General features: G+C 34.2%; 10 protein-coding genes across 21 annotated transcripts; 8 read left to right on the top strand and 2 right to left on the bottom strand.

Annotated features, from left to right (window-relative positions):
• The first annotated feature begins 2,022 nt into the window (after positions 1–2,022).
• On the top strand, positions 2,023–12,407 carry LOC100254067 (AP-4 complex subunit mu). 2 transcript variants are annotated; one of them, XM_002281271.4, is made up of 13 exons: positions 2,023–2,395; positions 2,979–3,073; positions 3,502–3,705; positions 4,385–4,501; positions 4,602–4,730; positions 5,620–5,746; positions 6,314–6,417; positions 6,527–6,631; positions 6,718–6,812; positions 11,081–11,168; positions 11,360–11,420; positions 11,515–11,588; positions 12,040–12,407. In XM_002281271.4, the coding sequence occupies exons 1-13, from the start codon at positions 2,338–2,340 to the stop codon at positions 12,136–12,138; spliced, it is 1,356 nt and encodes a 451-aa protein (XP_002281307.1). In that variant the 5' UTR covers positions 2,023–2,337; the 3' UTR covers positions 12,139–12,407. The 2 variants fall into 2 exon arrangements, with proteins under 2 accessions (XP_002281307.1, XP_059590267.1); XM_059734284.1 differs by lacking the exon at positions 12,040–12,407 and adding an exon at positions 11,762–12,008.
• A 4,342-nt stretch (positions 12,408–16,749) lies between these two features.
• On the top strand, positions 16,750–19,604 carry LOC100243831 (omega-hydroxypalmitate O-feruloyl transferase-like). Its single transcript, XM_002281062.4, has 2 exons — positions 16,750–17,611; positions 18,499–19,604. The coding sequence occupies exons 1-2, from the start codon at positions 17,183–17,185 to the stop codon at positions 19,420–19,422; spliced, it is 1,353 nt and encodes a 450-aa protein (XP_002281098.1). The 5' UTR covers positions 16,750–17,182; the 3' UTR covers positions 19,423–19,604.
• An 8,905-nt stretch (positions 19,605–28,509) lies between these two features.
• Positions 28,510–48,610, top strand: LOC100266147 (cyclin-T1-3). Of its 2 annotated transcripts, XM_002281072.5 has the most exons (7): positions 28,510–28,662; positions 31,513–31,855; positions 32,663–32,744; positions 46,029–46,163; positions 46,253–46,428; positions 46,532–46,683; positions 47,791–48,610. In XM_002281072.5, exons 2-7 carry the CDS (start codon positions 31,626–31,628, stop codon positions 48,342–48,344), a joined length of 1,329 nt encoding a protein of 442 aa, XP_002281108.1. In that variant the 5' UTR covers positions 28,510–28,662; positions 31,513–31,625; the 3' UTR covers positions 48,345–48,610. The 2 variants fall into 2 exon arrangements, with proteins under 2 accessions (XP_002281108.1, XP_019072364.1); XM_019216819.2 differs by lacking the exon at positions 31,513–31,855 and having other exon boundaries at positions 28,511–28,662.
• A 9,059-nt stretch (positions 48,611–57,669) lies between these two features.
• LOC100260944 (transcription factor bHLH110) lies at positions 57,670–62,479 on the top strand. Of its 2 annotated transcripts, none has more exons than XM_010666420.3 (7): positions 57,670–58,438; positions 58,965–59,643; positions 60,262–60,387; positions 60,502–60,567; positions 60,909–60,974; positions 61,877–61,945; positions 62,053–62,479. In XM_010666420.3, the coding sequence occupies exons 1-7, from the start codon at positions 58,305–58,307 to the stop codon at positions 62,203–62,205; spliced, it is 1,293 nt and encodes a 430-aa protein (XP_010664722.1). In that variant the 5' UTR covers positions 57,670–58,304; the 3' UTR covers positions 62,206–62,479. The 2 variants fall into 2 exon arrangements, with proteins under 2 accessions (XP_010664722.1, XP_002281118.2); XM_002281082.5 differs by having other exon boundaries at positions 57,673–58,438; positions 61,877–61,936.
• A 6,764-nt stretch (positions 62,480–69,243) lies between these two features.
• On the top strand, positions 69,244–75,600 carry LOC100855103 (bifunctional nuclease 2). Its single transcript, XM_003634323.4, has 11 exons — positions 69,244–69,577; positions 70,133–70,438; positions 70,922–71,092; positions 71,209–71,258; positions 71,421–71,477; positions 71,570–71,635; positions 71,734–71,808; positions 73,386–73,504; positions 73,872–73,963; positions 75,195–75,250; positions 75,377–75,600. Exons 2-10 carry the CDS (start codon positions 70,138–70,140, stop codon positions 75,245–75,247), a joined length of 984 nt encoding a protein of 327 aa, XP_003634371.1. The 5' UTR covers positions 69,244–69,577; positions 70,133–70,137; the 3' UTR covers positions 75,248–75,250; positions 75,377–75,600.
• A 1,576-nt stretch (positions 75,601–77,176) lies between these two features.
• Positions 77,177–83,324, top strand: LOC100248963 (phosphatidylinositol/phosphatidylcholine transfer protein SFH8). Of its 2 annotated transcripts, XM_002281393.4 has the most exons (14): positions 77,177–77,388; positions 77,471–77,768; positions 77,849–77,948; positions 78,069–78,335; positions 78,438–78,515; positions 78,668–78,769; positions 78,901–78,950; positions 79,043–79,142; positions 79,284–79,382; positions 79,501–79,614; positions 80,451–80,580; positions 81,504–81,907; positions 82,875–82,949; positions 83,061–83,324. In XM_002281393.4, the coding sequence occupies exons 1-14, from the start codon at positions 77,355–77,357 to the stop codon at positions 83,079–83,081; spliced, it is 1,872 nt and encodes a 623-aa protein (XP_002281429.1). In that variant the 5' UTR covers positions 77,177–77,354; the 3' UTR covers positions 83,082–83,324. The 2 variants fall into 2 exon arrangements, with proteins under 2 accessions (XP_002281429.1, XP_059591032.1); XM_059735049.1 differs by having other exon boundaries at positions 82,875–83,324.
• Positions 83,325–86,640: 3,316 nt separating this feature from the next.
• On the top strand, positions 86,641–95,403 carry LOC100255872 (putative bifunctional dihydrofolate reductase-thymidylate synthase). 8 transcript variants are annotated; one of them, XM_059734350.1, is made up of 14 exons: positions 86,641–87,347; positions 87,821–87,905; positions 89,719–90,231; positions 90,309–90,708; positions 90,837–90,881; positions 91,109–91,174; positions 91,877–91,938; positions 92,020–92,094; positions 92,168–92,333; positions 92,426–92,549; positions 92,713–92,819; positions 93,481–93,670; positions 93,841–93,993; positions 95,188–95,403. In XM_059734350.1, the coding sequence occupies exons 2-12, from the start codon at positions 87,862–87,864 to the stop codon at positions 93,589–93,591; spliced, it is 1,713 nt and encodes a 570-aa protein (XP_059590333.1). In that variant the 5' UTR covers positions 86,641–87,347; positions 87,821–87,861; the 3' UTR covers positions 93,592–93,670; positions 93,841–93,993; positions 95,188–95,403. The 8 variants fall into 8 exon arrangements, with proteins under 8 accessions (XP_059590333.1, XP_059590337.1, XP_059590334.1 ...); XM_059734354.1 differs by having other exon boundaries at positions 86,652–86,939; positions 89,782–90,231; XM_059734351.1 differs by having other exon boundaries at positions 86,652–86,939; positions 91,886–91,938.
• A 3,551-nt stretch (positions 95,404–98,954) lies between these two features.
• On the bottom strand, positions 98,955–100,071 carry LOC132253082 (heavy metal-associated isoprenylated plant protein 2-like). Its single transcript, XM_059734355.1, has 2 exons — positions 99,618–100,071; positions 98,955–99,391 (listed from the first exon to the last, which is right to left on the bottom strand). Exons 1-2 carry the CDS (start codon positions 99,624–99,626, stop codon positions 99,056–99,058), a joined length of 345 nt encoding a protein of 114 aa, XP_059590338.1. The 5' UTR covers positions 99,627–100,071; the 3' UTR covers positions 98,955–99,055.
• Positions 100,072–102,527: 2,456 nt separating this feature from the next.
• LOC100243814 (inositol-pentakisphosphate 2-kinase) lies at positions 102,528–107,540 on the bottom strand. Its single transcript, XM_010666413.3, has 7 exons — positions 107,035–107,540; positions 106,757–106,954; positions 106,145–106,292; positions 104,540–104,580; positions 104,297–104,407; positions 103,431–104,030; positions 102,528–102,941 (listed from the first exon to the last, which is right to left on the bottom strand). Exons 1-7 carry the CDS (start codon positions 107,140–107,142, stop codon positions 102,786–102,788), a joined length of 1,362 nt encoding a protein of 453 aa, XP_010664715.1. The 5' UTR covers positions 107,143–107,540; the 3' UTR covers positions 102,528–102,785.
• An 8,445-nt stretch (positions 107,541–115,985) lies between these two features.
• Positions 115,986–120,121, top strand: LOC100266134 (probable jasmonic acid carboxyl methyltransferase 2). The gene is made up of 4 exons (XM_002281543.4): positions 115,986–116,291; positions 116,546–116,953; positions 118,058–118,333; positions 119,679–120,121. The coding sequence occupies exons 1-4, from the start codon at positions 116,217–116,219 to the stop codon at positions 120,045–120,047; spliced, it is 1,128 nt and encodes a 375-aa protein (XP_002281579.1). The 5' UTR covers positions 115,986–116,216; the 3' UTR covers positions 120,048–120,121.
• Positions 120,122–120,715: the final 594 nt, after the last annotated feature.

Here is a 120,715-nt window from a genome sequence, read left to right as displayed (position 1 = left end):
AGATGGAATTCAATATAAGTATTGTTATAAAAACATAATTTAGTTACAATGATTAATTGTTTTGAAATTTCAAAACATGTTTGAGCTTCAAAAATTTAGAATGTGTAGGAATTGAGATATTATCAATATGAGAAATGCTAATGGTCTTACCATTGTCTACCACAACGTTCACATTCCTTTATAAAGGTATTGGAGAGGTCAGAGAGCTCAAATCAAGAGTCAAGTGGTGTGTCACTCCAGAATCCATGTACTAGGTACTATTAGTCACAAAGATTGGAGAAGTAATAGAGGAACTTACTATCATAGTGGCCATGAAGCTTGAGTTTTGAGCTTGAGAAGTAGGACTATACTAACTAAAATCAGCATAGTGGTAGCAATAGAGAGCTTCATGGCCAATTTTTTTTACAAATTTGGTATTTAGGTTTTTCTTTTGCAGCTTGAATATTTTGACGTTGTTGTCATTTTCCCTGAACTTGTGGTCCTTAAGGTTTTCCAAGAATTTCAGATTGAGATTAGGTACTAAACTGGTTGTTTTGTGGAGTGAAGAAATTTTTGTCATTGTATGGGAAGGAATTCTAGTTCTATGGACTATAGTAAGACTAAGGTTGAGGTTTTGAAGTGAAGTTTTGAGGGTTTTGTTGGTTTGGTTTGAAAGGTTTCTTTTTAGCAAACATAACAAGATTAGCCTGAGCTACCATATTCACATTCAATTGTTCAACAAACATTTTGCCTTTGTAATATAAAATCAAAGCTTAAAAGAAGACTATGAACCTTCTTTATAGTTGGTTAATTAGATCTAGCATTGAAAGATATTGCAAAAGAATTGTACTCAGTCTCTCAACCTTGAAATAAATAGATCAATTGGTCTCTATCTGAGATAAGTTTACAAATAGAAGCAAACTTATCTACAATATTCTTAAGCTTAAAAACATACTCATTAGTAGGGAGACCATATTTTCTTGATGAATTGAATTTTAGTATGAAGCTCTAAGACACAAGAATGAGATGTTGTAGTATAGGTTCTTTCGAGAGTGTTCTAGATCTTTAAGGTTGTAGTGAGTTCGACGATTTTGCTTAACATTCCTTCTATGACTAATGAATAAAACCAACTCATCAAAAGTCAGTTAAGATGGTGCCACATTCAAAATTGGGAATTAACAATTTGCTATTGTGGGTCGGTGAATCGAGGAAGAGGAATATTGGTTCCATCAATGAAGTCTTTAAGTACATTTGCGATTATAATATTGAAAAACTGATTCTTCCAAAGCAAGTAGTTGTCTTTGTCTAACTTAATACTATGAGGTTGATTGAGATTTGAAAGGGGTTGTTGGAGATATGAAAGAGAAAATTGGTTTCGAATATGGAGATTGACCTAATGAAGAAACGGTGAAGGAGGATAAACATGAATTGGGTTTTCTAGTTGCTAGGTAAGATTTTAAGAGTTTTGTTAGGTTGAAGAAGAATCTATTTGGATTGAAGGTGCTATGATACCAAATCAGAATTAGTGAGGTCATAAAGAATTTAGAAAAGAAAAAGAATGAGCAGAGGAAATGTTGGATGCAATTTTGAGCAAAGTTGATATACAATGGTGAGATTAACTATACAAGTGTACTCTTCTAATAAATGGATGTAGTTGAATAAACAAATCTTTAATAAAAATTATTCTAACAAATTAACCAAAAGAGAAAATTATAGAGAAAAAAATAAATTTATTATGTTGGCTTAGCACAATACATATCAAGATATCCTTCAAAATAACTTTTTGTTTTATATGTTGTAAACTTAAGTTGAAGTTGAACTATAAAATTTAAAAGACAATATTAATATTATAAATATTGAATATTAAATAACTTGTAGTATAAACCAAAAATAGATTTCTATAAGAAGTTTTTTTCTTGCTTTTAAATTAAGTTATTTTTTGAAGTTAAAAAAGCTCTTAGGTCCCATTTGGTAATATTTCATTTAAAAAAATATCAACTTTTGACGTGATATTTGAAAGCAAGAGGATGGCTCCAGCCAGATACGGTCCAACTGAGGACTCAGCCCCGAGAGGAGAGGCTAGGCATGACTCGAGCCAACCAAGCCAGCGGTCATCAGGACGCTCGGAAGAACCAATAGTAAACCGCCACGTCATCAAAACAAATTTCCCTCGCGCGTCGACACCTGTTCTTCTCAACGTGGCGCTCAGCGACAGGCTGGACATCCGTGTGAGATACGATAGCTTCACACAGAATCCGAACCCTCTTGATTCCGGTTCATCAAAGTAGAAAACCGAAAACCTCAAAACCACAGAACATCAGAGCGAACACAAGATCGGATCGAGAAACTTTAGCAACCATGATCTCCCAGTTCTTCGTGCTCTCGCAGAGAGGCGATAACATCGTCTTCCGTGACTGTGAGTCTCTTTTTCTCAAAGTTTGATTTTGGATCTGGTTGGAGTATTTTTTTTCTTAATCTTTTTCATAATTTAGGGCGAACGCTTAAATGTTTGCACTTGGCCGAGACTGGTAACACTGCATCAAAATTTTTTTTTTTTTTCCGTTTATTTTCCTTTGTTTTATCAGAAACCAAACGGAAAGAAATAGAATTCCTGTTGTGTGAACATTTATTACAGTTCCCACCTCGATGATCTGAGTAATCAATTCCAGAATCGAATTAAGATCTAGCACAATTGAACAACAATACAATTAGGGCTCAATACTTTTTCGTCTGCATGATAAATGCAATTGCTTCTCGGAAGATCTTAATACAGTATGAAGCTTCATTCTTCTTTGCCCATATTTCTGTAGATCATCCTAATTTCTGTATCAGATGCTTTCCTTGGTTGTATATCTGATACCTTCCTTTTGTTGTATACGCTTAGATTAGTTTTGTAGTGTTGATCTTATGAATGCCAAATTCTCCAGAATTTCATATAGATGAAGTTTCACCTATCAGTTTATTGTATTCATTACATTTATATTTATATTCTAATGTAGATCGTGGGGAAGTACCTAAAGGAAGTGCAGAGATATTTTTCCGGAAGGTTAAGTTTTGGAAGGAGGATGGAGAAGGGGATGCACCACCTGTCTTTGTAGGTATTCTCTTTCCGGAACTGACAGGCAGTATGCTTGTACTTTTGTTGATGCATATGGATTGAAGAGTCTTTGCATTTTCTTTGAAGAGTTCCCTTCAATTTGAATCTGTAATTTGGTTTTTTGATAGCAAGACTATGACATTACTATCAGGCTATAAACTTATGCTTAACCAATCCTTGATGCTGCAATAAAAAGTGCTGTTGCCTGGAAATCTCTGATTCCTTCCAGGTACTGCATTCTGTGGAAAGCAGAGTTTTCGTGGATGTGCTTTCCCATAAAGCCCCATACTGCTTTCTCTTGCTGGTGATGTTCTCATGGATCAATCAAGGCAATTTTTGGTGCAGCATCAGTAACTTATAAGAATTCTGATACTTCCTGTTCGTCTTATGTATTCTAATGTTCATTTTATGTTTCTTGTTAATAGAATGTGGATGGTGTGAACTACTTTCACGTGAAGGTTGCTGGATTGTTATTTGTTGCAACCACAAGAGTTAATGTGTCACCTTCTCTTGTTCTGGAACTTCTACAAAGGATTGCACGTGTCATCAAAGATTACCTTGGCATTCTAAATGAAGATTCATTGCGGAAAAATTTTGTTCTTGTGTATGAGTTGCTGGATGAAGTTATTGTAAGTAGGCTATCACATCTTCTTCTGCCTTTCATTGTTGGAAATGCTTTTAAGAGGTTTGCAGCTGTTTTGCCTTTGCCAAAGCACCAAACTATTTTTGTATTGAATTAATTAAGCATATTAAACAAATGCAAACCAATTATTTCGAGCATTAAACTTATGTCTCATTAATTATTGGTATTGGATATTTTTTCCTATTTAATTACAAGGAATTATTTTCGATTATGGCATTGTTTTCTACAAGAATTACTCAGATAGGCTTTAGCTTTTATCATTTTTTAGTTTGAGATTTCGTTTGTTGTAGGGTTTTTCCCTCTGTAGTTTCCTTTTCTTATTTGCCCTATCAAAATTTACCACCCTACCAAACAACCCCCAACCGTCTAAAAATAGGAAACAAATGTGTAGGATTCCACTCCCTTTGTGTAAACTTTGTTTCTCTTTCTTATTTGCCTATCAAAAATTAGAAATGCATTTGCAGGACAGCATCATCTGTTATATACAAACAAAAGTATCATCAGTACTGAATCTTGTAGTGGTACCCAAAATCTTAGATTTGTGCCCAAGTATTACAAGTATCTCAAAGCACAAGCTTGATTATCTTTGCTAGAAAATAAAAGTTATCTGGATTTCATTACTTGCATGTATGTGGTCTGACCACCTCCCTCCTTTGTTGTTCCAGGATTTTGGTTATGTGCAAACAACATCTACTGAGGTGTTGAAATCATATGTATTTAATGAGCCCATAGTTGTTGATGCTGCACGATTACCAACCCTTGGTCCTGCTTCCATTTTTATGGTATAAATTTATTTGGTCTATAACATAGTTGTCGCATCTTATTTTTTGTTGCCAACCTGAATATATGTGTGGTTGACTGCTCAAACTTGCATTTCTGCAGCAAGGAACCAAAAGAATGCCAGGGACAGCTGTTACAAAATCTGTTGTAGCAAATGAGCCTGGTGGTAGAAAGAGGGAAGAAATTTTTGTGGACATAATTGAGAAAATAAGTGTCACATTTAGTTCTAGTGTGAGTATTTCATGTCTTCATTTGGTTCAACTTTATGATTTTTTTTTTTCCTCGTCTTCTTTTCCCTGTTTTTCTATACATCTGGTGCTACTCAGTTATAGAAATTTACCAAAGCCCAAACAGATGCAATTAAGAGTGAATCCAATCAGTGTCACAATAATGTAGGAGCAGTTGACTGATTAGCCAGATGGGTATTCTTGGACCACAGTTGTTTCATTTTTTTGCTATCTTTTTTCCTATAGTATCTCATGTATTCCAATATATAGTATTGTAAGTTTCCATCTTGGCTTCCTTGTTTTAGACATGGCAGTAGAAAAATCCCTAGTTAAGGGAGGGGTGCCTGTCCATTAGAAAAGCATGGAGTATGTGGCCTGTCCTACCCCATGTGCACTGGTAGTACACAGTCTGCACTTCTACAAGAAAAAGGATTTGCATCTTGATCCCGTGGATGAATATGGCATCAAAAACAGACAAAGTTTGTGTTACTTTGTTTCTTCAGAATTTATTGATTGAATGGAATCCTTCTCTGTAATGGGAGTTGTTGGCTTACAGGTCACACCCTTCTTTTAGACTGGTATCCGCCCACCTGAACTAATGCATATAGAGAAAAGAGTGATCTTCTACTAGTTCCTGTGGTTTGAGACTGATAATTTGCTTCTTCAATCCAGAGATGGATACTTTCTGACTGTCTCTCATTGATGGATATCCGTAAGATTCCAGAATAGCTTTCCATCATGGATCGTTTGAATGCAGACTGTGGATATAATACTTTTAATACAATTTATACATTCTTCTTATATCAATGTCTCCTTTTTAGGTCATCATCTTGCCTTAGTTTCTCTTTTCCTGAGTTAAACTATTTTTCCTTAATTTAATCTTGTTTATACAGGGATATATACTTACTTCTGAGATTGATGGCACCATTCAAATGAAGAGTTACCTTACAGGCAATCCAGAAATTCGGCTTGCTCTCAATGAAGAGCTGAGCATAGGGAGGGGTGGAAGGTCAATTTATGGTATTTCTCAGGGCTTAGCAAAAATGACATTTTCTACTTTTGGTGCTTTCAAGTTATTTGTCTCACATATGTGGAACCAAAAACATGGTAGATTTGTAGGAGTATTTTAAGTTGCAAATGGTGCATCCCTGTGAAATTTAAGAATATCTTGACTGATAGAATAATGTAATGAAGATCCAATGTTGATTATGTTAAGAGGTAAAATGGTCGGCCAGAATGGCCTATGTTCCTTGTTGAGGAACAACATCAGTTTTCTCCTGTGTTTTTGTATTTTTCTCCTTTCCCCAAAATTTATTTACCTGAGAAAGAGTAAAAAAGGGAAACCTTGAATGATTCCTAGTTACAAAACCTTTTAACTCGACTATGAAGATAGTGTTGGATGATCCATCACTGTTCAAAACGCATATGGCCCTTTTTTTCTTACATGCTCATTTGCTCTGCAATGTTTTTTAGAGTGTTAACTTCTATTTCCTGATTCAACTGCTTTCTTTGATGAAAAATGTTCTGTTATATTTGCTAATATTTTGTCTCACTTGCCTGATCTCATTATGCTGCTGTTTGCAACAGACTATAATAGTTCAACTGGATCCGGGACAGTTATACTAGATGACTGTAATTTCCATGAATCTGTGCATCTTGATAGTTTTGACATTGACAGAACGCTTACCCTGGTGAGTGCAACTAGGATAATGTAAACTTGAATGTTTTGTCATATGTTTAGAACCCTTTCATTATTTTGCCATTAGTAATATGGAAGTTTCGTTCATCATTGTTTGACAGGTCCCACCAGATGGTGAATTTCCAGTAATGAACTACCGTATGACTCAGGAATTCAAGCCTCCCTTTCGTATTAATGCTTTGATTGAAGAAGCAGGAGCTCTCCGGGTGAGTGCCTGTCTTCCATGATTTCAAAATTCTCAATTAAAATTCTGGTTCTGGTTCGTATGGAAATTTTGCTTGTTCTGTCCTAGGCTGAAGTAATTCTTAAGGTGCGTGCTGAATTCCCCTCAAGCATTACTGCAAACACAATTCAAGTACAAATGCCACTGCCCCCATATACAACTAGGTATGTTCTGTTAATACTTTTTCTATTTTGTAAGGTTGAATGGACAAGATACATTCCATAGCTTTGAATCTGGACCTCTATTAAATTTCAGCGAGAAAGCATTTTATTGTACTCTTGTGTTTCATATGCTCAATGGGCAAGATGCATTGCATTCATTGGAACACAAACTTCATATTTCATTTCAGCAAAACAGTATTTTATTGAACTCTTGTTTTTTTATTTACTTTTCAACTTTTGATCAATAGATGATAGTCCATCAGAGAATTTTGACATGAATTCCTTGTATTGTTGTGAGCCATATCAGAATGAGACTTCTGGTGTATTGACTGATACAGTGTGTTTTTTGGTACACTATATTGAATGTGTCTATTGCAATTCGAGCTGATATGTATCACACTTCTATTGAACTCTTGTTTTTTATTTACTTTTCAACTTTTGATCAATAGATGATAGTCCATCAGAGAATTTTGACATGAATTCCTTGTATTGTTGTGAGCCATATCAGAACGACACTTCTGGTGTATTAACTGATAGTGTGTTTTCTGATACACTATATTGAATGTGTCTATTGCAATTCGAGCTGATATGTATCACACAATACGTATCAAGTATTGTACAATTTTAGTAACCTATGTTACATGGGGTTGGGTATGAGTGTTGGATGCCTGTATGTGTCTAGGTGTTTGATATTTTACAACTCAAATTTTAGTATATAGGAACTCGGCTAAAAAATATCCAAAAAAGGGGCATGGATACTAGGATACGACATAATAAAAGAAAAAGCAATTAGGAGTTTTGGGACTCTACAAGTGAGGAGGGGGAATCCTCAATTCTCTAGGTCTTTCAATGATTGGGAGGTGGAGGAGGTGGAGGTGGTGGAGAGGTTCCTTTTGACAATACAAGGAAAGAGGCTAGTTATCGATATGGAGGATAGGGTGATAAGAAAAGAAACTAAGGACGGGAAATTTTTTGTTAAGTCCCTTTATAGTGCTCTTGAACTTAGAAGTGCAATACTGTTTCCGATGAGCGTCATTTGGAGCCCTTGTGTTCCTACTAAGGTGGGTTTTTTTTGCTTGGGAAGCTTTGTGGGGTAAGGTTTTAATCTTGGATCAACTAAAAAAGGAGGGGGTGGCCCATGGCTAATAGATATTTCCTTTGTTGTGTTGAAGAGGAGTCTATTAATCATATTCTAATCCATTGTACCAAGGTTAGGGTTTTGTGGGAGTTATTATTTGCGTTATTTGGTGTGATGAGGGTCCTTCTGTTTTCAGTTAGAGATACTGTCCTTGGTTGGCATGGTTCATTTGTGGACAAGAAGAGTAGAAAGGTTTGGATGATAGCTCCATTATGCCTCTTTTGGTTGGTTTGGAAGGAAAGAAACAAGATTGCTTTTGAAAACGAGGAGCTTTCTAGTCAAAGAATGAAAAATTATTTTGTATGTAATTTTTGGTCTTGGACTAAGTTGTTTATAGATGAGGGACCTTTACCTTTGATCAACCTTTTTGATTGGTTGAGTTCTAGATGAGGGCTGGTGAGATTTTTTGTATCTCCTTTTTGTTTTTGCCTTTAGGCGCTTATTGTATACTTCTTGTATGCTTTAGATTGGTCTTTGGGCATCCTTTATATATATATATATATAAAGTTTAGTTTTCTGTGTGTTTACCTATATATAGATAAAAAGATATCCTTTATAAAAGCTCCCATATTTTTCCTTTAATTTCTTTTTTTCCTTTTATACCTAAATATTCTTATTAAAAATCACTTTTCAGCTAATTCTTCTTTTTTTCTAATCTAATTGTTACTAAGAAAGTTGAACAAACAAAAGGATTTTATTGAAAACAATAAAAAAAATTGCACCTAGACTGAGATAGGAGTGTTTGACAATGATCTCATAGCCACGCCTTTATCATGTTGTGTCAACATTGGTACACTGAGCCAAATTGAAGGATCTAGATATCATGGTTAATTAATAACCATGCTACTTACCTTTTTATATTAGCAATTGAGGCTCTCAGTAGGATTCTGAGGAAGACGAGAGGAGGGGATAGATGTGTCTCATTTGTTGTTTGCTAACAATACCTAGAGTTTTCTACAACGCTAATCAAGACCATCTGGAGCATTTAAGTTGGGCCCTTATTTGGTTTGAAACAATATCTCACTTAAATGTGAAGGGTCTAGCTTTGGTGTTGGGCCGCATGGAAGGGAATCTACTCACCAATATTTGGTATTTTTCTCAGGGAGCTCCCCACAAATTTGTGAGGGCGTGGGAATTGGTGGAGGAGAAATTTAAGAGATAGCTTGCCTTATGAAAGATGCAATACATTTCAAAATGAGGGAGACTTACCTTGATCAAGAGCATGCTGTCAAACTTGCTTATTTATTTTATGTCTCTTTTTTCCATTTCTAGAAGGGTGAGCTTGAGATTAGAGCAAATCCAGTGAGATTTCCTTTGGGGTGGAGTAGCCCTTGAGAAAAAAGCTTCATCTGGTTAATTGGTATACTATTTGTTTGGACAAGAAGAATGGAGGTCTTGGCATAAAAAATGTTCATACACTTAACAAGGCTCTACTTGGAAAATGAAGTTAGAGATTCGCTATTAAAAGGGAGACCCTTTAGAAACTGATCATAATCAGAAAGTTTGGAGTTGTTAAGGGAGGTTGGTGTTCAAGGGCAGTGAGGATGCCTATGGGGTGGGTTTGTGGCAGGTTATCAAATTCAGGTGGGAGTCCTTTAGAAGCAAAACTTGTTTCTATGTGGGTAATAATAAAAGGTAAAATTCTAGAATGATAGGTGGTGGTGGTGAAAGTTCCTTGGAAGAGTTCTTACCGATGTTATTTTCTATAGCTGTTGCGAAAGACTCGTAGTAAAGATGTGGGAGCAGCTTAGAGAGAAAGGCCATAGGAGTCCTCACTTTTGAGTAGTTCTATGATTAGGAATTGGAAGGAGTGGAAGCCTTTGTTCGGAGATTGTAATCAAGCTTAATTAGAAGGGATGATGAGGACAGCTTGGGATGGAAGAAATCCAAGAGTGGCAAGTTTATTGCTAAATCCTACCATGCTTCCTTAGCCCAGGGAAGTAGTGAGTCTTTCCCTGCAAGTATAGTTTGGAATCCATGAGTGCCAACAAAGGTGTGTTGCTTTATTTGAGAAGCTGTTTGTAGAGGGATCTTAACACTTGATCAACTTAAAAAGAAGGGTTGGAATATTCCGAATAAATATTACAATGTGTAAAAGGGTAGAAGAGTCAGACTTAATCATATGCTGTCCATCATCATTCCAAAGTGAGAATCCTGTGTCTGTTTGGAGTGGTCTGGGTGTTGCACTCCTTTGTAAGAGGAGCTCTCCTGAGTTGGCCTGACTCTTATGTGGGGAAGAAGTGGAACAGCTTGGAGAGCTGTTCTTCTATGCTTGTTTTGGATCTTATGGAAAGAAAGAAACAAGAGGGTTTTCAAAGATGCAGAACAGTAGGAACAAGCAATCAAATCTTCATTTATGTGTTTTTTTTTTTTGGATTGGGCTAGAGTTTACATAGACGTTTTTTCTATTCTATGTTCGTGATTGGCTTTGCAGATTAGTTGAGTTCCAACTAAGGAGAGGGCAGTTGGTTTTATTTGCACTCTTCCTTTTTGGTTGTCGGAGCATTTTTCATGCATCTTGTGTACTTTGTTGTGCTCCTTTTCGGGCGCTTTTAATATATCTCTTTGTTTTGCCTCTCAAAAAGAAAAAAAGAAAAAAAGAAAAAAAGAAAAAGTTGGGTCTTGGGTGTTGGGTGCTGTGGGTACTAGAGGCTTGTTCTCTTTTTCTTTGTTGAACATGGCTGTTGGCACATGTTCAACGTGGCACTTCACATAGTTTGTGGGGTCTCTATGTAGCATAGATCTTAATAGAGAAAATTCCAGGTGGAAATTTTATTTGTATTATACAGTTTCTTGTATCATGATTTCATGAAAGACTTTAAAGGTTGGCTTAAACTTAAGAGTAGCTTCAGAAGTGGTAGGCTATTTGAACTTGATGAAGATACAGGGAAGTTTGCCTGTGAGAGAAGTTGCTAACCCAGCACAGTGTGTTTTAGCAGAGTCCTAAATTTTGGCAAGATCTTGTGAAATATTGCATGACCTTGCATATATCAGTTTGGATTGTCTGAATGAAAACATGGAGCGATGACTGAAAAAAAGGAGATTAAGAATCTCATTTTAGGGGAATTACAATTCAATATTATGCTATGTTATCATTGTTACTGATTATCATGTCTGCATTTAAAATTTTCAGAGTTAGTTTTGAGTTGGAGCCTGGGGCTGTTGGAAACACAACCGATTTTAAGGAAGCAAATAAGAGACTAGAATGGGGTCTAAAGAAGGCAAGAATTAATGCTCATTTCCTCCACCTTTTTTCTGATTCTATTCTATATTTTTTTTCACTCTTCATCCTGATAATTTACACTAGTGTTCAGTTTGATTTCTGGCAAGCTTTCTCTTTTCAGCTGAGCAATTACGTGTAGGTATTAGTTCACCCCACAAACAGTAATTAATAGCTGCGATACTTCTATAGATTGTAGGTGGATCTGAGCATACTCTACGTGCAAAGCTGACATTTTCACAGGAATTGCATGGTATGGGATTTCCTTCTTATTTCCTTAGTTTTTACATGATTAATTTAGTTTTAATATTGTGATTAATGTTATTGGCATCCACTTCTCAACACAGGAAATATCACAAGGGAAGCTGGACCTGTTAGCATGACCTTCACAATACCAATGTACAATGCTTCAAGACTTCAGGTAAGATGTTACCTTGAGTGTACTAAGGCCCCCACAGACATCTTCCTACCGTTATTGTAATAAACTCAAAGATGACTGATAAAAAATAACTGTCTGCATTGTTGAAGTTAAGAATTAAAGATTAAAAAAATCCTGGATAAAGAATAGAATCATTCTTTTTGATGGATGTACAGGAATTCCAATGGAATCCAGGTGCCACTGCCCATAGGAATGTTACAGGTTTCATTGCTTTGAACCTCTTTCACTAGTTTGATGGTGATGCTTTGTTATGACCACAAGCCGGTTGGTACACTTGGGTGCACTTGTATCTCATGAGATAGAAAATAAAAATTAGCAAGAATTTAAGCTGAGCAACTTTTAGCCAAAAAAAAATCCCTGCCATTTGTTCTTGTGCCTTTTTAGATCTCCTTTACAAACACCCAATTTTTTTTTTTAATGTTTCGTGTTGCAGGTAAAGTATTTGCAGATATCGAAGAAGTCCAAGGCCTACAATCCATATCGATGGGTGAGATACGTCACACAATCAAATTCCTATGTTGCCCGGTTATGATAAGAAGCTTTTTGCCCCATTTTTCTTGCTCCTTTTCCTGTCCTACTGTTGTGTTTAAGATCAAATGAATCCAAAAATTACTGCTAAAAGTAAGGCATGACTGTGTATCATTTGCTATTTAATCTTCATTCGCCTGGTTACCCGAGTTTTGCACCTTTCTTTTTCTTAGTGCAGTTCTACAGTAAGTGAACCTTCCCCAAGATTTCTTGTATTTCAGATAAATGAAATGGGATGAACCTCACATGTGGATCATTACTTTTAAGTTTTAACTGACTTGTGGTTGGAACTTGTAAACAAGCTAATTTGTTCCTTTTTTTTAGTCATTGCTAGGAAAATTGGGCCATTTTTTTGGCTTGGTTGATTGATATGCAGCCATCTTGCAGATCAGGTATATGTAATAGTCTTGGTCTCTAAAAGTTTGATATGCTATGCTGAATGTAAAAAATGGTTGTCAATTGGAGACTTGGAGTTATGTAGGCCGAAATATCAGCAACTGTATGTGCTTCTAAGCTAAACTGGCTTCCCTCTCTCAAGCAAACAAAAGAACCTAGAAGCTTATCCATGCAGCAAGGCTTAATGCTATATCGCTTTCGACTCTATTTCATTAGTTTAAATTTATTAAACAACAATTCAGTGGGTGTCTCAGCAGATGGAATGGTGGCATATGGAGAGCCTGGGGGTCTAGGTCTCCAAAAGCAGTATGTGATTCATTTACAAATTCCTTGTATCAAAAGCAATTTGCTTATCTTTACATCCGTCCTAAGATATCATTTCTAATACATTTGTGGAGCAGGCATGGACACATTGAGTATACCCTATACATGTATTATAAATCTTTACTGAATGTGACATTGGATCTATAAATTTTTAAACATAAAATTTTTTTGATGTAAATATGTAAATGAATCATATATCTTAAACACTAGATGAATCAATGATTTATCAGAATTTTTCTAGGTACTGAGAGAACCGGACGAGGAAGAAGGTTTGGGGTTGGTGAGGGCCTGAGGGACGAATCCCCTGCACGCATCTGGCATAAGGAGTTGTGAACATGCACGAAGATAAGACGGGCTCAAAATTGGAGATCCCTTATTTCTTTCCTTTTGTCTAGGGGTGGGTGTCTACCTATTTTTCAGAATTGTCCATTACTGAGCAATGAGTCTGTCTTCTGGGACACCATTGAGTTCAAATTTCACCACATGAGGCCAATTTTAAGGAGGCGGTCTCTCTCCTTTTTCCTTTCTCCAACCCAGCCTAATTCTTCTTTCTTCATACCACGGATGGGCTTCAACAGGCTTCAAAAATGAAAATGGATAATTCCTCCTGAGACCTTAATTGGGGGCTTTGGGCCATTTACTTTGAAAGTGTGGTTAATCAGCCTTAGACAATCAGCCGAGAATTTGTGCGTCACTGACCTTCCAGAAATGACATTATGTTCACTATTCATAAATCTGACATGTGAAAAGACACAGACTCAAATGGGAACAAGAGATGATTACAATGTGAACAGTTAGGGTAGGCTAGGGTAGGCTGGTGATGATAATGACCTGGAAGTTCCAGGTCACTTATCCCCTGAATTCCTATAAAGGACTAAAATTATTGTTAGTCCCATCACTCAAAGCATGCCACAGTCGGCAAAACCTAAAATGGAGGATCAAACTCCAATAGTGCAGTAGTTTATATTTTATATGTACATCCCTGGACAGCAGCTGAAGGCAATTCTAAAAGAATATTAGTTTGAGAGTCAACCCAAACCTCTCCCCTAACCCACAATTCTGCACTGGGAATTATAGCATATATGCCTGTAATTTGAAATAGGCTTCACGGGAACTTGATTCCATTTTTATCTATACTTCAAAATTGTGAAAGAAACAAGAGATGGCCCGATCCTCCAGTTGGTACCCTTGGTAAAGGCAAAGCAAGATTCCAACAGTCTTGCCTTGATAGAAAATCAAGGAGGTACCATTAAGATATTCTACTATTCTTAACCGAAAGTCGACACCAATTGTTTTTTATTTCTAAGTTTTTATCTTCTTTTTTTAAACAAAATTCTTTGTTCTTCAAACCCTACGCTTTCTTTTCCTTTCTCTCACATCATAAATCTAGGAATTTGATTCTAGTATCAAATATTTTTTTATTTACTGCAGTGGTAGCTTTATGTTGACCATTTGGTGTCGACAATGAGAATCGTGTTTAGTCATTTCAATCAACTAACATTTGAATTTGAATCCATCGGTTTAAGTAGCATAAAGCCTGTTTTACTTTGATTTGTCTAAGCAAACCATAAAGACAAGGAATAGATAGAAGAACTTTATTGCAAAGTTTGGAGAAGCCATTGACGATACTGCACTTAACTATGCTTAACGCCTTAAAAGGTGGTGGAGTCGTTCTAAAGCAAACCTCAATAAAAGATTGGACTCCTCCCGCATTATCTCTTTGCTTTTTCCTTAAATGTCTAAAGCTCGACGCTTTCATTTACCTTTCCTTTCTTACCATTGGGTCTTCTTCTTCAATGGGATTCCAATTCCTCATCAAGGGTGCTCTTTCTAACTCTAAAAGGACTTCTCTACGTATCTAATTAATATATACTTGTTCTTCGCTCCCTTTCTTTCGAAGGATTCTTCTTCTACACATCTCATAAAAGTTAGAAAAATATTAGTGTGGATTTTAGTATTGGCTACCTATTAGGGGTTTTGGTTGCCAATTTTGGGTCCAATTCTAAATGGGGTATTTGTTCCATGGATGGATGCTCAAGACTTGTAGGGGAAAATAAAGAAAATGAAAGGTCCACCTCCTCAGACACAACATGTGGTGAACATCATAGTGCCACATTGTCACCTTATAATGCAGTCTCCCAACCCCCAAACAGGAGCCACTTCTCATCTTCAACTCTGCATGCCTTGTGCCTTTCATGGATCATGGTTGCTACCACTGGTCTCTTTCCGCTCCTCTTACTCTTATTACCACCTCTCCTTTGAATTATTATTCATTTCTATGATATCCCATTTATTTTTGTAATATCTTGTGTTGGACAAAAGAAAGATTTTTTTAACCTTATGTATATAGATTCCTCTTAATCCTCCTGTAGCCATATTTTAGAGTCATAAGAAGCTCTTAGTTTTAGAATGGATCGGAAACCGATGGATACAATTTCAAAAGGGAGCAGGACAAAAGATGGGGTGCTGTGGGGGGATGCCACAAAGATATCATTATCAAATTATTACAGGTTAGCCCCAGAGAGAAGCTGATGAGCAGCACATGCATCTGGTCAAACTTTCCACTCAAAAAATATCTTCATATTCTTACTAGAAAGGTCACCTACGAAAAGAACCTTTGACTATGGCGGTTTGGAGCAACCCTAGCCCACATGGGCTTCATCCCCAGATTCAACAGCATATTGGTCCTTTTCTTTTGAGGCAATTCATTGAATTCGGAACTATATTTGTATATATATATATTTTCTGTTCATGGATTATGTTCATGACATTGCAACAAAATTTGTAACATGTTCCGTTCCCCCACTGCACAAAAGAAAACGACCATGTGATAACTGGGAAAAAGGTTGCTTGCAAGTGTCCCGTATCTTATACCCCTACCTTACCCTACTCCAAAGTCTTATATATGGTAGATTTCATAGTAGTGGAAGATGGGATGATGATAAAACAAAATTTTGCACCAAAAACTTCCTACTTCCATAGGGGCACATAAATAAGTAATTGGCTTGACAGACCTCTGGATAACCCCAAAAAATATTTTCCCACCTTTATAATAATGGGACAGTCTTGCAACAACAGGAGACATACGGGGAGCATAATTCGAATATACAGGAAACTTGGTTTTGTGTTGATTTGAGGTTAAAAGGTGGGGTGATTGAGTGATCATTTAGAGGGTGGGAAATGGGTTACGTGCACAAACAGCCTGCCGAGAGCAAAACACTAGAGGTCCATTACATCATCTGATGATACGAAAAAAGAGACCAAAACAATGAATTGTTTTATTTGAATTGTCATAGAGAGAATGTGCTAGCTTGAGAAAATCAAAGCACCCTTTTGGAATGTTGTCTGGCCTGCTTGTACGTACGTCCAACACAACCACAATCATGTGAAGTTCACTCATCCTCCGAACTTCGGGCCCTGCCATGCCTGCTGGTTCACCCCCACACTTCATTATTGAATTCCCAATTGGTTCTTTCTCTATATACTTGAAACCTAACTCCCATACAGTCCCTTCTGATAGGCCATATGGTCTAATTCCTCAAATTTGATTTGAAATCGGTATCAATCGGATGAGGGGGTTCGGTGACAGCAGGTAGGGGCGTAGGGCTTGAGTGGGCGTCGGCCACCACCACCAATATGCAACGCTGGCGTGCAGTCTTTTCACTAAAGATTCATGCCTCTCACTTGGTTTTCTTCTTTTGTGATGTGGCCTATGATGTCCATCTGTTTCCTTTATGCAATTGGACGCGTGGTGGCTTCCTCATCCAACTTCCACTCCCTTCATATATGGGGGCCGCCCATGCTTTCCGCTCAAAAATTATCCTCAACTCTGTAAATAGAATAGATTAATACATTGAGAAGAATAGAACTAGGGGTGTGGAAGGAATGGGGGGGTGGGGGCTGCTTACTGCTGAGCTTCCTATGTCGAAAGCTTCTGTAATGGGTATAGATTCTAAAATGTCTTTGTAATTTAATTGGGGGACTGAGCGAATTGAGATACACGTGGGTGGGAAGAAATGGAACTGACACATATATATAGAAATGGTGAATAATATATGTGTGTATATATATTAATCACACAAGTAGGACGCACCATGAGGACGCCCTCTTCCTAGCCTTAACTATCGATAGGAATCTGATCGTACATCATCATATCCACCCCATAGATCTTCAACTGACCCTCTTGTTTCTCTGTCTACAAAGCTCTTCTCTCCTCTCGTCTTCTCTTTCAATCAGCTCCCTTCTCTCTCTTTCTCTTCTTCTTCTTTGTTTGTTTTTTCTTCTCATCATCGTCCTCATCTTCTTCTTCTTCCTAGCCAGCTCCAAATATGCCCAGATCTTCAGACCTTCCTGACTGTTTCTATCAAAACCAGCCTATCTTAATCTCTCCAAGCCGCCCAACTCCCAAGCATTCTCTTTATCTCTCCAACCTCGATGATCAGAAGTTCCTCAGATTCTCCATTAAATATCTCTACCTTTTCAGAAAATCCACCAGCTTAGATGTGTTGAAGTATTCTCTTTCCAGGGTTCTAGTGGATTACTATCCATTGGCTGGGAGGTTGAGGACAAGCTCAGAAGACGAGCAGAAGCTTGAGATTGATTGCAATGGAGAAGGTGCTGTGTTTGCTGAAGCTTTCATGGATTGCAGTGCCGATGACTTCCTTGAAGTTTCCAGCAGGCCAAACAGGTCTTGGAGAAAGCTCTTGTATAGGATAGAAACTCACAGCTTCTTGGATATTCCTCCTCTCATAGTTCAGGTCTGATTTCAGACTTTTTTCCTTCCTCTCTTTTCTCTTCTTCCATGGCCTTTCTTTTGTCATAATTAATTCCTCTTTCTTTTGTTTAATATTTCTTGTTCTTTCATTTTCTTTCCCTCCCTCCATGAAACCCGGATATCACTATATATGTTTTTCAAACTTGGACATGGCTTTCTTTCTTGACGAATAAAACAAAATCAATATGAGACTCTTGATTGCCACTGTTATAGAGTTTTTGTTTTTAGCATGAGTTTATTACTAAAAATATATGAACTCTTAAAAAATGAATCATATTGGCATGCGGGCTCAGTGACATTTCCAATCATGGACTCAAATTTCTTCCCTTTTTCCCTTTCCCTTCATTTTCTTTTTCAATTCCACCACCCAACCATTCTTCTCCGTTTCAAATTTTCAATCATAAAACGACGTCGTCTTCAACTACCCTTTATTTTTGTTTGGTTTTTTTTTTTTTTCCTTTTTCTTTTTCTTGATTACATGATACCAACATGGCGCCAATTTTTTTTAATTATTATTATTGTTTTTCACATATAGGCTAATATGCTTTGATTTTTTTTTTTCCCTTTTTGTTGACTCCGAAAGCCCAAAAAAAATGAAAAAAGTAAAGATAAATAGTGGAGGAGATGAAGCCACAAAAGGTTGTGGTGTGAGTGAGATATACCAAATGTATGCCCTCCACCTAGTCCCATCTCTCTAATGAGAAAATGAGGCAGAAGTGGGTGACCCTACAATTTCTCTGCTGATACTGCCCTCCCCCGTTTCGTTCCTTTCACTGTGCTCGGTTGGTGAGCTTTGCCTCTAATGACCTAAATGCCCTCCTTCGCCTGACTCCATTTACCTTCTTTGCCCTTCCGTTTTGGGGCTTGCAGGTGACCAGTCTCCGCTGCGGAGGGATGATCCTCTGCACCGCCATCAATCACTGCCTCTGCGACGGCATCGGCACCTCCCAGTTTCTTCACGCGTGGGCCCACATCACCGCCAAGCCCAACGGGGACCTACCAATCGCGCCGTTCCACAGCCGCCACGTGTTGAAACCGAGAAATCCGCCCCAGATACCCTTTGATCATCCAGGATTTACGAGGATTGCCCCCAGCAAGGACCTGAACCTGAATCAGTGCCTGCAGTCACAGCCGCTCGTCCCCACCTCCTTAACCTTCACCCCGTCTCATATCCTGGAGCTGAAGAGGCATTGCACCCCATCGCTAAAATGCACCACCTTTGAAGCCCTGGCATCTCACACGTGGCGGTCGTGGGTTAAAGCTCTGGACCTGTCCCCTTCACTCCATGTCAAGCTCCTTTTCTCTGTGAACGTCAGAAAAAGATTAAAGCCAGAAATTCCACAGGGGTATTACGGAAATGGGTTCGTGCTAGGATGTGCGGAGTCGACGGTGAAGGAGGTGGTGAGTGGTAACTTGCACAGTGGGGTGAAGCTGGTGCAGCAGGCTAAATCAGCTCTAACCGATGATAACGTGAAGTCCATGATCGATTTGCTGGAGGACAAAACGGTGAAAACAGACCTATCGGCGACTTTGGTGATATCGCAATGGTCGAAGCTAGGGCTAGAGGATTTGGACTTTGGAGAAGGAAAGCCACTGCAAATGGGTCCTCTTCTCAGTGATATTTACTGCTTATTTTTGCCCGTCATTGGTGATTTTGATGCCACCAGAGTGCTGCTCTCGGTGCCTGAATGCGCGGTCGACAAATTCGAGTATTACATGAAGGATTTGTCGGATAGAGATGATTATGACGTTGGAAATGGTTATGAAGGGGAAGATAATGGGTTGATGATTTGAAGTTTGAAGGAGGATCGACTAAGTTTTTCCTTTTTCATTTTCTTGTTAAATTTGATCTCTCCCACCTAATAAACATTAATGGAAGTTGGTAATGGGGAGCCGTTAACTCACTGTAATTCTAGTGTTGAGGAGCAATATAAGAGACTAATCATATCTGAATGCCAACTTCTTTCCTGTTCAAAGGCTGTATTTTCCATTTTGTTCTGAAGCTTGTCCGGCAGGAGCTAGCTGAGCGGCAGCATTGGGATATTATTACAATTTTCATCAGAAATATTCAGAATTACGTACATCCTTGCTTTGTAACACTCGCTTTTGCAGGCTTTGCTTGGTTGGCATCCCATTAAAGAATGTCACATACCAATATCAAGGATCATGTTCCCTACAAAATCTTTCTGCTTCACCTCATTTCACCATCCTCCCCCCCACTCCCCTCTTCTGTTTTATCAACCAAAGCCCCACCATACCAGTGAAAACTGAAAAGCAGCTCATTTTCATTCCCTCAGAAGTGTATGGCATGATCATCAATGAAGTAAATATAATCACACTTAGAAGCCATGGCATGCCACCACATTCATTAGTTTATTACCCATCGAAATTCAAATTGCATCTCTTGATGCGACCCATCTTCTTTTCATGGCATGGTGAGACATTAATAATCAGAAATTAGGCCTTATTGGAGGAGGGTATATACTATATACCCCAAAAAACAATCCAAACTCAATCCTATAAGGAGTATGAAATGGTCTACACTTTAAAACACATATACGTATATAAGCTAGCACTGGCCATTAAGTGTTGAAAACTATAATAATAATAGTAAGTATCATTATTGTTTATTTAACCAAGTGCTTCTTATCTTCTCTGCTGATAATCTTTTTATTTTGGTCCCTAAAGAAGTGCCTCTTATCTATTGCGTTTGGAGTACTATTGAATGAAGCCAGTGGCTTTAAACAATTGAGAAGCATGGCACAAGTAGTGGAAGTGGCTGTGATATTTCTCTCCTCATTTTCCTTTTCTATGCTCTTTTTAAGTTGTTAACTGGTGGGCAAGAAAGCAGAGTGGCGATCAAGTTTGAAATCAAAGTGGTGTATACCTTAATATTAATTCACCAGATAAATGATTGTGATGTGATCGTGATCTGTCACTTTGCGGATTTGTGAAGTGCCAACGCCGCCCATTGTGTTGTGTCCTAGCCCAATTCCTTTCACACACATCCCCTAGTGAGGAGCATATTCATAACCTCACCCCGACATCTTTCCACTGCGCTTCACTCTTTGTGGGTGGCTTTGCTCACCCAATCCTTTGTGTTCCTTGATTAGGCTTCCATCCATTCTTTTATCCAATAATTTTTGCCTTTTTTCCTCGCTAAATCTTCCCTTCATACCCACCATTTTTTTCTCTTGTCTTCTAACTTTATAAAGCATTTAGTTTGATTTAATTTAAGGAAATGGATATCAATCACACTAATGTCTATCAAACAAAAGATTTGGAGCATTAAATATATATAATGAAATCTAGATCATTGAAAAAGAATTTCATTTGCTTCTTTTAACGCATGCATGTTCTACATAAAGTCAAATCTAGTTTGTAATAATTACTTTTTTTAGGTTCGAACCAAAAGTGGTAGTTGGTGTAATACACCACCCACAACCTAAGAATTAGAATATAAAACACTCACGCTTTCAATCAATAAATGATTGATGAATTGTCTCATTTTTTTACAATAAATAAAAAAATATGATTAAGATATAAAGATATAAATAAATAAAATAAGAGTAAAAATTCTAGTGATGATGGTACCTTTTAACATGATTAGTGAAACAATACATTTTCTTATGAAGTTAGTGTAAATACACAAGACAATTTTATGAATTTGAAGGGTATAAAGAGAAGGGAAAGTGTGGGAATGGAGAGGAAAAGGAGAAAATAATTGAAGGCATTGGTTCACATGGGGCACAAAGTTAAGATCCGGGGGACAGGGCAGGTATGGAGGAGAATTGTCGATATTCGGAAATAGAGGAAATAATAATTGTATATGATATAAAAATAGAAATAGAGTGAATATAGTCATTATGTCATGATATACTAATGATCCACTAGGCCACTACTAGACTACTTTATAGACCCACATGAAATATAGTGTCATATCTCATCTCAGAATCTAGGATTCCAAACGTGACACTTTGTCGCTGCACACTTTCACACTCTTCCTTCTTTTATTTATTTATATTTATTTCTTGCTTTTAAATTTAGGTCGTATGATCTGCTTTGTTTTTTTAAATACCATTCTTCATCACGATTGAATAAACTAATTTTTGACTTGATTCGGAGGGGGTGAGATGAGATTTTGTTATTGAATCTTGTGTTAAAAACGGTGAAGCCAAGTCCATCAAGAAGATCTGAAAGTGTCTTTCTTCTTTGCTCGTTATTTATCGAAATTTTGTCTCACTAAAATTTGTTATGTAACACATCAATCTAATCTAATTTTTAAAAATAAAATATTAGATTATTTGAATATAAGAGGGCTTTAATTTTAGTTTGGACTTTAGTTATCGAGATATTTATTAGATCAATTAAATTAGATATTAACCTTTGAATTTCACCATTGGGCTAATAAGTTAAAGATTTCACTGAATTAGGAAATAAGCAAATAAATAATAATGGAGGATAGAATGACATTTTTCTTCCAATTAGAAATCCAAATTACGTGTGGGTAAAAATTGTTAATTGAAATTTCCTTTTTTTTTTAGAGAGGAGGCTTGAAAGGACTCATTCTTGGATCCTGGTATGAGACTTAACTTGTTTGGTCTTATAAGAAATATTTATTTATCTTAGTGATCCTACAATTTTATGATATATAATATTGATATCTCATATTTGCATAATAAATAATTATGATATCTCATATTGATTAGAGAAAGAAGGTTTTAAACACTAATATATAGTTGACTCTTTCAAACCAAGTAAATACATTTTAAACTGGTGATAATTTAAAAATAAATTTGTGATATCTCACAAATAAAAAAAAATGTTTATATATATATATATAAATAAAGAGACAAAAGGGTTGTACATGTATAAACACTTATTAACCATGTAAAAGCATTAAACCCAAGGCAAACACTACCTATGCAAGAGGTTGACTTGGGTTCGACTTCCTCATTGGGAGGTTATATTAAAATTAGATTTTGGATTGGATTTATTTTATTCTTTGGATGGTTTTAGACTTTTTCTATTTAATTTTACGATATTGATAATAATGCTTCTTAATTTGATAGATATGTTTTAAATATAAAAGAATTTATTAAGTTTAGAATACACAAAATTTACCTAGAAAAAAAGAGTTAATACAAATTTTCAAAAATTTATTTTTATTTTTATTTATTTAAATCTCCTTAAAACCTTTGCACCTCTAACTGTAATAAAAATATATTATGACTCCATTTGGGTACCATTTTAAGCTACTTTAAATTATTAAAATAATTCACAAAATGTATCTTTATATAGTAAAACACTTTGAACAGAAGGTTTTTGAAATTTAAAATGTACTTTCCTAATATTCTAGGTTGTTGCAACTGTTAGATTGTTAGTTGTTAGAATATAGAACAACTTATAGTGATAATATAAATAAATAAATTAACTATTATGTAATTCAACAAGAATGGAAAAGGAGATAGACTTCACAGATGATTGTTGTTTTCTGTTATGGTAGAAATCTCTTCCATGAATACTATCACTTCATCTGAAGTAACAAAGCTACCTCCAATTGCTTTTCAAATGGCCACTCCTTTCTTGGAAACATTAGGTTCTTGATGCAATCAAGGGTCATGGACTAGTAAATTTTATTAATCAGGTCATTTTTCAGAACTTCTTGAGAAAAGTGAAACCAAAGTGATCAATTCGGTATATATTATTTTTGAAAGACAAGATAATCTTCTTGTTTCTTGGCCATTAGTCTCAATGAGCCTAGAAATACTACCTCAACTCATTAGATGTGATACTACTAAAGAAGTTTGGAAAACAATAGAACAAATTTTTGCTTCTCAATCACAAACAAAGGTAATGCAATACAAATTTAAGTTGTAAAGTCAAAAGAAAGGTAGTTTATCAATAAGAGATTACCTTATTAAAATGAAAACCTATTCAAACATACTAGCATCATCTTGACATAATATTTTTGAAGAGAATAAGATTTTGGCAATTTTAGCTAGCCTTCGTCCGAAATATGATTATGTTGTTGTTGTGACTATTTCATGGGAAGATTCATATTCCTTAAAAACTATATCATCTTTACTACTTGCTCAAGGACATAGGATTGAACAAAATTAAACCTTCTTCACAGATACTCGACCATTTGTAAATCTATTTACACATGGTGGTCAAGGAAACAATCAATGCTTCCAAAGAGGTTGAGGAGGAAACCAATATTTTCAATGCAATCATGACGCTACAGGTCGTGGTAGTATTTGTGGTAAATGATGCACCTAGGGGAATTCAAAACCACAATGCCAACTATATGGACATATAGTACACAAATGCTACTATCATTTCAATATCTTGTTTACTGGATTGAACAATAATCAAGCTTCTAAATCATCCTCAATGACATCAGTGGTTGTTACTCCTAATACTGTAAATGATAACAATTGATATCCTGATTCAAGTACAACAGATCACATTACAAGTGACCTAAATAATCTAAACTTTGGTTGTGAGTGTCATGGTAAGAATAAGTTACATGTAGGGAATGGAGCAAGTTTGCAAATTAAACATACAGGTCATTCTATAGTTTCTCCTTCAACATCTTTTCTTAGTCGCTTTCATCTTAAAAACCTTTTACATGTTCTTTCAATCATCAAAAACCTCCTTAGTGTCTTACAATTTGCTAAAGATAATCATGTTTTCCTCTAATTTCACTTTTTGTTTTGTGTTGTGAAGGATCAAGTGATTAGAACAACAATTCTCAAAGGAAATTTGCATAAAAGATTGTATAGATTTAGTCTCACAACTCATCACATTGGTGTTAGAGTTTCTCCTTCCTTTTCAAGTCAACTTGATGACATTCGTCTTCAACCTTCTGCAAATGATTGTTCAATAAAGTTTGGGAGCTCAAGCCTACATCAAAATTTCGTTTCCCCTTAATGTAATAACTATGTGATTGATTTGTGGCACAAAGGGCTTAGACACCCTACTAAAAAAAGTAGTACAATAAGTGCTAACTTTTTACAATATATCACATTATTTTAATAAAATTCCTTTAACTTGTTCAACTTGCCAAATGGGAAAAAGTCATAAACTTTATTTTCTTAAATCTTACACCAAATGTATTGTACCTCTTCAACTAGTTGTTGTTGATGTGTGCAACCCCTGTTCTTTCTTTGAATGATTTTTAATATCATGTGTCATTTGTTGATGCTTACTCTTGATACATATGGATATATTTTCTTACATGTAAATCTGATGTATACTAATCTTTCTTTTATTTTAAGACTCAAGTTGAACTATAACTAAATCAAAAAAATCAAAGTCTTACAAATCGACATAGAAGGTGAGTTGAGAGCTCTTACCATTTTTCTTAACTTTTAAGGTATCATTCGTAGATGTTCCTGTCCTCATACCTCAGAGAAAAATGGTCTAATTGAACATAAACATCATCATATAGTTGAATTAAACTTATACTTCTTGCTCAAGTCTTCTTGCCTTTAAATTTTGGGTTTGAATCTTTTGTCACTACTATATTCCTTATTAGTAGGTTGTTTAACGCAATTTTGCTGTAGAAATCACCACTGGAAATATTGTTTCATGCTCAACCTGACTATATCTTCTTAAAGGTATTCAAATGTACTTGTTATCCTCACTTAAGACTTTACATTAATAATAAATTACAATATCATTTTTTCCCTTGCACATTTCTTGGCTATAGTAATATCCACAAAGGTTACTAATGCTTAAGACCTTATGACATAATCTACATATCATGACATGTTGTATTTGATGAATTTACATTTTCTTTTGTCTAAAAAACAACAAGCTGTATTTGATAAATTTACATTTTAGATACAAATCTTGTTTAGTGGATAAGGGTTTTCATCAATAAGCTAACTTTGATTTCATCAAAACCTTTAACCCATTGGTCAAACAAGTTACAATTAGAGAGGTTCTTACACTTGCTTTGACTAGAGGATGGGATATTAGACAACTTGATGTTAATAATACATTTTGTCAACAGGGTTTTGCAAGAAAACGTGTTTATGCAACAACCACTTGATTTTGAACAAAACAAACAACAAGTGTGCAAGCTACATAAAACATTATATAACTTAAAACAAGTCCATCGAGCTTGGTTTGAAAAGTTAAAGTCTTCTTTGCTTCAATTTGGTTTTACATCCTCTAAAGCAAATCACTCATTGTTTATCCAATTTACCACAAATCTTGTGTCATTGCTCTAGTCTATGTGAATGATATTATTATCACAAAAAGTGATAATTCAAAATTTACCCAATTGATTTTTATCTCAATGTTATTTTCTCTCTTAAAGATCTTAGCAAAATCAACTATTTCTTGGGATAAAAGTCAAACACATTGATTATGGACTACATTTGTGCCAAAAGAAGCATATCACTAACCTCTTAGCAAAAGTCCACATGCTAAATGTCAAACCTCTACCCACACCTATGATATCTAATCTACAACTCTCTTCTCAAGTGGGTGATCTTATTTTGAATACTCATGAGTATAGAATTGTGGTAGGAGCATTCCAATATATCACTATAACACGACCTAAGTTATTCTATAGTGTTAATAAAGTCTACCAATTCATGCAACAACCATTAAACACTTATTGAAAATTGATTAAAAGGATCTTAAGATACCTAAAAGGTACTATTGATTTTGGTTTCTTATTTACAAGATCTGGTAGCTTGGAATTAACTGGATATTCAAATGCAGATTAGGAAACTAACCGAGATAATAAGAGGTAAACAACTAGATTTTGTGTATACCTTGGTAACAACATTGTTTCATGGTCTTCGAAGAAATAATATAACATTTTCAAATCTAGCACCGAATTTGAGTGTAGAAGTCTTGTTGCTACAACCTCTAAAATCTTATGGTTACAATCATTGTTTTCAGAACTTCAAGTTCCTCAACAAAAGAGTCTAGTAGTCTAGTGTGGCAATTTAAGCACGATAACAATGTCTGCGAATCCTATATTGCATTCCAAAGCAAAACCTATAGAGTTAGATTTCTATTTTGCGTGTGAAAAAGTCTTAACAAAGAAATTGACAATCCAACATGTTCCTATTATAGATCAAATTGTTGATATGTTGACCAAACCAATCACTACAACTCCTTTTATAGGATTACGATACAAGCTCAGTGTGAAGAAACCTACCATGAGCTTGAAAAGGGAATATTGGAGATAACCATTCAACTGATAGTTGTTAAAACTACCTATAATTTCCTAATATTTAGGGTTATTGTTACACTTAGATTGTTAGTTGTTAGAATATAGAACAACCTCATTGTTATTTAATTCAATAAGAATGGAAAATGAGATAAACTTCACATATCATCTCCGTTTTCAAAATTTGTTTTAGTATTTTAACCTTTGTTTTACTTTGTTTCAATTAAATATAGGATAAGATAAATGATAAGATGTATTATCCATTTTATTTATTTATTTTTTGTATATTATTTATACATGCCATATATTGATCCTAAAGTAACATATACAATATACCTATTCCATATATCATTAATTTATTTCTTTTATCAAATTTTTATATTAATTATTTTGTAGAATAAAAATTTTAATTAAAAAAATTAAAATTTTGTTATATATATATACATATTTCATTTTTTTTAATAACAAATATTGAAATGCAATATAATTTTTATTTTAAATAAATATTGAACATTGAATAATAATGTATACTCCATTTCATTTTTTAATTTATTTTATAAACTAAATATAAGTATAATATATTTCATTATATATACTACCTTAAAAAATTATATGGATATAATATTCAAGACATTAATTATATGTCATTGAAGATATACATATCACAAAATTACCTTTTCTAATTGCTAAAAAAAAGGAAAAAAATTTGAGTTCATAATTAATAATTTACATAACCCATTCCAATTAAAAGAAATAATGACTCTTTAATGCCATTCTAGTAAAACTTGAACGAATTATAACTATTCTTTAACTTAATTACAAAAATACTTTTCAACAGTAAAACAAAAAAGTTAAAGTAAATTATTCATAATATCTAAAAAAAAATAACCTAACTTTCAAATAATGCATCAATTTTCAATTTAATATCATCCTCCATATAATTTTGTTTCGATTTGCCTAAATGTAATTCAGGTTGCAATTTTTTTTAAAGTTTAGCTTAGTGGATGTTTGGTAAACTAATTTAATAATTTAAAGTGATTTAATAATTTAATTTAAATCATTAAATAAATTATGTTTAATAAAATAACTTAATAGTATTATTTAAAATTAAAAACAACTTTAAATAATAAGTAAAAATAATTAAATTATTTTTAAGTTTACATCTTCATTTCTTTTGCTACTTTATGATCTTCATTGTTACTCAACATTCTTTACCCTAATTATAATTTATAAGGATAAATATATTAATTTGATGATTTAAAATAAATTTTAAGTTAATTTTATTAAATAATTTTAATATTTAAAATAATAATTAAATAATAAATTTTAAGTCAACAACTTAAGTATAATTTATAACAACTTAAGTATAATTTATCTTAAAGTTATTAAATAATAAGTATTAAGATTTACCGAGAACCTATATTGCAAATTAAATTATTGAAGCCAGTAAAAAATATGATTGGATCAAGTTGCAGGCTTGCAGCCTTACCATTTGTTTGTCGCTTGGCTTACACCGTTGTTTGTGATTATAATAATTCCAAATTGGACCGGCCCAAACTCAGCTGAATCCATATGATACTGTTGGGGCCGGTAGGGCTGATCCCGGCCCAGACCGTTAGACGTGGACTTTGTACGCGGTATGTTTGCGCGTAGAAACATGCAGAGTTGTAGAAGCACTATTATGCAAGAGGGAGTCAACTTCAAGTCGTCAACTGAATTATAAGTTGTTAACGGTAGCTTCAGCTTAGGGTTTTCTCTTAAGGTTTAACCCCACGTGTCTGAGTGTTCGTCTTCTTCTATTACGCTGCGCCTGGTTTAGGAGAAATTTACTTCAAGTAAGTGAATTTTGGGTTGATGTTCTTTTTGCTTTCTTCCGATGCATATTTTTGGAAAATAAAGGGAGTATTGATTTGGTTTTCTTCCGGAATTTTGATACGTTCGAGCAAATTGATGGAATTTTACTTTAAAATGATTAATTTCGTTTATTTTGTGTGAATCGTCGATCTCTGTGTTGATTTCATGCTTGATTTGTGGGGGCTCGTTGTTTTAGCTCCGATTCTATGTTTGGAAAACCTTAAAATACTTACCATGTTTGGCTAAGGATATGGAAAAGAGAGACTTCCTTGCCCTTATAGGCATATGTAATTTTATTTTCTCTGTTTTTTAGAAATTTTTGTCAGATAATGTGAAAATTTTGAATTCTTGGTACATTTATCACAAACAGGGGAAATCAACCTGGCTGCTTTTAGTAACTGCAGAAAATTTCTGGGAATCTTTATAAATCTTGATAAGGATAATATTATTGTAATGCAGAAAAGCATACAAACCCTAGTACATCCCAAGTAAATGAATCCCCCAAAGAAAACAAAAAAACGGGAAACATCATATCCAGCCTGAAGCTGAAGAAAATAGAAGAAAAATAGCTTTGCACAGGGAACTACAACTCAAACTCCTTTTATATTTTTTATGAAATCCAACAAGAGCCTTGTGATCTGAAGTTGATATAATGACCATAGAAAAAAAGGAGTGCAAAGACATTTGTTTAAGCTTTCATATGATATTTTCTAGGCTCTCAACATTCTTCTATTGTGCTCTTTCCACTGCTCCCTCCCAAAATGCTTATCATGACTACAGGCCACATCTTTTTCTTCACTCTCCCCATGAACCTGCCTTTTCAATCTGCCAACATTTGTTTCGAGTTTTCGAAGATAACCTAGAGAGCTGTTGATCTCCGATTTCATATGCTCCACATGGACCTATCATCCTGTGCCATGTGTTGCAATGCAACACATTGAACTTCTTGTTGAATTGCCCAGAATACATTGCTACATGGCCAATGGTCCAGTGCCATGTGTACTGAATAGTTATCCATTTACATGATTTTGTGCACATTGCAATGTTTCATACTTGCTTTGCATCATTATCTCCAATACACCATGTTAAGCTGAAAGTTGAACTTGGCATAGCTACCTACCCATTTGGATAGTTGCCCATGCAACATGGAAACTTGCCTATGACAGATCCTGAAGTAATTTTCCCTATTATCTACGGATAGGAGATAACTTGTCCATGAGATGTTACTCATTTTTTTCCATAAATGACAAAAGGAAGGATGCCATTCCCCCTTGATTTCTAGAAGTGATCTCTTAAGGGAGGTATGGACTCAACCCTTCAGTGGTAGCGTGAATCTGATCCTTCAGAGGTAGCATGGACCTTACTTCTTAGTGAATAATGTGGGTGTGATGATGTAAACCACAACATACATTCCCCTGCACCCAATGTGCTTTGAAAATACTGTGAATGTACTGCTTTTTCAATGCAAAGATGGTCTGTCATTGTTCATTCTACTCCATGGCCACTCCAGTTGTGTCCACATTGAGGACATCTTTTGGGACAGGACACCTTGATGTTATTATGTCCATTCAAATCAAGAGCCAAGTTTGAGAGATCCTACGTGTACTCGGTGCATATCAATGGTGGACTTAGCGATCTTACTATTGGATACTTGAGACTAGGCAAGGGTCTTGATTTGGTAGATGGAACTAGACTCACATCAAGGTGAGATAGAATGTACATGTATTGGGCTTGTATCAACCGAATTAAGAGGAGGCAAGACCCATCACAATGAAAAGGTGCGTTACCTCCTCATGCATAATGTTGGGTCAAGTGTTGATCTATGGCAAGTTTAGGCCTCCTAAGCTTGTAGGCCTAACAGGATTCTCATTAATTGGAACAGCTTTCACAGGCCTGACCTTTTTGGCCTGACAATCAACAAAGGCAATGCACTTGATTATGCATTTCCAACAAATGGGTGTAATCTTGAGCATCTACATTTAGAGCCCTTGGTGTGTTTAGAAATTCAACCATCTGTAGGAGCTCCTAAGCCCATCACTGAGGGTTTTTTTCTAAGTGCTTTGTCCCACTTGGGACCACCGCCAACTCACACACCTTTCCCTCTCTGTCTGCTTTACTCTTCCCTTAATTGGTTGATATTTTACCGTTCCTGTGGCTTACCTTCCATTTCCATCAAGAACTCCAAAAATAGAAAGAACAAGGGTTGACAAGAGATAAGCTTCCAAGCAATGATTCAGTGAATGACCTCCAGTTTCAATGTCCAATTTCAGATGCAATACCAATTTCGGATGGTTCACCATCTTTTGACTAATTTGTTGATAGTTAATAGTCTAGTCCTAGCTGCAGCATGAACAAAGAATACCACATTTGTAGGAATCACATGGCCCCAGATCTCTATTTGCAAAATCATCCGCTCTCCTTTTCAAACTTTCTTATAGAAAGATTTAACTAAGGGATTCTTATCCGAGAAATCTTGCAGGTTATTTGTTCTGGGAGAACCTGTTTGGTGGTTTAACTGCTTGGGAAGTACATGAATTGTTCTTGTCATCTAAACCAACAAATTTCCCTGGGAAGGATCAGTGATAAGAAATTTTGGTCTGCTTTAAGTTGTTATTTACATATATGTGGTCTTTGTTTGGTCCATTCTATTACTGTTTTTTAGCATACAATAATCAATATAGCCAGTAAAGGTGCTGTCCCTTTTTTTTTTTGGTTTTTTTCTTTTTGTTTTTTGCCTGTTTTGTCTCTGAAAACAATCTTGTTCCTAGCTTTTTATGTGCATGATCAATATATCAATGATATCTTATTAGCTTTTTTTTTTCTCCCTGCAGGAAATTAGTCTGCCCTAGAGAGAGAGAGAGAGAGCTGCTAAATAAACAGGGCTTCAACAGTTGTATTTTAGGTTCACAATTCCCTTTTGTTTCCTTGGGAATAGAAGGTGACCATGTCTGAACAGTTACGAAGAAATCCTTCTCAGCATGGAATTGCAAGAGATGCAATTAGCTTGTACATGCCAGAAGAGCCTCAGTGCTCTGCACGTAAGTGGTACTTCAGTATACAAGAAATAGAAAATCATTCTCCATCTCGGAAGGATGGCATTGACCCTAAGAAGGAAGCACAGTCACGGAAGTTGTATTGTTCATTTCTTTGGGAACTTGGCATGAAGCTTAAAGTGTAAGCTGCAGTTATGATTTGACCATTCATGCCAGTATGTGAGATCTTGTAGTGCTAGAAATCTGAGGTTTTTTTGTGATTGTAAGGTTGACAAGGTTGACTCTCTTCATCTTGTGTTCACATTGTATTAGTTTGTGAAAGATGCCTACTAGCTTTGATGTTAAAACTCGAGTTTGGAGATTGTTTTGTGAATCTGGGTTCAAGTCCCCACCTAAGATTGAAAACATGTCTCGCAGTACCTGTTTACCACTTCAAAAAAGCGTGTGCAGTTGTAGTTTTGTCTAAAGTGTTTCCTTTGCCATCTGTTTCTTGATTTCTATTAACTTTTTTACTCCTTGGTAGTGTGTAGTGGTTGTTTTGATTAGACACCTTAGAGCTATTCAGTAGTTCATGTATGATTAAATGATTCAGGCCTTTGTTTACCTTCAACTTGTTTGGCATCTCCAACTGTTCCATCAATTATCATCTAAGATCCAGCCTAGCTATATGCAATTGGATGCACAAGTCTCCTTTTGACCCACTAATTTTAAGAGTCATCATTTTAAAAATGTCAATCTAACTTCTTTAAAACCCCTTTAATTATCTCAGATGATGTACCTTTCAGAATGTCTCTGTGAGTATTCTTTCAAAGCTGAGTGCTATTGAGTGTGATCTTTCTGTCTTGATCATGTTTTATTTGCTCTTGGGAGCGTACTCCTTTCTGCCATGTTTTATTTTTTTTCACATCCCACCTTAATTCTATATCAAGAAGTTCTTAAGATACTGTTGTGTAACAGAGGTGGTGATTATTGATGTTCAATATTTCAGGCCCCAGGTGGCAATAGCAACTGCACTGATGTTGTGCCATCGCTTTTATCTGCGTCAGTCTCTTGCAAAAAATGATTGGCAGGTACACTTCATAATTCATCTTCTTATGCTTTCTTCCCTATTCCCCGTTGTCTAAAGGACCACTAATTTGAAAGATTCTTGGTGGAATTAACATTCATGAACTATGCTTCTTAGTCTATGCGTCATAGTCTTACATTTATAATTGGGACACAATCTGTGGAACATGATTATGTTTGATTCTAAAAATATTGGTCACTGACTCATTGCAAATTTGACATTTTCATGGTGAGATTGCTTTTCTATTAAATATTAGGGCCCATATTTTAAGAAATATTACCTTGATATTGGGAGATGAATGGTAGCTTCTAATGCATTTATGTTGCCATGTTGGTTTTTTTAATGATATTAGGCATTAGGAAGCTTTGTTAAGAGAGCATCATATTCAACTTTTGCCTGTTAAAATAATGTTGTAGAAATGGTAAGTCAGGAGTTCATATTTACTTCAATGTAAAATTGTGGACATTTTTGTTGGAGTTTGGTTACCATGTTTTTCTCGTAATATTCAGTTGGTAGCTAGTGTAGTTATGTTTCTATTGGAGAATCCGTGCAGTAATTGTTGGATTATACAACCTGTATAGATTGAAATTTAATTTGGGATTAAATTAGTTGACTTGGTATTTGTTTCCTATAATTAGTGGCTAACTGATTTAGTGGAGTAATTTTAGGCCTAGAATAGAATAATTTCTTTTTCTTTTTCTCATTATAGACATTATAAGTAGGTTGTAAATATATTCAGTGAATACACGAGTATTATTTAGAAATCTTTCTCTGTTTTCATGGTATCAAGTCTTATGCTTAGTAGCCTTTTTTCCTTCCATCGACTGGCCCAATTGCTGGCATTAGTCGTAATTTTTTCCAGCATTAATTGTTGGAATTGTTAGGTCCTTCCAGCCTTCATTGTCGGCATTGGTTCGAAACCTATTTTTCAGTGGCTCCTTTTTTCTAGTGTGTGTTTCCTTCCTTGGTGTGGATTTGGTTGTACAACTAAGTCCCAGCCCCCCACCCCTATAAAGGGGAAAAAAACACCCAAATTTTGCCCTCCTCATTACAGTAATCCCATCCTATTTCCGGTTTTCTCAATATGACAGAACAATCTCCTATCTCTTCCACCACTTCCCAAACAAATATAAACACTCAAAACCAGAAGAATTCCGGAGTATTTCAACCACATTTAAACTAAATGGAGGCAATTACCTAGAGTGGTCACAATTGGAAAAAACTTACCTGAAAGGAAAAGGAAAATTGAGTCATTTACTTGGGCCAAAGATAAGAAAGAATGACCCAAAATTCAATGCTTTGGATGACTAGGATTTTCTAATAATATTCTGATTATAGAACTCAATGCAACTAGGGATCAACATAGCTTGTATGTTCCTCTCTACAAGGTAGATTTGAGAAGTCGTCAAAATTATTCAAAGGTTAGAGATGCTGGTCAAATTCATGAAGTACAGATTAGAATTCATGATACCAAACAAGATAATTTTCAGTGCTTGAATATTACAATGTTATATGATATTTATGGCTTGGATCAAATGCATATCAGAATTTAAAAATGGAGTGCAGTAAAAAACCAGAAGAATTCCGGAGTATTTCAACCACATTTAAACTAAATGGAGGCAATTACCTAGAGTGGTCACAATTGGAAAAAACTTACCTGAAAGGAAACGGAAAATTGAGTCATTTACTTGGGCCAAAGATAAGAAAGAATGACCCAAAATTCAATGCTTTGGATGACTAGGATTTTCTAATCATATTCTGATTATAGAACTCAATGCAACTAGGGATCAACATAGCTTGTATGTTCCTCTCTACAAGGTAGATTTGAGAAGTCGTCAAAATTATTCAAAGGTTAGAGATGCTGGTCAAATTCATGAAGTACAGATTAGAATTCATGATACCAAACAAGATAATTTTCAGTGCTTGAATATTACAATGTTATATGATATTTATGGCTTGGATCAAATGCATATCAGAATTTAAAAATGGAGTGCAGTAAAAAACCAGAAGAATTCCGGAGTATTTCAACCACATTTAAACTAAATGGAGGCAATTACCTAGAGTGGTCACAATTGGAAAAAACTTACCTGAAAGGAAAAGGAAAATTGAGTCATTTACTTGGGCCAAAGATAAGAAAGAATGACCCAAAATTCAATGCTTTGGATGACTAGGATTTTCTAATAATATTCTGATTATAGAACTCAATGCAACTAGGGATCAACATAGCTTGTATGTTCCTCTCTACAAGGTAGATTTGAGAAGTCGTCAAAATTATTCAAAGGTTAGAGATGCTGGTCAAATTCATGAAGTACAGATTAGAATTCATGATACCAAACAAGATAATTTTCAGTGCTTGAATATTACAATGTTATATGATATTTATGGCTTGGATCAAATGCATATCAGAATTTAAAAATGGAGTGCAGTAAAGATACGATAATGTATTAAGAGTTCATTGAAAGGGAGAGAGTTTTTATTTCTTGGTTAGTTTATATGATGATTTTGATTAAATTATAATCCAAATTCTTAGTAAAGAAACTCTTCATCCCTTAAGGGAAACTTTTGCAATTGTTAGAAGGGAAAAAGAGATAAAAAGGCATTGTGTTAGATCAAAACCTTACAGATGGATCAACATTAGTCACTGCCTAATTGAAATCGTTGTCGTTGCTACTGGCCAGACCACTAGTATTGCTACTGCTGCCTAGGCCACAGACATTAGAAGGAATAAGGGCAGAAGGTCTAGTGACAAGGACTCTCACTGGTGTATTTACTACCGGAAGCTGAAACATACAAGAGTCATATTACTAACTCCATAGAAAGCCTCCAAATGTTTTTGGAAGAGAAAATGGAGGCTGAGAAGGAAACCACAGGTACAAATGTCAAGTTAATCTTGCTAACATTGATGAAAAACTCTCATACAATAATGTCAGCTTAGTGGGAGAATTGAATGAAGATGTCAAAAATTAAAGCAATTCATATCATAACTTGAGAAGCCAAGGGGGACAACATGTTATGCTCAAATAGGTAAGCATTTTCTCACCCTAAATGTCTTAAAAGAACGGTTTTCAAGCCCTTAGATTATGACTTAGGACCTTTGGCCCATATGACTAATTCTTTGAGTTGCTTCCTAACCTACAACTCATGCTTGAGAAGTCAAAAAATCAAAAATGCAAATGAAAACTGTCACCATAGCTGGTTGAGGAAATATTTCTGTCTAAAAATGTTTTGCATTGTTCTAAGCTCTCTATTAACTTTTTCATTTCTAGAATCGCCACAAATCTGAATTGCCATGTGCATTTCACACCTTTTGAGTGTACTTTACAGGAATTTTGTATTTGGAAGATGATTGAGTGTGCTAAAGAGAAAGATGGACAGTATTTTGCTTGAAGCTAAAAGTGGTGCAATAGGCTCATGCCTCTCTCCTAGTCCAAAAAAACTAAAGTTTGGTTATTCCATCTTCGCCTTTGTCATCCACCATTTACCTTATTAAACAAGATGTTTCCTAGTGTGTTTAAAAAATTAGACATTCAAAATTTTTATTGTGATGTCTGTGAACTTGATTAGCACCTTCGACTATCTTTTCCTTAGTTCTATTTGTTTCAATTTAATTCACAAAGATGTTTGATGGCATACAAAGGTCCAAAGCATTTCCAAGGTAAGGTGGTTAATACCTTTTATTGATAATTGTATGAGAGTTAATTAGGTTTACCTTATGAAACAAAATTTGAATGTTAGTACTATGTTTCATGTTTATCATAAAATGATGAGTACCCAATTTAATTAAGAAAATCTAAACCTCGAGACCTAATAGTGGGAGGGAATGCTTTAACCAACATCTATCACCATACTTACAACAAGAAAGCATTTTTCACCAATCTTCTTGTAGTGATACCCCACAACATAATGATATAGCAAAGAGAAAAAACAAACATCTGCTTGAAATCACTAGAGCCTTGATTTTCCAAATGAATGTTCCCAAAACCTATTGCGGGTAAGTTATCCTTACTATTACTTATCTTATAAACAAATTACCCTTTCAAGTTTTTGACTTCCAATCACCTGTTAGGGGCTATCTTATTAACAAATTACCCTCTCAAGTTCTTGACTTCCAATCACCCATGAGTTAACTTTGTAAGTTCTATCCCTAATTTGATGGTTATAGTTGTATACCTCCTAGAATTTTTGGTTGTGTAGCCTTCATTCATATTCATGCTCACTAAAGAACAAAACTTGATCCTAGAGCCCCAAAGTGTGTATTAAAAAAGGATATAAATGCTATCATCCGACTTTCAAGAAAATTTTCATGTCTATAGATGTTACCTTTATGAAAATTAGTCATTTTTTTTTCAACCTTATCTTTAGCAGGAGCCATTTGTAGAAGGTAAGAAGTTTTTTTCTAAGTTTGTTTGTCTACTATATTAAAATTGCCCATGGGTCTGACTTCAAACCAGTGTTTGTTTTTATCCTAAGCTCTTAGAGTCATTCCTTAATTCATTTGTAAGACTCACCTAAACTCACTAATTTTGAACTTGCGGTTCCTAAATCTATTATTCTTGATTATGTCGTCTAAAGGAGAGAACAAGAGAGATATGCTACACACAGTTCAAGGTTTACTCTAGGAGAATGCAATATTCTCTTGAATCTTGAAGTGTTGCTCCAATTGTCATCTCAGAAGAAGGAACTGAAACTCAACTTGAGTCAAGTTCTAATGTGTTTGATGATCTTCATTTACCTATTTGTTACCGATTTTAACACCACCAACATGCCCAAAATTGTTCAAGTGGCATTAGGGATTGGAGGAAGGTAATGCAAGAGGAAATGAGTGCATTGATACTTGAGAGACTATGATCATCCTTCTTGGAATAAACAGGCTGGGTATAAATTAGTGTTTATGGTAAAGTACAAGGCAAATAAGACACTTGAAAGGCATAATAAGATTAGTAGCTAAGGGATATACTCAGACTTTTAGTATAGATTACCAAGAAACCTTTGCTCCTATGGCAAAGATGAATACTATTCATACATTGCTATCCTTTGTTACTAACTTTGATTGGTTCTTGCAACAGTTTGATGTAAAGAATGCATTCCTCTATGGGAATTTAGAGGATGGGGTTTATATGGAGATACCAGCTGGTCTAGAATAAAATTTCAAGTGGAACAAGGTCTGTTGGGTTGAAGAAGGTTTTGTATGGGCTTAAACAGTTCCTTAGAACTTGGTTTGGAAGGTTTACTAAAGCAAATGAAGAACATGAATTATATCTAAAGCCACGAGGACCATACACTATTTGTTAAACATTCGAAGAATGGAAAAATAACCGTTCTTGTTGAGCTGTAAATAGAATAGGAAAATTATTTTCCTATTATGTTAGTTTCCTATTTCTATAAATAAATAGTTTTATGATTTAGGAATAAGTTAGTTTAGGAACAAGTGAGTTTCCTATTATGTCTCTTGTTTCCTATTTCTTCTCTTATAATCTCCTATATAAACTGTGTATAATCAATCCAATAGATAGAACTTATTATTATTCATCCCATATTTCGTGTTAGTTCTCATTATTTGTGTTGATGATATCATTGTGATAGGAAATAATTTAGAAGAAATGTGGAGATTAAAAGAGATGTTGGAAAAAAAGTTTGAAATTAAAACCTAGGAAGACTTAAATACTTTCTAGGGATTGAAGTTACTCGGTCAAATGAGGGAATTGTGATTTCACAACACATGTATATTTTAAATCTCCTTAGAGAAACCAAATTGTTGGGGTGTAAGTTGGTAAATACACCCATATGGTTAGTTAATTTACCTATCACATAGTAGACCTGATATAGCACATGCTATGAGTACGGTGGGCTAATTTATGCACAATCCCAATGATGTACGCATGGAGGTAAGTTGCTCAGATACATACTTCAAGTTAACTCCTAACAATGGTATTTTGTTTCAGAAAACTAGGAGGATGACACTTTTGGTTTATAGAGATGCTAATTCTGCATGATCAGTCATCATTAAGTTGTTAACATCTAGCTAATGTACATTCTTAGGAGGGAATTTGGTAACTTGGAGAAGTAAGAAATACTTTGTGGTTGCCAGGTCGAGTGTTGAAGCAAAATTTCAAGCCATGGCACATAGACTCTGGATAAAAATTATTTTTAGTAATCTTAGAATAAGTTGGGAAGGTTTTACGAAACTTTATAGAGATAACAAGTTGGGTTTTGGTATAGCCTATAATCCAGTTCAATGTAACTGAATTAAGCACGTTAAAGTCAATCTTCATTTTACCAAAGAGAAACCGGATGGTGGGTTGATATACACCCCCTATATATTCTCAAAAAGACAGTTAACCAACATACTGCCTAAGGGACCTGCAGCTCAACCATTCCAATCTATCACAAACAAGTTGAGAGTGAAGACCTTTTACTCGCCAACTTGAGGGGAGTGTTGGAGAATGCATGCAGTTGCTTGATTGTACAGTTTGTATACGTTGGGATTTAATTTGGGATTGTTTCTTTTTCTGTATGGTTGGCTTGGTATTTATTTCCTATAATTAGTAGCTGATTTAGTGGAGTAATTGTAGGTCTGAAGTGGAATAATTTCCTTTTCTTTTTTCCTTGTAAACATTATAAATAGGCTGTAAATATATTTAATACATAGACAAGTATTATTCAAAAACCATTCTCTATTTTCATTCTCTTTGGAACTTACTTAAGAGAGTCCAAGGAAAGTTTCCATGTTTTATAGTTGAGGTACATGCAACTTTGTTTTCTATATTGAAAGAAAGGGGTGGCTAATACACATATGGAATAAGAAGCCACTGCAATCTATAGGTGGTGTAAATTTAATTTTAACTGGCTTGATATATGTTTTTTCATATTAATAACTCAAGGTAGCATAAGTGTTCAATAAATAAATAAACATGTATGTATATATATACACATATAAATAAACAAAAACAGGTACCCTTAGAATGTGGTTCTCTTGTATTATTTTATCTTCCTTCATTGAAATTGCTGAGATTGATTTGATTACATGATTCAAAGGATTAATTGGCAAGTCACAACTTGCTTATGCAATAGTTGTACGAAGAGGTTGGAGCTTGATGAAATACTAGTATTTTCAAGTTGACTTGAGTATTAAATTTTGATTCTATTTAGATGGATATGCTTTTGTGGAAATTCGGTATGATTTGAATGGTGATTTGTAGGATATTGTGGGAAAGATTAAGGCTCCAATTGTGGCAGATATTGTGGTGATTTGTGTGATTTTATTTTTTCCATATTTGTATTTTTTCCATATTTTGCTCCATGTGTATATGTTAAATAGGGACCCGATTATGTAAACATATACAATAGAATGAATTTTTGAGTGATTCTCAGTTTCTTCATGGTATCAAAGCATGGTTTGCTCTAAAACCCTAATCAATCGATGGCTGCCCAAAAAGGAGACGTCATGAGTCCAGTCAATCGGCAACCCATGAAAAAAAGTCGGAGATAAACTCCACAATGGGTTCGGTCGGTGCATTCGACAACTCTCCACTCCATCTTACCGTTGAAAAATTGAACGATAAGAATTACAAAAAGTGGACGCAGACAATCAAACTTGTTATTAACGGAAAGGGAAAGTAAGGGTTTCTTATCGGCGAGACTCGGCGACCACCTCCAACCGATGTAGCAGCATCCCAGAAATGGCAGTCCGAAAATTCCTTCATCACCTCATGCTTGATTAACTCCATGAAGCCAGTCATTGGCAAAACTTATATGTTCCTCCCGACGGCAAAGGATGTGTGGGATGCGATATGGGAAACATATTCCGATGCCGAGAATGCTTCCCAAATCTTTAAACTCAAGACACAGCTCTGGCAGATGAAGCAAGGAGATCGGGAAGTCACAGAATACTACACCGAGATGTTGGGTTTGTGGCAAGATCTCGATCTCAACTGCGAAGAGGAATGGGAGTGCATGGGTGATAGTATGCGGTTCAAGAAGAAGATGGAGAACGAGAGGGTCTTCGAGTTTCTAGCGGGGCTGAACCGCGAGCTTAACGGCGTCAGGAGCAAAGTACTTAGTCGTCGGCCGTTGCCCTCCATCCGAGAGGTCTTCTCTAAGGTGCGATGAGAGGAAAGCAGAAGGAGAGTGATGTTGAGGGAACATCTCTTGTCTGGGCCCGAGGCTTCAGCCCTTGTAACCCGTGGGCCTCATGCTGGATTTGGTGGGCCTCACTTTGGATCAGGCCCAAGACAATCCAAGAGGACTTATTGTGAGCATTGTAAGAAATTGGGCCACACTAAAGACACTTGCTGGACTTTACACAGCAAGCCCCCGGATTGAAAGCCCATAGTCATCAGATCTCCACCGAAACCCAGGCAGACAAAACACCCATAGAAATTCATCAATCAACTTCTAGTGTGGGTTTAAATTTCGACCAACTTGCGAAATTATATGAATTTTTTTCTAATTTCCAAGCCTCTGGTCAGTCTTCTACTACTCTATCCTCTGGTTCTTTGGCCCACAAAGGTACCTTTCTGACAACACTTAGCACCATGTTTCATATTACTCCCTGGATTATTGACTCTGGTGCATCTGATCATATGACTGATGCTCATCATTTATTTTCTACATACTCTCCCCGTGCCGGTAATTTAAAAGTAAAAATTATAGATGGTACTTTATCCCTAGTTGCTGGCAAAGGGAGTATTCGTATTTCTAAGTCTATTACTCTCAACCATGTCCTACATGTACATATTTATCTTGCAATTTGCTGTTTATTAGCCAGTTTACCAAACAGTCTAATTGCTCAGCTAAATTCCTACCCTTTCATTGTGTTTTTCAAGACCTATCATCGGGGAAGATGATTGGTAGTGCTAAGGAACGTGAGGGTCTATATTACTTCGATGAAACTGATGTGCGTGGATAGTGTTCTCTTACTGTTTGTAATTATGCATCTCGTCCTAGGGACAGTGAACTTTTGTTATGGGACAAAAGGATGGGTCATCCTAGTTTTCAGTACTTAAAACATTTATTTCTTTCACTATGTTCAAATAAAGCTTCATTGGATTTTCAGTGTGGAGTGTGTGAACTTGCCAAACATCATCGGGCGTCTTTTCTTAAATCTAAGTATAGACTTTCCATACCATTTACTCTAATTCATAATGATTTATGGGGACCCTTACCTACCCCTAATAGGACCCATAAAAAATGGTTTATTACTTTTATTGATGATCACACTCGCCTGTGTTAGGTATATTTGTTGACTGATAAAATTGAGGTTCGATCAGTCTTCATGAACTTTCACTCTATGATACAAACTCAATTTCACACCAAAATTCAAATTCTTCGTACTGATAATGGTACTGAGTATTTCAATCACTTCTTAAGCATTTATCTACAAGAAAATAGTATTATCCATCAAAGTTCTTCCGTTGACACCCCTCAGCAAAATGGGATTGTAGAACTGAAAAATTGACATATTCTTGAAGTTGTTCGTGCCTTGTTGTTTACCTCTCACATGCCCTTATAATTTTGGGGTGACTCCATTTTGACAGCCACATACCTTATTAACCGAATGCCTAGTCAGGTCCTATCTTTTGTCACACCCCTCTAGAAATTCCAAGAGTTTTTTCCTCATTCTAGACTCGGTGCACATCTTCCACTTCGTGTCTTTGGGTCCACTGTGTTTGTCCACACTCACGGACCTAAGTGGAACAAATTGGATCCTAGAGCACTTAAATGTGTCTTTCTTGGCTACTCTTCCACACAAAAGGACTACAAATGCTATGACCCAATTTCATAGAAGCTATATGTTAGCCTAGATGTCATTCTTTTAGCATACTCCCTACTACTTGCTTCAGGGGGAGTCCGTGAGTGAAGTTCGACCACCCTTGACCTTAGAGTACCTCGATGTTACTATGTTTGAATCCACTCCGTGCCTTATATTTACCCTTTCGCCTAATACAAAAAAACATTTGAACTTAGGAGGAGATACAGAATTACAGACAAATAAGGAAACACTCGTCTACTTAAGGAGGCCAAAATCGAAGTCCAATGAGACACTCATCTCCGAAGCACTAAAAGAGTTAGAACCGGTGATAGTTCCAACCCCTCAGGAGTCTGGCTTCAATCCTGATCAGGTAACAGATGACTTACCCATCATAGTTCAAAGTCGCGGTATCAGTCATTGACTCGGGAGGTCCTGAGGCACATAGGTCTCGGTATCTCGGATCGGTATCGGGTGATACGTAAAAAATTCTAATTTAAGAGCTCAAAATAATTTTAAAAAATTATGAAAATTATTAAAAAATTAAATATAAATAAGTAGAGTGAAAAATTAATAAAATAAACTTCTATTATATTCAAATTATTCAAATTATAATAAAAGCACTCTTGGGATAATTTATAATAATATTAAAAATCTCTAAAAATATTTTAATTTAATCACTTGATAATAAATGTTTCTTATTGAAGATGAAAATAATAAAAAGTAAACTTTTTTTTATAAATTTTTTTAAAATTAAATATTTTGACTTTTAAAAAAAATAATTTTAATTATTAAAAAAATGAAACCATGATTCATCTTTAAAAAAATAAATATATTTTTTCTTATAAAATATTCATTAATTTTAATTTTTATATAAATATTAATTTCCTATTTATTTGATATAAGTCTAATATTCATTATTCATTTTCTATCATTATAATTTTCATCAAATTATTTAAAACCTAAATCCCCACTAAATACTCATTATCTACTTAAAAAAACAAATACATATTATTTAAAACCTAAATCCTCATCTCTATTAAATACCCATAACCCTCATTGACCAGTCAAACACCTATCTCTCTCTCAATATACCCATTTCTCCTCTCAACCAGCTCCTCCGCAGGCCCATTTCTCTCTTCTCCCACTTCCATCAGCCACCTAACATCGTTCTCCTTTGATAACAGCGGTGTCGGAGTCTAGCAACTCTGCCTCCTTCTCATGTCACTTAGTTCCATCTCTGGCAGGAACTTGGGGGATCCGAACAAGCAGGCGTGCTTCTTCAACCTCGCCGGCGACTCTAAGATGCAGGGTTCTAACTCTCTGTACTATATATTTTTCATTTTCGTGGGTTTTGATCCTCTTATCTTCTCCACCATTTCTACTCCAATATTACCTTCTTTTTTTTCCATTACCAATTACCTAAATAGCTAAGTCTCAACATGATCTTGGAGTTGTCTCAACGTTTCCATGGGATTCACTCTGAGACTGTTCATTTATCTTCAATTCAACCGAGTTTGTTCACAAGCTAACAAAATATCCAACTCGGGTATCGGTCCGGTACCGGCCATGGTCGAGGCGGATACGACTCGGCCGAGTCGTACCGGTATCGACTGAGATTTTGAAACCTATTACCCATTGCTCTTCGGAAACAACCTCATTCATATACTCTCCATCCTATCTCGAAATTTGTGTCATTTAATGCTCTTTCTGCAAAGTGTCGTGCTTTTACAACTAACCTTGATAGAATCTAGATTCCTAAAAACATTCAAGAAGCCTTAGAGATTCCAGAATGGAAAGAGGCAGTGATGGAAGAAATAAGGGCATTGGAAAAAAATGGGACTTGGGAAGTGATGACTTTGCCAAGAGGGAAGAAACCAGTGGGTTGTAAATGGGTATTCACAGTGAAATATAAGGCGGATGGCACAGTAAAATGATACAAAGTCCGCTTGGTTGCAAAGGGGTTCACTCAGGCCTACGACATCGACTATACCGAGACATTTGCACCAGTGGCAAAGCTGAACACTATACAAGTTCTTTTATCCTTGGCAGGAAACCTCGACTGGCCTCTCCATCAGTTTGATATCAACAATGCCTTTCTGAATGGTGAGTTGGAAGAAGAAGTGTTTATGATACTACCACCAGGGTTCTGTAAGGAAGAAGAAAAAACCAGGGTATGCAAATTGAAGAAATCTCTGTATGGTCTCAAGCAATCACCGAGAGCATGGTTTGATAGATTTGCAGAGGTGATTAAGAACCAAGGATACCAATAGGGACAGTCGGATCATACTATGTTCTTCAAACAGTCCAACGATGGAAGGATGACCATCCTAATCGTGTATGTCGATGACATCATTTTCACTAGAGATGACACAAGAGAAGTGGAGAGGTTGAAGAAGGTCTTAGCCACAGAGTTTGAGGTAAAAAAATCTAGGTTAAATGCGGTATTTCTTAGGAATGGAAGTCTCCAGATCATGGAAGGGAATTAGTATTTCCCAAAGAAAGTATGTACTTGACTTGTTGACTGAGACCGGCATACTTGGTTGCAAGCCAAGCGATACCCCTATCAAGGCAAAAAAAATGACGGAAAGCGACGAAAAACCCATGGATAGAGAGAGATATCAACGACTAGTAGGTAGACTGATCTACCTTTCTCACACTAGACCAGACATTGCTTTCGCCGTAAGCGTGGTTAGCCAATACATGCATTCACCAAAGGAAAGTCATCTGGAAGCAGTGTATAAGATCCTCAAATACCTAAAGTGTTCTCCAAGGAGAGGACTATTTTTTAAAAAGAGTGACAGTAAGAAGGTAGAGATATATACAGATGCAGATTGGGCGGGATCAGCAGATGACAGAAGGCCTACTACAGGCTACTGTACCTATGTCTGAGGGAATCTAGTAACATGGAGAAGTAAGAAGCAGAGTGTAGTAGCCAGAAGCAGTACCAAGGCTGTATTCAGAGCAGTTGCACAAGGCATGTGTGAAGGACTATGGTTGCAGAAATTGTTGGAAGAACTACACATTACAATAGAGCTCCCCATCAAGCTCTATTGTGACAACAGAGCTACCATTAGTATTTCTCATCATCGTGTTCAGCACGACAAGACCAAACATATAGAAGTGGACAAACACTTTATAAAGGAGAAAATTGAGAAGGGGACTATTTGCATGACTTATATCCCTACAAGGGAACAATTGGTAGATATATTCACCAAGGGGTTACAGAAATCAAGCTTTGAAGATTTTATTTGCAAGTTGGACATAATTAATATCTATGATCCAACTTGAGGGGGAGTGTGGAAATCCGATATGATTTGAATGGTGATTTGTAGGATATTGTGGGAAAGATTGAGGCAGATATTGTGGTGATTTGTGTGATTTTATTTTTGATTTTATTTTTTTCTATATTTTGCTCCCTGTGTATATGTTAAATAGGGACCCAATTATGTAAACATATACAATAGAATGAATTTTTGAGTGATTCTCAATTTCTTCAACTTTATATGCCTTTTTCATATCACAGTGAACCTTTTGCAGATAATTGCAACTGTAAGCATGTTTCTTGCTTGTAAAGCAGAGGAAACACCCCGCTTGCTAAGGGATGTTATTATTATGGCATATGAGATGACTTATAGGTGTGATCCTCCTGCCCTGAAAAGAATCAAGCAGAGAGTATGGTTTCATTGCCCTTACTTCTTGGTTCCTGTGTTTCCCATGTGGTTGCACACTCACACTTGCCTACTGCAACTTTATGTACATAGGAATTTTTTGATAAGCAGAAGGAATTAATATTAATTGGGGAGAGACTTCTACTGGGGACCATTGCTTTTGATCTCAACATCGAACACCCCTACAAGCCAATTGTTGATGCTTTAAAGAGAATGGGGATTTCAAATAATGACCTTGTGAAAGCAGCACAGAATTTAATCAATGACTGGTAATCTTTCTTTGCAAAGTTATCTATATATTACCTAGCATTAGATCCAAGTTTGAATCTCTGCCTTTTGAGGCTTTTAATTCTTCTATGAATGGATCTGTAGGCTTTGCACAACATTGTGCTTGCAGTACAAACCTCATTATATTGCAGCTGGTTCACTGTTTCTTGCTGCCAAATTCCACAAAGTGAAACTTCCTACAGAAAAAGGAAAGGTTTGGTGGCTGCAGTTTGATGTTGCACCTAAACAATTAGAAGGTCAGCAACTACACCTCTTGTATTCCAATTTTTGCTTCATGATTTATGTCTTATGGTCATGAGTGTAAAGTCGTTAGTTAAAAGTTTCTTTTACAAGGAAATATGGGGATATGGGATTTTCTTCTTCAAATTCTTAGTAAGGTTTAAGGTGCATGGGTGGCACAGTCTTCATGCAGGGGGCTCCTAAAGAGACATGAGGATTTTCTAATATTATGTGATCTTATAATCATTTTTGTTGGGATGTAATAATGCTACTCTTAAGCATGTGATGGGTCACCCAAATAATGACTCTTAGAATAGGCCCACGGGGTGTCAAATGCCATAAAAGATTTGGCTTATCCTCACAAGATACCAATTGGTTTTCAAATGAGATAGTTAAAATCTGATCTAACAACTTGTGTCAAATTTGAGGATCATACGTTCGAGTCATGGGAGCATTAGGTTGAGGGAGGGATTGTTGGGGTGAACCAATGCCGCTCATAAGCCCGAGGATAATTTACCCAAATGATGACTCTTAGAACAGGCCTATGAGATGTGATGTTAAATGTCATAAAAGGTTAGGTCTACCCTCACTGGACAACAATTGGTTTTTGATTGAGATGGTCAAAACTCGATCTAATAATTTTCACTAGATGTATTGTTTTACAATGGTTGGAGATACAAAAAGCAAGCAGTCATATGAAGCAATAGACTATATTTCTTTATGATGATCGCAGCGACTGTTTTCCTTTTTTCTAGGAGAACTATTTGGTGTCCTGAGTGGTATATATTGTCATATAAGCTATATATATGGCTATATACCTGGTGGAGATGTATGTTATGGTATATGGGCTGCTTGGGTGACTCCCAGATTTTGGTTTATGTGCTGGTCGCAACTTTATTTTTTCAACTTTTACTCCCTGAAAACCAAAATGATAATCTATCATGCTAGTTTAGGGGAACTTTTGAATGCAGCTAATATCTTTCCCACATTTCTGAAATTTCAGATGCAATTATCTCTTTTTCAACACCTTGTCAGAGTTAGTTCATGTGTGTATGTATGTGTTTATTGTTGTGCTTCTGTTCCTCATGGCTGCCTTCTTAATTGATCTTTATAAATTCTTTCAGAGGTCATTCAACAGATGCGCAAGTTGTTGGAGAACAAAACACAGGCTCCATCTCCTACACACGCAAGGATGACTAAACCTACAGTTGTACTTGGAAACACATCACATTACCCACAACCATGCACTGCTCGGGAATCCAGCCATGGCACTACTGTTGGGAAACCTTTGGTGTCCAAGGGCAGTCTGAATGTGGCCTATAGTGACAGTCACTGCATTGTGAAAGAAGTGATTCAACATCCGACGAGTGGCACTAGTAGTGCAACTAGTGTTGTTGAGGATGGGGATGGTGAGATTCATTCAAGAACAAGAGAATCTGAAAGGAACTCGAGTTACAAGTTTGTTTCCATTTATGGTAAATACAGTAAGATAAATGCAAACCCAAATAAAGAGAATCCTTTGGAAAGGAGATGTTCTACTTCTTCAAAGAGGTCAGCAGTTGCCAGAGGTGATGAGATGTATAGTGAAGTGTGTATAGATGGTGATCTGCGGAAAGGAAGAGAGCAGGGATATGCCAATTCACATAAGAAACAGAGGAGGGTGTTGTTAGGCTTTTGAACTTGAACTGTAGTTTCATGATACTTGCAGAACTAATTTCTGTCTCCTATTCATGTCAGAACAACTATGGGTTGGCAAATGGAATTCATCAAATTAGGTAAGAACTTGTATTAATTCTATGCCATTCTAAGTCATTTTTTTAGTTGTCTGGCCTTGATTTCATCATACAGTGTAATTTGTATTACAGTGAAGGCCCTGCATTTTAAATAGTTGGGCTTTTGTGTATATATGCATGCAAATTATGTAGTGACTAAAAGTTTTTGATCTTTTTTGGGTTCTATATTGATTATGCAATGATGGTTAGTTTGATTCTAATAGAAAGGAGTCAAAAATTAATCCAGAAACATGATTGCAATGGTAGGTCACAACAGAATGGTTTCATAAAAAACAACTCCCCCTTTTTCCTATCTGATCCAGGTGGCACTGCCTAGAAACAACAGGATTTTGATCCCTACAGGTCATCTGGAAAGCAAATTGATTGTGAAGGATTGAGTAACTATGACCCCTTTAAAATATATGACAATAAGCTACCAAGAACCAGGGGTAGTCAAATACAGCAAGTTGGTTTTCTGCTAGCCCTGGTTTTTTCTTTTGAACAGGTTTACTTTAATAAATGTATCTGCATATTTGACTCTTTATTTTGAACTCTCCATTATTTCTTCTTTGCTATCTCCCTTGAATGAAGTAGTTCCTTTCCAGGACACTGAACTCCCATTTTCCATGTAAGCAAGATTTGGGCCCTCAGAAACAATCATAAGAACTCGATAACTTTCACTTTTCTGGTTCTTTCATTGCTACACTCACTTTATTCTGGTTTCTCCATTCTCTTTTTACAAACTGTACATCTTTCTCTGTGGATTTTACATTTAAATGGCTTTATTTAGTTTACTCCACTAATTAAAATGCCTTCTTTTTTCCTGGTACTCACTGCTTAGATATCAATCAGATTTCATCGTCCTTTACTTATTTAAAACATCATTGTTGTCTCTCTTTTTCCTGGAAAAAAAAAAAAAAAAAAAAAAGAAGAGAGAGAGTGATGTTTTTTATTTAGATTGTTAGAGATGAAGCAATTGCAGCAAACTCTTTCGCCCAAAAGTTTCAAAAGGACATTGAATGCAATTTTTTTTTATTTAAAGTGACTGATTAAGAAGTGTGAGATTTTGATTTGAAAATGACAAGTAACCTCTAGTATGTTTTGGATCAGTATGGACATATTTAATATGGGGTTAAGACTGAAAATACAGCCATACTTTGTGATGACACCTGCTCATGGAATATCCTAAAGTTGGAGTTGGAGTTGGACTCTAAAATAAGGAACACATTGATTGGAGGGGTGTCTACTGAGCAATCCCAAATTGATGCCCATGCATTTGAATCTACAAGTTGGCCTCACCCTCTCGCTGTCTCAATCATTCATATGTTAAATCCCCACTCTCATTTTTCCTATTTCATTCTTATAATGTCATTTCCAAACACTTGAGCATGCTCCTGGTCTTCAACACAAGACCCTGCATTTAACCTCATGTGTTGCTTGTTTCATGTAAATTTATTTGTCGAATACAGGCGTCAGGGCAGAGAGCAAGGATTGGGCCTTTTAGGATGGGTTGGGATGGGAACATCATGTGTCGTGCCCAGGTTTTATGGGGCAACATATAACATATTGTTCTTTAATCTGTAAAAGAATCTTGTCCTCTTTCAATCAAATCTTATGTCCTCTTTTCACTACTATAAAGTTGATCACTGTAGAAAAGCCGGTCTTATATTTTTGAACTTTGGAGATGGACCGACCGACACACACACACACACACATACACACGTACACTCACACGCACATTCCTGTTGTGATGATTCAGGAGTCTCCCTTTATTTCACTGCCACAAAAAATGGGCAGCACACCAGAGGGAAAGGGTCTTCATAACATCTCATCCTTGTACCCCACAAACGTCCCTCTTGTTCTTCATAACTACACCCACAGTTGCAACTCCCTTCCAAACAAAAGTTGGGTTGATTAAAAGATTTGGGCAATTGTTGAATCACACATGTAATGCATGTAACCCTTTATTCTCAGTAAAAGTAGTCTTTTTCCAAAGTCATTCAAGGCGATAACATTGACTGATAATTTGGTCTGTTCTTGGAGGGCAACTGAGAATGCATCACTGCAAAAGGAATTCATCCCCATACCCAACATGCAAACCTAGAACCATGGTGGACGTGCATGCCTGCAGATATCTATATATATATATATATAGATATATGAACACAAACACCAAAGCGTGGCGATACCTGGATCGTTGGATGCTGATCAATGGCCACTGTTGTGGTGGTGGTGGTGGTGGTGCAGTTCCTCAAAGGCCTGTACATTTTATTGGAATGTGAGGGAATCAGGAAGAATAAGGTAATATTAATGGCTGAGTGGGAATGGAAAGCAAGATGAGCATGGCCCCTAGTGTTGGATTTCATACCCTAAGCAAGGTAAAGCATATATTCTCGGCCTCCAATACTTTGTCTTCTTCTCAGACAGCTTTAATTCCTGCAACTTTAGACCTCCTTTTAAGGGCTTTGCCAAGAATATCACTTAAAATACTTCCTTGTCAATATTGTATTGTATGTATTTTTATGTGAGGAAAGGCATCACTGATGTCGAACTGAAAAATATGGAGTTTTTAGTGGGATGTGTTTATTAAGGTGGATTGCCAAGATCAATGGTTGCCTCTGCGTGGTGCAAATTGATTGACTTTATACTTCTTTTTTTAATAAATACCAAAAGATGAAAATATATTTTACCAAAAATTGGAGAGAAAATGTAAGGGAAAGAAGATAAAAAGAAAAGTAGAGGAAAAGAAAAAGCCAAGAGAAAATAAATAATAAATTTAAAATTAATAAATTATTTTTATTTATCTTTTCAAACTTATTTAATTTATTTTAACTTATCGATATAAAGATTGAATAATTTGAAAATGTATAAGTTTTTAACTTTTTTTTTTGTATTTTTTATGATATAACCAAATACGAGAAAATCGTCTTTCTTAATAATTTTTTTCTTTTCTTTAATACTTTCCTGGAACCAAACATAACTTTAAAAATTGTTTTTATGACCTTTTTATTAGATAATAAAAAAAATTATTTTATAAAAAGTAAAATTTCACATGAGCAAATAAATTCTTAATAATTAATTAATGCATTTCCACCACATAATATGTCAGTTAAATTTAATAAGAATTCTTGTTCATCTTGATTGGATCTTTTACATATAAATCAACTTATTTTTGTTGTTTCATATATTCTATTTTCTACCTTCGTCCACATGTTTTTTAAATCACTATTTTATTTGATTTAGAATCCATTTGATAGTGATTTTATGAAACGTTTTTAATATTTATGATTAAAAAGTTAAAAACATTTTTTAGAATCATTGTCATTTACACTCTTAGTTTTTTTTAGTAGTACATTTTGATTATTTATTTATTTGATAATAATGTTAAAAAATTAACTCAGTTTTTAAGAAATAAATATAAATAAAAACAATTAAAAAAATCAATAAGCATACCATGAAATTTAATATTTCAAAGACATATCATTAATATAAAAAAAAATCTATAAATTATTAACAACTAAATAACTGATTGATTAAAAACAAGGAAAGAAAGTAAAAATGAAAAGACATGCAAATGAAATAATTTATAAGCATGATTTTTACACATGCAAAGTCAAATATTTTTGAACATTTATAAAATCTTTATTTTAATAAAATTATTTTATATATTTTAATAATGGTATATTAGTCAATTTTTTAAAAACACAGTCAACTAATTATTGATAATTTATTTCTTTTATTTTGTAAAAATAAAAGAAATGCTTATATGACATGTTATTTGTACAAAAAAGTTTTAAAGGTTTTAAATGTAATTTTTAGTCTCTTTATCTTGAATAAAATGTATTTTAATTTTGTTATAATAAAAAAAATAGAAATCTAATTATATTTTTTATTTATTTATTTTTATCCTTTTACACCTTACTTCAATTTTTTTTCCTTTCTTAGAGCTTCATTGAAAAATGTTTAAAAGATTGGATATTTTCTAACATATAGGAAAACAATAAACAAACAAACAAGAAATGTTTGAATTTTGAAATGCTAAGTGCTAACTGGGATTTGTTAGGTAAGAATGTGGAGTTGTACACTAATGAGAACCTTCTAGATCAAGACAAAAAAGAGCTTAAATCCCATGTAATTAATCAGTAAAGTACTCAAATATAATTAAGAATGATAATATAATATGAATACTATATAGCAATAGTGTGTATTTATAATTAATTAGTGGCAGTGATTAGTGTTTTTGACCATGGAGTTGACTGTTTTCCCCTTAAAAAAGTAGGTTGATTGAGTTTGATGATGGTGATGGACCCCCCTTAAAGTCACCAATGATGGCAAATTGGCTCTAAAGGGGTGATAGGAGGAGTTGTTTTATAAGAGGTTTAGGAATAATACATTCAAGAAGAATCAGTATTTGTGTTAGGATTAGGGTTAGGGTTAGGGTTAGGGTTAGGGACTATGTTGTGCTGTGTCCTATGTAGCCCTTGTCCTTTTTCTTGATCTGATGTTATATGAATGGTCTCTACATCAAATTATGTATAAGATAAGGTTTTAAAAAACCTTAATATAAGGGGCTGCTTGTTGTTTTCAAATCAAAGTCATACACCCTTTTTAATCAATCACTTTGTGGAACTTTAATATTCAATGGCCTTTTGAAGGAAAGGAGTCTCACATTTGGGGGAAAAGGAGTCCCCAATAATGAGCTCTTGGTGGGTCCAAAACCAACTGGTTGCTTCAATTATCTTAAACCCATGTATGAAATTATGTTTTCATTCGAGGGTTGGTCTTCGATATTTACATTTCTGAAGTAGATTCTTGCGTTTTTGCTTTTCTCTGCTGCCCTTTTCTGACTGCTATAGTTAATGATTTATTTAATCATATTTAAATACCAGTTACGATGATGGGTGAATTATTAGTAAGGAAATGGATTTGGGTTTCGATCTTGCTGAATAATCAAACCACCCAGCTTTAGTCTCTTTGGAAGAATCTTTCAGCTGGACAGATCATCAAAGTGAGAGGAGGATTTAAAAATAAATAAATAAATTGCAAAATCCGACATGGAAACAGCCTTTGTGAAATAAATCTTGGAAGATAGTGAGACAAGGAAATATTTAAAAAAAAAAAGTGAGAAAGAATGGAAAAAGGAAGGGAAGCTCTCAATGCCTCAATGGAAAGGAAAAAAGCTTCTTTATTTATTTTTATTTTTATTTTTAAAAAAACCAAAATAAATAAATAAAAATTATTAAGTGGGCATGCTGGTGGATCGGGGTAAAAGGAGAAAGGGCTAAAAGCAAAGTGAAGCTTGCCCATACTCTGATCCATCATCTCTCACATTCTCCCATCAACTTTTCGTCGGATGTGAACTTTTGTGGGGGCTGATGATATCAAAATTATAAATTATAATCCTTGTTTCATGGAATCAGTCACAGCTTAATCATACGCATTAATCTTGTTATTAATCTCTCTTTTTCTCTGGCTAGATAGCTAGCTAGCTAGCAAACAAACAAACCAAAATGCAACTAAGAAGTAAAGAGAGCCTTCTCATCATCTTCTTTCAAGCTGAGTCTTTTATGCAGACAGATGGTTGATGGATGAGCGGCACTTGCAGTTTGTGCAGGGTACGCGCGTTGAGGAGGGATGGAGGAGACTGGAAATAGAAAAATGATAAAGGTAGTGAAGAAAGGTGTTGTTACAGGTGTATGTCACAATAATATATAGCTAGGGTTAAAGAGTGTTGTTGCTGCTGGCCACTAGGATTATATATGATTGAGAAAATTGCCTGAGAACACTACTGTTCTTTCTCTAAAGCATCATAATGAGTGTTTTGAATCCAAACTCATAATATATAAATTTCTTCCATCTCTTTTCCTAGAGGGACAATGAGATCCTTTTTCTTTCTTAATCCCAACTCACCCTTAATGGCCGGATTCATTATACAACTAATTTTCCTAAAAGCTCAATATTCAACATGATATTAGAGTCTTATTTAGATGGAGATCACCTCTGGTCTAATCACATCATATTGTTATCTTCTCAAATTATTAAGCCCAAAAAAGGCTATTTTATTTCCTTAATTATTAAGCTTTTGTAAATCCCAAGGAGGCTACAAGAAAAAAAAAGATGTTAGAAAGCATGATACACGTTGTAAGTCCTAATCCTATAAGAGTTTTGTTTAATGGGAAGTCAAGTGTTTGTGAAACTTTATCATAGTTTATTTATTTATTTTATTTATTAATCCCGCAAGGTGTCTACTTTTTAGTGAGAGTATTAAAATGTGATTTTCAATTCCCGTTCCTCTTTGTCCCTAACAGAACGAATTTGAAATGAAAATAAATAAATTTAAGATGGATTTGAGAATTTTTTTTTTTTTAATCCAAGACAGGTTTAAAGCATATTATGATGTTATCTTGTTTCCACTCATCCTGATCATATATATAGTTAAATAAAAAATAATTTAATTTAATTTTTTATTTTCTTATTTTTAATATATATATAAATAATAAAAAATTATTTCTCAAAAAAAAATAAACTTTAAAAAACTAGTATTATTTATTTATTTATAAAATATATTTATTTTAATTAAAAATAATAAGCCAAAGAATTTTTCATACCTATCCTCTCTCTCCTCCTTCCCCCATTTATATTTTGGGTTATTTTAGATGGTTAAAATTACTCCCCAAATTGCAAAAATGACTCTTTCATTGATTTTGTTAAAAATTGGTCACATTTATGTTTTATTTCCCACTAAAAGCATTTTTTTCCCCTCTCATTTTCCTTTATCCACATTAATCTTTTTATTCATTTGTATCTTTAACAGTCCAAAAGACCCAACATTACTTTATATTTAACTTAATTTCTCGACACTAAAACTTTCTCTCTTTTTTTCAATTGTCTTTTAACTCAGTTTCATTGCTTCTTAAATGATGTTTTTCTCATAAATCATGTTTTCACCATTATTGCAACTATAAAATAAATAAATAAAAAGTTGAGAGAAATATATAACACATTAAATCACTCTTTTTTTTTTTTTTTTTGCTCATTCAAGATATTATTGGCTCATAAACTTAAAAGTAAATTAAGAAAAGGTTTTCATAATATACAATGGTTAGATTCATTTATAAAGAATTTAACTAGAGTTAAGTTTTTAATCATAATGATCACTTAAAATTATAATATAATTAAGTTTCATTTAAAAAAAAAAAAAATCTTAACCGAGGTACTAAGGGTTTTAATAAAAATGTTTATATGAACGTAATATAGCTAATTAAATTTCATTTATAAAATGATGAGGTGTTAAGGTTGAAGTCCTAATTCTTCAATTAGTTAAGTGTGATCCAAGGTTTTCATTAAAAAAACATGTCAAAAATCAATAAATTTCAAGAGAATTATAACAACATCAACTAAAATTTAGAGATTTAACCCTGGACAACTTTTTATTCAATCTCATCTTCAACATTATCAAAGTTTATATGAAACTACAACAAACCCTAATCAATAACAAAGAGAAAAATGAAGGATGAGAGAATCTTAGAGAAAAAAGAAATACGAGAAAACTTTGCCTTTTGATTTTTGAAATGGGTAAGATTTTAATCTTCATTCAGTTGTTCTTTGCTGTAAGATTTGAAATTCACTTAAAAAAAAGGTATTAGTATGGGAGGAATATTGACAAGAAATGAAAGAAAAATAATGTTTTTAAAAGGATTAAAAAAAAAAGGGTAGAAATGTCTCAAATACTTCATTTCCGTAAAAGAATGAAAAAAAAAAATCATTTTTCCGAGTTCAAATTTATTTCAATACTTCTATCCAAATATCTGTTTATATTTTTCATTAAGCAGGATGAGAATAGGTTTACATTATTGGAGCCATCCCAACCCGACCGCAGTCATCCCTACGCGTATCCATCACTGGACCTTGCATGTGGCCTGAATATACTGCAAAACTTTTCTACCTCTGCAACAACCGAAAGGAAAATACATACAGTTGAGCTACCCTACCATACATATAAATCCAATTCAAAAGAGAAAAAACAAAGAAGAAAAAGAAAAAAAGAAAAAGCCTGTATAAAACAGCTGATTCTTATTGACACACGTCTCTGTACGTTTGCCTGAGATAATTTTCCAAGATTTTACGCATTATTTTTCTCTCTTTAAATTCCAAAGTTGGATGATTGTTTGGCAGACTGGTGGGGATGGTGTGAGAGGGCGCCTGAGATGGTTGGTCAGAGGAGCGGAGAGATGCCAAACACCTTTGATATTACCTCATCCTTACAGAATGGTGATGTCATATCAACATCATTATTATAAATTTATAATATACATGGCGTGGGCGTTCACAGTTGTTATTTTCACAAAAATATTTTGCCTTTTTCACTGGTCCCCATCTTTTTTAATTATGAGTTTTTAACTTTTTTCTTGTGTTTCTTGTACTCTTTATTCATTCCCATATCATTGTGAAAACCTTTCACCCCTACCCTTATCATCACCAACATCAAGATCAAATCTTAATCTTTGATCAACAAATCTATCCAATAATCAACATTTTTCCAATTTCATAAATTTATCATGGCTTCGTAATTAAGTCAACAATCATGCCCCAATTCAACCAGGGTGACGATGTGGATGGTGCAAAATGACTAGAATACCCAGAGTAGAATCCATCTGAAACCGAGAGCGCTTTTGCTTTTTCACTTTTTATCCATTGGGCTGATAATTAGAGATGCTTAACAGCAGCATACGCCCGGATGGAGGCCCATGTATGGGAGCCCTGTAGCATACCACCCACACAACATAAAGTGGGGGTGATTTTGTCAAAACGCCACACGTTACTTGCTGAAATGACAATTGTGTCCCTTTGTATGATTTGCTGGCATTATCATGCACTCAATTATCACCCTTCTTTTAAAAAAAACCTCAAACTAGATATAATTGTTTAAGAAGAAAAAGAAAAATAAAAGGGAAATGTTGTGATAATATTGATAATGGGGCCGGTCACTGGTGTTCTGAAAATTGTAAGTATATATGCATTGGTTTTGGTTTTGTTTGATGAGTATGGTTCGGGGATGACTACTTTTCTTCTCAGACATAGGATTAGAATAGTTTGTACTTGAAAAGGTAGGATATATGAGAATAACATTAAGATTAATAAATGTAATACACTGGAGAGGGAATAATCCATGTTAAAACTGTTTGGTTTAGAGAATTGACAGCGAGCCAACCCCATATAATAAGACTGGGGCTAAGGGGATCAGAGAGAGAGCATATAAGGGGGGCCTTTGGACATGTGGGTAAGAGAGAGAAAGAGGCAGCGAGCATGGTAGCTATCATTTCTCTTCAGAGAACTTTGTTGAAAGCCTTGGGATCGAAGGCAGGTATGGTAATCATGGCATAAGGGAAGTATAATCATCTCCCTGTAATTGCAGCTGAGAGTGCAAAAAGCATAGCTCAGAGTGAGTGAGTGAGTGAGTGAGAGAGAGGCACATATTGAGAAAAGGAAGGAGAAGAAAAAAAAAAGAGAAAGGAAAAGAATTGAGAGATGTATGGAAAGGAAGATATACAGATGATTTTGAATCTTATATTGTGAAGCTGCAAAAAGTTTTGCTGAAAGAAAAAAGAAAAAAGGTTGGGGGGGAGAGAGAGAAGAGTTTGAAGATGGGTTATTCAAGCTCTCTATCTTTCTTTCTTTTCAAGGTTACTTTAAGAAGAGAGTTGAAAGAGTAAAGAGGAAACTCAGAAAAGTGGCTAAAAGCAAGGTAGGATGTGGGTATCACCTGAACTGTTTCTTTGAATAGAGTGAGAGAGATTCCTGGAGCGGAGCTCACTTAAAATTTTAATTACGCATCTTGGGATTTTCAAGCCTTTAAAAATATCATTATGGAGTCTGCAAATCGGCATCACCAACATCAGCTCCAAGACCAGCTGGTTGTGTCTTCTCCTTTATTGGCTGCTAACCCATCTTGTTATGCACCTGCACCTTCCAACCATGGTTGGACCCCTAACATCATTTTGTAAGTTTCATCATATCCTCCTCCTCCTCATCTCTCTCTCTCTATCTATCTATCTATCTATCTCTCTCTTTCAAGCCAATACATATGTCTTGTACCTTAGATTTATACTTGTTCTAATTTTTAGGCTTAAAGGCAGATTATTCTTTTTTTTTTTATTGGCTATTTACAGTACCATCATGAATAATCTTTAGAATTTGGAATCTCTCTTGTTTTCTTAAACTTTTCTTTGGTGATTTGATGTGCATCAATCAGAAAATGCCCAGAACCTGAAACTTTCTTGTTAGGTTCTTGTTAAATGTATGAAGTGTTTTAATTAATAACAAAATTCCTGTGATTCTAGTACCTTATTCCGGAGGTATTCAAAAACAATCTTATAATCACTCAAGTTTAGGGTTGTCTATTTAATTATTTCATTCTTCCATGCACTTCATTAGGGCTTTGTGTATTTTCTTTGATTTTGCTTCTTTAATGATAAAGTTTACTTTCCGAAGATTAATCTAAATGTCTGGTGCTACTTGTAACGCAGGAATACCGGTAGCTTCAACCCAAATTTTAATGGGATTCTCTTCAACCCAAGGGATTCAAGGCAGAAAAATGACAGTATACTCCATCCACTGAACAGTTCCGTGGTTCAAGACTTAGGCTTTCACTGGGCTAGTAATGCAGGGAGTTTCACCAGTCAGTCAGCCCACGACCTGCATCCAACGATTAAGGAAGAGCTGTCAGAATCTTTCCCCAAATTCACTGAAATGATAAACAGTTCCTCAAGTGCTGTTGAAGATCTCCATTTACCTCCCACAAGCTACATAAGAAGTAAAGACTTGAATGATCTGAGTGAGAAGCTTTTGCTCAAGTCCTTTTCTTCTGGTTGTCAAATAAATGGGCTTCAACTTTCAGCTGGAGAATTTTGCGCCAATGCTCAAAGCTGTAACACTGGTTTTGGAGGTGTAGCCATACCTAGCAGAGGGCATTTCAGCCAGATTTTTCCTACCATAAATATTTCAAACTTGAGTCAACCTTCTTCCACAATTTCTAGCTCCTTGGACATGAACTTGCAGGCTTTGGATCTATTAACTTCTGCAAGATTTAGTGGGACTTTTAGCCAGCCCTCGCACAATAATCTTGGCCTATTCAAAGATAGTCTTTCTTTTGGTCTTGATCACTTGCAGCAATCAACTAACAGGCCATCAAATAGCTCTAGTAAAGTGAGTACTATCTATTCTTCTTCTACTTCCTCATTTTTTACTTTCCCTGTCCCTTCTTTCTTGTAGAGTACTGACTGTTTCTATAGCCATGCTAGGCCATAATAACCACCACCACTAGTAAAAAAAACCTATAATTGTTGTTACTCCATTGTCATTATTTTAAGTGTCTGGATCAGCTGCTCTAATGAATTTACTTAGTATAGGTTCTTTGAAGACAACAACATTGGATTCTTTACCTTCCTTCCCTGAATGAGTTCACTGATTAGTATATTTGTGTTATTTGTATACAAGTTCAGCCTATGCATTTTAATGCATAGGCTACATTATACATCTATTGAAGTGAATTCTAAAGACAAATGGCGTACATGATGCGATTTGCCCAAAAGTTCTTACATATATTTTTAGTAAAAAATAGCAAAGCTAATACCCTTTTATAGAAATGGTTTTTTATAAACTAATACCACCAAAAGAAAAACCTCCTCTTTTTGCTTCATAAGGATAACCCACAGCTTTATACACACATGCATCTCTCTCTTTTTTCCCCCCAGAAATTCAGTGATTGACTTTGATGAGATTTCTATGATCATTCAACTGAACTTTACTCTTTTCATTTTAAAGATATCACCCTTCACCAATGGAGTTGCAGAAGTAAAGAGACCCAGCAGTTTTTTGGAGCCAAAAGCAACTCAAGCAACACCCAAGAAATCGCGGTTGGAGTCACGCGCTTCATGCCCGCCCATTAAGGTACATGCCCAAAAATTAATCGACTCATGTAGTTAAAGCAATAGTGTTTTATCATGATGGCCAGGTGTTGAAGCTGAGATGATATATTTTTGTGTGGATTTGGCATTCAACCAGGTTAGAAAAGAGAAATTAGGAGATAGAATTGCAGCTCTCCAGCAGCTGGTGGCACCATTTGGCAAGGTAGTGTTTTTACGCCCCGTCATTGTGTGTTAATTATCTAGTGAGTTAGGGCTAAGTATGCTGCTGCACCCCAAACATGTATCCATATATGTGGACGAGTGACTCGCATAAAAGAGGCCAAGGAACCATCATAAATGCCTTTTGAAGAATAGGGTTCGTTTGATTATTTGACCTACTCTGGAGTCTGGACACTTTGGAACACTTGCATCTCCAACCGTAGGATTTGAGGATGTTGCAATATCGAGTGTTTAGACCAAAAAGATATATATGATATATTTATTTAACGAATATAAATGGGAATGACGGCTATTTTTTGCATGTGGGGGGTGAGAATATTGCAGACTGACACGGCATCTGTACTAATGGAGGCTATTGGATATATCAAATTCCTTCAAAACCAGGTCGAGGTACGTTCCCTTCCCAACATTCTTTCTTCAACCTTGATTTTTTATCTAACTGTCTCGTGATCAGTTCTGACCCATAGCGCACAACCTTATTATAATATCAATAAATAAATAAAAAATCCGCAGAGACCTCTGGTCAAATTTGGCCACTGACTCTGAATATTGTGCTCATAGTCGTAGGCTTCCACTATGGTTTCTTTTAGGATCCTGTTGACACAGAAAAAGACATACATTAGGGCTCAGCTGCTTGTTTCCCTTGTCTACGCTTCTATATTGTATTTTACTTTTACCATGGTACGTGCGTACATTCACTTTTATTTTTCTCTGGTTCTTCAAGTTGACTCCACCCTTCCCCAACCCTTTCCAACCTTGATCATCACCAGACCCCGCCCATGAGTTGGACTAATACCAGGCTCAAAATTTTCATTCAAGTACATTCTCTAATTGTACGTCAAGACTTGGTGATTGACTTACTAGTCTCGCTTTAATAAAGGGTTCCAGTAGGGTAATAAGATGAGTTTTGAGTAAAAATAATTTCATTTAAAAAACCCACCTAATTTTCATAGACCCCGAAGCATAGTTGCTTTGTTAAGTGGGCCATGATAAAACAATGACCTGATAGCGTAATAGTATGAGGCACCTTAGTTATATATGAATGGTTTTATGGCAGTAACAGTTGTGTGCTTGGAAATTATAATTGAGATTCTTGGGTGTCACAAAATAATGAAGTACTAGCAAACCAAAAAGTTTGGAGTTGGGATAAGAAGTTTAATTTCAAAAATAGATGAGCACTACTGAATCATGAGTCATTTCCAAAGCACAAGATCAAATAACAGGTGCAAGTAATTGTTGATGCGTTACCATTCATGGATGTGTGCTGAGCTTTTTCGATTTATAATGTGCAGACACTAAGCGTTCCTTACATGAAGTCATCACGCAACAAGAGCAGTATAAGTATGCAAGGGGTAAGAAAAGTAATCTCACTAGCATTGACCTTGTACCCAATTGTCTTACATTTCAGAAAAATGGGAGGAGGGAGGTGGTTTGTTCTAGCTAACGACATTGGTGAGAATGATGACAGGGTTCAGCGGACGGGGAGGGAAGCGAGGAGCCAAGGCGAGATCTCCGAAGCCGAGGGCTGTGTCTAGTGCCCTTGTCATGCATGTCCTACGTAACCACTGATTGCGGGGGTGGTGGCGTTTGGCCACCCCCAAGCTTCGGCGGAGGAACGTAATCTGTATTATAAGCTAGTACATTGATAGGTAGGGCAGGGTGGGAAGACACTACTGCAGTGCTCTTACTCTTTTAAGCCCGCCACCCATATTGATTAGGAGCCGTTAGCATGTTCTAATGGAGCAATTTTGGTCATCCTGCAAAAAAATAGCACTCCAGGATGGACCACCTTTGATCCATTAAAGATCTATGTATGATTTTCTTATCTTACTGGACGCCATCTTGATTTACCCTCTTCCTCTCTTCTTCTGTTAATTAATTGCAATGTTGTATCACTCCTAGAAATTGTTTTCTAATTAATTTTCCTACAACTCTGAAGTGATATGAATAATTAGAAAGAGAAAGACTGGGCCGGGTCTCGTGAGAAGGCCAGACTTGGGATTTGAACTTTCCGGTACAGTTGGTCGACGCCTTCGTCTGGTCACTATCCAGAGAGTAGGTGGATAATACGTGAATGACTGTCCAACAACTGCATGTCGCAATCCAATACGTAAACGAGTTGGTGAGCTTCGAATCTTGTATTACATAAAATTTTGAACATTCGAAAATTGAAATTGGTGCCGCGTCTTTACTTGCTCTTTTTGATGGACCATGAGAGACAGTTATTAACTTATTATTTATCAACCCTGACTTTCCGGCCGGTATTTGCAGCTTCACGGGCTTCTTATCCTTAAAATCACAAGCGCCTTGAAAAATGGAGTTTCCGGTAAAAGGATATGTAATGAGAAAGACTAAATTGATAAATATTTTTAAAAAAGGTCTATTTCTATTTTTTTTTTTCAAAAACACTATTTTGACATTAAAATCTGAAAATACCTTAAAAAGAATAATTGGTTACCCTAACAAGTAACAACATCATGTTGAGTTGTGGATGAATTCGAGGAAAAGGTAAGAAAGAGAAAATAAAGAAAACAAGATATATATATTTAAAAAAAAAATTATTTATTTTAAATGCATTTTTATATAGAAGATTAAATAATTTAAAATATATAAAATTTTAATTAATTTTATTAATATTTATTTTTTTCATATTTTTATGATGGAATTAAATATTAAAAAAATCATCTTTCTTAATAAAAAAACATTTTTTTCTTCCTTTAATTAATATTTTTCAGCCAATTGACACTCATCCTTCCTTGTTATCCAAAAAAAATGTTAGAAGAAAATTGAAAAGAAAAAACTCCTAACATTGTTGTGATAATTTTAGAACTCATCTCTCTCTCTATATATAAATGTAAGTAGATCAAGGGGGTTGATAGGGAGAAAATAAGTTAGATAATCATTCTTAGGATTAGGATTAGAGGTAGGAGTAAGAATAATTTAGTTTTAGTTGTGATCTTGCATTTACATTTTTTTTCTTCTTTTGTAATCATTTCCATTTTTAAATTTAATAAATTTCCATTTTACTTTCACTCTTCCGTTTCAACTTGCAAAGTTACATTTTCAATTCTTTTTAATTTCATCATGCCTAGAATTTACCACTCTAAGGAGTGAGAGAAAGTAAGAATTTCCTATTTCCTAGTTTTGATCACCAATGGTTTACCTATGCATAACTTCAAAGAATCTTCCTTCAATCAATGGTGCAATGACCAAAGGGAGTAACCATGGGAAGGAAGGTATATCGCTTTGATTGTGAAGGTCGCAAGTCAAGCAACTAAGGCAACATGTCTATACTTATCTTTAATGATTCTATAATTTAAACATAGATTTGTTGATAGGAAAAGCAACCTGTGAAAGCCAACTGATTGGTATGACTCAATAGAGAGCAATTAGATTGAGATAAACCCTTGTTAAGGTGGTTCCAATTCATGTCAAGTTGGAACCTTCATGGTGTAAACCCTTAACCTAGTCCTAAAGCCACAAACACATGTTTAGAGTCTTGTTATTGGATTGAGGTGAAAAATAGGAACCTCAATGAATCTCCACTCTTTAAGTTTGTTTTTCTTTAATTTTATGTCTTTTGAATTCCCTCTTTCTCATAAATTTTAGTCTTTAAATTCTCTTTCTTTCTTATTTACAAAATCATTTCTTAGGCTTCCAACCAACAATTATGTACTAAAAACTCATACTTCTAGGTATGTCAATTTATAGTTCCCTGTGAAGACGACCCGATTCTTATACATCAATTAGTTCTTTTTATTTTTTGTTCAAAAACTAAAAGTCTCAACAATTGGTCTGCCCTAATTTCTTTTCTCAAAATTTCATTACATCTTTAAAATTTTTAAACCAAAAATGAACAAACCAATGAATAATATAAAGTCTTATAAAAATTAAAAATTAATTAATGTGCTAGCATTACTTCAATAAGCAAAAGCATCCAACATGATCATCACCAAAAGAAGTTGACTTATCTTTGATCATGGTTATGAGTGTTACAAAGGGAGCTTTTAAGCAAGTGTTTTTGTGTACCTTGTTTGGGAGAGAAGTAATCTACTAGGGAACCATTAAATTTCCACATCAAAGAAGTAATATAAAGGCCAAGGTCTTTGATTACAAATTCTTCATTGAGTTTGGTAGTTAAGTCTTTGAGAAAACTCACTATTTTGGGAAATATAAACTTCATCCATATAAATGAGAAGAACCATGTATGGTTATGGTGTTAATGTGATATACAATTAAAGATATGCCGACCTTATTACAATAAAAATCAAGATAAAAATAAATTATGAGAGATAATCAAATTAAGGAAAACGGTGTTTGTTTTAGACTATATAAAGACTTCTTAAATAAACAATTGCAGTCAAAAAGTTCTTGATTGATAAATCTCAATGGATGTTCCATATACATGATTTCTTTGAGATGACAATATAAGAAAGCATTTTTTTTTTATATCTAGTTAGTGCAAATGTCATTTGAGAGGCAGAGAGAGAGAGAGAGATAGCCATAATCTACATTAGAAACCTGAGTAAACCCTTTTGTGACTAGTTAAGCTTTGAATCATTCAATTGATCCATTTTCCTTGTATTTAACTTAGACAACCCATTTGGATCCAACCACAATGTTGATGTATGATAGTTAAAAGGCAAGTTCTCAAATGTGATTATCATCGAGAGCTTGAAGCTCATCACGCATAGGTGCTACCCAACATGAGTCCTTAAGTGTAGTTTTCAAGGTTAATTGGCAAGGCATTACTCGAGTTATTAGTGATTGACAATAAAGCAATAAGAGCAAGATCAAAAGATGTATTTTTGCATACAAAATCATTAAGATAAGCTTGTGGTCATCAAACTTGTGTTAGTTGAGATGCATATGATTTTCTTGATTCATTGGTTAAGTATCAAACAACCAAACTCTCCATGCAAACCAAGTTAGCATTGAAATATGTGAAGAATATGTTACTTTTCTTTTTTAGAAGGAGACAATTACTACATCATTCCAATCAAGTTGACTTTGAAGAGAAATTGACTCTAAATTATCAACAATATTCTATGTAATAGAATTTTGGCTATAACAATCAAATATATTAGAATGATTGGAATTCAAAATTTTTATATTTTATAGGTCTAGTTTCTAGAAGAATGAGATATTCTCATAGTTATAGTTTCTTTATTTGTGAAATGAATCTACTCATCTTGGGAAAGAAGTTCGGATATAAACAATGAAATAATAATCTTTAGCTTCATGTCGAGGTTGCATAGGAAGTCTTTTTATCAAATGTTGTGTGGCGTAACACATATACCCACCTAGTCTTGGGCTTGAAACATATATAGCCTTTGTGAATTTAACCGGTTTGAAACCGGCTTTTTTATGGTGGCAAGATTATTGTAGATTGATCTAAAATTCTTGGCATATTCTTCAAGAGATTTTCAAGCCCTTCTTGAGAGTTATTAGAAAGTTCTTCAAATGCCTTTCTTTCTCCACCGTGGCTTGGAGCAACTACTCCCCAAGGGAGGTCTAAACCAGATATGTCGTTTTTGCGCTAAAAAACATACCAGGTCGATCTTCTTTCATGGCTCCAAGACAATCCATTGTTATTGACCCACAACAAGAAAAGTGGATCACTTTTTTTCCCTCGTAATAAGCTAGAGAACTCTAGGACTCAATTCTAAAAGGACAATATGGAACCGTACGTCATAGGAGAAAATTTGTGACGCTCGATTTGATAGAGATCAAATTTGAATACTAACGGCAGAACCGAATGATGAGTTTGGGTTCTCTCAAATTTGAAAAGAAGGAATGAGGACATGGTACCACACAACACTAGCTGGTGGACACCATAATCATAGGAATTGTTTCTCTCAACATAATAATTTTCCTTAACACCTAATACAATGTTGTACTAAACACCATGATTATTTCCCTGATCAGCCACGATGGATTTAAATTCTTTAAATAAAAATATTATCAATTAATGAGTCACATTCCTTATCTGAGTACAAATACAGCAATCAATTTATTTATTTCATCTGACATGTCGCCTTCCCTTTGTAAGTACTCTCTTTAACAACTGGACCCCAGTCGGTCCACTCGGTCTAATTCCATTCATTGGAAAAGTTTGATAAAAGCACGCCCCTTATCAAATTGGCTTCCACTTCAAGCAGCTTATTCATAACTGTATATGGTTTTGATGGTTATTGAAAAGCACACAATTTCGTATACAAAATTCAAACCGTCCGCATTATTATATTCAAAAGCTTCTCATCTCAACTCTGTGGGCAATCTCACGGCCAATTCTCTTCTCTTTTGCGGCTAATTTAATGGTCATGGGTAAAACCGTAAAAGGCTGAACATTATTTAAAGCAATAAGTCAAATAACTTTACCTAAAGGACAACCATAGTATAAAAATATGTGTCAGTAACAACTTCCTGTGGGTTCGTTCACCTTGTATTTGTGAATTAATTAGCTGTCCACCATACCTTATATTAAAAATTCAAAACGTGGTTTCTTACACTGAACCCTTCCCTCCCATTAAAAGTAACTCTGTGTGAGAGCAACATGCCAGCTGTTTTTTCTGATTTTTTAATGAATAAATTTGTTGCATTGCTAGGGGAACATTCTTACGGCTTCTGGAATGTGTTTGTTGGGCTCCTCATCTCAACCGTTGATCGGAACAAACTCCTAGGAACGTACTGTGGTCCTTGCAGCAGCTGATTCTGCCCTGGGCCACTAGCTCTGGAATTTGTGCGAGTATGGATATTTAATAGTTTGAGGAAGGGAACAGAACGGTAGAGCACTAGAACCTTATCCTAACCTTTCCCAGAGATCATTGTACACGTGGCATGAATCTGAAAGATTTTGACGTTGTTAGGCCGCCGGCGCAAGGTGATGACGCCAACCTAGACGTAATAACTTGAACTGTTAATATCATCCCCGTTAAATGTCATCACTACCCTTGTATCCGAAACTCTGTTACTCTCTAATTACGCGACAGATTGGAGATATTTTTGAGAATTTATGCCATACGTACGTATTTTGTGAAGTATGGTCCGCAAGTTTCAATTAAAATTATTTTCCTTTCTCAAATAAAATAATTAATTCAGATATTATTGGAGGTTTTTTTGTTTTTTGTTTTTTATTTTTTTAAAAACAAAAGAATATATTTTAATTTTATATCATTCATAAAAAAATAAAGTGAAAATACGAGAGAAAGGAAGACATATAAGTTTAGAAAAATAATATATTTTAAGACATGATTAAAATTTTATATATATTTATTTTTTAATTTAATTTTTTAAAGAAGAAAAGAACTATAATTAAGAAAAAATTGCAATTCTTTAAATTATATAGTTTTCGGTTTCACCTTTTATTTAATCTTTAAAAAAAATTAAAATGGTATTTGATTCACTAATTTGAAAAAAATATAAAAAATAATAATAATTTAAACTTTTATAAATTAATTTTATCTTTATTAATATAAAAACATTTTAAAATACACATTTTTTCATAATTCAAATAATTATTTCTTGAAATACTCTTTTACTTGAAAATATTAAATAAAATTATCAAAAATATTAATTTGATCATTTTAATGTGATAAAAATATATTACAAATAAATATATTATAAATTTTTATTATATAATATGAAATAAAAATCATTCTCAAAAAATTCTTTAGGATCCTTAAGTGATAAATAAAATATTTCTTATTCTCTAATTAATAATAATTTTATATACAACATTATATAAATCCACTCATCCTTTTATATATTTTTTTAATAAAATTGAATAAAAATTTTGTTAGTTGATATTAACAATAAAATAATAAATTTAAAAAATAAAAAATATAATTATAAAAAAAAGTTAAAAATTAAATACAATTAAAACAAAAAAACTTCAAAATTTAAAAATAAAATATTAACTCTCATTATATTTCCAACTCTTTATTCATATCTGTATTTTCTACTAGTGTACTTTAGTAAAATGAAGGTTAATATTTTATTTTTATTTTTTTAGTTTTAGATTTTAATTATATTTTAAATTTTTAAAATTTTTTATTTTATTAATGTCAAATCAATTATTATAATAAAAATTTGATCAATTGGTATTATTAAGATAACAAGTAAAAAGCTCATTTCGGGAAATAATTATCTAATCCATAAAAAAAGTAAGATAAATCTAATTTATAAAATTTTGAGTTATTTTTACTAAATTTTTTAAAATCAGTACGTCAAAAACCCACTTTTTCAAATATATTTATAAGAGAGAAAAAATAAATATTAAAAAGGAGATTAATTTATAGTAAGAATTAATATTATTTTTATTTTATCATGATGACTTTATTGAATTTTAATGGAAAGAGATAAAAATGAGAAGTGTTTTAATAAATAAATAAATAAATGAAAATTGAAAAATAAGGAAATATTCAAGAGAATAAAAATTTGCTAAAAAAGAACATTTGGAAAAAATGGTAAAGACGAAAAGGAAGATAAACTATAAAAAGGAAGAATAATATTTATTTTCTATTTAATTGGACGAGAATAACGGCATGTTAATCTTATATAAGATGAGACGAAAAAGGTATTAGCCATCATATGATTCATGATGGGTATAATCGTAATTGGACCGAGATATGGCAATAAATAGTGGGACTTTTGATGAATTGAACCCCAAGCAGTAGTAATACTAATAATATCTCCTCTCCCGACTCCAAGAAAGAATCTCTTATCTTCTCATCTATCTCTCGTTTCCTTTATCCGAGACTCATTGTCGATCTTTTAGATCTTAATAATAAACTTTTTATTTTGTTTGCTGCAATCTTAGGGTTTTCTTTCTTCCGATCGATTTACAAAAGCGATTTCTTTTTTTCTGGAAATCGAACTTGTGTTTCTGGAATTCGTGATTCTCGGGAAAAAGCTGAGGAAATAGGATCTGGAAAGTGAAGTGCTGGGGATCGGTGATTAATCGTTGAATTTTGTGTTTTTTTGGACGTCAGGTGCGATTTAATTCATTTTTGTGTGTGTGTGTGTTTTAATCGTGATTTTCCTATGGGAGGCTTTTTTTTTTTTTTTTTTACGATTATAGGATTGGTTAGAATTGTTACGAGAGGCAGAGACTACTCGTTGTTTGATGCTCTAGTTATTGATATCTTTATCATCTTCACCTTTCTGTATACGGATTACCGATAGCATGAACACTTTATTCATCCTTGGGATTGAAAGGCCGCAATTGGATGCAAATCCAATTTGATCCGTTGAGTCAATACCGTCCTATTCGAAATTTTGTTTTTACTTTGACTTGGGATGTTTTATTCCTTATTTATAATTGTAGTTATTCGGAAATTAAAACCAATGTCAAGTCCTTTGATAACTGAGGCAAACAAACTGTGGGTTGCGGATTGGGTTGGGGGGCTTCCATTTGAACTCTTAAGGCTCCCTGTACTATTTAATGTTTCTCTTTTCTATTTCTTCTATGGCGTTTTATTTTATTCTATTATATATATTCAATTTCTTTCGTTCCACTCAGATATTATTCTTATTCTTTCCGTTAGGTGAGATGGGAACTTTGCAAGGACCTGTAATTTGCCCCACTGTACGCGCAAAAGAAGCAGGAGTTTACACCCTACCGGTCAGTCTTCCCTTAAAGAAGACGAAGATTTTTAGAAGTGGATTCTGGGGATTCAGGGGGAACTGTGGTGGTAGGACTAAGGCGGGTTCTGTTCCTCATCAACTTCATACGCGTAAGTGCAAGACACTGCAATGTAGTTTCAGTTCTTCCTCGGATGGTAATGGTAGCATGGCAGAGAATTTCAATGAGAATGATGAAGATTATGTCAACTCCAGTGTAGTTGAAGCTGGTATGTTAAGCTTGTTAATCATTTACTTGTTCTTCAGGTTTCATTCTGATAATTGTTCTTTTATAATTATGAATTTTTAATCCTATTATATTCCCCATTGCTTAAAATACAAAAACATGTCATTATCTGTAAGCTTATGTGGTGGTTATTTGTGTTGACAAGACTATGTATTGAAGACTAGATGGAAATGTCAATGTCTATAAGCTTATATGGTCGTTATTTGTATTGGTTCTTAATGCCACTTTTGCTTTTAGATTCTCTAGTATCTGTAAGCTTATATGGTGGTTATTTGTGTTGACAAGACCATATATTGAAGACTAGATGGAAATGTCAATGTCTATAAGCTTATATGGTAGTTATTTGTATTGATTCTTAAAGCCGCTTTTGCTTTTAGATTCACTAGTTGTAATTAGGAAAATTTGTTATTATGCTCTGTTCAATGTACCATTAAATTGATGTGTTCTCTCTGGTTGTTCCATATAGTTGAGGTGAAGAGTGGTGCAGATGGTTTCATGATTAAAATGAGAGATGGCAGGCACTTAAGATGTGTCCATAACAACCCTCAAGGTGGGCATATGCCAGATTATGCTCCACACCCTGCTATTGTGTTAAAGATGGAAGATGGAACTGGGCTGCTTCTCCCAATAATTGTTTGTATGTGCATCTGACATCTATTACTTTTAAAATAAGATAATGTTATTTCTGGGACCTTATTTAGAGAGTCTATTATCGTCTTTTGCCCTTAAATTATTGTTTGCTTTTGATTCCAGTGGAAATGCCAAGTGTCTTGCTCATGGCAGCAGTTCGCAATGTTCAAATTGTATGTTTTTGTTTACATTATTTATTAATTTGAGGCAAGATTATTGTTCCTTTGTGCAATACAGGATGTGAAACTTTTTTATTTTTTTTACCCTTCAAAGTAAGCATACATTTGTCTTGAATAAGAAAATGGAAGTATAGAATTTGGTGATTGTTTTTGCAGGCCAGGCCCACTCTCTATCAAGTAATGAAAGAGATGATTGACAAGATGGGCTATGCTGTAAGTTTGAGCTTGTTCTACCCCCTGCCCTCATGATCATGGTTTTAAATTTCTCTTTTTGATGACATTGACTTCAAAATCCTCTTCTGCAGGTGAAGCTTGTTCGAGTCACCAAGAGGGTACACGAGGCATATTTTGCTCAGTTATACCTCACAAAGGCATATTCCTGCTGTACCCCTTGTTCTTTAATTGATTGCCTTGTACTTCATTAGAGGATACAGGTGATCAATTGACATGATGTTGGATGTGGATGCAGGTGGGTAATGAAAAAGAGAGCGTCAGTTTTGACCTTCGACCTTCAGATGCCATTAACATTGCTGTTAGATGCAAGGTACTCTTCATTGTGGGTGTGAGTTGTGTGACTTTATACATGCTTTTATTTGGTCACAGTATCTTTTGCAGATGCCAATCTGTAACTAGTTTTTATCTGTATTGTCCTCTGCAGAAGAACTGCTATTGCCAATAGGTGTCATTATTGTAATTTAGAAGAGGTTACCAAGCAAGTCTAGTACCTCCAAACCCAAGAGGCTTTATGAATTTCTATTCATAGGTTGGCATGGTTCATTCGTGGGTAAAAAGCTTAGGAAAGTTTTGAGAATGGGTCTCTTACGCTTATTTTGGACAATATGAAAGGCAAGGAATAGAATTGCCTTTGATGGGGATGAGCTTTCAATCCATAGTCTAAAAAGTTCTTCTGTTTCTCTTCTTTGGTCGGAAACAAAGTTGTTTATAAATGATGTTCGTTCAACTCTTCTAAGTTTTTTCAATTGGTTGGGATCTTGTTGAGGGCGGTGTTGCTTAAGTCATTCTTGTTTTGTAGTTTTGGCTTTTGATGGTTGGTGCAAATATTCTGTAAACCATGGGTCACTCTTTTGGTGGCCCTTTTTAATATATTTATCTTCTTTTCTATCAAAAAAAAATATTTCTATTCATTGACATATTTTATCAAGAACACCACTAAGAAATTGTGGATTAACCATCCAGGAATGGTGATGTTGAACCATTTTTGGTGCTCCTGACCATTCCCATTTGCTGGTAGGAAGATAGAACTCTGTATTTCTTTGATGCCAAGTATTCCTGCAATTGTAGTTTTATTTTGCTTCTCATGTATGACCTATGCATGAAGATTTAGCAAATTGTAGCATATGAGCTTGTGAGATATTTCTAGATTTTCTGTGGTTTTTTTGCATCACTTGCAGGGAATTAAATTGGAATGCAAATTGATGGAGATCAATTGTAGTTTTCTTTTGCTTCTCATGTATGACCTATGTATGAAGATTTAGCAAATTGTAGCATATGAGCTTGTGAGATATAGCTAGATTTTCTGTGGTTTTTTTGCATCACTTGCAGGAAATTAAATTGGAATGCAAATTGATGGAGATTTAGAGCTTTATCTAAGCTTCTAAGTTGTATATGATGGATTAACCATTTGTGAGGGAAAGTTTGTGGTTATATAGTGCCTTTGATTTGTTTAGAGCTAACGAACAAAAAGAGAAAGATGAGTACTTGGTTTGAGTTTGATGTTGTCAGAAAAAAAAAATGGATTCTGACTATAGCAGGCTTTCAAGGTAATATTAGATTGAATGAGAAGAAACCTTAAGTTAGTGTTTTTTGTGGCCCAAATTGTGAAGCTGATATCTATTGATCATTATGTGAGATACTACACATTTTGTTGTCCTTTTAATGGTTTATATTACATAGGTTATTGTCATCAGAAAATTGGCTATTTATCTTACATATTCCTAATTATAAGCAGCAGTAGTGGGCCAGTGGTGTTGTATATCTTCTAGCTTGGTTCTTCACTGAGGTGGATTTAGCAAACTCTGAAAATGAATTTTTGCATGACCAAAGGCCCTAAGTTCTTATTCAAATAAATCACATGCTTTTTCCTATTCTTATCCTCTGCAGGTGCCAATACAAGTTAATAAGTATTTGGCATACAGCGATGGAATGAGAGTCATTGAATCTGCAAAGGTGTCGGTGCAGGCCTCTTCTTCGGATGGCTTATTATTCACAGAACTTGATAGGTAAATTTTAAATCCTGGATCACTTTTCTTTATTTTGTTTGACTGGGGAATTTGAACTCATGCATTAAATTCTTATCTCTGGATAAGGTGCCTCAGAAGCTACTATGACTTGTTTGTGAGATCTATGTTGACCAAACTAAGTATTTAAAATTAGAAATTGAGAACTTTTTGCTGAAATTTGCCCTTATTGCCATTGTCTAGTGTAATAACTTTAAGTTTAATTTAATGGCTGAAGCACCTTTAATGATGAGATATAGGAATTCTCACAATATGACAATGCTATCAATTTGAACAAGCCTGTAGAATTATGTGTAAATTGAACCTTGGGTGAAAAAGGAGGTTTTAATGTAAATTTGTATGTTTTCAGGCCCAGTGGTCAGCCTTGTATTGAAACAAAGGAGTTTGATCTTGTGCGCAACATGCTGATTGCAGCAGTTGAGGAACGCTATAGAGATGCTGGTACACTTCTATTTTGTCTCTTTTTATCGGTTTAGCACAAATTTCACCTGTTTAGTACATATTGTTTGAGGATGGAAATTATCTCAAATCTTCTTCTTCCTCTGCTTCTTTTTCTTCTCCCTTCTTTTTTGGGTTTTTGGGTGGGGGGTTTCCTGAAAAAGGGCAAAGTGGGCGGAGTTAAATTTAGGTGCTCCTGCAATTTACATCAGTTGGAAACTGAAATTCATTTTTGAAGGCACAAAACATATTTAAGTATTGGTTCATGATAGCAATTAAGTCGTTACAATGATTTCATTCCTTTAGTCAAGTATCACCTCAAATGTCACTGAAAAAGGAGTGACAAAAATTGAAAGATGCATATCCTTAAGCATTGTAAGTAGATGAACTCAGAACTTGTAGGTGTCCATAATTTATATTTTCAAATATGATTTTGAAATACATTATCTTCTTGTTTTTCCCATCTGTGTTAAAGATAAAAACCTTTTTAACTTGTAAGCTGGTGTTAATCCTCTGTAGTGAAGGCCTTCCCATGCTACCCATTGGAGTTCACATATGCCAGGTGTTCTCTGGGTCATACCTAGAATATCTTAGACTGGAAAAAAACTAATCTTAGACCTAACCTTGTCTCCTAATCAAATCTCATGTGGCCAATCAATTTGCCTTCAAGGGAAAAAATTGAAAACATAAGAATAATGGAGAAGCCTTAAAAAATGCACTACATGGTGGGGTTCATAGTGCTTCCATGCAACTTTTTTTCCTGCTTATTATTGGGGCCTCTGATACTTGGATCCTTCAATTTCATGCAATGTACCCATGTCGACAGGGCATAACATGGTGGGTATGAGAGCCTTATCAAGACACTCCTATTTTACTTTGGGTGGCTATTTGAATTTTTCATTGATATCCTTTTATCCTTTCTTCTTTCTTAGTAATAAATATATTAGAGAAAAAAATGGTTAATTGAAAAGTGAATATTTATAAGAATATTTTGGGATAAGAGGGAAAATATGAGAGCTTTTAAAATGGATATTTTCACTTTCGATTTATTATTAATTGATTTTTTCTTTTATTATTCCATATCTTAGTTTTGGATCCTTTTTAGTTGTCTTTGTATCATAAAATTTGAATTGTGAAGGATTAGACACCTAAACATACACCTGCATCAGGGTTGACATTTCCTTCTTTTGGTTAATAGTCCTTGAATTCTCATGATTCTGTTGTTCAATAACAGCTCAGTGGCGGGACAAACTCACCCAATTTCGTTCTAAGAGGAACTGGACATAACAGGCATGTCATGATTTTTATACTTCGTAATCCAATGCCAGTACGCAGGTTTCAATTTCTTGCTTGCTTGCTTGCTTCACCTGCAATTAATCTAATGGAGGTTTTTTTTTTTTTTTTTGGGTGTTTCAGTTCCAAGACTTTAGTTTGTAAATAGATAAAACATTGTTCAAGGCTGATGATGTCCACTTCTGTAGTTTATCATGCTCCTCTCTTCCCCCTATATCTTTGTGGTAAATTTGTGAATATGTGTATATATAAACAAACTTGATTTACTGATGTAATGCTGAAAGCACTTGTCACTTGTTGATTTTTCCCTATTATCCCCTCTCTAATTACCTTGCTTTGTCCCTGGATTTCTTTTTGCACAACAGTCTTTGCATTCTAATGTGTGCGTCATTATGGTTGCAATTCCTCCTTTTGGGGAAAAGTATCAGGATCTAGGATGTGTGGTGTTAGGGATAAATTAAGTTTAACCTTGTTTCCAAGGGTCAAAGAATTACTGTCAGTCCAGGTTAGCATAGGAGCAAATCTCCCAACAAAGATGACCTGGGTAAAAAACATTGTTTGTTGCTGTGTCGCAGAGGATAAGGAGCAGTGTTACCTTTTAAATTTGTTTTTCTTGTTCCCGTGGGTCATGAGCAAACCCAGTGTCGATGGAGCTTTGATATGTGTATTTCTGGTCGGATGAAATTGTCGTGTTGGATCAATCTCAAGATAATGGGGTTACCGTGGCTTCCAATAAGAGTCATTGGGTGTTATATCATATACATTTCGAGCCTGTGGCTCATATTCCGGTAACGGAACTTGTGCCAGCTGCGGCCTTAAAATATGGTAGTCGGTGATTTGTGAGGACTGATGACACAGAGGGGGAGTGAGCAATGAGGATTGTGTTTTACTAGTTTCTACTGTTGTTGCAATGGACCACATCTGTGGTGTTATCAGGCTTTTAAATAAATACGGAGCTGCCGATTGAGGTACATTTAACATGCCTTGTTGGATGATGACTTTGACCAGGCCAAAGAATGAAAGGAATGTGAATTCTTGGGTGCAACCCAGTTGGATATGGAATATTAGCTTGAACCTGCTTGTGCTTGCTGACACATCACAGTCGACTGAAGTGCTGATCCCTGATCCACTAATTGGCGTTATGGGGGGGCTGCTTTAATGGCCAAATAAATGAGTTGAGATGGGTTTGAATTGGCTAATAATAAACGGATGAATGAATCATATAGAATTATATTTAGTGTATTGTCAGTATCCAGTAACGAATTCATGTAACCGCAATATCTCCTCCTCTGAATTTAAAACAAAAAAAAAAAAGTGTGGGGGGAGAGGAGAAACCTGAAAGAAAAGAAAACACGCCTGTGTATATGAAAATGACATTATTTTGTAGCATATACCTCATGAAAATGAAAGGTTCAATTTAAAATACTGACCAACAATTTTATTTTTAAATCATAATCTCAAATAGATTTTTATTACTGAGCAAAAACAATTTTAAAAGATATTTTTTAAAATAAAAAAAAAATATTTTAAATCATGTATGATGTGGGAGTTTTTTTAAAATGAAAATAAAATATTATTTTTAACTATATGTACAATTAATTTATGTCTTTTACTTAACATTATTAAAATGGTCATAGAAAAATAGGAATGGAAAGAACCTTTTTATTCAGATTTCTCATATACGACCTTTCAACAAACGATGGACCGAGCATGGGAAGATGAAGAGTAGAAATAGGAAGAAGATGGCAAAATTAAAAAGATGAAGCAGAAAAAGGAAGGGTTGAAACGTATAAGGACATGCTATAACTGCCAGCGGCTGTCGGCAGATTCCCGCCAGTCTCACGATGGTGCCACGCGGCAAGTGTCATAAGTAGGACCCACCAGCAAAACCCCACCTCACAGCCTTCAGCCTCCTGCTTATTTCTGCATACATAGTTACATACACGTCTCTCAGCGTTTGAAATTTCCTCTCTCTCTCTCCTTCCCTTTGAGTCCTTGACGCGGTGATCCATCCTGAGATCCAATTCTTCATCTGAATTCAGAGAATTGGAGTTTCTGTCGGCGGTCGGAGTCGCCGAATATTTGATCGGAGAGCATCGACATGTCCGGCCCACTTGACCGATTCGCCAGGCCTTGTAAGCACACCCTCCCTCCATGAAATCTAGATTTTATATTGGATGTATGACCATAACGGGCCTTTTTGTTGATGTTGTGAAGGTTTTGAGGGGGCCAATCACGATGAACGAAGAGAACGGAAATCGGATTTCGAAAACTCGGAAGATGACAGGAGGACCAGAATTGGGAATCTTAAGAAGAAAGCAATCAATGCCTCCAGTAAATTCAAGCATTCTCTCAAGAAAAAGGGCAGGAGAAAGTCTCACGATCACCTCCTTTCTGTTTCCATCAAGGATGTTCGAGATGTGGAGGAGCTTCAAGCTGTGGAAGCATTTCGACAGGCGCTCATTTCCGATGACTTGCTTCCCGATAGACATGATGACTATCATATGCTCTTGAGGTCTTACAATGCTTTGCCTTTTTCCTGATTTTGGCTACTTCTCTACAGAGCTTCATTCTCAGGGATTGCCATCTTTGCAGATTTTTGAAAGCCAGGAAGTTTGATATGGAAAAGGCGAAGCACATGTGGACCGAAATGATTCACTGGAGGAAAAACTTCGGCACCGACACTATCTTGGAGGTAATCTCAAATTTCATCCCATGATTAGATTCTATTTTCTGAAGCAATGTTCCATTACTGGTTTCTCAGATCTATTGGTTTGTTAACATTGTTCTAATTGAGATTTCATGTTTCTCCCAGGATTTTGAGTTCAAAGAGTTGAACGAAGTACTCAAGTACTATCCTCAGGGTTATCACGGTGTGGATAAGGAGGGGAGACCCGTTTATATTGAAAGACTTGGAAAAGTTGATTCAAACAAGCTGGTTCAAGTCACAACTTTGGATCGGTATGTGAAATACCATGTGCAGGAATTTGAAAAGTGTTTTGCATTTAAGTTTCCTGCTTGCTCTGTTGCAGCAAAGAGGCACATTGATTCAAATACAACACTTTTAGATGTTCAAGGCGTGGTATGTTTTCCTTGGTTTTATGTTAATCCAAAAGTATATGGTTTGGCTTATAGGAGTATGTTCACATTCCTGCTTTGCTCTTTGTAACCATTTATTGTTCAGGGTTTTAAGAACCTAACCAAAAATGCAAGAGACCTCATTATGCGGTTGCAGAAAATTGATGGAGACAACTATCCCGAGGTATGGAGTTTCAATGCTTAACACCCTTATATGAGTTTATGATAATTGCACAGTTGACCCTCATGTTGATTATTAGGATTTGGGGTTAAATCCCAATTCTGCACTTGAATGTTGTACTACTCCCTTATAACATTTAAACATCAATTCTGCAGACACTTTGCCAAATGTTTATCATTAATGCTGGTCCAGGTTTTAGGCTGCTCTGGAACACCGTGAAGACTTTTCTTGATCCAAAAACAACTTCCAAGATTCATGTAAGTTAAAAGAAGTTATTTTAATCTGTTTAGAGTATGATCTCCCTGTTTGTTAGAAGTGTACACTGTGCTGTTTTCTTTACTTCTAACAGAAGTCATAAGGAGTGATTGTTTTTGGAAATTTTCCTCAGGTTCTTGGTAATAAGTACCAGAGCAAATTGCTTGAAATAATTGATGCAAGGTGAATTCTTTTCTGTATTGGACTCACCACTTATTTTGCATTCAAGCCTACTAACTTTTTGAAATTTCTTGAATATATTGGTGATTTCTTAGTGAGTTGCCCGAATTTCTCGGTGGTAGCTGTATCTGTGCAGATCAGGGAGGTTGTTTGAAGTCTGATAAGGGGCCGTGGAAAGATCCAAACATATTAAAGGTCTGGTTGTCATCTTGAAACTATTAAATATTGATTCAGTTGTGCAATTGATCAAGTCACTCTTCTAGCCTATCTTCTAATGCACTTGTTTGGAAATTGTACTTTGTAAATGTTTTGAATGACATGATTGTCTGCGTGCAGATGGTTCTCAGTGGTGAAGCACAATTTTCTAGACGAATAGTAACTGTTTCAAACAGTGATGGAAGAGTAATCACTAAAGAAAAGCCAATTTATTCAGTGGTATGATACCCTGAAACATGAGCTTTTTTTTTTTTCATGACTCAGTTGAATCTGTAGAATTTATTTGTAAGGATAGTCTTTGTTTATTTATTTATTTATTTATTTATTTTTGAGTCAGATAAAAAGCAGTGACACATCTACGGCAGAGTCAGGATCCGAAGTGGAAGAATTCACTTCTCCCGAAGTAACAAGGGGCTATCTGCATCCAAGGTTGACTCCTGTCCGTGAAGAAGTAAGTTTTTGTAAGACATTTTACAACTCTTAACAATAATTGGCAGGAAACATCTGATGAGTTTCCATAGAATTGGATCAGTTGGTTGTGGGAAAAATTTGTATTTTTGGTTCAGGGATTGTTTTATATAAAAGCATTTTTTTTTGTAATGAATTAGCCTCTTCATTTTTCATATTCTTTTCCAATTCTCTAAGTTCTACTTCTTTTGTTCAACTGCAATATTTATACATATCAAGCCACCTATTTAAGCTAAGGGTTTCCTCTTTTAGGATTTCTTTGTCCATTCTAGACAGAAGACATATTTTCTTGTTGATAGGAATCAACCAGGCCAAGGTTACATTATAAAGTTGGATTTTTTTTCTTTTTTTCGAGGTTTTCAATTTGGAAACAGACACCTGTCTCAATGGGCCTGTTGCATTGGATAAGTAGATGACATATGTTTGGTTAGGAGGCAAACCAAGAGTGGATGGTTTTGCATGATTTTGCTCTGTATGTATTGGAAAAAAATGAGTGTTGCAAATTTCTCTTCTTATCTTCATATAAATATTTCAACAGAGACCAGTGAAGGAATGATCAAGTAAGCATTCATATGGTTGCTTAGTCTTTTCTTTCAAGGAGTACATAGCGTTTTGCTGTGTTATTTCTGCCTCTTAAGTAGAATGAATAAATCAACCCCAAAACATTGTGATTTGGCAGTAGCATGGGTACAAAGTGAGTGGACTCCAAAGTGATTTTGTTAATGTCACCCATCAAAATTTCCCTTTTGGATAGATTATCACCTCATTAAAGTTAAAGTTATAGCTATTATATTAATGTATATTTCAATGATTTCTTAGGTTAGGATGGCTGGAAAGGTAAACTCTGCTGGTGGCTTTTCTGAATATGATGAAGTGCCCATGGTTGATAAGGCTGTGGATGCGGAATGGAAGAAGCAACTCTCCCTTCAAGACCCTTGTGATTCAAGAGGTTAGCAACTCCAACTGCACCTTTGTTGAACTTGATTTCCCTGTGTAACCTGGTGTTTATATGTTGTTAAAATTAGAATATAGTTCAAAGTTAATAAAGCCTGTGTTGCAAAAATCATGTTAATAAAAATTTTCATTTCTTAATTTTTCTCTTGACAACTCCACCATTTGGTGGAAAAAAACCAGAGTCAACTACCTTTTCCTGTAATAATAAATTCATAAAAGGAGGAACTTTCATCTTTCCCTTTGATTTCTCCAAGTGCAAGTTGGCAAGAGAGTCCCAGCATGTCTGAACTCTTAAGCCATGGCTTCAATTAAAGCATATCTAATCCTACTTCTTCCACTTATGTTCTCTTTTATAGATCTCCTCTCTTTTAAAACATTCAACTTGCATGAAACCACCTGTCATCTATTATAAACATATCGAGGTATTAAGTGTTATTTCCTTGTTTTTTTTCAATTGTTTAGATTGCCTGATGGTCTTTTGGCTAGCTGGACTCCACTCAATAGGGTTACCTTGCTCTAGTAGGGAAAATCTTAGCCACAGCACAGCAGAGGAATGTGTTTTCCTCTTTTAACATGCTTTGATATTAAATATCTAAGAATTTAAGCATTGTAGACAACAGTGGATATGGAAGCAAGAAGGAAAGTGAACTCTGAATGGAACTTTGAACAACATGGCTGTGGTGGTGTCTTTAGGGATTATAGATAACAGTTAACAAGCGAAGGTTAAAGGACCACCCATGGCTTTCTTTATGATCTTTTAGCTTCTTGTCTTCTCTATTTTTTCAGAGATCCATGGCTCTTTCTCACAGACCCAATTTCATTTGATTACTCCAACAATGATGGAACATGCCTTTTTCACTTGTTATGAATTAGGACTTTGATTTGGATACTGAGCAAATTGATTGAAATCCATTGCAGGGATACTTTCTCTGCCAAGAGCAGAAAAGACTCCAGAAGGTTTGTGTGCTAAAATTTGGGGTGTGTTGATAACCTTCTTCCTAGCCCTTGCTACTCTTTTCCATTCAGTAGCATCCCGGGTGACTAAGAAACTTCCTGATTCTGTGTCCAATTCTGGCCACAACATTCCCAACCTGACACTTGAACCAATTTCTGAGGAGGAGTTACGTCCTCCTTCACCAGCTCCAAGGTTGACAGAGGCAGACCTTTTCTCATCTGTTCTGAAAAGGGTGGGCGAGCTTGAGGAGAAGGTGGACTTGCTGCAGGCAAAGCCATTCAAGATGCCTCATGAGAAAGAAGAGTTGCTGAATGCTGCTGTTTGTAGGGTGGATGCCTTAGAAGCAGAGCTAATTGCTACAAAGAAGGTAACTTCATCTGAACTGATTTAATTTATTTGCAGCCCATGGATTTACAAAATCAATACAATGCTTTTCTGATTTCACAAATTTACAAAATTAGCCATGAATCAGATTATGGTTTGTTTAGTTCAACCCTATGACTGATTTTGATAAGGTGACAAGACTGGCTCTGGATCTCTGACATGCATCACTTGTGAACACACTTTATTGCCTATTGGGATCATATATGACAGGCACTGGGTCATATTAAGAATATGGTTGTCCATGTTCTTTAGCCGTCGGATTGACACTCTGTATACTGTAGCTATGTGAATGTTTTTACAGCCAAATTGCCTTGATTGTTACAACCTTTTTGATTACCTAAAATATTCCTCAATGTTAAAAGTACTTTAAAGCATGTTTAGTGACATGCTAAAACTCTTGAAAGTATAAGATAGGGATATGAGGCTTAGAAGGAATTTTTTGGTTAAGATAGGGAAGAGATGCTTTGCTAGAATCCATAGGAAGTAGTTTCAGAATTTGATTTTTTTCTTTTCAAATAATAAATTGCAGTCTTTTATTGTATAAATCTTTTCAAAGAGGCACTTTTTATAATACTACCTTAATTTTGGATGTATAAGCTAAAGCCCTCTCAGTTGCCCCAAAGTAATACAATCTGATTCTGAGATTTGAGCCAATCAATCAATCTCAAATGCTGAATTCAGTTAGAACTGCCGCCCTTGGCCTTGCCTGTTAATGCTTGTTGTTCACTTAAAAAAAAAAAAAAATGCTTTTCATGAGGAATTTTCTGTGTCAGAAAAGACGGTTTTAGCTTCTATTATTTCCGCTGCTGTTGATACCATTCTAGTCAGGATTGGTTATTATGTTAGCTGGCAAAATGCTTGTCAGCCTCCCTAAACTCACTGGCCTCTTAATATGTATTCCCATGTACTTGGGATTTATTTATGACATATATGCTTTTCTTCTAATGCAGGCTTTGCATGAAGCTTTAATGAGACAAGAAGAACTTCTTGCATACATAGACAGGCAAGAAGAAGCCAAGTCCCAGGTAAATTTCAAAAAAAATAAAATAAACAGAATCTGTCATCAAAGATCAATTTGGCTTCTGTTTTCCTTGCGTTCATGAACCAATGATTATATTTGAATGTGTCTGAAGCAGAAAAAGAAGTTTTGTTGGTGAAGAAGAGATTGCTGCAGAGGACCACTTGTTTAGCGGCATGTTAACTTATCGCGTTTCAATACATATATATTTGGATTCACACCAAATGTCTTAAAGGGAGGGTTACCAATTTTAACAACGAGGTTTTATATGTTTGAAGGATTAAAAAATTGTTGTAAATAAAAGCCCATGCCATGCGCCCCCTCACAAACATACTCTTTTCAATAATGGTTTAGGGTAATAATGGTTCCTTGGATTGCCTCAGGGCCTGCGTGCCTTTTATTTTCACTATAACCAAGCTGATACTCTTTCTCCGTACTAGAATGGTAATGGGGTGTATGCATCACCATTCCCTGCACCTTCCCAATAATATCACTTGTGGTTAAATAAAATAAAAAAATAAAAAATGGATGCCCTCCCGAGTTTCTGATGCGAGTAATACTGTAATTCAAATATCCCTCTGCGAGGAAGAGCTGGTCATAATCTGCAGAGAAAATGCTTTTCTCGGAAGTTAACAATTCCAGCGATGCCTGCAAATACTACCAACGAAATTGGAATTTCAGAAGCTGCTTATCATAACCCTGAATAGGTGTTCCCGCGATGATAAGAGGTCCACCTCCGAAGAAATAGTGCCGCAGGGCAGGGTGTGATGGGCCGTGCTTAGGCCTGAAGGCTTCTCAACTGGGTTCCATGGCAGCTTGTTTGTAAAAACAAGCGACACCAAAATTATTTTGGTCATGTTTGCTCGTGGTTTCTAAAAAAATGATAAAATAAAAACATATTTTACAAATTTTCTTCTTAGAGTTTGTGATACTAAAAAAAAAAGGTAAAAATAAATAATTTACATAAAAGTATATAAGATTTTAATATAATTTGATAAATTATACCTATATACAATAGAGAAAATCATTTCTTCCACCATATCATAAAAAATATTAAAGATAATAGAAAGTGTATTCAATTACTGGATTCTTAAAACATTTTATATTTCCTCATTTCTTTTATCTACATTGAACTCTAGTGTTTTCTATTAATTGCTCACATTTTTATTCACATTATACAATATCTACAAATCCATCTTTATTTCATAAGTATTGAAGCTTTATATCACATGTTTGTCTCTAAATTTGCAGTTGTTTGCCTACCATTTGTGTATCTTTATGTGTAGTCATTGATGAAAATATAGGTAATCACAGATATATCGGTATTTCAATTTTACGGATATATCGAAAATATATCGACGAATATTTTGGAAAACAATTTAGGTAGTCTAAAATTAATCAAAACTTATAAAAATATTGAGAAAAACTCTAAAAATGATGTAATAAATAATAATAGATATTTTAAAGTTGTTTTATAAAAAAATAATATATATATATATATATGATATAATTAATCATATTTGACAATTATATTGTATACGTGCATAAAAAAATATGAATTTTATACATTGATTAAATTACATCAAATATTATTTAACAATAATATTATGATATTTGATTATAATATATCTCACTTAAAAATTGTAATTCATTTAATTTTAATTGTATTAAATGATATAAAGTAAATGGTGATATATGTATAAATTTTTTGAATATTACATTTTTTATTTAATTAGTATATAAATGATATAAAAAATGATTAAGAAAATTATAATAATATGTTTTATATTTTTAGTGATTAATTAAATGGAATTTTAAAATAAAATAATTATAATTAATTTATTTATTAAAATATTTTTTTATAGTTTTACTATATATTTACATTGGGCATATTATCTAGTCAGCCCAGTGGTCATCCAAGGTAAGACTTGGTTTGTTTTTGCGTTGGGCGGGTTTGAGTGAGAAGTTATTGTAGGGACCCCTCCCCACACGTGGCACACATCTCCTGATGACACGTGGCAAACATCTCCTGATGACACATATCACACATTCTCATCCAGATTAATCTCATCCGAATTTCCCCATTAGTACACGTGGCGCTCTTCTCCTATCCGGACTCCCTCAAGGAGAGGCACACAGACACTCACAAACATAACATCCGGATGATTGCTACAACGCACCCGGATGACCGACATATACTATCCGGATATGTTTGTCCGGATCATTGACTAAAGTAGGCAAGTCTTACACGTCATCATAACAGCCTGTCATGACCCATATTCCGCCACCTGTAGAGTGATATGACAGGAATGAAGTGACAACAAGTCACTTCCCATTATCTCTGACAACCACGGCGCCTCCTACGATCTCTGTCAGTTGTTCGTAGGGTGATGATGGCCCTGCCACCACCTAGTGACATCATGATAATCCAAAATATCTCTTTACCATTAAAGAGAGAAACAAAACTTCTGATAATATATATATGAACCTTCACACAAAGAGGAAGGTAAGCTTGCTGCACCTAGTAAAAGACCAACTGACTTATCTCTCTTATTATGGCTGACAAAACCATCGGAGGGTGCATCCGGACACTCCGTCCGAACGCCTTTTGCAGGTACGATTGAATCAAGAATCTATATAGGTTGAGATCGTGCGTCCATCCATTTGGCAACTACGTGGATCACTAGGGACGCGAGGCCTCAACAGTTATGACATAATATATATGGTGAATTCAAATGCCACAAGTTAAACCTTTTTGTATATTTTTAAAATATTATTTTTTCCAAAAGTATTAGACATAGGTTTTTTTTAAATTTAGAATAAGTTATGCTCATTAGTTATTTCTAAGGATCGAGGAAAGCACACCAAAGGAAATGTTAACGGGCAAATAACTTTTCTACTTAATGAATACTTTTCAAATAATTATACTATTAATCCTATCATTTACTATATAATATGGGGTGATTGAATATCAAATATTTTTATTTTTATTTTTAATAAATATCAACCACTTTGTATTACTTTCAATCACCAATTATAAATTATTCTTCATAAAATTATATATTTAGTAGGAAATTATTAATTTCCTCATCAATTTTACCACATTGCTAAAATATATGAGATACAAAACATTTTCCATATATATATTTTTATCATATCCAAATGGAGGTGCACCAATGACAGCCCATTTTCAAAATAGATTAACAGTTACTTTGCATCAAATTTTAAATTTCTGTATGAATATGTTGCTTTCTAGGTTAATAAAAAATTATACTTAATCACTTATTAATTTATTTTGATAATAAATTTTAATTACTTAGTTGATATGTCAGTATTTATACGATAACAAAAATTCACAATTTTTTAATTTTATGAAGCCATTGGATTGATCTCATTAGATGTATTTAAAAAAATATATATATATTGGACATATTTGGTAATTATTTTTAAAATAATTTTGAAAAATAGTTTTTAAAAATGTTTTATAAAATAAAAGTTTGTTTGAAAATCTAAAATGTTTTTAATTTGTTTTTAATGTTTTTATATATATTTTAAAAATAATTTTTATATTTATTATTTTATTTTTAATTATTCTATATATTTGTATAATTATTTTTTAAAATAATATTTAAAAAATGAAAATAATTAAAAGATGCAGTTTAAAAATATTGTATTTCTATTTTTGAGAATTGAAAAACATATTGTTTTCTATTTTTAAGAAGAAAAACAAAAAACAGTTTTTGAGCAGTTTTCAAACAAACCCAATTTTCATTTTTCCAAGACCTTGCTCGTAGATGTATTTTCTGAAAACATGCCTTCGGTTTTTGAAACAAATCAATTTCGTTCCCGCGGAAAGAAACAAGAGGGGGAGAGGGGGTTTCACCGTAAGGTGCTAGAATTCTTTCTTTAGTAACTCGAACTTTCAGTTTGGGTTCGCCACACAACCCTAACAATCCGATTGCAAGGCATAATCAGTTTATGCCATTTTCCTTTCTCTGTAAGTTGTTCGTACTTTCGCTATCTCTTTCAGTTCTATTTAATCTATTCATGTTCTTTTAAGTTCATGGAATTCCTCATTGAAATCGTTCCATCTTCTATTTTATTTTTTATTTTTTTTTCCTTTTGATCTATCTTCGTTCACTGAAGATTCAATCCACTCTCTCAAGAGCATTTAATTTCTGGTTGTATTTCGTCTTCTTTTGGTTTAGTTCGCCTTGTTAATCTCATTTATTTTTCTATAAACGTCTTGACCTTCTTTATTATTATTATTTTTTATTCTTTTGAAAATTGTTTCGTCAAATTTCATTTCACAGCCACACATATTGGTTCTGCTTTATACTCCTGCTATTAACGATATGTGATTCTTTGTCTGATTACGATACCCCAACTTTGGCTCTCCCAATAGGTGAGGTTTTATTAGAAGTATACTGGCAAAGTGTAAAAATTTTATATTAAGAAAACTTGATGGATGGTTTACTGATGTATTAATTCATTACTAGTTTTTCATCATGCTTTGCAGCTATTGCCTAGACTGATTTTGTGTTAATTTTACAGTGCCTTCTCCAAGAGAAAACCACTTTTGATTTTTTTATAAACCTGAGGTCGTAATGTGCCAGCTATAAAAAAGCGTTTTTGCCGTCATTATGCTCCCTAAGCAAGTTGCAGTGTATTTAAATTAGGTGGATGTTGTGTTAATTTCTTAATGTACCATATATTGCTTGTAAAAACTTGAAAATCTTTAGCTGTATAGAGTTATGTCGATGAACTTCTCCATCACTTAAAAGGAAGCACTGTTAGTTGTTAACACTTAAAATAAATAGCTTATCTTTATTTATTTATTTTTCATTTTTCATTTTTAATTTTCCTTCTCCTTTGCAGGATAGATGAATAAATGTGGTTAGCTTTCCAAAAACATCAAGATGTCGATGCTATATTGTGCTCAAGGATCACAACTTTTTGCAAGGTTACAATTGCATTCTTTGTGTCATGTCCTGAATATAATGACTTTCTAGTGACATTTTTTTATGCAACCCATGTATGACAACAGTCTGTTTTGCATTTGGAGTGACAGATAAACTGTAGTGGGCCAAATCTTGGTTTGGCATTTTCTTTTATCATCTCTCCTAATTTTTTTGCCTCCCACTGGGAGAAACCTTAATAATGGACTGTTCTTATTTTTTGATAGCCAAATAATACATATATATTAAAATCACCAATAAAAAAAAGGGACAGGGTACACAAGAAGTATACGTATATGAAAGCAAAAAGAAATAATCAACAACCACAATCCCGGTCTAATACTTAGAACATAACCATTATTAAGGATGGGGACCACCTTGAACATCATCTTGAAGAGACCCACGAGACCACATGTATAGATTAGATATAAGGGAGTTTGTGTGTTGCACCCTTTCGAAGGTTTTTCTGTTACACTACTTCCAAATTGTTTAAAAAAGGAAACGATGAGCTATTCTTGAAACCCTTCTTCTTTTCTTGCACATAAAACTCCCACTCTAACCCATTAACAAGTCTTTCAACGAATAAAGAAGTACCCATGAAAGGCCAAATAAAGAGAATCCCTTAAGCTTTCCTACAATGGATGAGGAGATGGTCTATTGATTCTTTTGCATTTTTGCACATATAGCAATAACCCGCCAAAAACCATCCTCTTCTTTTAAGTTGGTACATGGTTAGGATCCTTCTCCAAGCATTTCGAGTTTTCAACGTTTGGTTTAGGGGCTTTGTCCCTATTTAGCCCTATATGAACATCATGAATCTCCTTCTCAATGAACACCTCTTCCAACCAACTAGAGTTGGGTTGCTCATCATTTTGAAAGACAAGTCATCTATATTCAGTCTCCACTTCCCCACTGAATCCGACAATAGAAGCTGAAAATAATTCACAACTTGAAATCTCAACCTCCTTCGTCACCCACTCTCCATTTATCCTAGTTCTCCCTATGAGATTTTTTCTATGGCGAGCATTAACCATTTTGTGAAAAAACTGTCTTTTTGTTCCCTTCCTTTCACTACACCTCCCTTGATTTTTGCCTCCAAGAGGTTTTCTCTAATATGGCCAATAATTAAACTCTTCTAATGCCAACCTTCTAGATTCCCTATCTTCCAAGGAAAGTGATCCTTCCCTCTTCTTGCCATCCCAGTAGTTGATATGATCCAGCGTATGAGCCTTGCAAGCTGCTATATTCCCTAAGATCCCTTTATTCGAATCTTTAAGATCCTCCTACAACACTTTCAACTTTAAAGCCAAATCGAAGCAAGATCCATTGAACCAATAACCTTCCCACCACCCCTTCGCCATATCTCTGAATTCCTTCACCCTAGCCACATAGGAGAATGATCAGACATTGGCCTTGGCAACAAGATTCGCATTGTATTTGTGAAGTGATCCTCCCAATCACCCATGATAAGGAAATGGTCAATTGTTGACATTGATTGCCTTTTCAGTCCTTTGGACCATGTGAAAGAGCCCCCTATCAAGGGATATCAACCAGAGAAAGCTCCCTCAACAAGGATCTTCCCATAGCCTCCAGTTCCTTCCAAAAAGATTTGTTTTCTCTCTCCTCCCAAGGCCTTAATAATGGACTGTTATTTTCCATACCACCTTTCTGGTTTTAGTTAACCATACATTTCAGGCTTTAGCATATGTTGAAATGCTTTCAATTGCCATTTTCTATATATTTTGATTATCAATATTGCAATTTGTATGCTCATCACTCTCAGTTTCCACTAAATTCCTGAAGAATTAGCTCTTTCAGGCCTGGTTCTGCATCGGCTTTGTCACGATTGTTTACAGTTCTCAATGTGATTGCTAAGCGCAGGGTGCAAACAAGCTATTCAGTTTTGTCTGGTGACTCTGCCATGAGCTATCCTAACGGTGATGCAAGAGTGCATCCTGTTCCCCAAAGGACTTACCAAGTTGTGGTGGCTGCAACACATAAGATGGGCATTGGGAAGGATGGGAAATTACCATGGAATTTGCCCTCTGACCTCAAATTTTTCAAGGAGCTTACAATGACTACATCAGATCCTGGGAAAAAGAATGCAGTAGTAATGGGCAGGAAAACATGGGAAAGTATCCCCCTCAACTATCGACCTTTACCTGGTCGCCTTAATGTGGTGCTCACTCGGTCTGGGAGTTTTGATAATGCAACTGTAGAGAATGTTGTCATATGTGGAAGCATGCCGTCAGCTTTGAAATTACTGGCAGAATCTCCTTATTGTTTGTCAATAGACAAGGTGTTTGTTATAGGGGGTGGTCAGATATTAAGGTGAGTAATTTATTGCTCTTTGAATGAAGTGGAAACTGTTTTGTTAATTATAATGATATTGGTGATCTTATATACAGGGAAGCACTGAATGCTCCTGGTTGTGATGCCATCCACATCACTAAAATTGAGACAAGCATTGAATGTGACACTTTCATTCCCACTATTGACACTTCTGTTTTTCATCCATGGTATTCATCAGTACCATTGTTGGAAAACAACATTCTATATTCTTTTGTGACTTATGTTCGTGTGAGGAGTTCTGCCTTGGAATCTTTTGCTTTGAGCAGTGGGGTGAATTTTAATGGTGGTTCTGTTCCAAATAAGCTCAAGATACAGGGTTTTACCTTCTTGCCGAAGATGATTTTTGAGAGACATGATGAGTTTATGTATCTAAGACAACTAAAAGAAATTATCTCAAGTGGCGCTCATAAAGCTGACAAGACAGGGACTGGCACTGTATCAAAATTTGGTTGTCAGGTAATTCCAGACTTTAAGTTATTTACGTGCCTTTTGCTCTTTTATTTCTCACATATGTTTCTTTTGATTCATGCTATTGTGTTCAATAAGATATCTGATTAGATTTCTTAATTCTTGTACACCTGCAGATGCGTTTCAATCTGCGTTTGTCTTTTCCGCTTCTTACCACCAAGGTATTAGTTCTCTTCTATAGCTTTGCAATAGCAACTAGTTACATTATTGTTTTACAGTGAGCACTTTTTTGGATTTTATCAGCTTGGCTAAGGACATGATATCTGTTTCCATCCTGATACCCTATATCTCTAGGTCACTAAATGATCTTCATCTATATATTATACATTTTTTTCTTTTCATCTATGCTTTCTAGGTTGTCATTAATTATCTGTTTAAATATTTGCAGAGAGTATTTTGGAGAGGTGTTGTTGAAGAGCTTTTGTGGTTTATTAGTGGTTCAACAAATGCAAAGGTTATGACATCTTCATTAATTGTCTCAGAATCCATGTGTTTCTTTTACTGTTCTTTATGCAATTACACACACAAGTCAAACAGAAGGAGCCAACACTTTGTTTTTGTATAATTTTTGCATGTTGTTCAATTTTTCGATATAAATTGTTATACTGATTGATTGTATATAATTGAGTTTTTGAGGGATTTGAGTCAGTTTGAAGAACTTGTGCAAACATTTAGACATGGAGCTTTATCCTATAACAATTTGGAAGCATCTTATGTTCAAGTACTCCCATTAGACAACATTTGCTCCTTATGAAACATATGGCAGACTTCCAATTGATGTCCCTTTTGTGGGGAAATATGGATGTCAAAGATCGGATATCGTCATTTGTGTTATCTAATTTGGCATTTTTTTAATAATCAAATAAAATGACAATTACATTTATTTAATTCAGATATTTTAAATTATGCATCAACATCATAGACAATTAATGTTTATATGCTAGGTTTTTTGCTTAATGAGCTTGGGCTTTGTTTGTCACTTTTGATTTGATTATTGTTCATTGAAATAAACATTATAAGTCAATTTAGAAGATTGGTACAGTGGCAATGTGAATCATTATTGTCTCAGAGAAATTTATTTACAAGTCCTTAATATTAAAAAAAAAAACTAATTATACTTGAGGAAATGGATTATAGATTGATGTTATTGCAATAGGTGCTGCAGAAGAAAGACATTCATATATGGGATGGCAATGCATCCAGAGAGTACCTTGACAGGCAACTACTTGGCTATTGGAATCTGTTCTATTTTAGAACTGCTTTGTCCTGCAGGGTAACTTATATATCTATATGTTGCAGTATTGGTTTGACAGATAGGGAAGAGGGGGACTTGGGACCCATATATGGGTTCCAGTGGAGACACTTTGGTGCCAGGTTAGTTTGCTGTACATTTAGTATAATTTTTGTTCCATCATTCAATCATCCTCCTTAGAGTTCTGTTTAACAGGTATACCAACATGCATGCTGACTACATGGGTAAAGGATTTGATCAGTTGCTTGATGTTATTGATAAGATCAAGAATAAACCTGATGACAGGCGTATTATACTCTCTTCTTGGAATCCATCTGATCTTAAATTGATGGCACTTCCGCCTTGCCACATGTTTGCACAAGTTTGGAACATGCTAATTCTCTTTATCATTTTTTTCCTCATTTTACGGTAGTAAAATGCAATGTTTCTTATTTGCGTATTTCTACATTGCAGTTTTATGTAGCCAATGGGGAGCTATCCTGTCAAATGTATCAGCGCTCTGCTGATATGGGTCTTGGTGTGCCATTTAACATTGCTTCTTATGCTTTATTGACATGCATGATTGCTCATGTTTGTGGTATGTATTTATTTCTACTATGAGAATGTAAACCTTTGAAATAAGAGGATCTAGTTATAATTTCTCCATAGTTCTATTTCATTTCTGTCCTGGCATTGGCATCATGAGTTATCAATCATCTACACCCTTTTAAAAATCCCTCTACATTAATTTGCCTGTACAGGTATTCTCCCTGGTGATTTCATCCTCATAATTGGTGATGCTCATATTTATAAAACTCATATTAGGCCTCTGGAGGAGCAGCTTCAGAAACTTCCTAAACCTTTCCCTGTGAGTATAACAAGTAAAACAGGAACCAAGTTGAATTGGATAAATTTTGTTATGTTAAAGGTCTTTGGCACTCTGTTTTCGGTAAATGTGCGTGTGTACATGTACGTATGTGTGTTTGTGTGTGTATGTATGTATCTATGTATGTATGTTTATTCTATCTATCTATGTATCTATTTGAATCCTTATTTTATCCTCGTATCTAGGAAAAAATTTTACACACCTTGGAAATCACATTTTTTCCTTGATTCTGTGAAATCCAGGCTGGTTTCAAATTTAATTTTAATTGTTTTTGGAAAAGGACCCAACGTATGAAGGATACATTTTCCCTGATCATTATTTAGATAAGCTATATGATAATGTTATACAAAAAACTTGATGACATTGTTATGCATGTATTTATTATTATTTTCCTTTTGGGGTGGGGTGAGGTTGGAGGGAAGGGAAGAGGTGATTGAGGCTATCCTATAAAATATACGAGGTTAGGATATGAACAAATACATGAAATGGTACTGACAGAAATATGAAAGAATATACAGTATTTGTGGCAGTATATGGGGTATCCAAGGTAGCTCTGCCTTTTTCTTATATACCATTTTTTAAGTACTTTCTCCTAGCTACTACCCTTTCTGAACTTCTATGTTGTCTTTGCCTGTTCCTGCAGATTTTGAAGATCAATCCACAGAAGAAGGATATTGAATCATTTGTGGCAGCTGATTTTGAGCTTATAGGTTATAATCCTCACCAGAAGATTGAAATGAAAATGTCAGTGTAGGAGCGAGCTTTTAAATGGTAGCGAAAAGAATTCAAAGTTTCTTCCCTCCCCTTAAGTATGGCTACTGTCAGCTTTTCAGGTAAATTTTAAATATCCAGCTTATGATTTTTTCTTATTTTATATTTTGTCCTTGTGGTCCCTCATTTATCTTATTTAATCTCGTTGGTACTTTCCATTTTACTTCTAAATTATAACAATAGACCGTAAAGTATCTCAAGGCCTTGGCATCCTTACCTTTCATCTGTGCAGGGTGTGACATTGGAGAATTGTCACCGTCATTATTATTATGTTATCAGAAGTTGTATCTCTTTTTGGAAATACTGAGTTGTGAAGCCCATTGAATGTGGATGACAAGCATCTCTCCTATGTTGCATGCTTCTTGATAGGGAAATGTTCATTGAGGTTCTCTTCTTCTTTTACCTCTCTCTCTCTCTCTCTCTCACACACACACACACACACACACGCACACACACACACACACACACGTATTTATTGAGGTTCTCTGCTTTCTTTATTTTTCATTTTTGGCAGATAGGCACACTTAATTGTGCAGTGACATTCCCTCTATGAACTGCACACCTGCATGCACATAGTGGTACAAAATACTGTTTGTCTAGGATTGCATGATAAAATAAGTGTGCATTGGAAACTCGAAACTATATTTTCAAAGTGCATGCTGACCTGATTCATGTTGGATGCAAGTGATAAGGGATTTGGGAGTGGTTGAGGAGGTTTTCAGAATTTTCTTTTTTCTTTTTTGATGGACAAACAAGGAGAATAATGCATTGACAATGCCTAGCAAAGGTGGTGGAATCCAATTACTCAAGGAGTATACAAGGCAAGCAAAGGCCAAAAAACACAAAACTGAACACATTAAGCTATCCTACCCCATACTATTAGCAAATTCAAGAATATCAAGGTTAGTAATTTCTGTCTGCCCTCTTAAAACAAAGCCTTCAATAATAAATCTTTTACAATAAAAATTTATTGCTCCACTCCAAAAATAATCCTTTTACTCTCTTTCCAAATGGTCTTAAATAAATGTAATGGAGCCAAACTCAAAATGAGGCCGTTATCCTTCCCAACAAAATTACCATGCCATGCAAGCAATGCTTCTCTCACCTACCGAAGGAGAACCCACTCCAAATAGAGAGAACAATGAAGACCATAAGCTAGTGGCCCAACTTAAAAGAATATCACCTTAAACAAAAAATTCCCTTGATTCATTTTTATTTGTTTTCTTATCTTTTTTTTTTTCTTATTTTTTGATTTTTTTATTTGAGAAAATATATGCATTGATTTGAAAAAAAAAATAATGATGATTCAAACTGAAATGTATATTATTAGTCCAAAGTTCTTTGAGATGTCGCATTACTAAGTTTTTTGAGATGTCACATTACTCTTAAGAAAATGAAATTATTCCCATCGTATCTAACACTAATTTGAACTTGGAATTTGATTATTGAAATCTTAGATTGACCTTTTTAACAAATGGGATGATGAGTATCCTGCTATGTTCTAGAGTTCAAACTTAAAGATATATATGTATATATATATTTCTATGACTTTCCCTTTCAATTTTGATAATGATTTCAGGTGCTGGTGGCATGAGGATTTTGGTTGGTATGCTGTTTCTTTTTTTTTTTATGATGAGAACTGTAGCTTCTGTACGTGAGCGTCATTTCTATGATGCAGTAAATGGTTATAAGATGCTTTAGGATCTCCTTGTGTGTAGGTTGTATGGTACTCTTGGACCTATTCAGATGGTGGTTATTAGATTATAAATCATGCAAGTTTTGAAGGATGCTCCAATTTGTTTGCAAGTTTACCTTTGCCTATTTGCAATTATTTTCATGATAACAGATTCTTGTAGCTCATCAATATTCCCAGTTGCTTGAAAGTTGATGGAAGAAACATTGGTGGACTGCACCTTAACATGCTTTATAATAGGAATATAGGATCTATGGATTTCATGGGATACTGCAATTGATCTTATAGAAGTTATGATTTTGAGCCAATTTCATTATATGGATTACAGAGCATATCATGGGGAAGTTGCCCTCTTTTCCATTGGAAAAGACTCATTCTATCACATGACTAATGATGCCTTCTACATCTTTTTGTTTCATTCCAAGAGGTACATCATTCAAAGGAGTGCCTTTAGGTCATAGTCCTTGTAACCTTCATAAGTTTCGAGCTCTAGGACAATCCATTATCACCAAGAAATTAAATCTTATTTCTGAAAGGTAGGCATACTGGAAACTAGGAAATAGGAAACCATAAAAGACGTGAGAGATCCAAAGTGACGGCTTCTTAGCATCCTGTCAGAAAGAAATGGAAGATGAACAAACGCATTATTTGAGAATGGTAAAACAATATAGTGGTATCTCTTACTAAAACAATAGCCCCACAGGAACACAATGGTTTAATCAAAGGAGATAAATGGGACAAAGGCAAAATGAAAAAATGAACATTGGAAGCAGGCATACAGCCCCAAATTCAATACCAGAAGGAAACAGAAAAATTGTCACTGACCTTTCTTATCAGCAAATGTAGATTATATTTCCCAAAAATGTGATTTCTATCACCATTTTCATGGCTTATTTATCATCTTTTTATACAGTTTTGATGATGGTATATACATATATATTATTGTAGTTACCTTCTCATACCTAGATTCACAACCTATCATTAAGCAGTGGGATTCTCTATGCTTGATTTCATTTCTTTGATCAAAACCCAAATGGAGGTTTGCATAAGTGACCCCACAAAGCATAGAAACCAATGCCCTAGGTTGTAACCATGAAACAGAGAAACCTGGACAATACATATAAAGCTGCTGTATGTTTACAACCAAATAAGGAAGAAATCTGTGTTCAAAATTAATTAAGGAACTGGAGAAACTGGTTTGACCTTGTTCTATACCTCTCCTACATAAAGCTGAAATTAGAACTGAGGCAAAGGGGTGGGGAACACAAAGCAGAAATGGATGTTTTGGTGGGTTAAAGTGGATGAGCATTCAGAGAATTCAGAATTCAGTCACTTTTTGCCTTCTCTAGCTCCAATATTGATGATAGACTTCACTGTAGTGTTTCTTCTTTGCAAATCACAACCTCTGCTTTTGAGGAGATGAGGTTAGTATCTTTGATATTTATAGCTGCTTTGCCTCTGGGAGGCTTGAAAAGGCTAGTCCACTGGAAACAGAGAACCACATGGACCTCAAGCATAAAACCAAGGCATCAAATGGAGAAAGGTCCACTACCTCATTTCAGGTGTATTGTCAAGAGAAAGAAGAATTAAGACAAGTTTGGACCAGTGGCATTGTGACCACTGCCAACAAGAAATGGAGCAACATAAACTACCTGTTGTAAAGCTGCTCAGCTATAAAAGGTGAACAATTATACTTTTTCTGCCCTCCTTTTTTTCTATTTTTAGACCCTATCATCTTTGAAATTGCATGAAAACAACGTTGGTCAAAGCTTACTGAAATGAAGGTCAAGAAATTTAATCCAATAATTTTACCTTTTACCCACAATTTTAGTAACCTGGGAGATTTCAAATGTGAATCTGTTGACTATGAATAGATAATTCTCCAAATTTAAACTATTTAGCATTGATCAACTGCTAATCTTTTTTTCCCCTATAGATTCTTAATGCCTTCTATAAACTCGGGAACCTGACTGCTGATCCCAAGCTCTTGCAAGTAAAAGCTGCTGATAAGAATTTCTGGAAGCAGAGGCAAAGGTAATTTCTTATGCTAAATTCACATAACTTCTTAGGTTGTAATTGTAAATAGGGTTACTACAATTTGGCAAAGAAAAAGCTAGAGCATAATGAAATCAATCAATTTTCATGTGGTGTGCAGAATTTTCCCATAGTAAACTACTAGGGTTATTTCAGAGAATGAAAAGAGAAGTGTTTACATTGTCCCTTATCCAACTTGTGCCATCCCTTCCAAGTCTCTTTCCTTCAAAAAGTTCAAATGGGCTCTCATGTTCATATCGCATTGATTCGTCAACGATATGGGTACTTTTCTCCATTATTTCATATCGTTATTAATATTTCATATGTCCAATTAGCTATTGAATTGCTTGTTGGGACTTAGGGCACAAATTTTTGTTTTGTCAACATAGTGACACGCTGCTCATTTTGATTTGATTTTCCGGTTGGGAGAAACAGGAGCCAAACCTGCCCCACTGGTCGAAAACTACATTTTCTAAGCTTTTGGATACAATGCATGAGTTGTCATGTATTTCATATATTTTAGCATTTTGCCTGTGCAATCACATCCATGCAATACATATAATGATGTTTCGATAATTTCTTTATCATCATTTATTATGAAAATGCTAGGTTAAGGTTGCTGTGAAATGACATATATGGATTGCAAAGATTATCATCACATTTGACTCCCAAGTCCCAACAAGACATTTTAAACGAGGAAAAGAGGCAATGAAAGGTCAATGAGGTATCAATACCCTACATATGATTTTTACCTGTACTTTTACTTCATTATCATGATTTTGGTCATCAAAATTTCTTACTTAGTGTATACATTGAGCTCTGTATTTATCTGAAAAAGATGAAAAAAATTTGTATTCATCCAAGTTTAACAGAAGCCTTAAATCCCCATCTCTGCTTTTAGTGAATCTCCAACATTCAAAGAGACTTAATATCAGAGTAAGCGTGCCAATACCAATGTTCGTATCCAGAACTCTTGACATTTTTCTCAATTCTTGTTGGTAGAGGATTCTACAATAAAGATGGAGTAGCTGACTCTGGAAATTTACTTCATACATGGTCCTACCACCCATGATTTTTTTTGTGTTATGAAATCTATGACTGAAGAACAATCAATTGCCAAAAAATCTGCATATTTTTACCCTAGATATACACATATCCATTGTATGCTTCATCAAGAAACTATCCACTATATACCAACTAAGGATAATGAATCTCAGAGCGGCCCATAATGAAACTGCTTTATATTTCTTGCTAGGTGCCTGCCAAAATCCTTAGGAGCCTTAAAGTATACACCCATCAAAAAAGTATATACAAATCAAATTGAATTGTTTTGGGTGAGGCTGCTTATGGATGATCATGTATAAACTCTAAGCTTACGACCAAAACATTTTCCTTCATTGACTGACCAGATGATAGCAACAAGGTGTGTTTATGAATGAAGAACAACTACTTAATGACTTGCTTCTCTTCAGGTATGAACTACCATCTTATTCTGAGGAAGTGTTTTTCCTGCTAAATGTATAGTTCGGCATGTTGTGGAAATTTATCAATGTCTCAATATTTATGTTGCCAAACCCTTTGAAAAAATAGTTTCCGGAGAAAATAATTTCAAAAAGGCAGCAAACAGGAAAAGGAGAAAAATTTTATCTGTTCAAATGGCTGAACTACATGAGCTAAACTCGTAATGAATACAGAGATCCATGAGACATGGGTTTCTTAGTTACAGAATTGAACATATATGATAATCTTCACCGACCACATACCAGGCATCACAACCCTGACAGATCTTGGGAAGGCTATGAATATGGACTTGGGAGGACACGGACGTGTAATCCTTTTTCTCTTCCTTGGGAGGACCTATACTCACAATCATTGCAGATCTTTTGAACTTCCTCACCTGTTTGATAATTTTCACTGGATCAGCTTCTCCAATTACTGTGGCAGTATTTTTTGAAGGGTCAAGAACAACAGAAGTTATCCCTTCTATTGCACCAATTAACTTCATGACCTTCTGTCTGCACTTTGAACAGAGTAGTTCCACTGACACAACAGTTTTCTGCATAAAAAATAGAGCCAGGGTCTTTAGTACGGACTCTGAGCTCAGAGCAGATCAATTATATTCCATATCAGATGTGCTGAAAAAGTACTGAAAAGTGTCAGTGCAGGGAAAGAACTGCTCAGAAAGATGAGAATTCATAAATCTAATGCATAAGCTAATATAAAACACCACTTAAACCATAGAGCCATTATAGAAGTATGGGAGTTTGAGGAAGAGATGGAACCTTTGACATGGTTTTTTAGTACAGAACTGTACTAACTGTAAGCATAGGAAAATGGAGTAGAACAAGCTGCTGTGGAAGTTGTGAATGGATTCATAGTTGCTATTTATAAAAATTATTCTCTTTCAAATTGTTGGTAATTCTTGGAAAATTGTTTGTTATCCTTTTAGCTTAGTTACATATTTTTTATAAGAGTTTGGTTGCAGACAAGAGTAGTGACAGTGTTGGTTAGCAACTCGAATTAAATGTTGGTCAGAAGGGGTTCTTGATTGGATCACCTATTACCTCCCTTTTGCATTTAATGTACATTTTTTCATGTCTCAATGACTTCATGCTAAATCATGGCTTCCCGTTTTTATTTTGGCCTAAACTGTATCAAGCACCTAGAATGTACTTTAATATGGCCAACATCACTCACAAATCAGAGATATTTTGCATTAGATGGTTACTTTTCTAACTTTACCATGTTCTTAGCATATACCAGAGGTAGACTTTGACTTGTTTCCAATGGCAACAGAAGGGATTTAACTTTGAAATGTGACAGGTGAGGTACATGGTATCTCGTCCATCCAGAGGATAGTGCTGCAGTGAACAGTACTGCGTCTGGTGAGACATTTATTCTTCTCTGGATAAACTGTGATTTTGCGTAGACAATATCATGTGGTTGTAGACTGATGTTTTGCAGAGAAGGGAATATGAAGCTGATTTTTCAACTCAGTAAAGGGCGTTAATTTTCATTTCAGCTTTGTTACACCGAGGGTTCAGTTGAACTGACCTTAATGATTGGTCTCTGTTATGTACACACTGACATAACACTCAATGCTGGCACATGGAACCTCCAATTTTGATAGCAACTACTGCTCACATCCGATATTGTACATTTGAGAGCTGTTACTATGGTGATTGGAGAATTCTGTCTTACTCAAAAGAGCACCAGTTTGAGATTTTCATGCTTACACTATACCTTAAGAACAAAAAGCTGCCTCATGTATCACATCTTAAGCAAAAATTGAACTGGGGAACTTAATGAAAACTTCATTAATTGCTACCTGCTCTTTTGAATGGTCTGGCAAAAGGGAGGTTGAACTTGATCACCAAGTAATAGGTTTCTGCAGATGCAGCATTCCTGTCTGGATTATGGCTTATGTGACCTGGTACCAAAAGGGAAGCGCCATTTGCAAAGATATTCAAGCTTCTAAGATCTTACATTATTTATATGAATGCTGCAGTAATCTGGTAATAATATCCTTCTATTGCGCTGCTGCAGACCTCCTTTGAATGATCCAAGAATTAGGGTTTCCATCAATAACTTGATCCTGTTTTGCACCTACAGTTCACACAGGAAAACAATTTCTCCATGCTGGGAAAGAAATCCAGCTTTGACTTGACTTGTAAAAGCATTCATATAGTCGCAACAAACAATTTTCACCCCCCAGGTTGAAGGATTTTCAAGTGCATAAGTGATAGGATTACTACTTTGGAACAAGTCATTGAATTAAAACTAGTTAAAGCCAACCAAGTCATAAATCAGAATTGCAGTCGTAGTTAGTGCGCCTAAACTGAGGATTTATCATATCTCTTGTTACCTCTCTCAGTTTCCACCACCATTTCCATGAAGGTAGGTTAGTTCAAAACCCAGCTGGATGAATAAATGAGGCGTGTCAGGCGTGAGATGGAAAAACACTCCAGTAGTTGAATGTCGCTTTCCCTGTAGTGGGGAAAAGAAGTCTCTTCAGTCTCTTTCTCTTCTGTCCTCCGATTTAAGCTCCCATTAATGGAGGATCAACGAAGACACTGATTAGGTATCCAAGAGAAACTGAGAGCCAATCTGGTCACTCAACGTATACTAGGAGTTCTGCTAGCCATCCTAGGCTGTAGGTTCAATTTGTTATGGATGGAGACCGAACTAAACAGAGCATCTAACTTGAATCAAAGCCAAAACTAACTCTCATTTCGACAGGCTGCATTTAACTTGAATCAAACCACTTTCTGGCAGGTGCATTCATTGGTAATCGTCACCATGTCACCATGTTTCCTCAACTTGTCCTCACCAGCGTGGAAGACACTTTGTTTTTATTATAATTCTAAAAGAAGGGCATGTTTGGATACATATAAGATAGAGCATTCTGAAACCAAGTTGGGGCCAATTCAGGGGCTGCAATGCTGCATCCTCACAGCTGAAAACAAAGTTTCAGATAACACCTGTAAGCCTGTGATCGATGTGAAAGACTCTACTTGAACACACAATATGGCCTTACAAGGTGGGATCTCGCAAGAGAATATGGAACCTAGCATGCACCATTGAGGTGGTGTTTTTTCATTTTGATTTTTTTTTTTTTTTAAATATCATTGTCCTTTCCATTCTCCTTTCTTCTTTCTTCTTTTAAATTACACTGACGACTTTTTTTTTCCATTTTTTTTCTTGTTTTTAATTCTCTCTTTTTACTCCTTCAGTGATACAAGGCAGATCACTAACCCATTCTATGTTGACATTGCGCACGGAAGAAAGACCGCATTCTGCATTTGAATGCATGAAATACAAAAGAGAGATGCGTGTACTGCATGCACTTTCTGATTTGTTAATGAAAATAATTATTATCGTCGGACTTGAGGACCATTTAGGAGTCACTATGATAGAAATGTTTTAATAGCATGAGAAAAAAAGTGGTTTTATTTTATTTAAAGAAGACAAATACAAAATCTATCAAACTCGAAAGAATTTTCAAGATTTGTAAAAACGAATTTATTAAACTTCACCAAATCTATAACTTTTCTAACCCTTCACAATTACTCATGGATTCTTAGCCTGATCAGATTGTGTCAAGCTATCGACTTCCTCATACTTTCAGAAACTGACATGGGTCATGGAATTGGTCCTGTTTACTTGGAGTGCTAAAAATCTGAGCATTGGTGTAGTTTCACAATGGGCAAATCCAAATTCATCTATGTCAAACATGCAAGGATCCAGCAAGAAGCCTTAGACAGGAGGAAGCACCAGCAAATCAAGCTCAAGCCTTGAAGTCTAGGCCAGGCTGATGTTTTGGTATACTATGACAAAGTGAACCCTGACGAGGAAATAACTAATTTGTTCTAATAAATGAACATTTGATATTTTATCAGAACATTGGCAGCAAAGTGGAATCTCCATCCTGATTGGTGTTGTGTTGAATGCTAACTTGTAGTTTCATAAGCCCCACTGCTTGCAGCTTTTTCTGGTTGATGCTTCGTTTTCATCATCTGAGTATAGCAGCTCACTATTTTCTGGTCTAGTTCATAATAGTATTGCATCTTCTTCAAGGGTTTCATATCCAGGTCAATGAAATATGCCTACAAATTTACAGCCAAAGCAAGATATCAGTAGCTAAGGAAATACACTGAACTCAGTAGTTAGCAACTTTCAGGTTCTAGCTGTAATTTAAACACAAAGTAGAGTACCTCAGCGCCATGAACTGAAAAAACTCATACATCAGAATTTACAATGCATCATTAACAATTTAGCACATCAATGGATTTGAAAATCACAATGAAATAAAATCCTTCTCATTGTACTTGAGATAGTACTTGAAATCCTTCTGCTTTGTTTTTCATATGATCTGAACGAGTTTTATTTTTAAAGATAATCAGACCATTGATGAGAGTAGAAGAAATCGTGTCATTACAAATTTTTGGAGACAAGTGACAAAATTTCCATCTCTAATAGATGTGCATTCGATTGCTTTGACAAAGGATGTAATGATTTCATTTCCACGAGAGGTACAAGTAGTTTGGTACCAGTAAATTCTAAGATTGAACACAGAAATGGAAGGGGAACTATACCTTGTAATCAAAACTTTGATCAGTTGATGCTAGATATACATTACTATATGGAGAAGCTGAATTCCCATCTTTTCTTGGGGCAAAACTGATCATCAAACTACAGTCCTTTGCAGTTGCAGCAATCAAATAGTCTCTAACAATCTTCAAACTTTCATCTGAAGGAATGGAATGCAGAGAAGTATATCTATGTGAAGCTATGTCCTCGCCCAAATCTCTACAGACAGTGCAAGGCTCAGAAACAATGTCATAATATGCATGGATTGCCCCTTCTATGTCAAACGTATCAAGCTTCTGTACTTCAAGAAGCCGATCCAACACTCCTGATTTAGAGACTGTCTCAGAAACAAGATGTAAAAAACTTTCCACACGCATGCCAACCTCAGCTTGAATTACACACTTGAGTACATCTTCAAATGCTTCACCAACCATAAAGCTAGTACTATCTGTCCCACCACCCAAGCCCCCATATATGAGAGAACCATTTAAGAATACTCGAAAATTGTTCTGAGGGGTGGTAAAGAGAGCCTTGACAGCTTTATGCATTTTCTCCTTGGATCCAGAGAATAGATCCAATGGCTCATATTCACTAATTTGTGCTATCTGAGGTGTAAGTGAACATGTCTAAATCAGAATCCAATGTAAGAATAACATAAATATTTAAGTGAAAACGCTTGATAAACTAGGATCCTTTTACAGAACTTAGACTATAAATCCCACATGCCTCGTATTGTACATGATATTGACATAAGGATTCTGATTGGATCAGATCATATATGAATGCTAATCCACCAATACACTTCAAGTCAAAGAGCCTTCACATTATAACATAAATTCTAAAAAAACATTGGATAGGGAAGAGACATTACCTCTTGTTGATGCAACTTCAGGATTTGGTGCATCCTAAACCGGGTTACTCTCTTTTTAATAGCATTTCCTTCAGCTATGAATCTTGAAAATGGAAGAAATCCACATTTGGGCTGCTTCCCAGAAAAAAAGGTGAAGTCAATAGGGAGAGGAGTAAAATAAGAAGTTTGTAAAGAAGAAAATAAATTGATACTCTGAAGAGATGAAATGAAATGAAATGAAGAGATCAGCAGAGAAGGAAACACCTTTATCTCAACAGATATGCATGGTTCACCTTTAACAAAACCTGAAATGAGGAAAGTAGAATATATGACACTACAGTACTGAAATCAGAATGCTGTCATTGGCAGTGTGGGATAAATGCACAGTGATGGCAGTGGCACAAATTAGTAGCATGAGGGTAGTGATGAGCATGATAGGATGAAGGGAGCAGATTGGCAATGCAGTGGCAATAAAAAAACATAGGCGATGGAGGTGGTGGTCAGCTAGGTGAGGGCACAAGCAATAGTGATTATGAAAGATGGACCAAATGGTGTCTCCACTGATTTGGTGGTCATGGCAATAGCCATGAAAAGGTGGTGGTGGCATTACTAGGTTTTATTAGAATTACAATTAAAAAAACATGCAAGAAAGTATAGTTCAAATTTAAAAACTAGGTTTTTATTTTCTTATCCAAATTTCTTCTATAATCATCAATAATTTTCTAAGCCAGAATTTAAAAGAGGAAAGTGTAACCTCCAATCTAATGATAAATTTTTTATACTCATGGTACAAAAAAACTCTCAGGTGGGATGGTGGACAGGTTGATTTAGAAAGCCCTGATAGGTTTTTTGTCAGTTAGGTCCTTTTACATTTCTATGACCTTGTATGAGTCCTCTGCCTTTCCTTTGTAGCTAAAGAGATGGAGATCCAAGTCACCATTTAAGATTTATTTCTTTGTTTAGTATCTTGGAAGAAAATTCTCTCTTCTGATCAGCTAATGAACAGAGGCATGGTTTATGGTTAATCAGTGTCGCTTATGAAAACAAGATTTGAGTTGGCTGATCACATCCTTATTCCTTGCAGATAGGCCTCTAGGTCTGTGATTTTCTCTGTTTGATGCGTCTTGGGTTTTTCCCCACTCAGTTAAAGAAGTTTTGGCATAGGGGGTTTGTTGGCTCTAATCCCAAAAAGATTTGGAGGTTGATCCTGTTGTCTCTACTTTGGAGTATTTGAAAATAGTAAAGAATATCTAAATGCAAATACTAATTTATCAAACCAGAAAGCCCAAAATCAGGAAAAGAATCTCAATTTTATAGATTTTGACTCTTCCCCGTTATCTAGATTTAGTTGCATGTATACAACTTTATATCTCCCCATGAAATTAAGATGGGAAGGTGAATTTTTAATGGAGACAACAAAAAAATAAGCTTGAAAATAAGAACTTGAAAACGGAAACCAATTCATTCCTACATTCAATAGCAACTTATCACAATTTTTATTAGGCAATAAAAGATGCATACATATGGCATGAGAACATAGTCCACTTAAGTACACAAGACATATACAATGAGCACCAGATGGATAAGCCACATAAGAGGTAACACAAAAAACAACCCTTTCTCTCAACAAGATCCCAACCAATCAATAGAAACTTGTCATAATGAAGTAGTAGCACAAAATTTGGGTAATCTTTCTGAACAAGAACACTGAAATAAGTAGTCTGGCAGCTAAGTTTGATAATAATAAGAGGGAGACACAATTTGAATACATAAACATGCAATATAGAGACAATATAATCAAGGGAAATTACTTAAGAGTCGAGTAAATGAAAGAAAAATTTTAAACACATTTCAACAGATGGTACTTACTATGGGGAAAAACCGAATGATCAGATAAAAGAAGTGCATAATCACAGTTGGTATTAACCTTGGCAGCCTCAATTCGCCAAGCAGGACGTTGACAGAGCACATTCTTTTCAACTGATTCCAGGAATTCCCTGGACACAAGAACACGAATCTGCCAAGTTTAAAGGAAGCCGAGTTAAGGGATATCGACTGCGCTGTTATGATAAATAAAACTGTATCTGTTGTTTCCAATAACACCTTCACATAGATCAACAAACTAAACGTACATATGATTTTTCCAAAACACAGTCATATAGATAACTAAACAAAAAGTATCCATGATTTGCCCATAACACATAGATAACCAATAAACATATTCATTATGAAGCTGGTTAACCAACTATAATTTTTTAACAATTTAAACAAGTAAAATTTTCAAGCCATTTCAAGAATTTTCTTTCAAGGAAGCTCACATCCAAGAGGTGGCACCACAGATGAATAGGTGCAACTTGTGAGACAATCTAAAATTCAGTGCAAGTACAAACAGGGAGAAAAACCACCACACGATAAGCCAGATGCAAAACCAAACACTTCCCATAAAAAAAAAAGGGGAAAAAAACACGAGAACAAGCATACCCCCGCATCAATGTGTTGGGAACCTAACCGGGGGGCCATTACATTCTGCACAAACATCTGCTGTGCAATTTCCTTCGAAGGGGATGATAAAATATCAGGATTGTCTTTCCAGATAAGGCGTTCGTGGCCATTCAGCCATTGTTCTGAACCTGGGGCTACCTTCCTGGAAGCCTTCTGTATGCGTAGCACTTTCCCCACCTACAAATACAGAATGCGAAATGGAGAAGTGTTTTGTAAGAAAACATCGACCGATGAACGAGGAGAAGGAAAAACCGTACGAATAGAGGAGAGGATCCGTTGTAAGCAAGAACAAGATTGACAGCGCCTTCTCCCCTGTAAACCCAGTGGGGAGCGTCATTTTTGTGTAGGGCCACCTCCATCTCCATGTATGCAACTGAATTAAGAAGAGAGCATGGGGAAATGAGGAGGAGGAGGAGCTAGGGCTCAGTCTCACTGCTCTCTGCATCCCTGGAACATAAAGCATATGGGTGGCATCTTTCCAACTTTTTTAAACCCAACGCTGCTTGGTGCCCCTCCTCTGCTCTCAGTCCTCTGTCCATTGATGAAAGTTTCCATTTTTTTCGCCGAAATTTCTGGTTTCGGTGGCCAGCGATACGAAAGAGGGGGGCGAAATGTCGACGGGAGAAATTTCGGTTAAAATCGGCGAAAAATCGCTGCAGGTGAGGAAAATAGGGCCTTTTTAGGGATTCTCTCGTCTGGAGGGCAACTTCAGAAAAGGCTTCTTGATGCCCGAGTGAGAGAAGTAGGAAGTGGCCAAGTGGGTGGCCCTTTTGATTTTTAGATTTAGTAGAGATAAAAAAAAAAAAAAAAAAAAAACAAATCATAAATTTTCCTCACTCGGTATAAATAATTATTTAATTATCCATCTTTATTTTGATTAAATTACTATCATTAAAATTTCGATTTTTATGGATGATATTTTATAAATTAATATTAATTTAATAAGATAAATTATTAATAATTTAAATAAATTAATATTAATATAAAAAGTTGTTACCACATATTTTTAATAAAATTTTAAAAATTAAATCCTAAATAAAATATTTTATATAAATTAATTTAATTTTTTATTTAAAATATAATAAAAATATGTTTTAATAAAAATATTTTAAAATTTTTAAAATAAATATTGTTTTCAACAAGATGAACTCCCTTTATCTAAAAATATGATGAAACCACATTGATCTTTATTTTGATATCAAAGACTATTACAATGTTATATATATATATATTATATTTATGTATAAATTGTTTTTATTTAATAAATCAAATATTTCTTAATTCAATTCTAACTTTATACACTTCAAAATTCATATTTATTATTCTTAAAATTCAAATATCGAATCTATCGATACATCTCTATCTACCGATGTTTTTCTTATTGATCATATCTATGTTAATTATACTTATAAAATAACTTTAAAATGTATATTTTTGCTTTTAAGTTTTTATAAGTATTCCTATGAATTTTAAATAATTTCGCTTGATATTTGTGAAAAAATATTCATCGATATTTGTGAAAAAATATTCATCGATATTTTTTATATATTTGTAAAATCTAAATACCTATATATCCATAATTACCATTATTTTTATTCTTGTTGTCCACTACGGTCCAATTTTTTATAAAAACTTTTGAAGGTTGTAAACATATTAAACACAGACAGCAGTTTTTAAATTTTTTAATTTTTATAAATTTACTTTAATAACAGAGTTTGGCCTATAAAAAGGTCTACAGTAAAAATATGACGCGGAATAAACATATGTTAATTTACATTAAAAAAAAAAAACATTTGATATGTTTTGGGGTGATGTTCTACAAAACCATAGTCATTCTGATAGGGACCATTCATGTGAGGATGATGCAGTTATATGGTTATAATTGTCATCATTCCCCTGCTAAGGGAATCTGCATCTTTCTGGCACATGGATGTCTAATGCGATAATACTTGGGATTTTTCATAATAGTATGGTAGTTTTAAAAAATAATTCTTGAAGTATCGTTATCAAAAAAATAATTCTAAATCTACCATAGTTTTTGTCAAATAGGAGAGAGAACGTTATTTCCTTTTGAATATACGATTTTTTAAATTTATTTTTTAAAAAAATTTACATACTGAATCGTCTTTTAAATATACGATTTCTAAAAGAAAAAAATAGGGAGAAATCATTTCTTAAATAGACGATGTTCTCAAAAAATAAAATAAAATTGGGAGAAGTTGTCTCTTGAATATAGATTTATGCTAAAAAAATAAAAATAAAAAACTAAATTATTTGGAAGGAATCGTCTCTTTAAAAGACTATTTTCTCCCAAAAAAAAAAAATTAATGATATATTTTTAAATAACACACACACATATATATATAATTTATTTATTTATTTACTAAATTTTAATATATAGAAAATTATGATTTTTGAGATATTTATTAAAAATAATATTTATAAAAATATAAATTAAGTTTAATATTTAGATATTGATTTTTATTATTATTTCTTTGTTGATGGTTCATATGAACAAAGTTATTGGTTTATTGCATTCATGATAATAATTGATTTTTTATCATGATTGATACTTTATTAATTGTTGGGATATTTGTTGGTTTTTTGGTATTTATATGAATAATATTATTGGTTTTTTTATAACCATGATAGTAGGTGACTTAAATTCTTTAATGTTAAAAACATTTGATAATTAAGGATTGACTTGATGTTTATATTTATGATATTGTGTATTTAAATTTTAAGGCTTTTATTTGGATATATAATTTTTGAAAAAATGATTTCTTAATTTTTATTTATTATTTTTTATTTGATCGATTTTCTTGAAACCTATAACATTAAAAATTAAAAATAGATAAAAAATTTATATAGCAAAATATTTCCTCAATTTTTTCTTAATAAAAAAAAAGTTAATAATTTCTAATTTTAAGTGTATTAAATTATTTTTTAAAAAAATTATTATTTTTTCAAATTACTTTAGTTTTTTATCATTTATAATTACTAAATAAAATATTTTAATATATAAATGATTATTATTTCTTTTTAAATTGATTAATACTTAAAAACTTATATATCTTAATACTAAAAATTTTATTGAAAATTAATTTATTGAATAATAAATTAATTTATTTTTCTATATTTGATTTATTTTACAGTTAAATTTTAAATTAAAGATTAATATTTTTAAATTTTAAATTTATATAATAAAATTAATTTTAAATTTAAAATAAAAACAAAATTATTTATTTTGTAATAATTATTTAATAAATTAATAACAAAATTATTTTTTATAAACACATTTTTCACATAAAATTGATAATAATTTTTTTAAATTACAAAGCAAAAGAAATAAATAAAAATTAGATAAATATTATTTATCTTATAAATAAAAAACAATATAAAAGTAAATTAATTTTATTAGTTATAATTAATTGAATTAATTTAAAGAAAAAAGTGAAGATTAAGAAGAAAATATTTTTTAAATCAATATCTAAATATTAAACATAATTTATATTTTGATAAATATTATTGTTGATAAATATCTCAATAATCATAATTTTTTTATATATTAAATTTAGTAAATAAAATTAATTTAAATTTAAAATATATATATATATATATATATATATATATAATAATTATATTATTAAAAATATATCATTAATTAAAATTTTTATAAAGAATGAAAAAATATATATATTTTTAATTTTTTGGAAGAAATCGTCTCTTCAAGAGGCTAGTTCTCCCAAATAATTTTTTTTTAGGAGAAAGTTGTCTTTTGAAAAGACAATTTCTCTCAACTCTTTTTTTTTTTTTTTTTTTTGAGAAATTTGTCTCTTTAAAATACGATTTCTCCTAAATTATTATTTTTTTAAAAAAAATGGATAAAAATGTCTCTTGAAGAGACGATTTCCTTTTTTTTTTTTAAGAAATTGTCTCTTCAAGAATCGATTTAGACAATTTCTTTGGTATATAAAGAGATGAGTTTAAAAAGAAATAATGTTTTTTTTCTTACTTATCAGAAACTACGATAAATTTGAAATTATTTTTTCCACAACTACAATTTAGAAATTATTTTTTAAAACTAACTGTACTGTTATAAAAAATCCCTAATACTTGGCTATAAATCTTCTTAGTTTTCATCTGCTTTGATGCTGATGCTTGGCTTTTCATTATCTTCTTTCTTGACGTTGTTGCTTTAAATTCACAATATACCTTGCAACAATAGTAATATAAATAAATAAATAAAATGAGTGGTTGAGAAAACAAAAGGAATAGTTGATAATATGAAAAGATAAAATAAGGGGGAAACACACACACAAGGTCCTTTTTGGATATGTTTGGTAATTATTTTCGAAATGATTTTCTGTTTTTTATAATAAAAAAATTGAAAAACATTTTTAACAATAAAAAAAATTATTTTTTATTTTTTATTCTAAAAATAAAAAATAGAGTATTTTCAAGATAATATTTTTAAATTTTTTTTTAAAGAATTGATTTAAATAATAATTATACAAACATGTATAATGATTAAAAATAAAGTTTTAGACATAATTTTCGTTTAAAACATGTTTAAAAGTATTAAAAATATATCAAAAATGTTTTAGATTCCCAAATAGGCTTTTATTTTATAAAATATTAAAGAATAATTTTTAAAAACCATTTTTCAGTTTTCCAAACCAATTACCAAACAAGACCTTTATCTTCTTCTTATATTTCTAGACTTTTTATTAATTTTAAAACAAGACCTTTATCTTCTTCTTATATTTCTAGACTTTTTTTATTAATTTTAAAATTTTATGCCGTTTAACACATTCATATGCTTTTGGAGAACCACCAACCTAATTCTCCCAAAAATTAAAATCCTATATTTTTTTTTCCTTTTTTTTGTTATAATTTCTTTTCTAATTTTTCAAGATTTAATTGTAAAATTGTAAAATAAAATTATCCATTTTTTTTTTACTTTTAAATTTTTTCAAGGCTTCTTTTGATATTTATTTATTTTTTATAATGCTTGGTTAGATTTATCATCAAAAAGTATAATCGTGAAAAAACAAAAAGAAAAAAAAGAAAGAAGGCAATATTTGTTTAGCTACAATCTTTTATTCCCCCTTTTTAAAATAATTTCTTTGAGCTTTTGGATATCAATCTAAAAACGATTCAACCTTCCACACACAACCTACAACAATCAAACATAGATATATATATATATCAGAATAATATGTTTGTTTTTTTAACTTTTTATTGAAAACATGTTACTTTCATATTTTAGATAGTTTATTTTTATTTTTACTTTTTATTAATTTATTACTTATTTTTAATTTTTTTATTGAAAAAAAAAAACCAAAATATTTAACTTTTAAAAAATGCTAATAGTAAAATATTGGTTTTTCTTTACTTCATAATACTTAATAAAAATAAAATATTAAAAAACAAATAACTTAATACTCAACACTATTAATATTATTTCATTTTAAGTTATTAAAAGATAAAAAAATAAATAAACACCATCTAAACCTTACTGTAATGAGTACCAAAGTTTCACATGTTAAACTAGCTAGAGATTATAAACCCCAATTAACAGCCCAAAAACACAATCACGAAATGCAAAATAATAAACCAACGAAGATGTCAGTTACTCTACTCCAGCAATTTAGCAACTAATGATACAAAACAAACTAATTTGGATAGTTTTCTTGTACCAAAAGTATAATATAAAAAATAATAAAATTGGAACAACCTAAAAATGTTTCTTTTATATCATCTTTAGAGCAATTGAATCCTTCTAACTTTAAAAAAAGAAAAAAAAAACAAGTTGCAAACCTTGTAATTATGTAGAACAGATGACACGCGTCAACTATAAATTCAAACTAATGAAAGGGAAAATAAAAGAATTTATATTAAAAAAATGCTAATTAAAGTATCATAATAGTATCTATCTAAGTTTAAATCTGGATTATTAAATATATATGATAAAATTTAAATCATTAAATAACGGTATAAATAAAATTTTGATGTGATGATACAAATAAATAGAATTATAATACAAATCATGAAACTTGAAAATGCATACATATCACCATTTGATTGATGGTGCATTTTCGATACTTACTTAAAAATATATCATTTGATATTGTAAATAGAATAATTTCTTCTTCAATTATTAAAATTAAATCTATAATAAACTATATTATTTTAAAATTTATTACCTTCGTTCAGAAGGTATATTTATATTTCAAAAGTTAAGGTGCATGAAGTTTTCAACTCTAGAAGACATGTTTATATTTAAAAAATCAAGCCAACTAGATGCAATATCAACATTTTTAAATACAATTTTTCAAAAAATAAAAAATAAATTAAGTGCTTAGTCACCTTAGGGGTGTTCGAAAATTTTCCATTCTTTACACATTTTCTATATAAAGTATAAACTCAAATCATATAATTTTTATTGACATTATCAGTCACCCTTAAATCATATTTACTTAAAAAGACACGTGTCTAAATTGATAATTTTGAGTCTTCAATTATTAGAATAATTCTCAAAAATTACATAGAGTAAATCTAATAATATTTAGAACAAAATTATCAACCTAAACTAACAAACCAAACCAAACCAAATCTGACACCACCTAGAACTCATCTCATGAGTGTATCACGTGCATTCGTTGCACAGTAATGGAAACTTTCAAGCTTGAAATAGAAATGCATCAGAGAAAATTTAGTTGACTTGATATGAGATAACACGACTAGTATTAGTTGAATAAAGTTATAGCTATCTTATAATTTAAATATCTTTATTCACTTGCAATTATAAATGATTGACATAGATATAATGTTGGAATTATTACTTGTAAATTTGCTTAAAAAAATGTGGGGAAGTTTTTACCATGTTATATAAAAAATTTAGTGAAACATAGTAATGTTTATTCTTTACTTATCTTTTTGTTTTTACCACTATCAATTTAAAATTTTTCCTTATTATCATTAAGGTAGGCAAAGAGAATGTTTTATAATTTTTTTTATGACAGTTTTATTGAGAATAAAAAATACAATGTTTTTAGAAAACAATTTGTTGTAGCACATGGTTCATATTTGAGTGAAAAGACATATGAAAAAAAATAGGCAAAATGTTGAAGCGATGACATTTACCATTCAGACTTGTACTTTTTTTGTTGTACGGCGAATAGTAGGTTGGGGGGTGCGAGGGCAACCCACGATCCATTTACAACCAATGGGCTTCGTACCAACTGGTAATGGGACAAGTTCCCAAACTTTATTGTCTTGCATAGATTTGTACTCTTCATTCATGGCTTCAATCCATTTATGAGAGTTAGAACTTTTCATGGCTTGCTGGAAGTTGATTGGATCATCTTCCATCATTCCACTTTCTACCTCACGTTCCTGGAGATATACGATATAATCGTCCGAAATTGCATTTCTCCTCTCTCTAGTGGATCTCCTTAATGACATATTTTCTTGAGGTTGTTGAGTTTGTTCTTCAGGAGCAATGTCCTCATTTGCAATTAAGGGTTGAACAATATTGTCTGTTGGTTGAGGATCCAAATTTACTTCTTGATCAATGATAGGTAGTGAAACCTGTACATTATCAAAAGCAACAGTAGATCCCTCTTCCTCCTCAAAGACAATATTTCTAGCCTGATAAATTAGGGGTATTTTTGGAATTTCATTCATAAGGATTAATATAAATACATTTTTTATGTGATCCTAATTTTAATATAGTGAAAATCCTCTTTCCCTATTCCCGTGGACATAGGCAATTAGCCGAACCACGTTAAATCTCTATATTCTTCTTTCTCGTTTTTCTATTTTTTGTCATTAATCGTTGCACGGATTCCAACACATCTTTTTGTTATTTTATATTATTTTTATTTATTTTCTTATGATTATTTTAAAAAATAATTATATAAACATGTAAAATGATTAAAAATAAAACATTAAACATAAAATTTATTTTTAAAATATGTTTAAAAATATTAAAATATGATAAAAATCTTTTAGATTTTCAAATAGACTTTTATTTTAGAAAACTTCTTATAATAGTTTTCAAATATTGTTCTCAAAAACTATTTTGAACTATTGGTTTTAAACAAATCCAAAATATTAATACTTGATTTATACTTTTAGAAAAAAAAAAAAACGGTGGGCAAACAAACCCAAAATATCTGGTACTTGATTTATATGTTTTTCAAATTTTCACCACATTCAACCGTCCACGTGATGGATGCAAAGAAGAAAGAGAAATGAGAAATAATTTTTCAAAAAGTGGGCCGGCCTATGCACAATTAGTCTAGATGATGGTACATACATGATACAACCCACTTTCTCTTTGTTTTAACTTTTATATGGTTTTTATTTTCCAACGTGAGGAAAATTCTTGATCGTACAACCAACCGAAATGTACATTCAGATAAATGTAAAAAAGATATCATCCATCAATGGCACTATTTACACATTTTTAGGTCATATGAGTTTATGTCTAAGTCTTATTTATTTATATTCTATATTTTATTATAATTAATTTATTTGTATAATTATCCTATGAGTAAGCATAAAGATATCGATTTTGACAAATAATCGATGATAATCACGAAATATATTAATAGATATTTTGATATTAAATATTAATAAGATAAAAATTACTTGAAATTCATGAAAATATTAAAGATGTTGATCAAATAATAATAAAAAAAATAATACTTATTTTATAATTGATGATATAAGAATTAACGGTATGATTGACCAAGTGGGGTTGCTGTTTTCTAAACATGGAGACATCCCGAATTTAACCACTGAAACGTGATGAATGTGAAAAAAAATCCTGAAATATCGTGATAAATGTGATATATGGCACAAGTCCCCCATTCCCAAGACTTAGATGCAGTCAACCATTGGAAGAGAACTTAGGAGAAATGTGATAAATGTGATAAATGGCACAAGTCCCCCATTCCCAAGACTTAGATGCAGTCAACCATTGGAAGAGACCTTAGGAGAAAAAATCCGGCCGGTGAAAGCTGAAATTTTCAAATAGAAAAACCGAATCTTTTTTATGGCTGGTCAAATATTTTGTTAGGGCGTGTGGGGTTGGCTCTCTTAAAAGGCAAGTACGTCAATAATGAGGAAAGGAACCCAACAAATAAGGATGTGGTTGTCATGTTACAGGCGGCGCGCTGGTCAACGGGATCCACAGGAGGTTATCGAAAACCACATATTTTGTAGATGGCTAGCTTTGGTTGGTTATGGCAGGATAGCTAGGTTTCTAGATTTTATCGGAGGTTAGCAAATCATTCAGCATACTTGCTACCTGACTTGTATATAAAGCACCTCCCTTCTGTGCTTTCCATTTAAGTTTCTATCCGGATTTTCCAGTCTTTAGACAAAAATTCTTCATTGCAATTGAGTTTGTATTGTGTGGAGAGAGATGGAAGTGATGCAAGTACTCCATATGAACAAAGGGGCTGGGGAGACAAGTTACGCAACCAACTCCACAGTTCAGGTTGATTAATTAGTTTCATCCTTGTAAGATTATATGATTTTTATGATTCCCAGTACTTTTAGTAAATGGGGTAAGCATACATAGAAAGTTGACAGAACCATAGCTAGCAAGAAATGTTGAACCCCACACAAAGAAAATATTAATGTATTCCCAGATTGCCAATTTTTTTGTGATTTCTGCTGCTTATATATCTCTTCTCTTTTTGCTTTAGATCGAGAAAAGCTCATAGCTGTTTATTCAATTTTTTTTTGCAGAGCAACATTATATCCACAGCGAAACCAGTGACGGAGGAAGCTATACTAGATATATTCAACAATGTCTTGCCTGAGAGCGTAGGCATTGCGGATTTGGGTTGCTCATCTGGACCCAACACCTTGTTGGTGGTGTCAGAGATACTGGACGTGATATATGCCAAATGGCAGCAGCTGGGTCGTCCTTGTTCGCCTGAGTTTAGGGTGTACTTGAATGATCTTATCGGCAATGACTTCAACAATGTGTTTGGCTCACTCCCTGCATTTTACAACAAACTCAAGGAAGAGAAAGGCTCCGAGTTTGGGCCATGTTTTATATCGGGTGTGCCTGGTTCATTTTACGGGAGGGTGTTCCCAAGCAAGAGTCTCCACTTCGTGCACTCTTCTTCCAGTCTCCACTGGCTCTCTCAGGTTTGATTGTATTTCCTTATATTTATTCTCCTTTGGCCCCCAACTTAGAAAAACGCCGACCATGGTCTAGACTGGTATATGAACCGGTTCCCAGGAGCCACCATGCCCGTCTGTAGAAGGACCATATATTCAATATGTGTTCTCTCTCCCTCAACCTTCAACAGCTTGTTCCTTTTGAAGAGACAGCGCTAAAATCAATCCTCCCCTGGCCATGAATAGTATTACTCTTCCCTCTCACCCTGAGTAATGCTATTCTCTTCCATTTTTACCCCATTGTTTAAATGTTTGTTGTTTACCATTTTATATTAATCGCTTTTATCCCATTCAATACATATTAATAACTAATTTTCTTTGAATGTATTCAATCACTACTTCAACATTTAGATGTGATACAATTGAGATAGAAAAATAACATTATTCTATAATAATGATTACAATTTAACAAGACCTATCTTTTGAATTGTTAGGGTGAAATCACAATATTTCAATAAATATCAGGATTTTTCTATCATTTCTTTGTGCAAAATTAAATAAACAATAATAATTAGTAGTAATAAATTCATGCAACAGAAAAATAAATCTCTTTTATATGAAGGAAAAAATCATGAGACCTAGTACAACTCAAACTTTGACTATAAATAATAATGAGTTCCAGCTATCTTCTCTAAAATAATCTCTAAAGACTACCAAATACATTAAGAGCATATATAACATCGGATTATATAATCTCTCTTGGCAAGAGAAACAAAAAAAAATTGAAGAAAGTATATAAAAAAACACTGTTATTGTTCACGGACAGTAACACCAATTCCCGAGCTCAAAATCTGATTTCCACCATTCAGATTATAGCTATTCAAGTTTCAAATCTCTCCTTCAAATTTCAATTTGATCGGACCATAGATGAAATGTGATCGACTTATTGATGAAATCTGGGTAGATGTTTTTTTTCTCTCTCTTCTCTTTTCTCTGTTTTTCTTTTTCCGATCATTTTTTCTTTTCTTTTTTTATTAAATGTAACTGATTTGGGGCCAAGTACTCCCTCACATACGAGGGAGCCCTACATGAATTATACTGAGAAAAGAAAGGATGAACATTTATTTGCAGGTTCCACCGGGTCTAGAGAGCAAGGATGGGAGAGGGAGCTGGAACAAGGGAAAAATTTACATATCAAAGACGAGTCCAGATTGCGTTTTGGAGGCATACTCATCGCAGTTCCAGAAGGACTGGTCAGTGTTTCTCAAGTCACGTGCAGAAGAAATAGTGGGGGGAGGACGCATGGTGTTGTCCTTCATGGGCAGGAGATCCACAGACCCTCGTTCAAAAGAGAGTTGCTACCAGTGGGAGCTCTTAGCCCGAGCACTCATGAGCATGGTTTCGGAGGTATATATATCTATTCAATCGAACTTCTTCCTTCCCCCCATTTTTTTTTATGTCTTTTTTCATCTTTCATTGTGGAGAAGCGGATGGAAGCTCTAAACCAGACAGAATCACAGCATAATCTGCATTTGTGGTCGCACTGTGTGTTGTGTTCACAGTCTCCACGAGGGCTGTTGAGGTTGGTCAGTTGGTGGCACCAATTATCCCTCTCACTTGGGACCACTCGTCTACCATAACCCTACCTACTAATGCTAAAAAAATCTACCCGATTTTTTCTAGCCCCTCTCAATCTTGCCTGCCTCTTATCATTTGGAGAGGTTGAGGATAAAATTAATTAATGCATATTATTTGATCATTTCAATTAATTTTAAATTAAATTATTGATTTAATTTATCATTTAATACTTATTTTTATTTTAATATATAATTTAACTTAAAATTTATTTTAAATCATCATAAAATACATTTACTATCACTATTTTTTTATTATTATTAATTTTTATTAATTTTCATAAGTAATAATTTTTTTTTTCCTATATGAGGCAAATCATAAAGTATTTAATATAAAAAAATGAGTCAATAATTATAAAATATATTCTCATTAGTTATATAAAAATGAGGTAAAATATTAAGAATAAATTAATTATTATAACTTAATACTTAAAGTTTTATTTTAACTTTAAAAATAAGTTGTGCATGTGGAGTCTCAATTAAAATTTAGTCTCACTAGATATGAAAAAAATGAGTTAAAAGAAATTTAAAATTAAAGATAAGTTCATTATTTTAATTTAATACTTGAAGTTATTTTTAACTATGATTATTAAATTATTTTATAAAATATGTTTAATTTATTTATGACTTAAATTAAGTCATTCAGTCATATTAAATACCTTTTTAACAACTTGATGAATTTCATAACATGATCATTCATGCATTTTACTCATTCCTTCAGTAAAAAATTTTGACATCATAAGGTTTTCCAGTTTATCGAAAAAAGAGAAGTTTGTGTTGTTGGGACGTCATTTGTTTGTTTGGCCTTGGGCAGCCGCATGGGCCGGATACCAGAGTGGCCTCCCCAAGATTCGAACCCAAGTCCAAGACTTAAGGACGATAAGGTTGCCCTCCTGGTACCATCTGCACTACTAGCACAGATGGTACCAGGAGGGCAACTTTATCGTCCTTAAGTCTTGGACTTGGGTTCGAATCCTGGGGAGGCCACTCTGGTATCCGGCCCATGCGGCTGCCCAGGGCCAAAACAAACAAATGACGTCCCAACATGTGTGATATTATTTAAATTTGTGAGGGGTCGATTGCCAAAATTAAATAGAACATATTTCTCCTAAATGCAGGGTCTAATCGAAGAGAAAAAGGTTGATTCATTCGATGCTCCATACTATGCACCAAGTCCGGAAGAAGTGAAATTTGGAATATACAAAGAGGGGTCATTCATCTTAGATCGGCTGGAAATGTTTGAAATAGATTGGGATGGAGGTGATGGTGATAATTATGATGCAACTCCCACGTCCTCAACGCTATCAAATGGAGCACGAGTGGCTAAGACAATTAGAGTTGTGGTTGAGTCCATGCTAGCAAGCCATTTTGGAGGAGATGTAATGGATGGTTTATTTCAAAGGTACGGTGAGATGGTGGGCGATCACTTGGCAAAGACAAGGACTAAGTATATTAATTTGGTCATCTCCCTTGTAAGAAAAGTTTAATGAAATGTAGAAGCTAGAGTACATGTACTTTGTGATCAACATACAATAAATTTCTTGATGTTCCGTTAGTCCTACCATTGAAGTTCTTCCTTTGCTCTCCTCTCTTTTTTAATCTTCCATGCTTTGCATCACTATTTAACAGAAAAGTTGTAAAATATGGTATATACGGATATACCCACCTCAACCCTAATGGGCTAAAAGCCTATAATTAAAGAGAGTTATTCAACTCAATGGGCCAACCGAAGGGTAAACCCATGGGCCCTCTTCTCAATGAGTTCAATCTATTTGTGTGTTTGTGCACCTTAACCCATAATTATTGAATATTTTAAATAAAAATAATAAAAGATTGCATATGAATTGGAAATAGTGATATATAAAGAATATTTATATATTTACGTTTAATATCTTGTCATTGAAATTAGTAGATAATGAAAGACAATTATTCTATCATATACTTAAACAAAAAAAATGTATATATATTTTGTATAAAATTTATTAATTTATTATACGACTTAATTTCAAGTCTAAAAAACAAAGAGAAAAAAAATATTATGACATAGGAGTAACATTTTATATATTCAACAATGATTTATTCATAAATTTTATTTAGTAGTTGAACTACAAATAAATAATAAAAAAATAGGGGAATTAAAAAAAAAAGGAATATG

The sequence above is a fragment of the Vitis vinifera genome, chromosome 18, assembly GCF_030704535.1.
Source record: "Vitis vinifera cultivar Pinot Noir 40024 chromosome 18, ASM3070453v1".
NCBI classification, from domain to species: domain Eukaryota; kingdom Viridiplantae; phylum Streptophyta; class Magnoliopsida; order Vitales; family Vitaceae; genus Vitis; species Vitis vinifera.
Note: the sequence above shows the minus strand (reverse complement) of the source record. Positions and strands in the feature narration are given on the sequence as shown.

Excerpts from the sequence above, each read along its gene's own strand:
- LOC100254067 (XM_002281271.4), top strand. The coding sequence starts at position 2,338 with ATGATCTCCCAGTTCTTCGTGCTCTCGCAGAGAGGCGATAACATCGTC. Across the intron at positions 4,731-5,619 it reads GTGTCACATTTAGTTCTAGT|GGATATATACTTACTTCTGA; the intron begins GTGAGTATTTCA and ends TTGTTTATACAG. Across the intron at positions 6,418-6,526 it reads TTGACAGAACGCTTACCCTG|GTCCCACCAGATGGTGAATT; the intron begins GTGAGTGCAACT and ends ATTGTTTGACAG.
- LOC100243831 (XM_002281062.4), top strand. The coding sequence starts at position 17,183 with ATGCCCAGATCTTCAGACCTTCCTGACTGTTTCTATCAAAACCAGCCT. Across the intron at positions 17,612-18,498 it reads TTCCTCCTCTCATAGTTCAG|GTGACCAGTCTCCGCTGCGG; the intron begins GTCTGATTTCAG and ends TGGGGCTTGCAG.
- LOC100266147 (XM_002281072.5), top strand. The coding sequence starts at position 31,626 with ATGTCTGAACAGTTACGAAGAAATCCTTCTCAGCATGGAATTGCAAGA. Across the intron at positions 32,745-46,028 it reads TTGCAAAAAATGATTGGCAG|ATAATTGCAACTGTAAGCAT; the intron begins GTACACTTCATA and ends AACCTTTTGCAG. Across the intron at positions 46,429-46,531 it reads CAGAATTTAATCAATGACTG|GCTTTGCACAACATTGTGCT; the intron begins GTAATCTTTCTT and ends ATGGATCTGTAG.
- LOC100260944 (XM_010666420.3), top strand. The coding sequence starts at position 58,305 with ATGGAGTCTGCAAATCGGCATCACCAACATCAGCTCCAAGACCAGCTG. Across the intron at positions 59,644-60,261 it reads CATCAAATAGCTCTAGTAAA|ATATCACCCTTCACCAATGG; the intron begins GTGAGTACTATC and ends TTCATTTTAAAG. Across the intron at positions 60,388-60,501 it reads CTTCATGCCCGCCCATTAAG|GTTAGAAAAGAGAAATTAGG; the intron begins GTACATGCCCAA and ends GCATTCAACCAG.
- LOC100855103 (XM_003634323.4), top strand. The coding sequence starts at position 70,138 with ATGGGAACTTTGCAAGGACCTGTAATTTGCCCCACTGTACGCGCAAAA. Across the intron at positions 71,478-71,569 it reads TTGACAAGATGGGCTATGCT|GTGAAGCTTGTTCGAGTCAC; the intron begins GTAAGTTTGAGC and ends CCTCTTCTGCAG. Across the intron at positions 73,964-75,194 it reads GGAACGCTATAGAGATGCTG|CTCAGTGGCGGGACAAACTC; the intron begins GTACACTTCTAT and ends GTTCAATAACAG.
- LOC100248963 (XM_059735049.1), top strand. The coding sequence starts at position 77,355 with ATGTCCGGCCCACTTGACCGATTCGCCAGGCCTT. Across the intron at positions 77,769-77,848 it reads GACTATCATATGCTCTTGAG|ATTTTTGAAAGCCAGGAAGT; the intron begins GTCTTACAATGC and ends CCATCTTTGCAG. Across the intron at positions 78,951-79,042 it reads CTTGAAATAATTGATGCAAG|TGAGTTGCCCGAATTTCTCG; the intron begins GTGAATTCTTTT and ends GTGATTTCTTAG.
- LOC100255872 (XM_059734350.1), top strand. The coding sequence starts at position 87,862 with ATGTCGATGCTATATTGTGCTCAAGGATCACAACTTTTTGCAAG. Across the intron at positions 90,882-91,108 it reads TTCCGCTTCTTACCACCAAG|AGAGTATTTTGGAGAGGTGT; the intron begins GTATTAGTTCTC and ends AAATATTTGCAG. Across the intron at positions 92,820-93,480 it reads AACTTCCTAAACCTTTCCCT|ATTTTGAAGATCAATCCACA; the intron begins GTGAGTATAACA and ends CTGTTCCTGCAG.
- LOC100243814 (XM_010666413.3), bottom strand. The coding sequence starts at position 107,142 with ATGGAGATGGAGGTGGCCCTACACAAAAATGACGCTCCCCACTGGGTT. Across the intron at positions 106,293-106,756 it reads CCCAACACATTGATGCGGGG|ATTCGTGTTCTTGTGTCCAG; the intron begins GTATGCTTGTTC and ends TAAACTTGGCAG. Across the intron at positions 104,408-104,539 it reads GCATATCTGTTGAGATAAAG|CCCAAATGTGGATTTCTTCC; the intron begins GTGTTTCCTTCT and ends TCTGGGAAGCAG.
- LOC100266134 (XM_002281543.4), top strand. The coding sequence starts at position 116,217 with ATGGAAGTGATGCAAGTACTCCATATGAACAAAGGGGCTGGGGAGACA. Across the intron at positions 116,292-116,545 it reads CAACCAACTCCACAGTTCAG|AGCAACATTATATCCACAGC; the intron begins GTTGATTAATTA and ends TTTTTTTTGCAG. Across the intron at positions 118,334-119,678 it reads TCATGAGCATGGTTTCGGAG|GGTCTAATCGAAGAGAAAAA; the intron begins GTATATATATCT and ends TCCTAAATGCAG.